We start from the raw sequence: 128792 nt of genomic DNA, 5'->3' as shown, positions 1-128792 counted from the left end.
ACCACTACTTTCATTCATCATTTTTACTCTGTATTACGTGTACCGTCACAGATTTGTCTCTGAAAATCAATTTCACTAATGGCCACTGCCACCTGCCATCCAAATGAATAAAATGATGTGGAGGTGCATCATGAATTCATCAACCATATTGCCATTATGCTTCTATGCCAATGTCATGCCTAATCATCAAATATTTATCTTAATTATCATGAATCATACCTCTTGTGACTCTTCAAGTGTCCCAGGTAACTGAACGGTGGTCGGGTTTTATTTTTGCACAACGTACGTGGATATAATGCATGCTAAGCTACAAGTTAAAAGGAGAAGAGTTTGTCAACATGTCGATAATGAGCTTCTTTGCAAGGCTTCGTCTGAGCAACGTCAGGAGGTAATATAAAGAAATTTCTTACAGGCCTCCTAATGGACCGCCAGTTGCTCAAAACAGAATAGTTGAGCTCCACAATAATTGAAACGGTGACTCACGAGGATGTTGCAAACCTCCACTTCATTTAGTCATTTTTATTTGCACTGCAAGATTTCAGTCCATTACGCCAAAGTGTGGTACTATTGTGTTCTTGCCGATTATACTTTCCAAATTGCCTTCCGATGTTTAAAAAAATCCCTGCCGTGTAGTTTGAAGCTGTTTTGTTTCCATGTGTCATTGCTATTTTCCAGCTAAATTAAAATTGGTGAAACACCAAAAAAGGAGTTTCAGAAACTCAGAAGAAAAATAACCCCAAAAGTTTGGAAAGCTTGATTTCCATCACCAGATATAAGCTAGAAACTATTTGTACTCTGTACATAGAAATCTTCACCAAAAAAGGGGTTTTGACTTTTACAATTCAAATGTATGAATATAGAACTTTGCAGGAGGCATTACTGATGGCGTGAGAGAGGCGCTCACTGTGAACGACGTCAGCAGGGAGGGAGGCAACCACAGGGCTGCCTCGGAGGGAGCGCATCGGCCGAACCAGGATGAGGAGGAGCGCGCTATAAGAAGACAAGCGACCCCGGGACAGCGTTCACACAGCAGACTCGACGATGACGAAGAGATGAGGAGAGCAAGAGAGAGAGCAATGAACTAGGAAGAGAGAGAGAGAGAGAGAGAGAGAGAGAGAGAGAGAGAGAGAGAGAGAGAGAGAGAACAGCGATCAGGATGACTTATTTTGAGGCTGTGGCGTGAGCGCCCAGTGCGAGAGGGAGGGACGCACCCGGCGAGTTTCAAGTGGCCGGGCGGAGCTGCTGCACATTGAACACCTGAGCGCTCTGTTTCCTGCATCGTCCTCGTCCTTTTTACTTGACCCCAATGTCATCACTTCTACTTTGAGCGTCGAGAAGTCTGGAACAAGTCCCGACAGTCAGTGACGGAGACATCCGTGACGCCTCAATATGTACCAGGGGCATTTACAGGTAAGAGCCGCTTTTTATTACTTGTGCTATTATTATCATCATGGTCTGCCTCACATTCATTTTTAGTTTGATTTGAGTCATGGAAAAAAAAAAATTCTGTTGGCAAATTAGATGTCATCCGACCAAGTTCCAAACGAATCGAAATGCCACCAACGTCATATTTATAGTCAATATTTTCCTATTAAAACACTTGTCATAAACAGAACCGTTTGTAATTCGTATGTTGAGACTGTCATAAACTGACAACATGCTTTTAATGATACCGGAGCCAACCGATGATGGATTGAGGAAACGCACACATGCGTGCGTGCGTCTGTGCACGCGCGCACGCACAAACAAAGGCAGACAGACATAAGGGGCTCCAGAAAACATGCAGGTGCATGTCACGTGTAAACACCTCTGCCAAGTGGGAATCACACTCCGATTTTCCAACATGCAATTGGGAATCACACCACGATTTTCCAACATGCAAACTACCCGCGTGACGTCACCCAATCGGACGTCAATTTGCAGACAGCAGAATAATTTTTGACATCACCATTGCAGACTGAATAGTGGGGAAAAAAATGCTGTCGTGTATATATTATTAATATATTTTTTTTAAGTTTGAAATCCAGATTCTGGTGGTGTGTACTTCATTTTTGATGCGAGTTTGCAAAGTAAAAAAGATACTTGGCGCTCTCATTGCGTAATAAAACACTCCAGTCATTCAAGAGCATTAAAGACCAAACTTGAATATTTTATGACGTATTACTCAAGCATGCAGTGTTCATTGAAAATGCATGAAAAAGTGGTCGACAGCTCACGTCTGATTTTGAAGACTTATTTGTAACAGCCCAAATGAAATGCTTGTTTTGTGACAAATGGGATGTAACCAAATGTTCCACATATCCATATGATGTTTCAATTCATGTCATGTGCTCTGATATTTTTAGTACGTTTCCTTTCCCATACCATTAAGATAAAATTTATTTCGCATACTCTTTAAATGTAAAGGAGCTACTCCATTTGATGAAATAGATCTTTTTTTCATGTTTGCAATCATGCATTAAGTTTGATTTTGACATTGTTCCATTGGACTATCAACTGTGTACATATTAGGGAGGAGTATAAGAATAAAATGAACTGTGTAGAGTTTGGAGACGTTTACGCAAAATATACCATTATGTGCTGTTGATGGCGTTTTACAGAAGCATGTGACATTGGCTTTTAGAAGTAGTAGCAAAAATTCTCCTTTCACGTATCACATATTACTTACATTTACTTCGGTGCCCACAATGAGGCAACCAGATTTTTCGTGCAAGTCTGGACTCCAATAGTAAATATTACAGTAAATATTTGAATCTTACACACAATTCTCAGTACTCCACAACTGCAAATGGCAACACACTGCTGAAGTAAAACCCAAAGTGAGCTTTTGTCATTGCCAAATGAGACCTGTGTTTGCATTCTTAACGAACTTACTTCACTGTACTTTATAGAGGAGTGCGCCATAAGTCAGTTACTCTTAACAAGAGATATCAGATTTCCTTCCCGACATGGAAATCCTTCCATCCTACCATCACTGTCTGTCTGAGTGTTTTATTGCATTCGGTAAGGAAGCCAGTCCTAGTCATCATATTTCATTTCAGACAGTCTCATTCTGAATGTCTGCACAAGGATGGCGGATGCTTCGACTGTACACAATTGCGGTTTGCAGTGTCTCTGTGAATCCGAACATGATAATATAATATCAGGTGGATCGGATGTCTTGGCGTGAGTCAGGTTAGACTCGTGACAACTTGGCAGGCAAACAATAGAATTGTGAGCAAAGCTTGATCGGAAAACAATTCTAGACTTGCAGACTTCCGTTTCGCTCATCTTTCCTCTGGCGTAAAAGTATCCCGGTTAAGAAATAAAAATGTGACAGCATGCCCTTAGTAACTTTAAGAAAAAAACAAATGCAAAAAAAAAAAAAAGAAGCTTTTTAGTTTAGTAAGGACTGGATTGTGTCATCATTCTTGGTCACACAAATCATGACTTTACAGTTTGCGGTGTAGATTTTGTTATGGTTTTCCTCCCACAGTATTTACATTTAGAGTAAATTTAATTACGAGAGTGGTTCTATTATGGGCGCAAAATAGATATTGGATTAATGGAAGAGATACTACAAGGCCTTTGGTTGTTTGCTCTGTTAAGCAGAACATGATTACATAATTTGATTGCCATAATGCAAGTCTCTGCAGGGAAGATCTTGGGGGAGTTTATCACTGATCAGAAGTGGATCAAGTCTCGACAGACTAGTTTAAAAACAATTCATATTTAGATGGGAAATGGGAAAATGTAATGTTTTCTAAACAGGAGGAATTATTTGTTTTGAGAATTGCACATTAGGCTGGATCTGATTCTTAATCTATATTTATTATATATATGGATCCGTCCTACGATTGACTGTTTATTTATTTAGTTGAAATAATAGTCCGTAACTTAATGCTTGACACAAATGTTGATCAAGTGCTTCAGTGGAGGATTTAGCAAGCCTGCACCATTCATCATTAAAAAGAATTCATTTGCATAGTCCACCAACTAAGCTTTCATTTTTTTACCGAGACCCTAACCCTTCACTTACTGTCATATGAAGGAAGGCATTTCCATCAAGAATTCTGCTACGGCTGAGCTGGACAACCGTAGGTGCGTGGACTGAGGTCTGGCAAGCTATTTTTATCGAGACAGCTTAAAGTCTCCTTGACGTAATGAACCGTGGTCTTGATTAAAAGCTATTTAATAGGCCTGCCTAGTTCAGGAGCCAGAATAATGAGAGAAATCAGGTGCTCCCCGACTGGAACGAAAGCTCCACAGACAGAGCTTCTCTCAGAGATGGTAAAAAGGAAGGAACTGTCACTGGATGTGTGGAAGACTTTATAATCCTGATTTTATTCCATTTTTCACTTCCTGCCTGTATAGTCAGGTGTCCCAATACTTTTGTCAATGTATTATGCATAACTTCACACTAGATTTCTAAAATGGAGCAGGCCTCATCATGACAAATTAGGTCAAGTAACAGCAGGTTAGTTTTGTCGATTTATGCCCAAAAAATGAAGCAAATTAAAATAAAATAAAAATGAAGCAAATTAAAAAAAAAAAAATTTAACAACGCATAAAATGACTGAGTAATGTGGTAGCTGACGTATCCTCTGACTCAGTTGTTTTTGTACCAAAAGCCATGACAAGTCTGACACAAACATGGAAGATACAGCAAAAACGTTTACTCTGCAGACAAAGACTTAGCGTTGCTTCCCACATTGTTATTCAAAAGCATTCCTGGATATGAGAAGAATTTCCACATAATCAGCCTGGAGGATTTTGTGTTGTCATCTGCAACGTAAGTAGGAGACATCTACTGTAAGCTGTTTTTATTAGCAATTTTTACCAGCTGAGATGTCACAAACAGCTTCTGGAATGTCATTTTAAAAAGCTTTGTTGTTTCATTTTACTCGTTTCGTGTAAACCAGGGTTCAGATTGTACTTTGCCAAACATACCGAGTGAAGTTACAGTACTTACGTTTATTTGAACTGAAACCAATACAAATGCTGCTCTGAAGATCCAAATTCTTGTAAAATTCAGAATTTGGTTGCTAATGAATGAACATCAGTCTTACTTTAAAGCCCCGAAAAGAAAAATTCCCAACTGTATCCGTTATTATCTGCTTTCTTTATATTGCTAAAAGTTAACATAACACAATTTGTGACGAATCTAATTTTTGACTAAAAAAATGTCCGTTTATGGATTTTCTCAACACAGCACCTCCCTCTTCTGCCTGCAATTGAGACTCGGTGTAATAAATTAAAAAGACTCAAATGAACTGGTTATAAATCAATTTGACCCGTCGTAGATTCCCTCTGTCTTGTTTCCAAGCGCGTGAACACAGCAGCCCTTGCGAGCCCCACATGGCAAGTCCCCAGAGTTACTGTACAAAGCCACATTTTTTTTCCCCTCACAAAAGTAGGACACGCCTCAGCATCTTTGTAACTCGGAGCGGAGGGCCATGTAAAAGAATAGGTGGCCCATCTATCTCTCTCTTCTTCCCAAGCCATTCATAACAGTCATTCTACAGCAGGGAATTAATTTGCTCCAGAAACCAGGAGTCTCAGTGCTCAAGTTTGGTCCTCCCAAGAAGAATGAGCTGTATCGCTGACGAAGAGCACTTGATAAACAAATACGTGCTTCAGTGTGGCAGATGTGAATAGGATCGTCATATACTGTACTTCATCTCTTGGGGGAAATGATTGCTTGTCTAATATGGCATAAAAATCATGTTGTCGCACCTTGTTATGAAAGCACTCATCCTTTTTCTCCAACAGCCTTTCACAGATAAACAGACTTCCTATTCCACACTGATAGTTTGAATGATAATGTGCTCACGATAGTCCTTAACTTGGATTCACGGGGATGGAAGTTCAAGGGTGTAAGATTTGGTGCTGACATTTATAGCCACTGGGTGAATCTTATCAACTTGTGGAGATTTTATTACTAAGGGGGGGGATTGCACAATACTGCGGCAAACTCAAACATATATTTTTTTCTTCATTTTGATAGCTACACAACAAAGACATTGAAGAAGGTAAACGGATGTGATTCTATGAGCTAAACTATGAGCCTTATTTTTGAGTGGAGTCAAAAGAGCAGTCTGTGTGCATGGATTGAGTTGTCTTGACGTTGATGGGTAGGCATCAAACTGAAAAGAGGGCAATCTGGAAAGAAAAAAGGGAAGGAAATACCATGTTTCCATAAAATGGAACCCAGGGGCAGCAGATTCAATGAAAACAGCAGAAGTCCCAGAACTGAACCCTGTGGAACACCAGATATCTGCATTGTGTCTATGTGAATGGTCAGAGAGATTAGACTGTCAATCTGTGGTTGTGATAGTCCACAAAAAGTTTTTTTTTTTTTTATATGATTTAAAGTCTCCTGGATACAGTTACAATGTTTTTCGTCAGACCTCTGAACCTTGATCTGAATTTTGCCCTGACAATGAACCTGCTTGAAGGAGCTGACTTACTTTTTATTCATTCAGTTCACAACTTGCCGTTAGGCGACAAAGCAAAAATTAGGATGAGAAGAAGTAGGATTAACTCAGCACATACTGAATTCATTTTCTGCTTGCTAAACTAAACAGTGAGGGATAGTACTTCATGCATTGGGTGACTAACAAATGCACATTTAATTTGTCGTCGAGTGCAAAAATTGCAGGAAGAGAACTGGATCAGATTCACACATTCAAAAACCTGCTTTGAAAACGTCACCTTTGTCTTCTTCTCAGTTTAGGTCGACTCGGCCCAGCTATTTTGCTGAGAGAATCTGCTTTATGCGCCTTGAGCAAGGCTCATCTTTTGATCTGATGACTCCTAACATTGCACCTCCAGACAAAAGGTCTTTCTTTGCCAGTATATGTGCTTGTCATACAAACGAAAGAAGACCAAATGTATTTATGCGTATATGCAGTGGTCCGCTGTGCAATGAATGGCAACAAAAGGTAGCTTTCATATCATGGAGGCACACACGTGAAAACATGTTTCTATTGAGTCGATATTGCTCAACGCTGACTAGGTTAAAGAACACATATGCCGCTTAACACTTTAGCTAAATCAGTGTGACACTCCACCATGTTTTCCCAAGACAAATTCACAGCAGCTGTTGTTCCAATCAGGGCTGTTCAAACTGTCAGTCACACCTCCCCGGGGGGGCGCCGTGTGAGAGTCAGATAGGAAGCGCAGAGTCAGAGTTGTGAGCTTGTGATACTGTATCTGGGAGAATTGATGAGAACTGTCTGGTCAGATGAATTGAACACAGTATGCAATTGCTTTTGTGAGACAGCGCTTGAAAAGCAACCTTTTGTGCAAGTTTATGTTAGCAGCTGTTTGGGATGCTCGCGTGCATCACTCCGTGAGTGACGTCCGGGCGCCTCGAGAATCCAAATACCATACGGGTAATGAATTCCCTGGCAAAAGTTGAGGGCTGGCCTGCGGGGTGGATTGTGGCGTGCAGATGGTATGTATGCTGAGTTCAAGGGTACACCAGCTGAGCGGACGCAAAGGCAGGCAGGTTTCGCAACCAAGACACGATCGCTCTCCTGGAGCAATCCCGCAGGCCGTGATCCGACGCAAAGTTTATATTGTGTGTGTACGCGTATGTGTTTATAGGCACGGCTCACAATTAAGATTCCATTTTCGAAATGCATCCGCGCATCTGTTTGCCCACAAGCAGTCATGCTCACACAAGTAGAATTAATGAGAGAAGACACAGACGTCTGATTCATATTTACCTATAAGACAGAGCAAGGTCACCAGGCTGCTGTTGAAAGGGTCAAAGGGCATGCCAAATTTGACCTGTCAGTCAGACTGCATAAATCAAATGTGCCACTATGGTTTGTGTATTAATGGACGAGAGTCGTTCAAACTACACCAGAAGAAATTCCCTCTTAATAAGATTATTCGGATTCTTATTCGCAATACGGCAAATAAAATTAACCCCCCCAAAAAAATCGCTGTAACTAATCATGCATGAGAAATGCTTGCATGCATACATAACAAAAGTGCAAGAGAAAAAAAACCTGAGTGTTCAAAGAATACATGGTAGAGAGGTCTTGTGACAAGGAGATCACGTTTCCTGAATTTGACTAAGTATCTTAAAATCTACACGATATGTGGCAAAAGGAATAGATGCTAATATGGGATGTAGTAAGGAAAATGTACTTTGAAATTGTGACTAAATTAACAGTGCCACCTCACATCCAGTTTCTCAGTCTATAACTTTGCAACTAGAGATGGACTTCAGGGGACTATGATGTCAAACTCAAAAGGTAAGCAGAACTGCACAAATTTGCTAACAACAGCATTGTGTTCTGGTGATCAACCAATAGTTGAATATTCAGCGAAATCGTTGACGTCGACACGGGAAGAATTTGATTTATTTTTTTATTCTTAATTGACAATACACCACAAAATTATCAAACATGTCAATGACCATGCAAGGGTGACTTTTGTCATTTGGTCAAATGTGACAAGGTTCCTGGGATCACAGAAACCACAGACCCATCACATTGTTTAAAGGTGTGACAAGCCAAACATTGTTCTATTGTATCTTCCAATTCATTCCCTTCTGTGTGTAATCCATCAATGCCAGAGGCAATGAGTGTCTGCGTGTCCATGACACTGTTTGTATCACCGCAGTGAGGCTTGTGTGCCATTAAGAGCTTTGCTACCCAAGTGATGTCTCAGTTGAATAACAGATACCACAGTTTGTTGCTATTTTGGGCTGGTGAAGCTTTTTTTTGTGTGTGTGTGTGTTTGGGCCCCTTAGTTAAGGTGAGGCAAATCATGAACAGTCAGTATTCAGACAAAAATTTAAGACCATAAGAAGCAAAAAAATGTCTGGATTAGCCACAGTATTAATATGCTCCCCCCAAAATCTTGTAAAAAAAAAAAAAAGGTCATAAAGAACACTCACGAGTACAGTCATTAAAATGCCATTCATTCAAAGTTGTCAGTACATCTAAAAGACACCAACATTCACTTTGAGCCTTTTTTTAGCATCATCCAGACTTGGCAATGTGAAGGGAAGAACAAGATCAGCGTATCCATCTCCTTTGTCATTGTTGTCATCCAAACTGGTGAAGAAGCATGTTCAACCTTGAGCAGAAGCACTCAAGCCTTTCTATTTTTCCACATTCCATTCCCTGCTCCTTGCTCTCATGCCGCCCTAACCCCAAGAACGCTCGCATGTCAATTAAAGTTGATCTCGAAGACATCATATACTGTACAGTACCCCAGGGTGGAAAGACCGACTTCCATAGAAAAGGTCAGGTTTTAATGATGGTGTGACAAGAAAGAAATATATAAGGAGTAATGTTGGGATGTTTGACCTAAAAACAACATACGACAAATTATTACACGCATTTTCCGTTTTGTTCTCCCTATCTGTTGTCGTTCATCCCATGGGTGCTTAATGGGATTGAGGTCAGAGCTCTCTGGACGTTCAAAGCTAAACTCATTCAATCAGAGTAATCTACCTTGCTTTGTGCTTGTGGTGCACTCATGCCGAAATCGAAAATAGCCTTCCCAAAACTAGAAGGACTTGTCCAAATATTGGACAACTATTCAGAAGGAATTAAGAACCTGTCCCAAGACTTTTGTCCACATAGTCTACACCCGATCTCAAGCTTTGTGTAGTGACTGAAAAATGACTTCCTTTCACGCTACAGTGCCTCGCCTTTGCAGAGTGAAGAACTTGAGGGGAAAATTGGAGTGTGATCTATGACTCCTTTGCGCTTCAGTGGCACAATTGCCGCTTTAGATTCAAAAAGGAACTATGCCATGAGACGCTTGGATGATGCCTTGGTCAAGTGTTTCTCTTGTGTTGTTTCAATGTTTTTATATAGTGATGAAAATGGAATGTAAAAGTTAGAGAGTCAAACTGACTACTTTTCCATAACATTCTAAAAATTCTTACATTTCTGCACTAACCTGATGATGACACATGACGGACTGACTCATTGATGACCGTTCCGAGAGACATTACTGTGAATATATGAAGACAACACGGCCCGCTTTCCAGTGCACATTCCCTATTCATGTTTTATTGAGCAGTCAAGACAGTCAAGACTTTCCTTCTGCCTATTGTATAATTAAGCAATGTCACACTGATGATATACAGTGCAATGTCATGACCTCAAGTGTGATATTGCTTTTATATAACAATGAATAACAAACCACACGAATCAGTGTCTACTGTCAATGTGAATATTTCCAATTTCAAACAATTCCACTAAAATTATTGCTCATCTATTAAAGATATATAGATGACAGATTTGACTTATGTAAATGTATACTATAGTTAAATTCCCATCTGCAACTCATACATGCATAATGAGCAACATGTTCCAAGTCCACCCCCAGTTCAATGTTGTATAGCATCAACCTCATTGTAGAAATGCAAATCTGAAAGGCTCAATACTTTGAATAGAGAGCTACTGTTATGACTATCAGCTCAGACTTCAATCACTACAAGTGGGCCTAAAAAAAAAAAATAATGAAAAAAAATCTACAAACCATTAGCATTTCCATGATTGTACTGCAATCCTCTCAACATTATTTTTTTTCGCCTCATGAAGTTTTCAAAAAGCATCCAGTGGCGGGCTGGCAGCACTGAAAGATGCTAATAAACTAAGCTAGAAGACGTGACTATGTGCACCTTGGAAGCTCCTTGTGTAATCAGCACCGCCACTCGCATCTAATCATGTATGAGGGGCACCCATGATACACACACACACACACATACATATCATGGCACTGTGGATGATCAGTGGAGAAATTGCCCTTTGATGGCTCCTCAGTATGGAGATTTATTCTGAAAAGGAGACTCTGGCGTGTGCACCGCGGCGTGAGACTCAAGTGACCTGGCGTGAGAAAATGGTCATGCTGAATTTCATTCACGCTGCTGAACGTTTAACGGCTTTGCTCATATGCTTTTCAGTATGTTCAGTTGAATGACGTCCTACGAGCATAGCGGGTTCAATTATGCAGCACCAACCTAGATCACATTCCGAAAAAGATTTGTTTTGAAAACTTTAGTTTTGACATATCAACTCTGAGGACTGCCTCAGTGGATATGAGCCTCCATTCAGAAAAGAAAGGAACAAATTGAGGTAGATTAAATCTTAATGACAGCAGATTAGACAAATGTCATATTTATGGGAACAGCAGCGGTGTGGATTAGTGATAAGTGACAACACCGCAGGTCTTTAAAAGAATTCAGTGCAATATTGAGAACATGCTTTCTGGTGTCTATGTTTCTCATTGTGGAGTCTCCTGGTGTCTCAGAAAGCTGCTGTAGCTGTGTTTGGCTTAGTGAGAGCTGTCCTATCAGCACATTAGGCTTCCTCAGATAAATGGCTCAAGAAGAAAATCCTGCCACAGATACTTTTTGATCCCTCTTTTTTACATGCAGTAAAATATATCTGGACAGCCTAACCCATTGCCAGTTGAAAGAATTATTGAGTTTAAAGGAGGAGATAGGAATAGTCTGGAACTGGCTCAACCCGGCCCTCACATTTATTTATGTACAAATACATAGTAGCTCTTCGCTCTTGATAGTTAACACAGCTATTTTGATTCTTAAGTCTATGTGATCCGTTTAAAAGTATAGTCATCACATTCAGTCCTGCTGATTTTGTTTAGATAGAGGGCACTATTTTTTTGAGCAAAGCTGGCGGAGCACGGGGCATAAATCTGTGGCTGTTGGTGATTTCGAAAATGCACATAAGAAGGCCGATTCTCAAAAAAAGGGGGTGTGCGCCATTCTGGGTGTGAACACAGACAACTTAGTTTGCTGCTATTCAAAGCGGCTCTTCGCGTTCCATTTAAATGTGGCGTTTCACGGTAACAGTTACCATTCACAGCACAAGTAAGGCTGCATGTCTTTCTGTTGTGGTTATAATTTTCGCACATAATTTTCACTTGCAAGCATTCAAATTAAACCAGTTCGACAGAACAGCCGTGCTACGTCTGCCCGAGTTGGTTTGATGAAAATCGATTGAAGTACTTTTCAGGTCTGCCAATTAATTCAGTTCAAATCTACAATGAATTCAGCCCCTACGCCAAATGCATAAATCTGCGTGTATTTTTTTTTCCCTCGCTAAAATGCACACAAAGATAGATTGGCGCATATGCATCCTTTTCATCGGATGTAAAGCAACACAGATGCATCATCGCCTTTTATCGCCACGAACCGCCCTGATTGACATGCCTATCTTTAGCCGTGCATTGAATTCCACATCGTTGTGCGGTAAACAGGCAAAAGAGATATGCAACTAAGTGTAAACATTCCCACCAGAAAAAAAAAAAGGACTGTTTGATCTGAGCTGTTACACAGAATAACGATGACTGAAAATAATAGTTGGATGACACATGGGATGGAAAATTGTTCGTGAAGCCGGCATCTGCTGTAATGACTTTTCAAAGACATGTAACTCGAGATGGTTTATGAAGGTTGCGCACACTGTGGAAGGGGACAATGTCATTTCTTGCTTTACAAGAAAATGCATGTGTCAGCATTTTTATGAAACGAGAGGTCATGTGGATAAGGTAAAACTCTCGCTTTGACTGGTTTCACAAAGCACATCCAGGAAAAGCTTTTACAAGTACAAATGATTTGCTAAGTGCATGATTGCTTCATAACGGTCCCCCGGGGAAGTGATGCTGTAAAGTACGCATGTTCATTTAAGATTTTGACAGCTCCTTGGAACTTTTGCTGAACAAAAACATTCATGACAAATGATATTAATTTCGGTTATGCCAGCAAATGGATGCTGAATAGGATTCTTGGCTCTTATACATTGTTATATACTTCAATCTCACACAAAATGTTCATCTAATATTGGTAAGTGGATTTTTTTTTCTGGCATCCATCCATTATTACATCTCCTTTTATCAAAATCTTTATTTTCTCATGACCAGAGCTCTTATGGGGTATCCTGAAGTCTTTACTTATGAAAAGTGTTCAACCTCCCGTCCAATTCCGAGGTTCCACAGTAATTGCTTTCGCCCAAACCGTTACACCCTTCGGTTTTTTTTTGCGAAACGTAAATGAATCGAGAGAGAGTGTTAATTTCCTCTCGGCATGAGAGAGGATCTTGGAACAATAAGCCCATCTTGTTAGGCCTGCGGGGCTGACGATCCGCCCCAGTGAAGGATTGGTGAACAAGAGGGAAGCTGACACAACAGCATGGAGGAGGAGTTGAGTGTCAAGGCTCTAAGAGAGGCAGTGTGCATGGTTTTAATCAAGGCGGGCAAGTGGAACATCATTTCAGGAGACCTACACTTGACCTAGGATTTGCCGTGATATGCTTAGCAATGCATGGCTGGAAAAAACACCCATTATGCTGTTATAAAAGCATTTCCAACATGACAATCAAACATTGTGGCCAAAATATATTAGTAGTATGTATTGCATCTACATACATTGTTGGAATTATATTTTCTTTATCTACTCCAGAAATGTAATCATAAGAAATTGAGGCAACTGACCCACATTGAACAGACACTAATAAATAACTTTGGGATAGAAATATGATATTGAAAAGCCTTTAAATCTAAAAAAAAGACACAAGAGTTGGTTACATCATCTTACTAAACCTAAATTCTTCTGAGTTATGTAATAAATAAAGCAATGAGCTATGAAATTGAATAGGGGAAAATGAATCTGGATGGGCAGACCTTCTTTGAATTTGAGCTTTACAAAACTAGTCGGACAATTGATCATTCAAAAGCATTCATTTGTTCACCAACTACTTTTCAACAATTTAACCTGACTAATATTGCATGAAAATGACAGATAACATGCAGACATGTTTTACAGTATCAACATTTTGAGGTCTCAGTGGGGTCTTGAAAATGCCTATCAATTTATGATAGAAAATCTCAAGAGAAACTCCAGTGGCTGTAATGGCAATAATTTAAGATTTATAGATTCACTCTGATCCTTGTTCATTGCGACTTGACAACACCCTTCCTCATCCTGCTCCTATTTCGCTCTCCATGGTGCTGACTCTTCCAAAGCTCTTAATTGGCCAGTCATCCGAGGAAAAAAAAAAAAAAAAAGCCTCATGGGCTGAGAACCTGATTACTTGGTGTGTGTATGTGCGTCACGACAAGTGACACAAGAAATGGCTCAAATAAATGATATTTTTATATCAACAATAATCTGTCATAATACTTGCATGAGTGCACTCAAGCTTCACGGTAATTGATGTTTTACAATAGTTGATGTCCATCTTTGTAAATCGAGGCTACGGAAACAAAACGACAGTATTTTATTAACTTCTGGTTGTCTAGAAGACGCCATCACTTTTCTCCCTTCTCTTCTCCTGTCCTGCCATAAATAGCTCACAATCTATTTTAGTACAACAGGACTCATGAGATCAAGCAAATGAAAAAAAATCTTGGAGTGAATTTTTAGGTGCGTATCCAAATGATAAAAGGCACATTTTCTACTTGAAGTCAACTCATCCGAACGATCGCTTTGAGACAAGCTACCAACTCCAAAGTTGCGTAATCCGGACTGGTGTTTTAAATGGTTAGTGCTGTCCACTTCTCAGTTATAATCCCCGGCGGCACACTGTGGCTAATGTCTTTGTAATTGAATGGAGGCTAGATCCACATCCCTTGGTGCGAGATGGTGATTAAATCAAAACCAGAGGCGAAACACACAAGGGGTAAGAAAGGCGTAATTTGCCACGGCTGCTTACCAAGCACACTTATAAAGTCATCCGACGGTGTCCTGTATGGAGGGCAGCGGCAGGAAACTGGGAGTGAGAAAGGAAAGTGAGAATGTATTGCCGTTTTCCGAGCAAGTCGCTAGTAATCAGGTTACGCTGGCTTCGTGCTCGGAGGAGATCTTCTTGCTTTTTGCTGCCATCCCTCATCATTAGCGGCTGCAGGCCAAGCTGCGAGCAACATGGCTATAGTGGAAGTAATGACTCGGGCTGGCTGCAAGAGGGCCTTTGTGTCCTTGCTTGCCAGTTTTCCTTAATGGGAAGGTAATAGGCAAAGAGGAAATTGGCCACGGGAGCCGGGAGACAGCTTTTTGTTCTGTCAAGAGGTGACGAGTTAGCAAAGAAGAAGGTGGCTGAAGTGGAATTCCACCTCGGTGTTAGCGGCCACCCTCCGTTGGCTTTTCTTGGCTTTCATTCCCTCTGTGCCAGGCCATCATGGTTTCCCCTTTAAGCTCTTGAAGTCACTAGAACTGAACAAGTGTGTGTGCTGTCCGGGAGAAAGGAGGATGAAATTTGGCTTATACGCAGTGGGGAAAATTAAACAAGATGTCAGTACAAAAAAAAAAAAAATATATATATATATATCTCCAGCTTTATACTAGATCCTCTGAAGTACTCCAAACAATTTGGAGTCCAACCAAAATCTCTCATGAGACTTCCACAAAACGAGCGTCTGAAGGATTAATGCCATATGGGTTTTGCTTTTCTGATTTTTTTATTTATTTTTTGTCAATCATAGAGCCACAAATGAAATTTAATGCCAAATAATTAAAGGTAATGACTGGCACAAACTGACAAAATGGATTCCTGTGTTATTTTAGCTTTGTGTCTGAAAGTTAGAAACATTCAAATGTTACTTGACTGTATCGTTAGAATAGGTTTTGATATTGAACGATACATTTTGCATCATAACAGGATGGCTTCATTCTTTATGATGTGAATAGTAAGAGAACCTCATCAAGGGCTAAATCAGCTTCTTTTAATCTGCTTTAAGAGTCAACTACATAAATCTGGAACTGAAGAGGCCATGAAAAAGTGTTTCCCCCCATTAAAAAATGTGACCTTTAGATGAAGCTATAGCTGAAGGGTGTAATAGATTGAATTGGCTTCTCCTTCCCTTTGGAATTCATCCCTTGAGTTATTTACAAAACCCTGAAAGCAACACCACCTGAAATAGTCACTGTCATAATAAAGAAATATCTCTACCTCCAGGCCGACAGTTATGGTCTCATTTTCTTTTAAAGAGTCCAGTTTTATTTGTGAAAAGTGACATTTCTTGACAAATTGAGCAAAGTAAGGTTTGTTGAGTGTTTATATTTCTGCTGCAATTATGGTGGCCTTGGAAAATGGAACAATACAAAGAGTCCAACATTTTCATATGGTCTCACTATACTGTGATTGCTTGTTTCAGTCTGACCTTGCTGCTAAATATAGTTCATCTAATCCTGCATGTTCACAAATTTACCTTGAATTGAATACTTTTCACTGTTCCAATTCTATTACAAGTAGAAAAGACACCAAAAAAATGAGCAGGCTATCATTTGGCGCCATGTTATCTAATAGCTCAGAAGTCTCGAGAGGTTCCATGCAGCTTGAGAGGAAGCGAGGTGAGACGAGAGGCTGTTGAAAAGATCTGCGCAAACCGCAAAGGGTATCGCTCGACCCTTGGAGAGGCCGCGAGAGCACGTTAACACCCGCCTCCAACGTGTCACTAATGCGGGCCACATAATCAGCGACAAGGGATCCAAATGAAATGCAACTCAAACATGCAAATTCAAACCATATGGACGCTAACAAAAACAGCTGTTCCTCCTACTGTAATCCAAAGCTTGATTTATATGTCTGACATTGATTACCCACTTAGACTGACATCGATGATGATAAAATGCATTTCTAGCTGACTGGTGGAATCGCATGTGCAGTACACACCGAAAGAAGCCAGACACTTTGATTTCGTAACGAGACACAAAAATACATGGTCATAATTAGAACTAAATTATGCACTGCAAATAAATGCGCAAGTAAGCAGAGTGGAAAAATCAGCAAAATCCTACCAAATAACAACCTCATTAATAAAAAAAAATAAATCATTAGTCAAAAGCTATCCACAGGAGTAACACAATTGGGGGGGGGGGGGGGAGGAGCCACACTGTGTTTAACACTGCGGGCTACATCCTACACTGATGTCAACACTTCCTACCAATAGTCCACCAATTCTTTTCAGCCACTGGATACCAGTGCATCCATATTCATGAGTGAAACATACATCACCTGGTGTAGGATGCCAGTTGCCCTAAGGCGAGTGTGTGTCCAGTACAAGTTGAAACTGACATGCTTTTTACATGCTCTGTGATCCCATGTTAATATTTCATGAGACGCGCCCGGTGTTTTGCGTTTCACTGTATGTCTTGGAGGTCTACAGGGATTCCACACACAATTTTCCCATCAAGGTTAGAACGTTTCCGAGTTTCTAGTTAGGGAATTCAATTCATTCGTTTTGTGCTTGATAATACGAGTAGTAGTGGGACGATGAGGCTCCACTGTTTGTGATGTGCTATACAATGCTGGAAGAGTTTTGGCCTCATGGGCCACTGTTATGTCAAGGAAGAACTACTAATGCATGCCTTAAGTGATGATGTCCTCAATTTTCAGTGTTCAGCGATGTTAAATTCTCATCAGACTTCAAAAAGCAATCACCTCGGAAATGGATGCTTCTTGCCAATGACAAACAGTGGCAACATGCACTGGCAAACAAACTGCTCAGCAAGATGGCACTATGAACCCAAACTAGGCTTGTGGCTGTTTGGTCATTTTAGTTTGGCACATAGTAGGAATCAGAACCCCCCCACCCACCACCACCACCACCACCACCACCACCACCAATATCTGTTTGTACGTATTTGCTCAGCTGGCCCACAAAAAAGCAGCCTGAACACCGCAAGGGTCCTTTTGTCGCCATCACAAACTGCTGTGCTGAAATAAGGCTCATAGGAAATTGTGTGTGTAATTTTTCTCCTTCTAAATCTAATAGGGGACAATTACAACTTGTGCGGTGGATGAAATTGCGCTTAATTATTCCTCGGTTAATGAATGTGCGCTCAATATAAAGATAAGCGGCATAAGCTCTATGTGGTAAAGTGTGTGGGGTTAGATAATAGTTTTTCTTTCCCAACAAGCTCGACTTCTTTCATTGCTGTTTCCAGAGACCAAGAGTTGAAAATGACTGTGGTCATATTCAAATGTACAAAATACGGTGCCGTACATTTTGAGCTAGTTTGCTTTGTCCTCTTACTTTCAATTCAAGATTCCATTTCAGATTCTTTAGATCCACTGTCATTCTTACTCGTGGTATTTCTTATATTCACCCTGAGCACTGCATATATTTACCGTAACTCCCCTCATGAATTAATGCCAGTGCCTGAAGATGTCCTAATCATTAATAATAATAACAACAACAACAACAACAAAAAACACTGAAACCTTTTGTGTAAACCAGGTGGCATAAAAGAAAGCTCCCTGCCAAGCAAACACCCTGGTAACCTGAAGATAAGTCCAGTGCTACAGTCCAAGCAATTTATGAGTGGAATGATTCACTTGAACGCAACCCTCGGGCACCAAAATAAATAAATGAATACATAGATTGAAAACATAGCGAGAAAGCCGATTAGTTTTTATTTATGGAGTTATAAATGCGACATCCTCGGTAAGCTCACTACTGTGACCGTCATTTAATTTATTTTTAATTACCGGGTCATCAGACACATTGGTAAGGATTAATTATTTAATGAGTCACTGGTACATGCTTCATGACTAGCAAGTTGACTGGTAGGATGTCCAAAGCATCAGGCAATATTTTCTGTAGCTTTGACTTATAGGAATTATTCAAATTAAAAGTATCCAAAAATAAAAAATAAACACTCTTAGCTTTATGATTAGTGAGGAGGGGTTATGAATGATGTTCATTTGAATGACATATCTATATTTCAGAACAGTAACTGCCTCAGAACTATAAAATGAAATCAACCTCTAATAATAATAAGAAGAAAAACTTTAAATGCACATAAAACACAAGCTGGCTAACAGAAAATTTGACAACGATCAAAATTTCTTTGCATCACGAAAAATGACTGTTTGCAACATTGTAGGAACCCTGACAAAATGCCAACAATCACTCCGTGCGCAAACACCCACGGCTCAGTGAGATACGGGCTTTACAGATTAAATAAGAATCAAAAGGAACTGATTAGCGAAGAGCAACGAACCCATCATGCTATGTCTCACGCTTGCAATTATGTGCACAGATGGGAGGATCACAATGAAACACTAGAACAGCTACAATGAAATGAGGTCATTTGCGCTTTAAGTACAAAAGAATGTTGCTCATGACAAAAACAGTTGAGATCATGAATAATGTGAGCTTTTCAAACTCGGGCTACCAGAGTATTGTATTTAGTCAGCAATAAGATTGTATGAAATTGTAGCAGATGCTTGTTTGAGTGAGAAATTACATCAGGCTAGTATAGCACATGATTGGCGTTTGCCAATCATTGGCAAAGAAATCATTTTTCGGAGTTTGTCGACAGCCTCCTTTCGAAACTCGTCTCAGCACGGGCCAACCCTTTGTGACAGTGATGTATGAGCCGTGTCGCAAACGCAGCAAATCACTCCTCAACACCAGGTCAGGGTGTAATTTTCACTCACACATTACGCGTGCCACCAAGATTCTCCATTCATTGCAAGACGCGATTCTCATCAAGTTCATGAAAGGCAATTAACAGTGGCAGGAAATGTCACAGTGAGGGAAAAAAAACAACATCTCATTAGTGGTTTCATTGGATATGAAATGACTGCAATAAAATGAAGACAACATTTATAAATATCAGCAAGGCTTATCCCGAAACCCTGCTGGATGTCAATTATTGGCTGTAATACTGTATAAGACTCACACAGCGAGAGTGTGTGTTTAATTGGAAACACTCTCGCCGTAATGAGTGACTATGCGAGGACCACTTTTCTAGCCTTCTGTCTGCTGAGTAGAAGAATCGGAATCATTTTTATTTGCTGTGTTTTAGTAGTTACCTGTGTAGATATACATTTACGGTGTCGTGATGATCCAAAACTATAGTCGTTTATATATAAATAGTCCGATTGAACAAGCGGTATAGACAATGGATGGACAGTTCTTGTAACACTCGTTTTAAAAAAATATATACATTTAAACACATTAGATTGTGTGAGAAGTGCAGTCAAGTAAAATCCAATGAAATAAAGAGACGAGATCGTTAGCAACACTTTCATCGAATAAATTAGACATTTACAAGTTGTAAATGTCATTGGTTTTGATAGCCTTGCTGGCTCTAACAACTCACCACTGACGCATTAAAAATGACTTTAGAATGAAGGGGAAAAAAATGATTTCCCAACATCAGTGTGTACGTGTAAATTAAAAATATAACTAAAGCTGTTAGTCACCAAAGTGTGATCAAATGTTTCCCTTAGGCATCATCTGATGCCGGGATAATGCAGTGTGGCTTTTTTTGGTTTGGATGACTCTCCCTGTACTTTTGTTCGAACTTTGACCCCTTACCTCCTGCAGTCTCCCTTGGCTTGAAAGAGTGAGGTCACAGACAGTGGAGGGCACAGATGGGGCATTGATCGCAGGGATGTGGATGCAAAAAATACATAAATGCTGCATCTGCACAGCCAGCAAACAACTGCAGCTGTGCCCCAGTGAGGCTCGCAGAGCTTGCATGAATAAATCAGGAAGGTTCATCGTCTGTGCAGCAAGCAGATAGACAAGCTTCACACATATTTAACAGTCAATGAAATACCGCATTGGATTTAAGGAGACTTTAACTGCACAACATTTTATGTTGTAGTTTGTGCAAACATCAAACTTATTTATGCTTATCTTTAACCTTAAAAGTGTGAAACCAAAAACTTGTTTAATATTACTGTAAGCCACTATAACATTGCACACGTTACACTAAAGGGTGATAGAATAAAAAAAAAACCTCTCAAATGATGATTCAATTAAAATCTAACGCACATGAAAGTTTAATCAAAATTGTACCTCAATAAATATTTGAAAACAAACTCTTCAAAGTTCAATACAACTGAATTTCACAAATTTAGCAAACGCAGTTGCCTCCATCTGTTATTCCGTTTTAAAGGGAGGGAAAAGTAAGAAAGTAATACACCAGGGACAAAGATTTCAGCCCTTCGTGATGAAGGCTGGACTAATCCCTTCTCACTGGATAAGCTTGCATCCTTCATGGGGACAACTCAGGTTATTGTAAAGGTCACAAAAACAGCACAACAGCGAACTGAATTGAATTCTTGGAAGAATGGCACAAATTACATATCTCGCAAGTCAAACCCAGGCTCTAAAGTTGTTGTTTTTTTTAGAATGATGCCATTAGGGCTTCCTGCTTAAAGTCACTTCAAAAAAAGGCTTTGTCCCTGTTTGATCACCAAATTTAATGGCCTGCAGAGGTTTGTGCCTCCAGTGAACATCTGTGAGTCTAACTGCCACAGCGCCAATAGAGGCAGCTCCTTGCTGTGGGCAAATTCAATGTCAAGGAGTACCCAAGATACTGTGATTAAAAAGTTCGGGTGGAAATTGGAGTATATAATCAGCCAAAATCAATTTCACAACTTACACTTTTGCAGTTATGCAAGGTGGCCTTGGGAGCTATCACATCTAAATAGGTTGTTGTGAAGGCGGGGCATTGATAACGCTTCCATAAGAATGGTGATTTGTTACTTTACGCTACTGATTAGCGGAAGATATCGTTTGTTGAGTCAATATTTAGTATCAGAAAATTGGAATTGATCCAATATATTACAAGTGAGCAATCCAAAGGAGCCGTTTGCTCTTTACTGCACGGCTTTCTTTTGGTATGAAGCGTCAACTGGCTAAGCTGATGTGTAAATATGGAGGCTTTATTATCATATGGAGTGCTTGCCAACATCACACACACACACACACACACACCCCCACCCAAAGCCATGCAGTGTCATCTGTCAATACAAAATCAGTTATCGCCATGTGATACGTCGCCATCATAGTGGTGTTAAGTACCGGTGTGGATAATCACGCTTATCACAGTCTCAAGTCAACACATTGTGCAGTGACTTTTCATCGTCATAGTCTTGTGGATGTCTCGTTACTGTGGAGCGTCTCAAGCGCTCTGGTATTTCCATCATCATAAGATAAAGTCTTATATGTAAGATGTCCCGGATGAGGGCGATGCATTGAGTTGTCAAACCTGAACTGTCCTGACACAAGTCATTGTTGATTTCACTGTTGTAGGGCAAAGACTCTAGGGCTGCAGATAAGACTGTTGCCATGGTCCTGAAGGAGATACCAAGTAAGGCGTCTTCAGAAGGCAAGCCCCTCCTCACGGTGACTACCAAGGTGGGCAGAATCATTTCAGAACATGCGCTCTGAGTGAATTGTACTCCTGTGTTGGTTGTACGGATGCAAAAAAATAAACTGATTGCTGTGTATATCTAAGACAGATGCTGGTGCTGAGGATCTCCACTTGATAACTTTAAGGTTCAATTCTAGTATTCTCCTCTGTGTAGAAGGTTGAATGACTTCTGGTCTGTTGTAGTCATCGTTAAGGTGATCACGTGGACTTAGATGAATTGATGACGTCATGAATATTTTTATTTCAATGCGGGTGCCTTCTAATGCAAAATTGCTGACTCATCGACGACTGAACAGTAAACATGGTTTTGGAAAATATGCAAATAAGCCGCATCACAGCGCTTAATCACAACGGAAACATTGTGGCTTTTATTCTGAAGTCTCTGGTACTAAATTTAGACATCTCGAACAAAAAAAATGCTGCAGTCCTTTATGTCAATATCTTCTTGGCCTGTTTCCAGGAGGGATTACCAACGGGGTCAAGACGCATTTCATCTCAATAATCAACTCTGATAAACCTCCTCATTAACTTTTAACATCTCAAAAGGTCTTCGCAAACGCTCCACACACACAAACACCTGTACTGATAGGACTCATTGTATCCTGCTGCTTCTCACAGTGATTGTTTAAAAAAAAAAAAAAAAAAAGGTTTGCACGCTGCTTTATGTCACCTTGTATTTCTGTCTGATTCAATAACCTGTTTTATAGTCAATTGATTTCCTAATGCAATTTCTCATTGATCAGTTGTCACAACCAAGATAATGATGCTACTCGAGAGACAAAATTAACATATGGCTCTGCATTGTTGCTGAAGGATACACAAATCTCATTTGACTACTTTGGGTGTCACCACTGAAGCCTAAAATGTTTACATGCCAGCAGTTAGTATGCTATCAAATGGGAAATAAATTATTATTCAGGTCGAAATTCGAATGAGAATTGATTAAAATGCAAACGTATGTTAAAGTGTACATGTCCCAAGTGATTGTTTTGTTTGAATGGAAAGGTAAATTATTCTTAATCCCAATTTGTGCAAAACCTTTCAAACCAAATATGTCTCTTTTTATATACAATGCAGTATACCGCCTTTGCTTAGTTTCCCATTCATGCTGAATGAAGCAGTTGTTTCAAGACAGTATTGTGTGTCAGAGAGCAGTTGGTTAATAATTTAAACCTGAACCGAGGCAAGCACGAAAAAACAATTAGATTGTGTGTATTTCTTCTTGGCTTGGCGGTGCAATTTTTTAAAGGTCTTCAAAACACACACACCACAGACACACACTAACATGCACACAAACATTAACACACACACACACAATGGGAATGCATGCTGGATCCACTAAATATTTTTTTTTTTATACAAATCCCTGAAAAAATAATGATGATGGTCCAATTCTTCATTTTGAAAGGGCATCGTGCCCTGGTGTGATGTCACTTAGCAAATGACAGAAGCTAAGTGACAGGCTAAGGCTCCTCGCGCCACATGTCAGGTCAAGTCAAGTCTATTTGAAAAGCACATTACTGTGTAGATCTCACTGGATTTTACTGAGTCAGGGGTGAGATCCTCGGACACAACCTCCCAGAAAGCCTTCGCTTGTATTTGAGAAAAAACACGTCATTAAATTTGGCAGCAAGGTTACATAAACTGTCTCACATGAAATGTTACATTACAACCATTATATGTCTTTACACCTCACAAAAACATTCATAAACCACTCATATGTCTTTACACCTCACAAAAACATTCATATATCGTAATTTCCGGACTATAAGGCGCACCTAAAAAACTAAAATTTCTCCAAAGCCGACTTATAGTCCGGTGCGCCTTATATATGGACCAAATTCCTAAATTTAAACTGGCCCGAAGACATCAATCATAAGTGGCCCTTTGAAGACTAAATGATGAATCAAAAATACTATGGATTATTATTTTGTGATTCTAAAGTAATTGGTTGCGTCTGAAGTTGAAATAAAAAAGATACAATGGAGAATGATTAGATTTGGATAAAAAAATCTGACATGATGCATTAATGGTGCGCCTTATATAAGGACACAGTTTCAACATGGGCCAGCCATTGAAGATGCGCCTTATAGTTCGGAAAATACGGTACCACTCAAACATTTGATCACAAGTGACAAGCATTGAATAGCTTAGAATCGCGATTAGCTGAGAATCGTGATTATCGAAGAAGCTAATCACAATGCTCCTCTCCTAAAATGGTACACACAGATGGCTATCAAACCTACGGGAAATGCAACAAAATAAAAAGATACGTCAATACTATTTCATAATTAAAGCACTCCCTTATGTGAGGTACACAAACACACAAAGATGCAAAGAAGAAGGGGTAGAAGAATAGAATCATTATGATACACGTCACTAAGAATCCTTAGCATGGTCAAACTGCAACATTCAAGGCATTTTTTCCCCCAAAATGAATTCCTCCAAGAGTTAAGGCTTTGGAGAATTGGTTGCACGATGTATATCAATAATATACGAACTAGGCCAACAGACATCTAAAAAGGTCACACCAGCAGGTATCCGGATCACCAACTGAGCTGTGTTGCTACCGAGGCCTTTTCAGTCTCAAACTGATAATTCATTCTAATGCTGGTTCAAAAAAAAAAAAAGTGAAAAATGACTATAAAGTGAAAACTAAATCCCATTAAGTTGTATTAAGGCATAAAATGAATAATCAGGATTGGCTACAACCCACTGGAGTTTAAAGATGACCAATTTTGAGCCATTCCAAAGACTGAATTATTAAATACAAGCTAAAGATAAAACAACTGAATGAAACCGGCTGTAAAAGCCTCCAAGTTCCACCCAATAGCTTTACGTCTTTACTGAAGTTTCCTTTTATGTAACCTATTCCAAGCTCACCTTGAAGGATCTGACAAAGTTCATGCCATTCCCTTGACAGCAACATCTAAAAGGATCTCTTGAGTAAAGCCCGAGCGATTCAATTAGTAGAAGTTTGCCATTACATAATTTACTAGATCACTCCTTAAAGTTCTTGTCGACTAATTGCTTTGCATAGAGACACAAAGACATACGCCATGAAAATGCAACAATAGTAAATGTTAATCTCCGTGTAGAGATAGTGGGGTGCTTACAACTTTTAATTGGTGTTTGTATGAAACTTGTGCACAAAGCAACTCCCCAGACTAATATGGACAAACTTCTCTCCTCATTTTCCAGATGTTTAGCTCGAGGGAATGACCAGTACTATTTTTTTTTCCAGACAGCCAGCGAGACTGATAGTTCCTGCACCATATACTGTAGATAGAAACAGCAGCATCTGTCAACATCTCAATATTGTCCAAATCAAAACTGATGGTGAGAATGGAAATGTCTGCATGTGGCCATTTTGACAGTGCTGACCTTCAAACAGTCACAACACTGTAAAGATCACTCTGACAGCAAGCAGACCGACATATACAAATGTTTTTATATTCTCGGGGACAAAAAGAAAGAGGCGGGGGAGCATCCTGATAAATTTTTCCTAAATTGGAAGAGCTGTTTAAAAGATGGAGGGTCCAGCAAAAATAGTTCTGTCATCGCACCTCATTTAGTTGTTTATTTGCAACTGCTTATTTCACCTACTGCTACTGTCAAACAGCCAACGACCAGCTCAGATTCACAGCGAGTTTAAATTAACTAGCATAAATAGACCGCAGCTTGGGGAGCCATACCTCTGAGCTATTATTACCACACAAACACAATTAAAGTTTTACTGATGTTTACTCCATTTATTTTCTTTAACCAAAAAGCTTCACTGGGAAAAACCTGGCCTACCACATTAATACTACCCACTCATTATAATGTGGCCGTTGGATTATTCTTGCTATGATCACATTTAATTAAGGCTGATACTCTTTGGAATGACTCACTGTTTTCGTAAAAGGTCAATATTCAATTATTAATAGCCTAACCTGCAGTCACATTCAATTACAGATAGCCAAACAAACTTTTAGTCAGTCAATAAACATGGAGCACAACAACCCTTTGTTAATTGCATCACAATTTGCGTTTGAGACATCCTGCAAAATGAAAGTTTTGTTCTAACACAGCACAAAGTGAAATCACCTGTGCTGGCTCAGCAAGTTTGCAGAACAACAAATAATCATATGGAACATTGTAATTTTCCAAGCACCAAAAGTTTGCTCTTCAAATGTGCATAAAACTAATTGTCAAGATTCACAATATTAAGTGTCATGTAAAAACGACCACCCATTTAATTAAAATTCCACATGCAAATGCAGCCCTGAGGGCTACAACACAGCAAATGTCAAATTTCCTTGCTGCCAAACACACAATGCCACACACCCATGCTGCTTACCTTTCCTCCAGGACACAATTGGCTCTTAGCTTCCAAATTACGAAGCGCCGATTCAGCAGCAATGCATTGGAAAGATTGTACAAGACTGGTGAAAAAAAAAATGATTAGCATTTATATGGTTTAAGAAGAGAGAGGAGCAATGTTGGCTTCTTGTTTGGGGCACATCCAGCGGCTCTGATAAAGCCGAGTTAGGTTGGCTCTCAGGGGCAACTAGTGTGTGCATAATTTGTGTTGTTAAAAGCTGATTGCAGATTGGCGAATGTTGACTTTTACAACACACTGAAGGAAAAAAAACAAACTCAGATACTGTTATTTATATTTTTGTGAATTTCAGGAGTGAAGATTTACATTTGAACCTCAGTTTCTCTCTAACTTTTTTCATTTAAGAGTGATTAGATGAATTTCCCTTCCATGTTGCTTTTATAGTAATTGCTAAAATCTCCTCTTGACATTTTCTTCTACTTAATTTGTGTACTGCTGCTTCTTCCTCTTTGTTGCTGTGTTTTTATACAACAAACAGATTTGAGGTCAAACAGTAGTGAACAGTGATTAAAGGTTTTCATTATTTTTCTTGCAACAACGTAACTATATTAAACTCTTGTATTATTCAACAGAATTTTCCCTAAAGGCAAGACTCTGTTTGTGGTCAACTACTCATTCATCAGAATCAATAAAAATAATTTCAACCTGAATAAATGATTATGAGTGTGAAAATGGCTTCGAATAAAATATGAATGTTGTATTAGCTTTAAATACCAGTTCCTGTAAACTACTATATTTTCCAAAAAATGTTCCACAACAATTTACAATGAAATATTAAATTACTTTCCGCTTCTTGTCACAGCAGTTGATTCTTTAATCTGTTTTTGTTTTGTCCTTCCAGTTGGTGAGTGAGCAACAAGAAAGTCGCCCACTTCTGAGTCCATCCATTGATGATTTTCTCTGCGAGACCAAGTGTGATGGGCTTTCCCGCCCAGTGACTTCAAACACAGCAGGTACAACACACAAAATGTATTTTTATTTATTTTTTGGAAAAGATCAAATAAAACAACACTTATCAAGACTGTCCAAATGAAATTAACCAACATCGATTTAAATGTGTCATGCATAAAATATATATTTTTTAAAAAAGCAGCAACGTGATATAGTTCCTTTTTTCTAATATCAATAGAATGGACAGTAGATTGTAAAGTATTTTTTCATGGATTTAAAAAGCTCTTGGGCACCAAACTAGTCAGGTTTCTATCCTATTATGCAAAACTGGCGTCCTCCTACAGTTTTGATATGTGCCAGTGGAGTGGATTTAGGTGTGATCCTCTGTCAACCTATCACACAAAGTGATGGACTGAAGAAGCAGTGAATAATACTGAGCAGGAGTAAGCAAGTGAAGAAAAGCAATGTAGAATTTTAATTACAAGCTCAGATATATGTATGCAAATCCACAAGCGGATCTCTTGCGTGTTTCTTTTTTTTTTCCTTTTATAGGTGCTGGAGAAATTTCAAGTTTAGCTTCATGGGTCACTGATTGTAGTTCATGGAGCTGACTGTCATGCATTGTGCATGCTACGTGTTCATGTTAGCGTCTGCGCTCGATCCAGGCTGCAGTCAGCTCCTTGCTCAGTCAGCCACACAAAAATTGGCTTCATCTTAACTGCAAGCAGGAGCAAGAGATAGATGGATGGACAGTCATCTTGTCCTGGGAGGAGGCAATGTCATGTAAACAAAGCTCCTCAATGCTGTGCATGTCTGTTTCCTTAAAGTGATTTATTCAAGAGAAGCTTCTCATCACCCTTCATCCTCTCTCCATATCCATATATTTTGTCCTCTTGTCAGCACTTTCCTGCTTCAGTTGTCATGCGTATGTGGTATTAGTGTAAGAGCAGACCATAATTCAATAAAACTAAATTCATTATGTCAAGACTTGTATTGCTGTCTGACAAAAAAGAAAAAAAATGTTGTCATCGTTCTCTATTGGTTTTAGTACTGTTCTGTTCATTTCTGGGTAGTCAGGAGGTCTGTGCATACTTTTGTCTGGGCTAGGGGAAATGCTGGTCTAATTTGTCGGTTCTAATTTTCCAAAAGAATTGCACAGGAAAAAAAAAGGAAATAAAGAAACCCAATTTTTGTAAGTCAACTTTTAAAAATGAATAAATATGTAGTCATACGACCACTTCACATATTTTATTTGATGTATTATTTGAACTGCAAAACATTCTTCCAAGCAGCATAAATAAAATCCCATGTATAGATAAAACCTCACAATCTGAGCAATTGTTTTGCCAGTCTCATTAATGTAAACTCAACCGTGTCAAAACATTTTGAAAACCTTCTTGTTTCTTTTTGATACTAAAACCTCTTCAGGAAAGCTCTTTCCTTGAGTGCACCCGACCCTCCCATATTTGTAATTGCACTTGTCATCTAAATAGCACAAGTCACGGGCGACAAGCGTACGCTCTGATTACGCTTAGATTTCAGTCAACAAACGCTCTCAGCTGGTTATCACGAAACAGCAGTACGCCAATTATCTCGTCATTTTTCTACAGCTTTGAGCTCTCCTTACATGAGGCAAAGAATCACAGAGTGGCTCACCATTTTCACTGAGGTTCTACAAATGGGAGTTTTAATAGTTACCACCCAGTGTATAGAAAAATTAGCGGCAATCAGGAGAAACCATTAAGAGTGTGTGTGAATGGCACTGATGAAACAAAACAGTAGGCTACAGCTATTAAAAAAATTGTAAAAGAAATTCAAAACTACCACTGTGTGATTTTTATGTCTTTTTATGTCGAGTATTGGGGGATTATTTTTTATTAAACTGCAACGTGTCTAATTGTGTTCGAAAAGGTTGCAGTAAATTTAAAACAGAAAGAAGACAAGACAAGGAATCACACACTGATGTTGTTGGCCTTCTATTCCGAGGTCATAAAATGCATCATAAAAGTCCATTAAATTGAAAGATGCTCCTCTTTATCGGCCTCACATATGTATTTGGATTTTTTTTTAGATGCTGAATCACCCACATTTTTTTTCAGACCAACATAGTCTTTCATCTGAAAGTTTAATGGCCAATTTATTTGCACAGTTGCAAATATGTTGTTGTTTCCAACAGTGGCGACTATCCAGTGACTTTTCTTTTTATGTTGTAATTTATACAGAGTAGTCGCTTGCTGTTTTTCCAAACATAGTTTGTGACTATGCCTGGCATCAAGTGTGCAAATGAAAAGCTCTTTTTTTAAAGTCATGAGAAAATACTGTGGTCTACATTTGGCAATTAATGCATATTATGGGAAAATATGAAATTAAAATTGGTTTCTTTTTTTTTCTGGGCATCACACTCCAACGGAAGCCAGGTTTTGAAATGATAAAACTGCCAAACAAATTTAGATGTACACAGCGTGAAAGCTCCAATAAAAAGTGCTGTCTTGGCAGTTCTCTCGTCAACATTGGACCTACTGGATCTCAGCGAGCCAAGCGAGCAGAGAAACAACAAAGACAGGAAGAGTCCTCGTTCATCCCGGAGCGACAAGCAAAAAAGCCCGCACAGGAAAAAAAACGCAGAGACAGAGCTGATCCAGGTGGAGCTGGAACAGAGCATGCGGACAACAGAGAGAGCATCACTGGACTCCGGTATGGACACTGTGCAAATATTGTGAAGAAACTGTCAAAACACTTTCAGCGGAATGGAGTGTTCATTGGGAACTAATTAGGCTGTATGTTAAATGAATAATTCATGGCAGCAACTTGATGTTTCAAGAAAAGTAAATATGTCTGAAGTGCCAATAGATGTTACTTTTAGAGCACTCTCAGTACTAATTGTCATTTTTTCAGGCTTTGTTTAACCTTTCAGACCCTTAGTAGTCTGAGAGTCCAAAATTACATTCTTTCAAAAACAACTTTATTTTAGACGCCTCCTATGCCAATTTCGTTAACGCTTATCTTTGAGTGCAGCGATCATTGGTTCACCGTTGGATAAATGGGAAGAGTTGAACCCCAACCCTGAGAAGAACGGTAACAGAAAGTGGAAATTGGAGAGACGGCGTTCATCAAAAAACTCTTCAAATGAATTTCTATGGTAAGCACTGTCCTGCACACTGTCATGTGACAAAATAGTGGAGGCAGCGTTCAGAATTCTTGGCGTTACTTGAGGCTCACGGCACTTAGGCGAGTCGGAGTCTGTCTCCCTTTTCTGTGGTGTTCCGCAGGGGTCAATTTAAGGGCCCATCTTCTTTGCGCTTCACACACAGGTTTTTAGAGATGACATCAGCAAATCATACCACTTGCAAGCAGAAGACCTCAGAAATAATTTCTAAGGTTGCCATCAATTTAGGGTCATTTTCTAAAAATATGTACCCCACATCTTAAGAAATCTTGGGCTCATATTGGATCAGGCCTTGCCATGGTCAATATATTGTTTTACTGTTCCAGACTTGCTCTTCAGCTGTCTCAACAAAATTTCATTAGACTGTCTTCAATTTGTTCAGGACTTTGCTGCACATCCCTTCCGCTCTGTTGTCCTTGAACAGGTGTCCTTTTCATTTTAGGACTCAGTATAAAATATTGTAACTTAAATGTGGATAAGTTGTCATTTTATGTGTGTATTATATAATATTGTATATGTTTATATTTCTTTAGAATGAGTGTTGAACAGATTTAGTATAATATCAACTAAAAACTTGGATTGTTAGTGCTAATTTCCGTCACTTTTTCAGGTCCCTTGATTCTAAAACCCAATTAGAGCCATTGAATAAAAACTGCGTGGAAGCAAACACCAAAGCGGAACCCGAGTCTGCCCTTGCATCTCAAGTAAGTTCTCCGTCTGTGTGATTACAAATTGGGAGTAATCACTTTTTATTGTATACACTCTCTGCATTTGATGTCGATATCATTTAAAAGTGATATAGGAAATATTACATGAACATACATTATACCCTGGAACAAAGCACTATTGCATGTTAACCCTTCAAGTTTGTGTGTGATTGTTTTGCCGTCATTTGCCCTAACAGCTACAATTCTTCCATTTCAGCTCAACAGACAGTATATTAGTGGAAGACATGTAAGCCTCCCTATGCATCCTTTCATTTCATATGGAAAAAGTTAAAACATTTGCATCGCCAAAACAGCATCGCACCATGTCATGAAATTTGACTTCCAAAATGAGTGGCTTGACTTGAAGCTGACAGGTGGTGCTTTTGGTCTTTGGTAGTGCTACATGGTCCAAATGTGAAGCGCCGGTTGGATGTCTACAGGTCTGCGTTGGGGGTCTTATTTCTGATGCCATTATTAGATTAATAGCCAATGAATTATTGAGCCGTCTTACTCTGAGCGCATTAGTGTTGATCTCACTGAGCTAGCTAAACATATGTCACCTTTTCACCACCCCTATTAATAATTGATTTAGTATTAAAGATAGGATGGATGGAAGTTATTGGCAGACAAACATTCCAAATATTTGGGCTCAAGAGTTGCACAGTTCACAGACAGAAGAAGTCTCCTGCTATTTTGTAGGTATCCAAAATACTCATACAAGCTGCATGCAATAACTGAAAATTTGTTTTGGGTGTAATTTACAAAACAAGTCTATGGAAAAAAATCAACCCCCAGAATAATCAAGTGTTTTCCAAGATGATGAAGAGTCATTTCATCCATAAATGAGTTGCCCTCGATTGATTTTTGAGGTGAATTTTCCTCGATTAAGTCAACGTACTTTTCACAAAATGAGTTTCAAAAAGAAACATAAAAGAATAAAGGCAATTTTAAGTCTACTGTCATCTATCCATCCATCAATACTGAGATTATGCTACCCATTCAAGGGGACATCACTCACTCCACATGGGCCTGTTAGTTCTTCAGTGTCTGGAATAGATTTGATGACCTAATGTTTTATTAGGTTGAGTCTATATAGTCATTGCAATAAATCACACTCCTTAATGTGAAATCGTTTAACCTACCCTGGACTAATGTATATATATAACAGAAGTTTTGCTGAGCGGGTCTGTTTTAAATTTAGTCACGGGACGTTTGAAGTTACACCTGTGCGGCCGTCAGCGTATTGTGAGGTGTTGGGTTGCATGTGCAGGTGCACAAAAGTGGACGGCTTGGGGTTGAACCCCAGAAAGGTTGGCTGAGTATAGCATGGCGAGAGTTGGGCTGAGATGCTGACACGAGTGATTGAGCTAAAGCATGTCAGAAGCTTTGTTGAGGAGGAGATATTCACTCGTCCCTGAGAAAGCAGAGAAGGCTGACCCCTGCACACTCTCCCTGCCTGTCTCCCTCTGGCTGATTGTGTGTGTGTGTGTGCATAATGGGCTATATATGGATGATTAATGAACTGCGTTTCTGCATATACGAATATCCTGTACAATGAATTGTGCGTTTGTGTGCGTGACAGGCTCGTCTAACCAAGGATCAGCGATGGGGCAGCGCCCTCCTTTCCAGACATCAGTCTCTAGAAGAAGAGTTTGAGCGAGCCAAGGCTGCTGTGGAGGTAGGCAGACTGTCGCTCAGCCTTGGGAGAGGTACAGAAAGTATTTCTATGTCTAATGGAGTCACAGAACCAAATCCAAACATGCTATCAAGGGTATGGTATGTAAAAGATGTGGAAGAAAGCCAGAGTAATACCACGCAAGCACGGTAAGATGTCCGGAATGGACATTCGAACCCAAATCTCAGAACTGTGAGGCAGATGGACAAACCACTTCCCAAAACATAAATCAATTCACATCAAATCTGCTCATATGTGTGCACATTGAGTTTGACTTTTGCCATTTTTAGTTCAAGGTCATATCGATTCAACCCGAGTCGTACAAATTATTTTCAGGATTTTTCTAATTCCTTCTGGAACTAAAAGCCTCTTTTTTTTTCTTGAACCAAAGACTACATGTTGTTTTATACCGTGCTGATGAATAATAGAGCAGGGATAGCAAAAAATGGTCAGAAAGTGTGAGGAGCAGTAGAAGAGCGCCGCATTCGCCCACTTGGGGGATTCCATCCTAAAATTAGCGCTGATGTCACAGGTTGTGTAAGCCGTAAGACCTCAAAATATTTGTCTTGGGATCAGCTGCAGGGCAGGTTAGCGAAGAGATTTGGAGATAGACGTGTTCCGGAGCATAACTCATCGATCTGTAACATAAACCTCCCGGCTTGGAATGAGCGCAGTCTTCCATTGAGGATGAATTTTCATGCCAGTGGTCAGGCATTTGAGGTTCATATTTCATCAATATCCACAATCAAATCATCTCAGTTGCTGCATATACACAATCGGGACACAACAAGCGTAACACCAAAAGGATGTCAATCCGGCATGTAGGCTTTCTGCTATTCCATTTGATAAAGTAGACAAAAACCCTCAGAGGGACTCGACGTGAAATCGCCCACAAATTTCATCCATTTTGCTAAATTGCCACTGATGATAGTAAATGTAGCCTTTTACGGCTTTATAGATAAGAAGAGGATGAAATGAGGAATGGAAAAACGGCTTTAAAAGAATACGATGGCTGGGTGATGAAACGTTTTCTCGGTGGGTTAGTGACTCTTCATGCGACATTAGGACACTTTCAATTACTTTGGCCATCTGGTATTGTTATGCTTCGTTTGGATAATGCAGAATAAATTGTGACTTGTTTTGGTTGTGATGAATAAGAAATAGGACTCCCTGAGTGGAAATAAAACATCGACTGGGTTTTCTGCAGCATGGCATTTCCTTGATTAAAACAACAGCAGGATGTGCGCACTCTATTATTACCTATTATCTTCTGCGACATCAGCCCGATGCGTTCTTGTTTTTATCAGATGCTGAGTGAGTTGTTTGCTAGATGATGCTCTCAATCCACATATAAATGGGGAGAAATAATGCAGTTAACCTCTTAACTGGCTTCTTTCAATTTAGGTTAAAACAGTTCAATGTGAGCAAAGTTTTGCTCAAAATGATCGGCAGCAATTTAGTGGTTAGTTTTTGTGCAAACAGAAACTAGTGTGCTCTCAAATGTTAATGACTTTACCCCCCCCCCCTAAAAGGTTTGGGGAAATTTAATATATAATAAAAGTTTTTTCTATTCTATTCTGGTGGAATGACTCTTAGATTATTATCTCTGGATAACTAAAAGCAATTGGACTGCTCCACCAATTACAGCCTGCAAGACAGTTAAATCTGTCTGAGAGATGGCTGAAAATTTATCCTGCAGTAATTTGTAGGCTAATTTCTAGTACAATTATGTGTCTAATTTTGCAAAAGTTCAAAGACTCATCTATTGCTGTCAGTCTTGTATTTGTAAATTCATGCATTTTCTACAGCACATATTGTGCAAGCTGGAATTTAAGGCCTATGTAGAAAACCACTGACACTCACATGCCACACTAATTTAGAGTCTTTAATGAATCTAACATATGTCATTTGAAGTTGATATTTTATTGTATTTATTTCCAATGGCTAAATCTCACTCCGAACAATGAATACTAGCTGTAAATCAAATTGAACATCAATCTTTGCTGACAAAAAGCCTGACGGAAGTTGCTGCCCTAGTAACTTGCCTTTTATTTAAGCCGACAGAACAAAAAAACTGCACGTGCTGAACTATGTGTTATCACAGACATTCACATCAGGGGTAATTGCATTCTAGCAAAAATACAAGCGGGGCACTATGTCCGATAAATGTGTGTTATTCCATTATCGGGTCGCCGGCTTTCTATTTTGGTCCGGCCGAGGAAGGACTGGCCTCGCAGAGCTGTCGGGGGGCTTGTTAGCATTGAAAGGCCAGGGCGGCCCGGCTCTGGAAATGCTGGGGGTGAGGTTTCTTGTGTCACTGATAAGTAATTAAACTTTTGGTGATGTAGGGTCAAGAGGGATAACCGCTTTCATTCCTTAGATTTTTTTTTTCTAAAAGTATTCTCATCTAGCTTCTACAGCCTTTAATGTCTACTCCTCATATCCTTCTTATTTGATCTGGAATTCATAATCATCATTTACAACAAAGTGAGACAGATTATTCCCTCATGTGCAATCCTGAATGAATGATGAATGATGAATTGTAAATTACCCTTGAGGCAAACATTTGTTTGGCTTTGCATAAATTCTCAACACGTTGACATCGTCAGCATCGGTGTCGTCAACATGCATTTACGTCACGGCCCATTCATTTTTATATCGAGCATGCATCCTGCTGTTCATTCCCATGTAACATTTGTATTCATAACAGTTCTCTTCAATACTACATGGGTTGTAAATTACCTCGCCTTGTTTCCCATAATTAAACTGGCAAGCCCAGAATTATTTAATTTTTTTAAAATTGGGTGGGGGAAAAAAACACTCCTCTGTGTAATATTTTAGAAGCATTTGTTGGAGTGTGGTGATGGATAATCTATACATCAGATGGAGTTTCTTAAATTGAATTTGTGTAAACGAGAGGCGGTGGGTTTGATTCCTGGCCAGTGTCAAGATAACTCGGAGATAGCCCATCCCAATTAGAAAACAGATAGAAAGGGTAAAAAACTGTTGGATCAAAATATTTACCCAACATGCTGGGTCAAATCCTTAACCCAATGCACTGGGTATAAATAACCCAATATTAGCTTGATCATTTTGAATTGGAAAACCACATCACAACAAACCAATTTAGTAATGTACAAAAAAAAGATGGAAGCATGCCACTGACATTTCAGCAAGACACTTAAGAACTGTTTTAATTTATAGAGAATTGAGATGTACGCTATCCGCACAGTGTGGCTCCAATCATATCATATTTGATATTTGATATGTGAAAAGTGGCAACCATGACAATCACCTTGAGGCAATTTGGCTTGAAGTGTCAGCAGCCGCCAATTACCTGCCGTGGCTGCTCGTCAGGAGCCACAATGGCCTCGGTGTCATTCGGCAGCCTCTGAAGAGAGGAGATGAGAAGACCTATGACACATACTCCTTCGACGTGGATCTCGACCGTGATCTCGTCTAGATTGTCAGTAGATACAGTCACAGACATGAAAGAAAGGACTTTGGCCCCCATCTTTCATCTCGTGTGTTTCTGACAATGGACGAGCCAATAAGTGAGACGCAGACGGTTGTTCCACTCTGATTGGCATCATTCATTCCAGTTGGGCCAAGAATCGTGGACAGCGTGATGAATGGAGCGCCCACATCAACTAAAAAGACGTGCTCTGTAGAAGAAACAAGTGAAACACGTATTACATATTTCATCCATGGCAACCTTTCGGTATTTGGTCAGCAAAAGTGAAACGCAAATGTCACTTGAAATTATGTCATGTGCACTAGTCATTCTTTCACCTCTGTTTTTCTCCCTTCCTTGACTCCTCCCCCTTTGCTTCATCCTGATCTCCCATTCCCCCCCCCCCCCCCCCCCTCCCTCGCTGTTTCCGTAGTCGGATACAGAGTTCTGGGATAAGATGCAAGCAGAGTGGGAGGAACTGGCTCGGCGAAACTGGCTGACGGAGAATGAGCAAGCCCAGATTCCCTCCACGGTCTCTCCTCACGAGAAGGTCAATATTGTCTCTGATTTGTAGTCAGGCTCACATCAATAATAGTAGGAAATATTACATTTTTTGATTATTCATACTGACAGATTAAACAAGCAGTGAGGAATCTTCCACTTGAGGTTTTTGTATTTATTGCAACATTCATATAATCATCAGCATTTGCGCAAGCAATTAAGTGTGCAATAAAGTATGCACACAATTCATAACAATATAAGCTTGTGCAAAGGAGGTCCAAAATGATTCTATTTTTTTATGCCGTCTATTCATCGAAAACATGTTTGCTTCTGAGAAACACATTGAAATTTATTCATTGAAAATTGTTTGTGTTGAATAGCTCCATTACCTTGGCTTGTAGAACCTCAACTTTCCGTTTCTGATTTTCAAATCACCTCATTACAAAAAATTTTAACCTGTGTGTTTTCCTTTATACACAAGTGAACATGTGAGACTTGAAGTTTCAGAGAAAAACAGAGTCGAACAAAAAAAACATACAGAGAGCAGTGCTGCATCATTTGTAAACATCACCTTTTACTGTCCTTTGGAATATTTGTGCAATCTTTGACAGGGTAAATAAAAAACATGTTTGTAACTTCACATTTGGATTGAAAATTCATGCGGCATGCTTCACTATGAAACGGTAGAACTCTATAAATGTTCCTAATCAGCAATGAAAGATTAAGGTCGTAAGAAAAAAAGTGATTTCTTCTTATCTATGATTTCTGTGGGCTAAAGTTTTCAACAGAAACGTACTGTGTTCATTATGCTGTATATTCCAAAACGCCACCTGAGCATCTGTGTCATATAAATAATACAAGCCAATATGTTTGTCGGCACAGCTCATCACCCATGAGTTGACCTTCCCATACGGGGAAGTCTTTAGAGAGCCGACTTACGGGACCTTCTGATTGATCCCAGCGCAGAGCAAGTTCTTTCAAAGTCGTCTTGCTCTGAGGCAGCTGTAAACACGCTGGGGTAATCACAGTTGGAAAATTCAAAGTTTAACATTTAAAGAGGACGAGGAGAAAAAAAACCTCAGGGAACCCAGTCCGCGATGTGTTAACCATCGATTCCTTGCCGTAGCTTTGCATCCATTGACGTCACCACTGAACTTGTTTTTTTTTGCTGACAGGGTTACTACTTCCACACAGATAATCCTTATAAAGACTTGCCTAATGCGTTTGATGAAGGGTTGAAGAAATCTCGAGAAGGAGACTTGCCAAATGCGGTGCTTATGCTGGAAGCGGCTGTCTTGCAAGACCCTCACGATTCGGAGGTGAATGCATTCATGAAAGGCTGAACGATTTGGAAAAATAATGAAATAATCTATCATATTTATGTTTTACAATGATGATTGCACAGGTCAACTGGACTGTGGCAAGTGCGAACAAAAAGCTTCGACTCGTGCTGAGAGAAACCATAAAGAAAAAAAAATGCCTCAGTGACCACCAGCTGTGCGAGGCAGATTTTGTTCTCAGAGGACACGGGCTTGAACGCTGATTGCCTAGAATGTCCTCCACCTTCTTGAATTGTTTACTGTAACAAAAAAAGGCCTAACTTGCCTGTACTGACAATTTCCATTTGACTAGTGAGGAAAATCTTTGGTCATTTCATTTTATTCCCCTTCATCTTTTCATATTTTCAGGAGTGACCTCTTTGCAGGTTGAAAGAGCAAAGCCTTTGCATAAAGCTCTTTTGGTATCCCCAAGAATATACAGAAACGTACCAATTTTTACAGGGGAAGGATAATCCCTCTGTGTATGGAACTAATACGATTCCAAAATTCCACCTGGGGTGCTTAGTCGCTCGTTGCGTCACTCCAAAGACCTCAGAGAAATTATTTCTCTCCTTATTTAAGACAGCAGGACTAAAAAAAAAAAAAAAAAGACATGCGCGGAGATTAGTTTTAGTATTAACTGGTTAGAACATGAGGTTTTACAGAAATAAATTTATGGATTTAAAATTAATCAGTCTGCCCTCCAGTGCGAATTTGGGAAATTTACTGTACATATTTCACATATAGAACATATTCAAAGTTTGTATCTAATTGAAGTTTTTGGGGCGGAATGACAAAGTATTGCGAGACTTTAAGGTTCTCTTCATTATTATATCTTCTCCTTATTGCTTCTCTGCAGGCTTGGCAAGTGCTCGGGACCACTCAGGCCGAAAATGAGAATGAGCAGGCAGCGATTGTCTCCCTACAGAGGTAAGTAAATAAATAAACGATGCAACTGTTAAGTGTCGAAGTAAAAATAACGCTTTTCTGTGGTCCACACAAATCAACGACATTGTTCTTTGCAATCGAACCCCCCAAAAAAAGTGTACTTTCCCAAGTAAACGTGATTACTCGAGACTGTTTTTGCACTTAATCTCACAGACAGTTATTCGTCAAATATGAGTCGCTTCAATCCACATTGTTGTTATGTAACAACTGCCATCTGTCTGCACAATATTTTGGTATGAAGTCAGATTCGATATTTTACCTGGCTTTAGTCCTGTTGGAGCCCCCACTGGCAGAATTTTGGATGCTATGCATAAAATAATTATTCTGTTTGTACATTTTTAAATTATTTCAAAGCAATTACATTTGTTTCTGTACTTATTATAAAAAGAAAGAAAATTTGTGTGCAAAGGGATTTAAGTGTTCTGACTTCAATTTTATATAACCCTCACCTTTAAATACACTGGGGTGAAATAATTTACTATGAGATTAACAGAGATTAAGACTGGCACATGAGTTTATCTTGCTAAATCTTATTTCTGGCTTCTCTCTTACTCTTAACTAATCCATGACGTACATCCAAAACAACTCTGCTTTATCTGTTTTACTCTGTCACAAACAATAACACTTTCTAAGGACGCTAATCCAAAAACAGATTCATGCATGTAACTTCATCCGCTTCCCGTTTTCATTCAGGTGTTTGGAGCTCCACCCCAACAATCTCACGGCCCTCATGGCCTTGGCGGTGAGTCTGACCAACACGGGTATGCGTTACGAAGCCTGCGAGGCTTTGCTCCGCTGGCTGCGGCACAATCCGAAATACAAACACCTCCTGAAAGGCAAAAACCATCTTGCGGGATCCCCAAACTCCCAGCGCAGGATGTCCCATGCGCCCAACGTTGGCAGGCATGAAAGGTAAACAAAACGATGGGCTGTTATGTTTTGGAGTGTCGGTTCACTTTTTAAAATTTTTTTCTTTACCCACTCCTTGAAAATTGGTTCAACTGCCAAAAATGTGACAGAATAAAATGCTGACCAACAGAACATAATGTCACATTATATATTTAGCAAGATGTCCCATGTGTCCAACGTTGGCAAGGCATGAAAGGTAAACAAAATGGTGGGCTGTTATATTTTGGAGTTTAGGTTCACTTTTAAAAAAAAGATTTTACCCACTCCTTGAAAATTGGTTCAACTGCCAAAAATGTGACCCAATAAAATGCTGACCAACAGAACACAATGTCACATTATATATTTATCATATGTTCAACAAGCTCATTGATTTAACTCTGACATCCATTAAGTGCGTCAAAGCACTAGAAATCATCAACTCTGGCATTCTTTCACTATCTTGACAAGTGTGCCCTCTTCGCCAGACCACTCTCAATCCCTGCTTTAGGGGGAGACGCTTCTATCTTAAGCTTTTAAAATGAAGGTTTTAAGCTTTGAACATCAGATAAAAAAAAAGGCTTAATTCTTCTCCCGAGGAAAAGAAACACTCTATCAAATCATTAATCGTCTAGTCAAAGTGAAGAGATACAGGTACATCCCAATTACTGTGATGTTCCCGCTAATCCATGTGGAATCTTCCCTATTCTCTTTTTTCTTCTGCTCACTCCATCTTTCTCCTTTAACCCTGCTGGTTAACCGCTCTTGGCAATTATCTACTCCATCTCCCAAGCATTTGTAATGCCCGACCTTATCTGGAAAAAAAAAAAAGACCTTCAATGACAAGAAGGGATTATTTGTTTTCTTCCAACAACACTGTCACATGCCGCCCTAACGTTGATGTAAACATGACTACAGCTCCGTGCTACCAGAGGTCAAGGAACTCTTCTTGGAGGCAGTCCAGCACAACTCGGACACCGTTGACCCGGACTTGCAGACGGGCCTCGGGGTGCTTTACAACCTCAGCAGCGAGTTCAACAAGGCGGTGGATGCTTTCAACACGGCCTTGTCAGTACGGCCTGAGGTATTGCCGCTACACAAACTCAGTCACTTGAGGAAAGACGGAAATGTGACTTTAGATAGGTGCTACTCTAGTCCATATTTGGCTTTTTATGTTAAATTCAATGTCTCCATTCGGAACACATTATTGGAATTTATTTGTAAAGTTTCGTATGAGTCAACAATGCATTTAAAACAGTCACACAATTTTTGTTTTGTTTTCAAATGTTGTTAGAATATCAGGGCATCAAGATGATGCCAGAGATTAGACGGGGAAAAAAAGCTGAATATCTTCAATTTGAAAGTGAACATTTTCAGAGAAACTCTCGCAAACACGGATGCAGATATTTGAAAGGCTGACCTTCAAACTCCAAAAGAAAAACCGATTTGCACAGAAGCATATAGATGGCGTTCTTTTGAGAACTCCTCTCTCAGCTTATACACATGCAAAAGTAAAATGTCATGTTCACACAAAGGTGAAAATGTCATCAAAGCATTAAATCAGCAGAATTCTTACAACATATGACAAAAAGTGCTCATCTCTCATTCACATACTAAAACAGAGAGAAAAAAAAAAAACATCAGTGTGTGACGATTCACAAACTTTATCCATGTCTCTGCATCCCCTTGATGCAAATAAGCGTCTGTCCTCCCCGACCATGTCCCAGGTCGGCACGAACATTACTCACCGTTAAATCCAACCTCCCACATTTGACTTGGTAATATCTGCCCCCCTGCTGCAAAACTAACTCTGAACACAAAGGAAGATAATTATATCCCCACTGCAAGGCTCAACCTTAGATAAAGGGCCCCTGTACTGCCGTTGACCATGACCTCTGCATGCATACATGTGTGTGTGCGTGTGTGTGTGTGTGTGTGTGTGTGTGTGTGTGTGTGTGTGTGTGTGTGTGTGTGTGTGTGTGTGTGTGTGTGTGTGTGTGTGTGTGTGTGTGTGTGTGTGTGTGTGTGTGTGTGCGTGTGTGTGTGTGCCTGCCTCCAGGTGGCAAACAAGCACAAGGACACCCCGAGTGATGTAACTGAGCTCTCCTTAAATTACCCTTGTTAGTTGAGCCAGGAGCTGACGTTCACGTTTTGTCACTTTTCCATAGCAAAAAAACAAACAAAAAAAAACAGGTCGCTTATTTTGTTGCAAAACAGATAATTCCGTTCGAAGAGTTTCAAAGATTTTTAATTTGACCCAGGATTACTTGCTGTGGAACCGGCTAGGGGCCACTCTGGCAAATGGAGACCGAAGCGAAGAGGCGGTAGAGGCGTACACGAGAGCTTTGGAGCTGCAGCCGGGATTTATCAGGTCTCGCTATAACCTGGGAATCAGCTGCATTAACCTCGGAGCACACAGGTGAGTGACGGCTACAGGGGTCAAATTTGGGGGGGGGGGGGGGGGGGGGGGAGTTTGAATGAGACAAAGTTGAATCCTTGGAGCATTGCAGGAGTCATCGCTGCCAAACAACTTCTAGAGAAGTAATCAAATATGACCACACTCATCGACTATACGCTCAGGTCGTTATTAAAAACACATCACGGACTCAGGAGTGACCACACTGAAGGTCCAACCCAACAGAACAATAAAAACATAGACATTGATAATATTGAACACGTTTGGAGAATCAAATGTCATTATGTTGAGGCCGTCCAATTAAACTAGAGCGAATGCATTTATTTCCCCAGAGAAGCAGCCAGCAACTTCCTGACGGCCCTCAGCCTTCAGCGGAAAAGCCGGAGTCGACAACAATCCCACCAGGTCATGTCCGGAAACATCTGGGCCGCTCTCAGGATAGCTTTGTCCATGATGGACCAGCCTGAACTCTTCCAGGCTGCAAACATCGGTGATCTGGATCTTCTCATGAAAGCCTTTAACTTAGACATATGAAGGAATAATAAGGTAGTGACAATTGCATTTTTTCTCCTAGCCAGTAGCTCAAAGCCCAAAGCGGACACATCAGAATGCATCGGATGTAAGGCTGGAGATTTTCCGTTTCTTTTTTTAATGCACGTCGTCCACCCCAATTAACTTGGAGCTGTTCTGAGGACAGGTTCTTCCAAGTGACTGCTTTGTGACGGATTTGCACAGGACCCCGAAGAGCACAAGGGTGGGGCGAAGATTGTACGAGCAATGCCTTAGAGAATTATGTCAATTAAAAACCAGCTCAGTCATTGGAACAGAGCTGAACCGGGAGTGATCTCACAGAGGGAACGTCATGTACAGTTTGCTGTTTGCACACAACTGACGAGATTTTGAGAAAACAAAAGCTTTCGCTCAGAGAGACTCACGGGTGGATTCAGTGAACAAATGTAAACAAATGCACCATATATCCTGAAGTTCACATTTCTCTTGCCGGCTTGGAATAATGCTCCATGCATGACTTTTCAAAAATGTTTTCCCTTTTGCACTTGAGACAAACCGGTAACCTCCTCAGTCCAAGTGGAATGTGCAAGCCAGGTTGTGTTAAGCCTTACTCAAAAGCATGCCGACAAGATTTATTGATACTATTTTTATGGCAACACAAAAACACTAAGCCATTGCATTCTATATTATTATTATATATTACCAGACCAGTTTCACTTTCTTTGATTTACTGCTCTCTTCTGAACTTGGATTCTTTGTCTTTTCCTTATTTGGCTGAACCTTAGTATTTTGTTAAATCTTTGCTCACTTTAAGGTAATGACGATTCTAAGAACTTTTCTGCTGAGCATCAAATTTGGAGAAAAAAAAAAAATCCATCACTCCGTACTGTGTTTTAGCTTCTAAACGTTTCAACATTTTCTTTATCTTTAGGCATCATCTAACTTTTCCAAGCAGTGCAGTTCAGGTTTAGAGGTGGTACTATCACAGAAGGAATGAAAATATCAAACTTTACAGAGCAAACTACAAGGTGCTGCTTGGTGGAAATTATTTGAGTTAAAAAAATTAATAATAACATGGTTTTGAATCCAGAAAAGTCAAATACCCAACATTACATGTCCTCTGCAGTACTATTGTTTGAAAGTCACTTTGAAATCAGCAACATCCTTTTCTTTTCAGTCAAATGGACTAAATGATAACCTTCCATCAGCCTTCCTTTACGTTTAGCCCAACACTTGGCTATTTAACAGGCGTGGCAGCGACCCTGCCAGGCTGAAGATGTGGAGGTCTGATTCTATGCAAAAGGTCATATTTCATGTTTATCGGACCTTAGAAAAATGCTAAGAATGCTATCAGGGGAAACCAGAGCCCAGCGCTTCAGTTATTATTCTTTCCAATCATACAGCAGTGTGGTCGTGGGTTGAATAAGGACAAGGATTTCATTAGGAAATCGGTGCGAGACAACAACAGGAGATAAACCCAAATCTGAAGATAAAGACAACACAATTTATTTTGTAGCCTGTTGTGTTACATGGTGGTGTCATCTTTGTCCTTGTTTGCACCAAAAATATCTGAATTACATCACAGTCGTACTGCTGATTTTCTGTTTGAACTCTCAAATACTTACAGGAAATGTCACTAATAACATTGTAATAATATCAGTTAACTTTCATGGCGGTAAAAAGTGACACCAGTGGGGTTTTTTTTTTTTTTTTTTTTGCTCGCACCAGATTCTTTGCTCAACATTGACCTAAAAATTTAAAACTATTTGTTTTGCCTCTTAAAATGTTCAACTTTTCAGCCCTCACTTTGAACTGCCAATGTTGAGTGAACATTTTTGATCGGGCTATGTCATTTCTACGTCCTGCAAATTCATTGAAACTAGTTTTGTCGTGCAGATGCGTTTGAACCTACGTCTTTTGAACAGATAAAGTCGTTGGAGTAGATTGACAAAGTTCTCTGAACGTATTTGAGAAAGCCATTCAAGCGTCTTGGTAAAACTAAAAAGCAAAAAACTTTTTTCTCCATAATGTAACATATTTTTTCCCAATGACGCTGTGGGCTTTTGAGCAATTGCCAATGTTATATTTTTACATTTATTTATTTATCTATCTATCCATCCATCCATTTATTTATTTATTTATTTATTTATTTATTTATTTATTTATTTGTGCTGAGGTGGTTTTAATAAAACTATGTAAAGTATTTTAATTCTAATTTTACTAACTTGAGGACACGCCATATATTCTGTGCAGCATATACAGCCAAAACAAGTCAGGGGCGGAAAGTAGAAAAAAAATGATGGTCAGGCGAGACCACCAGAGAGGGTTTTATGATCCCCCAAAAATATTTTGTAATGTTTTTTTTCACCCACTGTCCTTGTTATTTCAATGTTAGACTTGGCACATGGCAGAATGGCTTTGGATGAGTCTTTTGTGCCTCTGCGTCACAGCTGGCCACCAGATCTGTTTGTTTTCACTGGCCTCCTCCACACTGTCCTAAATGCTGACATTGCCAGGTGCCCACACGACCGCCAGACTTGTTGGACAACGCAGGACCAGTACAAGCCTCCAAATAAAATTTAAAAAAAATTCTTCATAGCAGTCATTTAGAAACACCACCTGTTCATGCAACTGTGTATCAAAACTCAAACAATGATGTCGGTTTCCAAATGTACAAAATCCTAAATCTAGTTTTCTGATAGAGGTTTGCAGGCCTCTACTGTTTTTGCCTGAAATGAAGAAATTATTTTTTTAAAGAAACCTTCGATGGCATATTGTATCGCATTGAGTGTCGGTAGAAGCGACTCGTTGAAGCCTCTCAGGTGAATTATCATTAAGCATGCTCCTGAGAAACAAAACGAGCTCGAGCGCATGCCCAATCCTTTTACATTGAGTTTGTATGCATGGGCAACGTGGAACTGCTTTCTTTTAGTCCGAGTAACAGTATATATGACATTTCATTGAGATATGTTTGCAATTTAAAAACTGCACCCTTGACAAAAAAGTGCATACTACATCTATATACTGTAAAATGCTTTGGTTAGAATGAAACAGCTAGTGAAGAAAACAAAACACTATGAAGCTCACTAGTATGTTACGACATCACAGCTTTGTTGTTAAGGAATTTTAGAATTACCATACGACTTGACTACTGATAACGTTTTTTACGAACCCCAACCATTAGAGCGATATAGTATCTCCTCAAATATGTTTTCATCCTTGAAATTATTCATGATTAATAATAAATAAACTCTTGCAATTTGGCCCAAATACTTCATTTGGGTATGAATCCAAATCCTTTATTTTTGATGTCCTCCTTTCATTACCATTAGATGTGCAATTTGATATTTTTTGCAAAACTGATTAAATTTCACAACCATTTTATCTCACTGACCTATTTACCCATGAGATGAATTAGTCACCAAATGATTGGGCTAGATTTTGTTCAATAATCATTATCTTGCCTTATGATGATCAAAATAAACCTATAAATGTGCCTCAACATCTTTCAAGTTCTTCTAAGTTTTTGTCAAAGGTATAAATGGTTGGGGTTTGTAAGAGTTATCGGTATTTTTTTTACTTCACTGAAGTGTACAAAAGTCATTTTTGTATTTTGTTGAGCTATGCATCTGACATGTATGAAGGACATTGAAATGATACGCTTTAATCAATAATACGCTTTAAACAATCCATTTAGTTCAACACTGTAATGCATATTACTCTCCCTGTATAATCACAATGACCGCATTAGAACCTTTAAAATGAACATTATGAAAGTAATCTTTTCAAAATAAACTGTTGTGATACAAATTCCATACAGATGTGCCTTTGTGTTCTTGAAGAAAAAAGAAATGCAAATAAGACATTGGGGTGGGAGTTGATCAATATTCAACTCACTTGCAAAATGATGCCAAACAAAAAGGACAAAAGTGGACAAAGTGTTGTTTATTAAATTACCCAAACATCGTAAGTAAATAGTGCCAATGAACATATTGGCATGACTATTCACATACGGCTAAGCCATATCTGGATAAATGCATACATTTCAAAAGTCAAGGTAAAACAATCTCTTAAGGATAACTAAACAAATTGGCACAAATCTGTTTCCAAAAAAAAAAGGCAACAGAGAACCACTTGAACATTTAGTTACATGAAAAGAAAGTCCAGCAAAGTATCATCTTACAATGCAAATAAGTAAAATGTCAACATTTAGTGCACATGCTAACAGTGGAGATAAACTAAAACCCGATCTTGAACAACAGCTGGAAGGGAAAGCTCAGACAGAATGTATACTCGGGTGCTTGGAGATGAACAGAATATTACATGACAACAGAAGCTAAGAAAACATTCATCACTCGACACCTTGGAGATGACGTCACCGGGCGGCCACTGATCCACGTGACAACCGACCATGTGACACAGTGGATGGGAAATGCCAGCCAGGACTTGCATAGAGATGCTTGATCAGTTCCTCACTGCCGGGGGGGGGGAGTTACCCAGATGGGTTTACGTTGAGATGGACTGCATTTAAACTTGCTCACTGACTTTGTAGGCACGGCATTATTGAAGGGAAATCTTATATTGGCCCTCAAGGAGAGACGTCAGTAACCTGAGATGCTATACTGACTGATATTGTGATAATTGGGTTTCCTCTTGGGAAATATGAATATCAAATTTTGAATATGACTGTAGGCTAAAAATCAGCACGATTCACTTTAAGGATGAGACACTTTCCTTGAGGGGGCCAAGGATATTTTGCGGGGCCCGCAACACTTTTTTTTTTTTAATTATTTTTATTTTTTATAAATCTTGAAAAATCTTCAAAAAACGGTGTGAAAAAAAAAAATCACTGTATGCTCCCCCACAAATTCCTGGAAAATCGGAAAGTCAAACTCAAGCGGAGGAAATACGGTCAGTGTACAGTGAACCCCCACATAATCATGGTTCCGAAAATTACCAGATTGGTAAACTATCGGAGTTAGTTGAGGAGTTTTCTTTTACATAAGTCATGCTTTGCTGCCACCTTGTGGCATCAATATGTAATTACAAACCGTTTTGGTAGAGGGCGTCCAATCTGGAGATTTTCGAATCTTACCTTGAGCGTATTAAAATCAACAGATGTTTTGAGTTATTGTTGGAATTTTTACATTCAGGTCTATACAATCCAGTCGGTTTGGTTGTACTGCATATGTCTTTGAACATAAACACTGATGATGATATACATAGATGAATCAAATCAAAAAGATATATTGCAGGCAGAAGAAAAGATTCTTTTTTGTGTACTGCAGTAGCATTGGCTTAATCCGTTACAAAGGACCCAAAATGAAGTTGCAAGGACCTCAACATCACTTCTTGTTTCTCTCTTGGATTTACTGAAGTTGATATTTTAAACAATCACATTCACTTCCGACTCAGCTTGTGTTTGGGGTGCAAAATACTTGAGTTACAAAAAAAAGTGCTTTCAGTGAAAGAAAATCCTTCCATTTTGAAAACTCTTACAGTGCTGAGTTTTTGTTACTAAACATGACACAATAGCAAATTCAATCGGGTTAGAGTTGAGCTATTATAAATCCACAAAGAAGGAATTGTTTCTCCAATGTCCGGATCTTTATCAATTTCAAAGATGGGGAAAAATATACTAAATATTCCGATTCCAAAATAAACAAAATCAATGAACTAATTGCTCATTTTTAAAACGGGTTTTAAAATGTGCTTAAAACGTCTTGGTGTTAAAGCTCTGGCAGTATCTTTACTTATACATATACAAAATGTATCTTTTGGAAAATACTGCCATTATCTGAAAGCAGAGGTACCAGTAGGATGAAATGTCGCATTACGTTTTGGGCAGAGCACGTCAAACATTGCACATGTCCCTCTGTTCTGACTGTAGACAACAACAAGCACATTTAAACTCAACAGAACAAAACGCTAGTATAAGAGCACATGGCTTTCCCTTTTTGAACAGAGTTGCTCCTCACTGACCTCATGGTTAAGGCGGGTAGATGGTGTGAGGTGGCGTTCCATGGTTACCACTGAAGCTGTGGATACTGTTGGGAGCCATTCTCCCAGGTGGATGACTGTGGTTCATTGGTTTAAAGAGAGATGATGGATGATCACCTTAACTGCTTGATAGTCGATGGTAATAGTAGATGTAGCCCAAGTCTTTTGGAGGTCTTTCTGATAAACACACTTTGTGGTCGTTGTAGATCACCCACCTGGGGATAGATGGATACGTGTCATCAAATATCGTATCAAGTGGACTATAGACTATTTCTTTTTTCGTCACAGATGGAACTTTGTTGTGCATCAATGATTAGTTAACCTTTTCCAAACACAGTGAATTGTTACCTCTGAAGCGAAGTCTTATAGATAAAATCCAGATTGTGAGCAATAAAGTCTCCTTTTATTATTTTGATCAGATAGCAAAGAGCAATAATAAAGTATTATAAGTTAAGAAATGAGAGTAGCCGTAGAAGACTGGTCATTAAAAAAACAGGGTAGGGTCTTATTTTGAAAAATTAATACAAATAAAATAATAACTATAAAGATATTTGAAAAACTGTATGGTTTTTGAACTTACCGGCCTTCTTTTTTAATGTGACAAACATAGTGTCCAGACATTGTGGATGCTCCCATGTGACTGATGACGGCGAAGAGCTCATAACCTGAGGTGAGAAAATTCCACACGCATTACAATAAATGGAAACAACAAGCAAAGTCACACACAACTACTTCCGTTAGTCCACTTGGTATACTCCATAATATGAATGCCAAGGTCTATTTACCTTATTCCATATGTGTGCAAAATATTCTTCATACAAAATGAATAGAGACCAAAGAAAGTCATCGACTCACGTCCCGGTCCGTCTTTGACACGCGGTCCCGACGTGTCCCTGTCTGGGGACAACGTGGAGTCGCTGTGTGAGTTTGCATTGGAGAAAGCGTTGTCATTGGGCTCCGTGTCAGCCATGTTGGAAAGAGCGTCGCTCTCCTCCTCCTCCTCCTCCGGGTGGGTAAAGATCCAGTCCAGCGCTCTTTCAAGGTTGTTATTCTTCAAAATAAAAACACACGTAAAATAATACATTTCAAATACTTCCATTCATTTTAACATGTAAAGGAGGCATGCTAATTACTGACATCTATTTGTACAATTTGACCTCAATATATGTTATTAAACTCGAATATGATATTATGATGGCGTGCAATTTCTCAGCAGGATAAACTCAAACCACATTACCGAGCATTAACATTCTAAGGCGTTATCAAAGGCATGCTGAAATGAAATGGGGTTCTTTCACCCATCTTCAGGTAGCCCCTCACAAAATGGACCCACTCTAAATATTTGCAGTGGCACGCACTCCTGAGGGTGTTTTTAAGGCATCCAAAATAGATTCCTGGAGATGTATGTGCATCCACAAAGTGCATGAAGGAGAAGTGTGAGATGGCTGAGGCTGAGGGGGAAAAAAAAAAAAAAAAAAAAAAGGACCTCCTCCTTATTTAGGGCTAATAATAACCTCAGTGGCGAGAGCCCCCCTCCAGCTTCACATTAATTAAAAGCAATAAGTGTTTATTTGTGCGCTCATACTGGGAGCGCAAGAAGCCAAACAAATCCAGTATGCTTTGGCTCTATTTCCGTCCTTTAATAACAACCCCACTCCTATTATTATTATTATTATTATGATAGAAGAACCTCCAAAGTCGAACGCTTTAAAGGTGACACGCTATTTCTTCCTCTCGCTAATAGCCTCTAATAACACATACATACTGTATCATTTTAAACCCCATTTCAGTAAATGGGTTTGACATACTGCCCAAAAAAAATATGACATCCTCGAGCCAGTGGCCTGCTGCAAGTAATTGGTGCGCCTCCAAAAATATTTAAAATTACCGCCCTAGATACCACAAGATGGTAGCAAAGCACTGGATAGAGCTCCTCAATTCACTTCAACATAATCCCTTGTCACAAGATGGTGCCAAGCAGTACTTTGAAATGAGATTTTTTTTTTTTAGATTGCATTTGCAAATGAAAAAGTGGACACCTGACTGACCGTAGCTTTGAGCGCCTGGATGGTGTGAGAGCGAGGGAAGCCCATCGAAGTGAGGATGGCAATGCTCTCCTCGGGGGGAGAGTTGTCCAGCGGGGTAGCGCCCACGGGACTATCAGCACTGCTGAAAGGGTCCGGACCCAACATGGAGGGCAACGTGAGAGGCTCGGCAAAGTCTGGAGAAAAGTCGATGATTTGGTAAGCAGATGCATGATCAAACACAAGTAGGGTTCACGGTTTAAATCGAGTTGGGAGACACTCGTAAATCAACATAGTGTAAAACCCTATCAAAAATGATCATTTAAAAAATATGCAAATTAGTAAAAACAAGTCAACAAAGGCATGGTAGTACAATATAGAGTCTGAATACTTCAGTACAGTGTGTACATTAATGAACTAGTAAATAAAGCATCTTCAAACGTAAAAGGGAATTATTTCTTTCTTTATGTATGTGGCATTTGTGCCACAAGACTAAAATCAAAGTGAAGTGGCCCTTCAGCAAGGACACTGCGACTGTAATTACGAAGGGCCATAAACAGCCTTCATTAATCTTGCTGCCATAAAAGAAAAAGGCAAACTCCTTATCTACCCGCTAATGCCTTTATCTCCCTGTTTCGCTTGCTTTCCGTAGCCACTCAACGTGTTGTCGAGCTGCCAGAAAACGTAAGAGGTGAATAAATAAAGGGCCTCATGTTTGCAAGAGTAGTTAAATGGCTGTTAAACTGCTCGTTTCCACTCAACTTTGGATGAAACCCTTCTGCCTTAACGTGCATATTTCACGACATTGATTACCAGGTAGCCCATTCTTTGGTTTGGCATAAAAAAAAATAAAGATTTGCATCAAATCATTGATTTTGATGAGGATGTTCCATTGATTTTGTCAACATAGAATGAAATGATGGTCAAAAATACCTTCATAATTTAATTTTTAGTAGCAATAGGTCATAGTGATGAATAGTAACTATAAGTCAAGTTTTTATAGAGTAATGACAAAGGTAATATCTGCAATTATTTTTGTCATAATAACAATTCCCATGTGATTCAATCGCCAAAATTTGTTTTGGTTGAAAAGATTACCAAGCTCCACTCAAAATAGCTTGGGGCTTCTCCGCTCATTACCTTTTGTAGGCAATTGAGATTGAAGGAAGACAGGACTGACGCAAACATTGGCATTTCTTTTATAGTTCTGTACTTAAAATTGATGTCTGCAGTAAAAAAAAAAAATACCCCCGCAAAATGACACAGCACTGATTTGAGCTGTGTCCAGACTGCAGAGCAGAAAGAGGCGTAACGAGAGTAGTTTGTTATTTGTTGATTTCTCCAAAACGACAGAAAATGCAAGCTAGTTGAAAATGGGTCAACCTGGCCATATAGTCTCTTCTTAAACCTGCAAATGATCCCCAAATATATGACATTGTTTAGTCTTTAAGCAGCCCATTTTGCATCGCTTTCCTTTCGTTTTTAAAAGCAAGAGGCTGTTCTCATTTCTGCACACTCTTGAGGCCTTTTACCCAGCACCAAGGGTAATAAAAGTGACTTAAGTTCGGGCCTCGCAGGAACATCTCGGCTGCAAAAGCACTGACAGACTTGATGGTGTTGTCACGGATGCGATAAACAAGCAGAGTACACAAAAGCTGTCCTGATCCGGTGAAGATTTGACTCGTCTCTCACTTTGAATTACCTTTGAGTTTAAAAGGCCCCATACCAATAAACGTGCCTTGTCTCTATGTGTTTCATCCTCACGCCTGCATCCTGGAGGAGGTGGAAGAGCTGACACAGTTGCTGCACAAGTGATTTGGGCAGAACTGTGGTGACACTCCCCCCGATCCAAAAAAGAAGAACAACTTTGACATTTACTGGCTATAGAAAGGCTATCAAATTATGATATGTGGTGTTGCTTCATTTCAATTCCAATGAATCGGACAAAATTGCACAGATGGGTGTTTGCTGTTCTTGCAAGGTCGTAGGAAATGATCCAATTTCAATGAATTGGGTCCAAAAGTGATCACGATTGTACGACACACATTTTTAGTTTATCTTCATGTTTGCGATTTATTATTACTTTGAGTGCAGTGACCAAGATTCTTACCAGGCTCCTCCATGTGGGCTATGATCCAGTTGAAGGCCATTTCGGGGCCCATGTTGCCAGTATAGTAGACGGCCTTTCTGCAGGCTTCTAGTGGGAAGCCCATCTCTGCCAGCTGCATTACTGCTGCCTCATCTATTTCCGGAGCTAGGGGACACAACGGAGTGCCGCCATCAATAACTTACAACATACACACACACACACACGATTGCTCATTCACATTTGCTGGCGTCATAGCAACCGGTCTCTCTCTCTTTCGCTCACTCTCTCTCTCTCTCTCTCTCTCTCTTTGGGCCTCATTAAGCAAAAAAGACCGGAAGACAATGAGCCCCGGGGATGTTTCTTCAGCGCACAACGATCCATCATGGAGCACACGTACGCAAAAAAAAAAAAAAAAAAAAGTCTTGCGCACTTGCTCAGGCATGCACGCTCAGTGCTTTGGCTCATTGTGTGTTCGTGTTAATGAGAGACGAGGCAATATACTCACAATCTAAGGAGCTCATGGAGTTATCTGGAACAGAAGGGGGAAAAGGATGAATCACACAACGTTTCCGTATACGTATGCGCTTGCATGCCTTTGTTTATCAAGTGATAACAAATACATGGATTGAATAAATGAATATGAAAACACTGTTGCAATGCTACTATCACAGCCTCATTAAACAGCTACCATTAATATTCCAATGCTGGGATTACGTGTTGGGTTTGATTTAGGACAATGAAAACAACAAAGTCAAGTACAGCAAGTTTGGCCTTCTTCACTGGAATCGATATGATCACCTGCAGTAACTTTTGTCTTATTACCTTTATTATTGGGAAAATATAGAAAAAAATAATACTTCACCTCACTGCTAGTATTAATTGGCCATTACCAGGAAGAAATGTGTATAAAACAGGTTATAAGGCAAACATTTGCGCTCAATGAGGCGCGAAAGTCTCGGGGAGCGGGAGAGACAGTAGGGTCAACGTGATTAATCACTGCTCATGCTAGCATGAGGACAATGGGGCCAGTGGATCATTTGCAGCAGATATAAGTCATCATACAAATGGGGATTAAATAAGTGCTGAAAAAAGAACATTTTGTTCTCTCAAAACTATTTTTTGTCTCATTGCTCAAACCACATTAACAAGATTCTGTGGAAAAAAAAAAGAGAGAGTGAAGTTCCAAAAAGAGGGCCTCACTTTGTGGGGCATCTTTATGAAAGGTTGATTTGTGTAATGGTTAGAATTGTACAGAACTAAATAAATGAAATAAACCAAGCAGTGGGCTGACTATTTGATAAGCACTATTTGGTATGTCAGTTCAGAATAAAATAGAATAAAAACATCATATTGCAGGTTTTTTTTTTTCTTTGAATGTGTTGCTGTCAACCAATACACGAATGCAAACTTGAGTCGGCCATGTGCAGCATATTATTTTGTACACAAAAGACAAGCTCCTTCTTGGAGATAGTGTTCAGCGGGTGGGAACATTCTCAACACGCTGTGCCTTCTAAAATATTTATGTGGACGTTGAGCGGGAGATGTGGCTGAACTTTTCGAGCGACTCCGGGAACAATACGGTTATTAAAATCACAACCCGTGGAAAGCATCGGGGGCACGTTTGCAAGCAGATAATGCAGCGTCAATCTGGAAACCGACAGTGCGCAAATATTTTGCCCCCCCCAAAAAAAAAAATCGAATCATACAGCGGCAACAGCAACTATGCCTTTGAGGAGAAAACACAATAGAACCTCCATAGTGGAACGAGGTCAACCAAAATTTCCTTGATGTTCTCACAAGATGTGCAATAATGAATGGATTAAATGATGACTAATGGTTTATCAAATTTAAGAAGAGTAGTGGCATAAAACAGAATGTATACAATATGTGTATTTGAATACCTCTGGTGTCTTCAGGTAGCACAATGGGTGGCATAAGGTCAGGAAGCTCTTCTTCATCTGATTGCAGCCCTGTGGCCCTCAGACGGCTCAGATCCAGGAAGTCTGGTACGTCAATGCCCAAATCTACAGGCAAAGTTGAATTGTTTTACGTATATATATAAAACAATCTTTCTTGTTGATAATGGTAAATACAGGTGAAATTGGTTTTTAAATTTATAGCCATCAATCCAATTCTGAGAGTGCTTTTGTTGATTAGCTGACTTTTGGTGAAAGGCGGAGTAGACCCTGTGACATAGTCAGACTTTGCATTTCCTCACTTTCCCACTAATTTATGGACAATTTAGAGTCTTTAATGAACTGAAAATATTTTGGGGTTTATGGGAGTAAACCAGATTACCTAAGTAAAAAAAAAAACACAACAACATGCCAACTCCATAAAGGAACTCAGACCTTTCTGACTTAAGCGCATTTTGTTTTTCTGACATGACATATTTCTTCAATTCTTAAACCTAACCAAATAACCAAGTATGTCTTTAATTCCTCAGTATGATGTGCCTTTTGAAGCAGACTCATGCTGCCCTCTTTTGGACGATTTACACAATGCATTTAATTGTTTTACCTGACTGGCAGGAAGGACATCGATTGTTTGGAGTAAAAAAAACATTTTTCAGACCAATTGAGAGAAATTGGATCATTTTCCACAGCACACATATCTAACTTGACCCATTTGCAGGGAATGACCGCATTAGAACATTGCTATTTTACACACATTTTTGTAAAGTCCTTAAAACTTCAATGAAAGTTCATCCTCATGCAAATCTGGTCCTCAACAATACATCAGTGTGAACAAATAAACCTTCAAACAGTTACCTAGTTTCTTGGGCACCCAGTCAACTCCAAAAGTGAACTTCTTGATTTGGACTGCCAGATATTCGGGAAATGAGGCAAAGCGGGATGTTCTAGGGGGGGAAAGAAAATGACAGGAAATTAAAGCATATTAAATTGAGGATAGAAATATTATGCCGGTAGCTTACTTGACTCCGGCTGATTTTGCCTGCAGCGCCGAACTCCAGAAATCTGGCACGTTCTCAGGCTCAGTGAAGGCCTGCAGGCAGGCGGTGAAAGGGATGCGAGCCCTCACCGGCTCAGGGGGGGCTCTCATGTTTTCCTCGGCTTCTCTCCTCTTGGCCTCGTATGCCAACAGCTCCTCTGGTAGTACCAAAAGAACAATTTTTGCAGCTTTGAAACTGTCTGATAATACTGTAAATACAGATATCGGAACAAAATTGGTGCAGCAACACCCATAGACAGGTCATTTGACAATACCAACAGGCGTGATTATTTTGACTTCTGAGCATAGTAGTGGAACAAATTAAACTCGGATCTAAAGACACCAACGTAATTCTTGAATTCTGGACCCTACGGATCTTGAATTTACCTCGATTGGTTGCGGCCTCGACGGGGGCTGGCAGCTGGATGCAGTAGTCCACTCGCTGAGTGTATCGAACCCGGCGTGATTGGCAGCACTGGACTCGTTCTTCCACCAGGAAACGGAAGGCATCACTTGGATTCTCTGAGCTCGTACTGTTTCTCTGCAGTTGATGACAATGGCGTTCATGTACGTGTCTTTCCATATATTAACGTCACGACTGATAATTATGAATTACTACCGGGGAAGGTCTGTTTTAATCTTGAGCGTATTAAATGGAGATGTAGAATTTAAATGCACCTCACCTCCACCAAATTGATCATATGCAGGAAGAATTCTTGTGCGTCTTGTTGCCTGTTGGAGGAAAATTCCGGATGACCCCGGCTAACCAAAGACTTCAGCATCCGGGGGGAGATGCCTTTCTGTTGGTGCTGGAAGAAAAAATTATAATAATAATCAGCATTTAGATGCAATGACTGAACAAGACCACACACCAATCCTGATTGGTTGCGCTCAGAAATGGGGGTCATTAGAAATGGGCAATCACTTACTCTCCATTAATAAGAGAAGTGCTAACTGGCAGAAGTGATGTTCAAAAGATGTTAAAAAAAAAAAAAAAAGATGAATAGTCATTTTACATTTGAATGGCCAACGCCGAAATTCACTTCCCGGCTCACTGGCTTTCATAATGCTTTCATGGTTTTTCACATTCTGACAGCCAAGAAAAATGTGTTTGGAAAGATAAGCTAAAATAAAAAAAGTGGAACGATTGTTTGAAAACACTTGTAACAAGTGAAATTGTGATTTTATACTGAGATAAAATTCACAGTCGTTTTCAGATAAGCCATCAAAGCTTTTCCATGACACAATACTGGCTCAACTTTGTCTTCCATGTCAAAAGAGGACACAGGTGGAAGACAAGGAAAGTATGGACCCACCAAGTAGAAAGAGAAGGAACGGCGCAATGAAAGAAAGAAACAAAAAAAAAAAGAAAGCAAAATAAAATAAGGTGCAAGTGGAACCGTGACAGCTGTCTACAGAAGCGCTTGGAGCTGCAAATGTGGCATGGTGGCCAACAGCTATTTTCAGAACGAGAGAAAGACAGTCCCAGCACATTCTTAAAAGCATGGAATCGTTTGTGTGACTCCATCTTTGCGTCACAAACGGTAAACTGCATGAATTGCGAAAGTTGCCACATATCTTACGTAGCATTTCTATCAAAGTGTTTTGCTGCTTTGTTGGCTGACATTGGCAAGTAATATGCTAGTTGTGGAGCTGAACATACCCGGTTTAATACCTTGTATTCTTCTTTCATCACCTGTTCAATGAGTTCAGATTTCATGGGTGGTTTGGAGTATTGGCCTGAGAGGAGCCCATGACCCACTTTAGCCCTGTTGGACAAAAAAAAAAAAAATCACAGTTCAAAATAGAACAGCATAAAATGACTCTTTGTTCTATTTTTACATGATGAAAATTAATTTGTGTTGAATTGTTGTAAATAACATCTGACCGAAATTAAACAGCTTTTTTGCATTTGTATGCATTCAACGGCTTCAATTTGATGAGCCTAATATTGGAGTTTGGCAATGTATTTGTTTTTTTATTTCAATTCATGATTCATCCATCCTGTTCATTCTATAAAAAAAAAAACTGCAGTCACTTACATTTGTGTGGCAAAGTCCTGTGTGGGGTCGAGAGGTGAATAGTCAAATATCCTCTGAAGGTTCCCGACATACCTATAGACCCAAATATATAATAAACACTCACCACAGACATTTTTCTTTGTCAAAGTCTAGTTCATTATTTCTAATTCCAACTAAACAACTTGGGCCAGTGTCAAAGCCTAGATTGGGTTCAACACAACAATAAGACACTTTTTATTTGGAGGCAACTCACATCCTCTGAAACTCTGGGATGCTGAAGAGAACCTGCAGGACTGTGCTAAGGTAGCAGCTGTTGCCGAGGTTTTTGATGCCCGTGTAACCGGAACCGTACACCGCTTTCAGTTTCATGCCCGACTCTTGGATCACTTCCCACTCGCTGACGCGTGGCCGGGCATTATTGTCTGTGTGGTGGCCATTCTCTGTCTGAGGGAGGAGCGAAGGTACCACATTTCAGTACTTTTCAAATGCCGACAGAATGTGATGTGTATCACAACCGTGACTTACTTTTTTTTGCATCTGTAGCATGTCTATTCCAAAATGGGAGAGATGATCCGATAATTGCGGGTCTAACACGGCTTCTTCTTCCTCGAACGAATAAACATCTGAAACCAGGAGTTCTCTTCGTCAAGATGACACGTACAATATAAAATAAAATACAAAGTCGATTTCATCTCTGCCATACTGTGTCAGCGCTGCCTTACAGAAGACTAAAATGGTGGGATTTGTCTTTTCTTTTTTTTTTCAGACAATGAAAAATGTGCTTTTGGTTGGTGTAAAATAGTATAATGCCCTTTTTAAATATAAATCATTTTCGATGAACACTTAGTCCTACTGCACGACTGTATTTTAACGATGGTCGTGATGGCGTTACTTAACGAGCGCTTAGTCATTTTTGAGCTAGTACTTGATGTTAAACGTTTAAGAAACATTCACGTAATTGACATTAAAAACGATTTCCATCACACGAGATGACAGACAAGCTTTCTTCTGGATTGGATGAGAGATCAAACCTGCTCCATCTGGGGTGATGGTGTCCAGTTTGACAGCCAGCGGGTGTTTGGTCTCTTTGTAGTGGTCCAGAGCGTGGCCGTTCCCACCGCTGCCATCAAAGAACCACTTCCCGCAAAGAATGGTGCCATCCGTCAGGTTCAGCCACAGGTTCTCTCTCATCTCGCACTTCTGACACTTCCAACCACTGCCGACAGGGAAAAACAATACGGTCACTGTTGTGTTGCCATTTAATTAAGCGGAGACTTGGTTGTTAAAAAACATCTTGCTAATAAAGCCCGCTGTAAATTCAAACTGACAGAAAAGTACATCAATATCTATCCAACCATTTTCTAAAATTCACATTTTCATCTTGGAATAAACAACCATGTCATGACTTTAGTAGCACTCTGTTGAACGCAGACCTTCATCAGGGCCAAACTATCTTTAATTATTTCTCTGCTGGGGCTTCAAGAAACGTCAATTCTGATTCACGATACTTATCTACTTCCCCGATAAAAAAAAAAAAAGTCAACATTTTGGAAAATACGAGGGCTCAAATGAAAATCGAGAAGATCCCATCAGTCCCTCAATGTGACTTGATGGTTGTCCTACCTGGGGGGGATTCTGACTCCGTTGTCCAGCTGTCTGAGGCTTCTGGCGTGTCTGGATACTTGGATTTCCTCCTCCCAGGATTCAGGCTCCTGTTTTTTATAGGCTGACGGCGCATTGAGCACTGCATCACAGGCGATGGTTACCTGGATGGATCGGAAGAGAGGTGACGCCCAGTCACACATCACCTGACATTTTGCTCCAGTGAGAAATAGCAAAACATGAAAGCACATTAAAAAAAAAAAAAAAAAAAAGGATATCTTGAAGTATCAAAACACCAAAACCAGATGATTCGGACCAAGAACCAAAACATGCAAGATATTCAAATTAAAGGGAAATCAGAATCTATTCACCATGCATGAAAAAAAATAAAACAGACCATATGGTACATCTTTTTAAAAGCCCTCATTCAAAAGATTTGAAATGAAATCTGCAAAGGCAAAATTATTGCTACAACGCTTGTATTGGATGCGTAGGCACAGAGTAGGTGTACCTAATGTTATGGCCACCAAGAGTATGTGCATTCAGTGGTGTGTCCCCAGCGCTTGTATTCACATACGTAACACAAGGCAGCCTATAAAGATTGTAATACAATAACAGTGTGTACATTTTAGAAAATGGACACTCGATGAGTGTGTGTGGTGTGTGGGGGGTCCACTGAGTGCACCCTTCTTGTTGACATGCATGCAAAACACACCAAACTCACTGACCAGAGCGGGTAACTCCTCAATATTTGGCAAGGCAATCTCAAAGTGGTCTGGAAATATTACAAGCTTGGCCTCGTCCTCGTACTCATAGTCTTCACCGTTAAAATCACGGTTTAGCTCTAAATCTTCGAAAGGAGGAAGCAAATGTTCAGTCAATCTGCTCTATTCACCCTTTCAATCATATATTGATTTTCTTTTTAACATTTCACCACAGAGCAAACCTAAAGTTGTGTTAATGACTCACGGTCAACGAGATCATGGAAACTTCTCGGAGAAGCAACAAAAAGGACGGATTGGCTCAGAGGACTGGTATGGGGCAGACCGTTATCATACATACGTAAATAAACTGGATGACAACATTAATACTTAAAGGAGGATGAGCAGAGAAGGACTATTTGTGAGGGTGCTGATGAGCTGACGTGTACCAGTCATGATGAAGAACTTAAGATGTCAGTCAACATCGAGGCCTTTGGGCTGAATGGAAGGAATTCCTCTTCCAGCGGAGAGGATGAGGGGGCTAGACTCGGGGTCTTTGCCAAGCAACGTCATAGCGGCAATACAAGTGTGTCAGCCTCAAGGGTGGGTTGACAGGTGGTGGCAGCTGAAGAACTAGCGAGAGACACCAGGCGGCCGGCCCCACTGTAAACCTACTACCCTTTGAGCAATGGCTGCGCATGTGGCACTTTGATTTAGAACAGTTACTAACCTCGCATAAACGGACTATATTTAGAATGCGGGAGGTAGAGGAGGAGTCTGATTAGGGCAAATATCTCACGCCTTCAGCAACAAACAATGACTTCAGTGACACGTCTGATCAGACCACTGAAATTATAGCAAATGTGGGATGGAAGAAAAATATTTTTAGCGATGGTATCGTGGACTGTAAACATACAGTACAAAACCTGCTGTAGTATTTTAGTAAATTGATCACATATTTGATCATTTAATAATCATAATAATATACAAAAAAAATTAACCATAGACTGTAAACATACAGTACATAACCTGCTGTTGTATTTTAGTCAATTGATCACATGTTTGATCATTTAATAATCATAACAAAAAATTTACATATGTTTTTGGAATGAATGGTGAAGCCAAATTATCTGCAAAACACGGAGCCACACACAGTTACGCACAGGAAGACCTGAGCCGAGGTTCAAACCCAGAACCTTTTGACTATGAAGCAGATATGAAAACCACTCGTCAGGTCAGTTAAATAACTCCGTGTGAATGAATCGTTTAATTGGTTAACTAAAGTTCTTTAAATGATTCTATTCATCTTTTGATATTTCGGTTTATGGAATGAAAGGAAATTATGCTTATCAGTTCATAATGAGTAACGATGACATTGATGAGTGCTAATATATTAAAGCTGGTTGAATAATTATAAATTCTGAGTTGTGTTGATGTTGTGCTTCATGACCTAACGACCGAGATTCCTCAAGCAAAGTTTGCGACACAAATACAACTTACCTAAAAATACTTTTCCATTCCGTCGCCTGGGAATTGCACCTCCTGCAGCTCCTGTGGATTTCTGAGGAGGAAAAAGAACAAATAGATATTAGTATATCACACATTTCATTAAATCAACATGTGAGGTAGTATTGTTTGCTAAAGATCTTTAATTTTGACACTGTCACTTTGTAGTTGGAAATAGATGATGGCCTGTCCAGGAGTGAGGTCAGCTTACAAGCTTAGGGGAAATCCCCGATGCCATGCATAAAAAAAATGGTCAAACACTCTCACTAATATAGAAATAATAGACATTAGATGTCCTGTTCTTTCTAATATATTTTCCCTCTCAAATTTTTTTTTAAATTCAACTCCAATTCATCCTCTGCACAATGACAGGCAGGCCCATTGTTTTTTAATATAACTGAATAACAATTGTTTTGTTTTATTGGTTGCATAGGTCTGACCCTCAATGCGTAAATTAAAAGATATCAGGCCAAGACATGTTAACGTGTTGGTCGGTTCATTAAACGGGATGGACACAAACAAACCAAAAGAATGCTGACACACTTGTGACAAAAAAAGTAATCATGAGAGGAGGAAAAAAAAAGCAGACATGGGAGCCTGCAGAATGTGAACAGCTGTTTCTGTTTCCACATCCAGGCATGAAAATAGCAGCTCTTTACAAAGCACAGCTTATCTGGGAGCAATTAGAGCCAGTGAGAAAAAACAGCGGACCCCCGGTGCTCGCTATAGACTCGTCAAGAGAAACATGGGATGACAGGGTTCAGTTTGGGCTCAAGAGCAATAAGAGCAATTGGATTTTTTAAATTATTAACACATACACCATCAACGATCTCAGAATTCAACATTGGAGTCCAGTGACCTTTCAGGTCAAATGTGACATATTTATCATATAAAATAAAATAAAAATTCCCCCACTAAAAGTAAATATTTTCTACTCACCATTTCATCTTCATTAACATTTCATTTTCAAACTACTGTAACTTTTGAGTTAATCTAAGTTGAAATAACAAAAGAATAGAATAAAAAATTGCTAAATTATAAAAATATGCAATACTTCACTAATGAGAATCTGAAGTCAACTCAACTGTATTTATAAAGCACTTTAAAAACATCCACCGTTTTTTTTTCAACATGTACTTATTATATTGATGAAGTAGTGACAAAAGGGTCGTATGGACAGCAGAAATTTGGATGACCTTTGAGTCACAAAAACTATACTCACTTCCTTGATGTGTCGCTTGAGGTGCATGTAAACACTCTGGCCTGTTTTGCGATAGTGTCTCTCCACGTGTTCTCGTCCAAAGCCCAGGAATGTGTTCATGCACACATACAGGCCTCCCTCAGATTCCTGCACATTCACACACACACAAAAGGAGGGAAAAAGTAATGAGACAACAGCAGACAAAATTATTTGACTACATTTTCTTGATTGACGGTGGAGGAAAATAATTTTATTTAAAGAAGTGTGTAAATCTCTCATGTTTTGTGGATGCATAAAATATAAAATCATTCAATTTTAAAATATATAGAAATACGTATTATATCCCCGCAGACAAGTCTACAATTAGCCTTAATACGAGCTGCCACTCATATTCAAGTATGTTTTTAAAACACCGTCATTTATTCTCATCCTGCTTTTTCCAATCAAAAAATGAAACTCCAAAATATTCCAAATGTGAAACAAGTACCAGTGTGATAAACCTTTAAGTGGCCTAAAGTGACATATGAGCTTGAACAGCGCAAGACTAAAAATAAAGCCATCCTCGAGCTAACATGATGAACTCCAGACAGCTGAGTCACCTTTAAAAACAGTTGGGCGAGCTTTGAACGTGTTCTCGTCAAGGATGTTTTTTCGGAGGGCAGGTAGTACGCTACACTCGTTGAAAATTATTGGGAAGAAATAAAAATGATGTTCAGTCTTGTCTTGAGTTTAAAAATGGAATACCCTGTCATACAGCACAAAAAGGCATGCTCATTTACTTACCGGTTTCTTTTGTATTAGATAATTTTATATTTATGGTTTTGGAAGTGTTTTGTACCAAATTCATTAGAAGAATGTGGGATACACCATGACTCCTTCTGACAAATTCAGGTCATTTTTGCAGAATCTGAATGTTGGAAACTGAGGCCATAGCTACCGGTAATGTTCTCCAAGGCTCTATGCTAGGGCCACAGGTTTTACAATATTATACAGATGAGAACTTCATCTGTATCCATCAGTCTCATCGTGATATTTCAATTTCAGTATTATCATAACACTGATCAAAACAGGTTGACCTTTGTTTAAGATGATTTTTAACCAACATTCAACCAGAGTATATTGAAGTTGTTTCACAAAATTGGTAGAAGATGTAATCACGTGACACAAAGCGCTCAAATACCTCCATACTTAAAAAACATAATTATATTTGGCTGTTTTATATTGATGGCCTACAAGTGTTTTTCACCAATAATAAAATTATGTGACACACCTTAACTTCAGATTAGGTTGCTGTTTAATTGAATAAAATTTCAATCAAATTGATAATTCTCAACTCAAACTAGGCAGGTGCGGCTCGATTGCACCAATCTGCAACGCGGCCTGATGCGCTTCATGTGCGGCCTGACAAATAAGGAAAATCCCTCAATATCCATTCACCTGTCTTCAACTCCTCACATGTAAACATCCATTTATCTTCAACACTAAATACAATCTAGGTTCACCTTTACTTCCCCACGGAATAAAGCGCACACTTACCGGGGAGTCGAAGGAAAAGGCGCACTCGCTCTTGAATACCCTGTCTCCGGTCTTGGGCACTCTGATGGTAGGCATGTAGGGGACCAGCAACTCGCCAAGGTCTGTAGCCATGTTGGCATCCCCACTGCTTGCAGCACAGTGCAGGGAAGCCACCGGAGCCGCGCGCTCTCAGAGGCGAGATGTGCTATTTTTAAAGTGGCCAACCAAGACTACATTCCTCCGGCCATTGGAGAGAAGGGTGGATGAGAACAGCGGCGGCGGGGGGCCGGGGGGTTGATGCTGATACTGTAAATGATCAAATCTTACAGGAGGCGGAATTACATGCTAAAGACACGGAGGATCCGACGTATTTTTGTTTTCGAGCGTGACAGAGCATCGCGTGGAAATATTTCTGCACAGAAGCCGCTCCCACGTCTGGAGGTGGTTTGTGCAGACGCCCACGCTTACTACGACACCGCGTGATCACAAACACTGGAAGGAAATAAGCATGCGATTTACACGGTGCAAGGATAAAAACATTATCACTCCATCTGTCTAAACTATAAATCAATCTACTAAAAACATTGTTTTGCAAACAACATAAATAAAGGTAATACTATTTTGTCCGCCGATAAATTCTTGCAGCTCGACTATGCCCCATAGTGGCCATCCGTGGTATTACAACAATAGATGGATAAGGATAATTGCTCATTAGTTTCTCATTCTCATCCGGTTTTACATCTGTGTTTTATGACATTTGTCATGTTTAAATTCCAATGTGTGTCTAAACAAGGCAGTATTATTGAATGATTTGGAATGTAAAATGTTATTGTTGTAAACATCGGGCAGGGGAACGTTCAATAGTCATGAAAATCAATAGTCGCTCTCATTATGATGACTTTAAATCTCGGCATGATGACAAGAAATCTCGTTTTTGCCCAGATGTGGTTTTAGTCCTCATAAATCAATGATGCTATAATGAAACCATTTTAACACACGTGCACACAAAAGGTACACATAGATATTTTATTTAAGCGTGAAGTTGGGGAAAAAAATGTACAAATAGTGGACCAGATCAGCACAGTGTACTGACAGCAGTCTGGTTCAGTTATCGGGTGTTGCCTTGGGGCGGGAGTCGATGAGATCCTTATTGAGGGTCTCCATCTGGAACCAGGGGCCATCACCTCTCGCTCTCATGTGTTTGCGCACCTCAAGCTGTGCCAGCCTATTTACCACAGACAGAATATTCACTCAATGAACAGTCATTGACAATACAGTGAAAATTCTTATAAAAAAAAAAAAGAAAAATAGTTCACAAATAGCTACTTGCAAAAGAGCAAAATATTGAGAAACAATAAAAGACAAAATAGGGCTTCCACTTACCTCATGTCTGCCTTCTCTTTTTCAATTTGGATTGCAGCCATCATTTTTTCATAGTCCTTCACCGGAGAGTCATAGAAATTCCGAGAAATCCACCTAGTGATGGGGTGCTGCAAAAACACACGAGGAATGATGCATACATGGCATTTTGATTGAATGGATTATTGCAGCTTTTTCTCTTGTAATAATTTAATGATTAACAGTCACAGAGCTCTGATTATTTGATTTTGAAATGAAGCAAGGATATCTGCTTTTCTACTGGGTGGGCTTTGGTGCCATCTTGTGGTAGAAATATTAATAACTGATTTTCATTCTGATTAATTTGGATCTTTGATTCAAAAATGTAGTTAAAAAAAAAAGTTGATCAATATGATTGATTATGTCAGGGAAGCAGCTACATACCTTGTAGTATTCCCAGTACTCGGGTTCATAACCCTCAGGGGTTTCCACCAGCTCCGCTTCACCTTCACAACAAGAGGACGCATAATTGAAGTTCAGAATCAAAGTTGAGCTGAATTCAAGGTGTTGGATCACTCACTCACCAATGAAGAGATTCACTGATGTGATAATGATAGCCACTGGAATACCAGTCAGCAGGATGTAGAATTGCTGGGTGGAAAAGCAGAAAGAGTCCGTTGTTGTCTTCGGTATAAGTATGAATTTAAACTTCCCGTTTTATCAACATTAAACACTTCGTTGCATGTTCTAGCTTGGTCTTGGTCATCATGGTAACAAAACTTATTACGTGGACTGAAATTATTTACCCTGTATGTATTTTTGTGCAAGAATACCAGGGACCTGTTATTAATGCCCATGTGAAGTGTTTTTATTTTCTTTTTCTTAAAGAAAAAAGATAAAATGCCTCCTCTAGACTCACCAACAGACGTAGAAATCTCTTGTCATAGAACTCAGTTGGTTTGATGACGAACATGTTCTTGCCATGACCTCCCCAACGGACAGCCACTAAAAAACACAATAGTTTAAGTAATGTAGAAACTGATGAGTGGATGTGGGGGAATAGTAAAGTGAGCTCTAACAATGTTTGAAAATGTGATTTTTACGAGGTTTTTTTTATGTAATTGGTGCAGGTTTGCAGATTTAGAAAACTTGAACATATGTCATCAATTACGACCACAGAAAGATTTCAGGTGCATTTACGTAAATAAATATGAAGTTGATTGAAAGTGTTCATATTGCCTGCAATGCAAACTGTATCATCGAGCTATCATTAGCATGCTAACAAAACCTTTAGCAAGGTCACAAGAAGGAACTTCAATTTTCTCTTACAAAATTCCTTCAGTAGACTCAGTCGTAGTGTCACCTACCCTTTTCTGTCCGCGGTATTGTTCGAGCAAGTAAATTCGTCGTCGCATTTCCAGATTTCAGTGGACTCAGTCTGGCTGCGATAGCAGCAGCAGACCTGAGTAGACTCATTCCCACCATGGCTACTGTGGGATGGCGACTCAACAAAACGAGCTGTGATTCGCTGTTGATCGACATGAAGCGAGAACCGCCATCATTAGTAGGGGCAAATACTTTTAACTATTCTTAAAATGTTTTTTTAATTTTTAAGTATTTCAAGGTTGTTCATAATAGTAGAATGACCGTTTTCAACAATATTTACCCTCATGTGCCAATAGATATATGTATTGAAATAAATTCATAAGAAATGCATGCTGGGTAAAGTGAGGATGATGACGTATGTGTAGCAAAGATGGCGACGTCCTCTTCCTCAGGTCGTATTTTGAGTCTTTGCAAACAGCTGCAGAATGTTTGTCGATTGTCGTCCCAGATAAATATTCAACAATGTTCTGTTAATTTGATGAATCCCAACCCTTATCTTTGCAGGTAAGAATCTGTTTTATGTATACGAATTTGTGCTGGTTCATCATTAGCTTAGGGCTAACCCAAGATTTTTCTTCTGACCTCAAGACACATGGCAGGTTGAAATGAGTGCGATTGAACTTAAATATCAAACAGTCTGCTCATGTTTTCATTATCTGATCATTATTGCGATTTCGCAATGTCAGTGCTGTGGATGTGTTTTATTTATGGGCTGCATGAGAAGGTAGACTAAACATGATTTGCTTCCATCAGGCAAAAGTTACCCCTTGTTGCCCAGTGCTGGTACAGACACAGCACCTCTTTGGTTCAGTCTCATGCCTTGCACACAAGTATTCACAGAAGGGGACTGGATGAGTTCTTTGACCTTCCTGAGAACTGGGGAGAAAGCAAGGTGAAATCAGGTAAAACAAAAGCACTTTTAGATGATAAACCATTTTTATTCCTCACTACTGGGGCTCATCATATCACAGGTGCACCATGGACTGCCAAGCAACTGAGAACCAAGAGCAATGAGGACTTGCACAAACTTTGGTAACATTGCATAGATTAAATTTGATGAAAATGTCTTTTTTTTAGGGCGACAGGGTTTTAAAGCGTTTATCTGTTTATCTTAGGTATGTGCTGTTGAAAGAAAAGAACATGCTGCTCACACTTGAACAGGAAGCAAAAAGGCAAAGGGTTCCTATGCCAAGTCCGGAAAGACTACGGAAGGTTGTTACCATGCTAGAATGACCTCTTCAAAAATCCGTAAAGGCAGCTTGGCCATTGCCACAGGCATGATCTTTTTGATCATTTCTTGTTTTACCCAGATTCAGCGCTCAATGATCAGGTTAGAGACTGTGGTGACCGAGAGAGAGACTTCACTGCGTTTGCTCCAAACGGGCCAAGAGAAGGGTAGACCAGGGGCCTGGAGGAGGAACGTGTTTGGATATACCTATTGGTGAGCACTTGTACATTATCATATTCAAACTTTCCAATAAAGTGTTGATGTTCCTTCACTCAGCTTAACCTTTTTCCCCCTTGACCTAGGTATCGATTCAAAGAGTATGCCATTCCTTGGTATATGAATAGAAGATACAAGAGGAAGAGGTTTTACACGCCCAAGTTTGTTGAACCGCATATCAGGTAGGATACAATACACAGGCAGCGTCTTGACGGAAAACTGCGTGTTGTACATTAAATGTCCCCGTTGTTTATTTTGTAGATTACGCATTGAAAAGTATATAAGGGCGAAGTACAGGAAAGATAATATGGAGAAGAAAAAGCTGGCCCAACTTCAAGAAAAGTTTCCCCAGATGAAAGTTCCGGCTTCGTGAAAATCTTCATTTCATTCTTGTCGCTGTCAACCACTTCCTTTTAGATACGGAAACTCTTGTCAAATCATCACAACTATGATCATGTACTATAAACTATCATTGTGCATTTGTGACTTCTTTTTGTGTTTCTAAGATAACAATAAGTTGGAGCCACTGAACAACAGTAAACAATTAAATAATTTTAATGAGTTGAAACTCCAACTTGGGAAACGAAACCTTTGTCAATGATGGGTTATTTCTCTTTGTACACTTTATGCACCACATACTTTCTAACAAAACACTCCCGAGTTATTCAGACGGAACTTTCATGGGTACCTCATAAAAATTGCAATTATTTAAAAAAAAAAAATGTTAATTTAGTTGTCGTCAGGGTTTCGTGAACCACTTCCCACCTGAAGATAAGGCAGCACACTGAACATTATGGCAAAGAAATTTAATCTCACTTCAACAAAGTGATAGACTTAATTGTGAATGTGTATTATGCTACAACACATTCACAAACATGGTATGTGGACAAACTGCTTTAAAAAAAAAATACAAAATGAGATTTAATTGTTGGTTTTTCATCAATCAAGGGCACTTTCTGTCCACGCACTGCTTTCCTCCCTCCTCATACTCTTGTTTGGAGATCCACATTTGCTGGAAGGTTCCCTGGAAGACAAAGAAATTGTTTGGCGTGGCTACTCAGAAATGTCAGCAGCACTTTGCGCGTGCTTACAAGTGATGCAAGGATGGAGCCTCCGATCCAAGCGCTGAACCTGCGCTCGACTGTTGTGTTGTTTGCTATAAGCTTCAGTCGCATGCTCTGTAAAAAAAAAAAAAAAAAACATATCCATTTATTCTTTTGAACTTCAACTCTTTCTCCAAAAGACAATAGAAGAGGCAGTTGAGCACATACCGGTGGCGTTTTCTGCGACAGTTCTCTGTTGAGTCTGTCAGTGAAGCCCTGAATGAGCGTGTTTCCTCCCGTAACCACTACGCTGCCATACAGACCCTGGCACGGAAAACAAAGAGCAGCCTCAAGGAGCGATTTCAAACTACAAATGTCATCTTGAGCTTTCAGAGCGGCAATAAGAACGATCGCAGTCACTGCCTCGGCAACTGTGTTAGATATTCACCGGCCGAATGTCAATGTCGCACATTCCCACGCTGGTTGTCACCACGTGGCCGACTCCTAACATCGTGTTTCCCGACAAGCCCTGATAGTGGATCATGAGACATTGTTAGTCCACCCTTTGAAGCAGTGTGGCGTTCACTGATGGACATGCTCCATTTACTGCAAAAAGAGGTCAAGCCTACCTTGGCGTTAGAGGGGTCGAAAAGGCCCTCGGGTATTTTCAACCTCTCTGCTCCAAAGTCACAGTTGTAGCCATTGGGAAGCTCATAGTGCACTGTCGGCATCTGGGCAGCAACCCTGAAGGAAGAAGATGGTAACCCATGATTATCGCTCTACATTATGACCAAATCATTATTAGTAACGACATATTTAATTCCCTGAAATATAAAATATTATTGTCTACGTGGAAAACTAAACATGATGGTGAAAGATTAGACTTTCTTACTGTTCGTCGTATGGCGAATCAGACACCTGCAGCACGGATGCCTGGAAATCTTGGATGACACACTGTAATCACAAAAAGGATACATGCTGTATAAGTACATAGTGTAGCGTAGAATTGTGTCTTGGTTTGAGGCTAGTACTGACATTGCACATATAGTTGTGCCATGAGCGGGTGACTTGAGGTAGTTTCTCCTTTTTCTTCCAGCTGGCTGGCGACCCCTCTCGCACTGCATCCTGTCATGATAGTGATGTAAATTTCGATTTAAGATTGTGCATGTACATTTGAGTACTTGAGAGTACGTAAGAGTTTAGAAAAGTGAACTACAGCATGGGCAGCCACTGCAATTACGTAGGTCGAGAGCATAAAATGACAAATGGGAGGTTCACCTTAGATGAAATCATGTAAGGTGGAATTATTTCAACATTTAACTCTTGGAAGAGTTCTCGACACTGCATGCTCATGAAGTCTCCAGCCAGGGGTGACTTGACAATGCCTGTCACAGAAAACGAAACTTGCATTAACACTACGCAGCACAGGGGAACTTAAAAGAAAAAGATACAATTGGTGTTGTGATTTGTGCTCACATTTTCCATGTTTACAGGTCAAACTTAAATCAATTTAAATGAATCCGTGGAAATAAAATAAAAGGTATGATTTTTGAGTTACCTTGCTGGAGGACGTAGCCATCATGCACCGGTATGGCTGTGGTGTGTGTGGCTCCGCTGTCCAGGACCAAGCCCGTCGACCGGCCGTTGGCAAAGCTTCTCAGAGTAAAGGAATTGTAGCAACACAAGGGTCTGGTTGTCAACCAATCAAAGGGCTCACAGAACTTTAGAGTCTTCAATGAACCTAGCGTGCATGTTTTTGGAGTATGGAGGAAGCCGGAGCACCCAGAGAATTCTCATACAAGAACTAGCAGAACATGCAACCTTCACACAATGCTGAGTACATTATATAAAGCAGTATTATCTAAAAGGAAGTAGGCGAGAGTGAAAAGGATACGCAGACAGCACGGCTGATTTGCAAAGAAAGAAGGCGGGAATGTTGTAGTGTTCAAACATCAATTCGGTCAGTTTCTCTCGTTTTGCTCGTGTGTTCCACTGTAGAAAGAAAAGAAAAAAATAGCATCATTTGACAAGAGACAAAAATAATGCCATTGATCTTTACAGAGAAACTAACTTACTGATGCTTCAGACATAAGTACGGGATGCAGGCTTGGTTCTGACTTGAAGTGCATCCTGTAGGTGTGATCCAAAATGGCTTGGAAACTGTCCCAGTCTTCAACTATGTTGGTGGCACAAAATAAAACAAAACAAAGAACAAGTGTCAGGGACTCCTCGTCCTTTTATGTGTCCCACAAAAGCTTGCCACATTTTTTCCTTTGACTCTTCTCAAAGCTTGCTATAACAAAATAATAATAACCAAATTCAAGGACAACTAGGAACAAAAAACAGAATTGTTTCATCACCGCCACTAGGTCAGTTCTGTCGTGAAAAATAGAGCAGCGGTGAGGTTTTTTTTAGATCATAATTTGAGCTCCGTGCACCAATGTTCCAGGCCAGCCCTCTAAGGGAGGCTGCGGTCCCGCACTGCCGCTTTTCTGCAATTAAGATTGGTGTCACAATGGCCTTGAAATACTTTCATCCTCATCCTGATGAGCATCATCAGTTGGGTCGGCATACTTTTTATTTGTGGGCTCTATAATTCTTGACTGCTGCAGCTTAGCTGGATTTCTGTCATATCACGCATCTGATTTAAGGAACAGGTGACAAAGCCGCTACAAATTTTATCATTGTGCTTTTGGCAAGGGAAAAAGGTGACACACAAATACTCACTCATGCCATTCTTGAGAGGAGACATGACCTCCATGCTCTCCCTCGGGACCCTCAGCTGGTTGGTATCGATGTAATAAGTGGTGCCACTCTGCTTGCCTTTGTCGCCATCCGTCTCCATGGGAGTGGTGCCATCCTCGCGATCAAGTGTCACACCGATCACTGTGGGGAAGTCGGCCTTGGGGAGAAAAAAAATCATAAACTCCTTTAGGTTTCAAGATTTTAGTTTACTGTATGCAATACTGTCTCATTTCTCATTACCAGACTATAATCAGCTTTTTCCCTCATGTAACTCTTTTATATTAGCACTGACATGTTCGTAACAGATTGGAGGTTGAACATTCCTACAAATCAGAAACAAGCAAGTCGTCCACAACTATATGAACTCAATCTAATCCGCCTGTCTCAAGAAATGAAGTCTTCACTTCTTGACGACATCAACAAGAGAAATGATGAAGAATCAAAAGGGGGGGGGGGGGGCACATTGAATCAAGTTATTTGAGAGGTCATTACCTTTGGACAATCTTCTCCTGCATAGCCAGCTCTGACCGTGTATGAGCCAATGTCGAACACCAAAGCTCCCACCTCATCTGTGGAAAAGACAGCAATACTGTAGTTTCCTTTCAGAATCAATATTTTTCTTTAACCTAGTGAGCTAAAATATATACCTATATGCACACCACACACACACACCACTGAAAGTCTAGCAATGGTAGCTTTCCATAGGGAGTGTACTCGGTTACTATTAAGCTGTGTCAAAGCCATTGTGACATTGAAAATCTGCATGTTCATTTCTACAACAATTGGAGTCAAGTTTACAACAATAAAAAGACAGTTAAAATCTTACATTAAACCATCTTCTCAAATTACCAAATATAATTCGTCCTACAAAATACAAACATACATTATTATATACATTGGATTATTATAATGAATATGATTTGTGATCATGTTGATTGCAACAGCTTTTTTTTAGGTTTAATCTAGTGATTAAAAAGATAACGAATTATGGTAAATACCTCCAAAACATTTATGTTATTTAAGATTATCATTACATTAGCAACTACTGTTTTAGATATGTTTCTACGTTTCGTCCTGCCCACTTTCATTCATTTCATTGCGCTAAAACGGTACAATTCAAGATGATCTTAACGGTGTGGAACTGCTCCAAAAATATACGTAGTGACATAAATAACTAAGTGTAAACGCAAATTCTCAAAATTCATGCATATGATACGATGGAATAAATAACCAACCACACGGCTAACACGTAGCCTGGCTAGCGCAGTTAGCCAGCTATGCACAAACCTACAGAGGGACAATACGGGAACGCAATCCCTTTTTAGGACGTTTAATACCACTCACCACCCCCGTACACTCCACCGCTCATCTTGTAATTTTTCACAGCAGAGCGTTTATGTAATAATGTGCTCTATTATTGCAGAATCACATCCGCTACACGGCTAATCACAACAAAAGAGCCACAACAGTTAGCATTGATCCGTAACGAAGCGGGCGCCACTTGTGCGTCATAGGTGCCGTCCAATGAGAGAGCAGCTCAACCGCAGAGGTGGTGACGTATAATTCACGGGACGACACAGCTCCATGCTCGACAGCGGACGTGGCCCTGCGTACCATACAGCAAAGTAAGTGAAAAGCTGCAAGGTGCTTGTTTAAAACAAATGTACGAAATCGGAGGGGAAAATAAAATGAGTCGCTACTTCTTAGTTACACGTCTATGTTTGTCACTGAACATTAAAGTCAAGACCTTGAGCCACGGTCGATTCGATAGCGTGGCACGGACCTGGCGACCATGACACTTGTAGAAAATAGAATCAGAAAGAGGTCACATGACGAGTACGCACTTTTTGGAGTTTAAAAGTTGTGGAAGCTGTTAAAGTGGCGGCAAAATTGCACAAATTATACTCATCCAAACTTAGATAATGATCGATTTCATGATCTTTGAGCTACCTCCAAGGAAAATCCTTGAGGAAAAACTATCACAATTTTATTTAAGTTTCCAATTTGTGAAGAAGTTATGGTTGTTTGCAAACGACCTGTTTAATCATACATTCTTATTGTTGTTACTGTTTGCAGCACTCATGCAGCACTGCCTCAACTTGACCATTGCCCGATACAGCAGGCTCCTCTTGAAGAATAAATTGCCATTTGTTCACCAATCAGCAGCCATGTCAGGTCTTCTTATTAGCCAACCCAAATACGCTTGGCTGAAGGAGCTGGGTCTCTCTGAGGACAACCCCGGTGTTTACAATGGCAGCTGGGGAGGCAGTGGTGAGGTTATCACCTCCTACTGCCCCGCCAACAACGAGCCAATTGCCAGAGTAACCCAAGCTACAATGGGGGAGTATGAAGAGACTGTCCAGAAGTCCAGAGAAGCTTGGAAGTTGTGGGCTGATATTCCTGCTCCAAAAAGAGGGGAGATCGTCAGGCAGATTGGAGATGGGCTAAGAAAGAAAATCAAGGTTCTCGGGAGCTTGGTATCTCTGGAAATGGGAAAGATCTATGTTGAAGGGGTGGGAGAAGTTCAGGAATATGTTGATGTGTGTGATTACGCTGTTGGTTTGTCAAGAATGATTGGTGGGCCCGTCCTGCCTTCAGAAAGACCAGGCCACGCCCTGATCGAACAGTGGAACCCAGTCGGTCTCGTCGGTATCATCACTGCCTTCAACTTTCCTGTGGCCGTCTACGGCTGGAACAACGCCCTTGCTCTTACGTGTGGCAATGTTTGCCTGTGGAAAGGAGCGCCATCCACACCTCTTACAAGCGTGGCTGTAACAAAGATCGTAGCTGAGGTGCTGGAGCAGAACAACCTCCCAGGAGCCATCTGCTCCATGACCTGTGGAGGGGCTGATATCGGCACAGCCATGGCCAAAGACGAGCGTGTGGATCTGTTGTCTTTCACTGGTAGCACGCACGTTGGTAAGATGGTGGGCATGATGGTCCAAGAACGGTTCGGCCGCAAGCTGCTGGAGCTCGGCGGGAACAACGCCATCATTGTGTTTGAGGACGCCGATCTTAATCTGGTGGTCCCCTCTGCGGTATTCGCTTCTGTTGGAACCGCCGGCCAACGCTGCACTACCACGAGAAGGTTAATGCTGCACGAGAGCGTCCATGACACAGTGATTGAGAGGGTCACCAAAGCCTACAAGCAAGTTCGCATTGGAGATCCGTGGGATCCCGCCACCCTCTATGGGCCTCTGCACACCAAACAAGCGGTGGAGCAGTATCTGTCGGCGATCGAGAAGGCCAAGCAGCAAGGCGGTACGATCGTCTGCGGAGGGAAAGTGATGGACCGTCCTGGAAACTACGTGGAGCCCACCATCGTCACCGGGCTGGCTCACGACGCTTCGATCGTCCACACCGAAACGTTTGTCCCCATTCTCTACGTGCTCAAGTTTAAAACCGAGGAGGAGGCATTTGCGTGGAACAACGAGGTGAAGCAGGGCCTGTCCAGCAGTATCTTTACCAAAGATCTCGGGCGGATTTTCCGCTGGCTCGGCCCGAAAGGGTCCGACTGCGGCATCGTGAATGTCAACATTCCAACGAGCGGGGCTGAAATCGGTGGCGCCTTCGGTGGAGAGAAACACACAGGAGGAGGCAGAGAGTCCGGAAGCGACTCTTGGAAGCAGTACATGAGGCGATCAACCTGCACCATCAACTACAGCAAGGATCTTCCTCTTGCTCAAGGAATCAAGTTTGAGTGACACCCGTTCAGCAATGAATATCACGACATCATGATGATATCGCTTCTGTGAATTAGAAAAGGTCAACTTTATAAACACTTTTGGGAAAAATATGTTTATAGATTGCACAGACGAGGTTAGATATGTATCAGGGGTTCAAAGTTGAACATTTTCCAACCCTGACGAAGGTGTTGAATTAATCAAGTTGATTTAGCTGTTTTGTATAAGCACTTGGAAATCAAATTGACTGTATCAAATTCTCTTAAAATACAAAAAAAATCAACCTATTCTGTCAGAAACAATGGAATGGGTAATGTTATTAGTTTCTATCGCATAGAAAATAAAAGTGTACAGTACATGGGCATCATCGTAGTTATTGACTCGTCACTCCTGAAATGTTGGCATCATTTTCAAACATTTCTATGCAGGTCTTATTTGTTTAGTTTAGTAACCATGGGTAAACAATAGCCAGTTGACATCAACATATTTAAACATTTCATTGTACACTTACACAATATGCAAAAAAGAAATTGGAGTAGTAAGCGTACATGGTGATAATCATGATAATCATGATTTGCTATCATATGGAATAATCAATTAAAATGACAGAAGATTACTAACAGGATAAAAAGTATGTTAAAAATATATTTATACAGTCGCAATTTCTCATCACTGCATTAAGTCAACACATTTTATTTCAGATTTGAAAAATGTGTAAGATTTTTTTTAATCCGCTGCATCATTGCTGTACTGTGAAATCGCCTCGCAAGTTCTAACAGAAAAAAAAAAAAAGCTTGCATTGGTATAAAATGTTCAATGTCCAGAAGTGCCTCGTTCAAGATTTCCTCAAAAGTCAAACAATTTAAGGCAGTAATAGTAATGACATTTGAACTATCAAATTAAATTGAGGATAAGGAAATTGATGCAGAAGCAGGACAAATTTCAAAAGCAAAACACTGTGCCTTTAACAAAAATATTACTCCATCTCCCATCTGTGGTACCTCCCATATGCTCACTCTCACTCAGCAGCCTCATACTCCAGCTCTGCCTCTCTCACTGGCTCTCCATTTACTGCTCCTCCCTGAAGCCTCCACAGGTCGGCAAAAGGAAGAACCAAAACCACAGCACGCTTTCGAGTCCACCCCATTAAGGAGCTACACAGAAAACACCCTCTTCCTGTGCGGTTCTTCTTGCAGTAGGTAGGAAGCCTCATAATTATTGTTTTATTTCTTGTTAATTCTGTGCTGTTTTCTTTTTTTTTTTCTATTTATACCTTCTTGTACAGGATAGATGTCATTATTGCAAGTCAGAAAAGTACATATATGGTCCAAATCTACCAAGATGGATAAATATCTGTCCTCACTGATTATACTTGTCATGTTTTGAACTTGTGCTAGATTCAAAGGTCAAGTCAAACAGTGAGATCAAAGTCGTGATAATATAGCCACATTGTAGTGTAGCCATAGCAAGAGCTATTAGGAAAAGGGTGACATGATTACATCTGCATTGCTCAATACTTCCTTCCAAATTGTGATTCACTTCAGTGGAAACATAAGAGCATGTTGATTCATGTTTAATGTCGTTTGTTGCAACTCTGTTAGCTGAAGTGTTGGAAATTCCCCACAAAACATTCACATTTTCGATTTGACATGAATGATTTAGCAAAGACAGGAGAGTCCCTCCATATGTGATTCTTTCACTTTGCATTTATCCCATGCCAAGTGTGTACTATTATTTGGATGATCTAAATAGATTTATTGTTGGATAGTCTCACCTTTTGAGTTCAATTTTTCTACATTTTCATTCTTCTGTTGCAAAGGGCGACCCTGACACCACAATTGGCATCCAGCTCACCAATCTTGTAATTCCAACACATCACGAGAGACATTATCACAGAAATGATGAGGGCACTTCACTAAACCTTTACTCGGACAGTCTCTCATGTGCCAACAATAGAACTGAGATTAGACAAGAAGCTGTCAAAGGGAGACAACATACAGTAAACTGTCCAATCTGAACCTGAATGAATGGGCATTGTGAACTCGCTCGGTAGAATAAATGGTGGATTTTTTTATTTTTGCCTGACCGTGTTCGGACAATCGGTAGCTTGAGTTCTGACAATAACAAGGAAGTAAATGGCAATGAATGCAAATGACAATGAAGGCTGAGTTCTCATCCATACTCAAGCATGTTTGTGTATGCAATCACTTAGATGCAAAACTATTTTAATTTGATATATTTCTTTATTTTATGCAACATATAACATTCTTATGCATAAGCAAGCATATCTTGTCCAAGTCTACTATGTTAAGTGGTGCTGGAGCCAGGGAAGTATAATGTGTAGTCAAAAAAATTCAAACTTTTGGTGTAATCTATTCTTGAGAATTGTATAGCAAAACAATCATATTCAAGCCTGGATTTCCAAGTTTACAATAATAATAGTTCAATTTAAAAAATGAAAACTATTTCTAAAGCATCTTAATTGGAGTTACCGTTCCGCAAATTCATGTTGCACATCATTTGCAGTGTTTACAATTATGTACTTACGGTTTGAAGAATTCGTTATTCTAGGAATTATAACGTGCTCCGCAGTGTTTGAATGAAGATGGTTCATTTCATGTTTGCCAGCCAACAAGTTAATGCTTTAAACTGTCAACCTTAATTTACCTCAGAAAGAAGCAGTGAGTCAAGCACGTGCGTATTTTAAGTCACTCCACACTCTTCAAGACAAGTTCTCCCCCCCCCCCCCCCAATAATCCATTATGCATAGAAGCTCTGGCTCTCCCTGATATTTCTCCTACCTTCTTGACGTCAGTAGCCATTTGTGAGGGTTGCCGTGACAACGGCCAGCCTCCCCGGGCGATGTCTGGTGGATAAGACAGCCCTGATAAAGCCTTTTAAGGTCCTGCTGTTGCTACACCTTTTAATTGCTTTTGATACTGTGAAATTATTAAATGCCGGTCATTTGGGTCTGGCACGCACGTGGAACAACATCTAAAATAAAATTTTCCCAAAATGATTTTAGTACTCATACAAAATTCTGTCCAATCTTTGCAGTTGAATAGCTCATGTATTATTTTTTTATAGTATTTTTTATTTTTCAGTCACAGAGTATTTTTGAATACATAACAGAACGTTTACATGCACACTGAAGGTCCGCATCATTGATTGGTGGGACACATTCAAATTCATTGTGTGAGATGGCAAAATAATTTGCCTTCATACAAATCACCGTCAATACAATAAGAGGAAGCATACTTGTGTACATTATACACATTCACCAAAAGCCTTTCTCAGTTTTTGCTTAATAAATAGGAGGGGTTGTAAAGTCAAATCACATTATTTCATCCAGAATCCTAAAACTGCCACATATTCAAATCCTACACCGTTACTCTGCTTCATTTTGCATTGATGCAAAATTCTGTCATATGTGCTGCAGGTGACAATACAAATGAGCTACTGTACAACATAACCTGTCCAGGCTCCCAGATTCTATTTATATCCTAACCGACATGTGTGTCTTTCCTTTTTTTTCTTCTCAGCATAGAGCTATTGATGTTCTATTTTTATAGTTACAATCTGCCCCCTCCCCTTTTGGTTGCCAAGCAATGGACCGGGGGACCTGATTGGGCAAAAATGTGCCTTAGGACTGACTCTGAATCTCATCTGGTTGATAAATCCAGATACATTTCACCAGTGATATATAAATAAAAGCAGAAGAGTTAACCTGTGCTGTATTATTATTTTTTTCTTGGATTATCTTTGGGTGAAAAATATGCAAGGACATTGCACCACTATAATTGTATTACTGGCAAACTGTGATTGCATCATATACATCATTCTTGTGTTGTGCAACTTCAAACTTGATTGGAAAGAAATGATGGGACTATAGTCTTAAAAGGATTCTGCTTTGCTTGGTTTCATCATCGTGCATGCCCATAGGTTCAGAATTAGTGATGACCAATATTCGGGATCACACATTTTTATTGCATTTTGTTAAGTAACTATAATTAATCATTAATAATGTCTGTGGAATAAAAAAAAATCATAGCAACCAAACACAACACAGAATCATTATGTGTTTGGAGACAAATCAGTTTGACACACCTAAACTACTGCTGGGTGTGAATTTAATTAGACTTAATCTGACCCCATGCCACTTCGAAAGGAAACCAAACGCTGGGCAACTTTCATCTTCCTCCGATTGATTATAGCTCGCGCAGAGATATGGAAAAGCCTACTGCACCGCTCCCTTTCATTGGCCCCATTAAAAATTCATCCTAATAGAAAGGGATCCTTTTCAATGTCCAAGATACAGTCCAGCCGTGATGTGCCATTGTGAAACTTGGCACGGCTGTCTCCGAGCATAGGCCAAACCAAGTATTTGACCATATAGCTTCTGAACCAGAATTTGTTCGGGGTGACAGATGTATTACGGCAGATAACTTGTTTTAGCCATTTCACACTTTTTGCTTATCACTGTTGCTCAGTAGGCCTGTTTGTTGCTTATATTCTTTTGGGACAATTTAGATCATTAAAAGAAAAGGTATCGCACTTTTTTTCAGCTCTGATTGATTCAATGATTTTAGCAAATGAACGGTATTTAAATAAATCCGTGCTTAAACGTGACTCCGTGTTAAAACCAGTTTGGTAGATTTAATATTTGTTTCCCGTTTCCTGGCCGCTTCCCTTTTCACTAGTGGAACTGACAGACTGTACCAATTGCGAACAGGGTATGCTTGTATTTTTCAAGCTTTTTTTCCTGCGCTATAAGAATTGATTTTTAAGAAATCACACCACGTTGAAGGAGTAATTACTCAAATAATTGGGAGTAATTTAGATGAATTATCTGTAATTTGTATTCAGGAATATCCCGATATACATTCAACCCAAAGATACCCCTTCGGCATAGACTGTTGCCATGTTCCCACTTTCATGGGTGTGGTGATTAGCTTGCTTGGAGAAAAATTTGACAAATCTGGCCACAGCGGCAACACACCAGCTCGGGAGTCTTGAAACCTCTGAAATTTGTTCAACACGACATTCTTTCACGTTTTGCCTCCCATCACAGCTGGAAATATGATCATCGCGTGACGCGGACATTAAAGAACAGGCAAGACGATAGGAGGGAAGAAAAAGGCGTTTTTCCAGGTAAGGACGTGATGTCTCGATTGTCTCGGAACGCCGTGCTTGTTTCCTGCTTTTTTTGGACGCGATACTTTCATTTTGTCATAAAGCAAAACAAAGCGGCTTTAAACTACTCGTATACTGTGTACGTATGTTTCTTGGCAAATTGACGATCGTCTACTACCTTCTAGGCGGCCCAATTCTTGCCTGTCAAATGACACTCTTGTGGAACTAAAACTCAACAGTAGACACGTACTGATCATTTTGTGCTAGTGACATATACCAGATTTTCTTTTTTTTTTCTTATCTACCTCAACACCTCGCGTCCCTTTTCTTATCCATATCTGTTTAATATACTGCCGAGGCCGCCTTCATCCATAAAAACGGCCACTGCTAGCGTGGCGGAGATTTTTCTTTTTCGTTTTGTCATTGCAAAAAAAAAAAAAAAAAACGGAAAAAACCCCCAATGTATTGCACTGATTATTAACATCTAATGACTAATTTTGATTGATGCATTAGTATAGAAAGAACCTTTAATCGAATGCTGTTCGTGGTTCCATTGATCAGCAGTTTTCACATTTTTGACTAGTTGCTCAATGGAGAAATTAAATAACTGTGCTCCGTGGGCGCAGTTATGAATTGTTTTGCTATTTTCAACAAGTGGGTCGTAGACAACCGGCAGAAAAAAAAAAAAAAAAAAAAAAGCATGTGCAGGGGTGCTTTGAGTTACATGTTGAATTTGTTCCGTGACCTCGCTCAGGTGCAAAACACTTGTCAAATCATCCTTCCCCATTAAAATGAATAGAAACGCCATTTATCCGTTCTAGCCACACATGAACTCTTTCAGTGCCTGCCATAGGGGAAAAAAAGAAGATACCCTAGTGAGTGGCAGTCAATTTGGAGCTTTCTGATTGACCTTTCCAGATATATTTTCCAGAGAAAATTGTTTTATAACTATGTAAACACTTTTCAAGACTCACAGAAATTAGCCTTATTACGCAATCTAAACACGTACTACTAAATGAAAGATTAGACTCTGTTTTTCATCATCAAATGTTTATACATCATTTAATTCTTTTAGCACAAAAATCTATCTGTAGTGTAATATTTATGCATTTAACAAACTTTACAGACTATATGCCGGCTATTTTGTAGTAGTAAATAGTGTGTGTTTGCCTGCCAGCACATATACATACATTACATCACTTCTACTTAGAAAATTAGATTATCTCTCATCTTTTATCTCTTTTGTGACACACCCTGCAGTAGATTAAACATGACAAATGCTTTGATCAATTACTAGCCGCTTGCATCGATCAAATTCCCAAGGGTCGAACCAGTTCATGAGCTTCGGCACGCCATTATACTTAGTTGCCGTCTGCTGACTGTTGTTTGTTTTTTCTTACTTAACAATGATGAAATAAGACCTGGTGAAGTCTTCTCCGCCCTTTTCCAACCCCGACACAGATGACAATTTTCATCACCAGAAGAGCTTTAAGGCGCACAACTTTTAAATAGTCTTTTGAAGTAAATATTCACATTTTCACTGTATTTGTGCGAAAGACTTCTACGGTCAATGTAGACACTGTGCGTACTGTGAAGTCGTGCCAGCAAAAACAAATTTCATCTTTACCTGTATGTCCTGGGTATCAACAGCAGAATTCACAGTTGATTAAATTTCTCTCCCTGAAATGCCGCAGCCAGGTAACTAGCCACCATTTTCAGTTCATTTCATCACATTTCAGATCCAGAATTTCCACACTGTGCGTATGCCGGCTGCTGTGGATTTGCACGCTGTTCCAATCATAAAATAGGTATGTGTCCCACGCATGTCCTTTGTCTTTGCATCCCTGCCAATCAATGCTCTGCATGCATGTGCATTGATAATCCAAATGGCAATCATGTTGTTGGATGACAATAATGACAGCGTAAATTGATCAACACGCAGAGTATGTGCCTGCTTCATTTAAGACAGTTATGCTGCCATTGGGGAAAAGAAAAATATTACTGCAAACAAAACCTCCTCTTCATGATCAAATATTTTACAAAAGTAATAAATCAAGTCACTGTTAATCTTTACTTCATGTGACACTATCATATTTCATTTGTTTTTAAAACTATTAATCACCATGCATGGTCTAGTAGTACCCCAAATTAAATAAAGAATATGAAATGAAATTAAAACAAATGGATAAATAGATAGATATACTTTGTATTTCAATTAAATGTACAGTGATTTGAATCAATATAGAAAGTGTGTTGACTTTACGTGCCCGAAAAGTATTATATAATGGCTTGTGAGGAATGGGAACCCGCCTTACCGGAAAATTTACTCTCTGGGAGTACACCAAGCATTTCTTTCATTCTCTAGACTAGTCACGAACAAGTTATTTGAATATATCTGTGTAAATCTGATTTATTTTTACATCACCAGTTTTTACTGATTCATCCTTTGCGATTTGTGAAATGCTATTGAGGAGTTGGGCCAGACACAAAGAACCCGATGTTGGTTCCGAGGAAAAGAATCGCTAGTAAAATTCCAGAATATGTTTTTGGACCATCCGATCTTGTTATGGATAATATAACAAACGCTGTAAAGCAGTTGTGTTAGACTTCTTTGGGGACATATTGTAAAGAGTTTATTTTAACTTGACTACCTGTTTAAAACAGTAAGCCCTTCTGCTCTAGCAGTCGGAGCGCAACAATTAATTGCCATCTACCGCACCTCAGACAGATACCTACTATTTTCAGAAAAGCAAATAAGAGGTGGTGCCACTAGGTGGCCGTAATTACCACAGTGCCTTTGAAACCCTGAGTTCAACTGCCTCTTTGCCGTGTTTCGGTTCTGCATAAATACCGTGGGTATGCGGTAGGTTTCAACCAGTGTAACTTTCGCTTGCTTCCCTGAACAATGCTTTTCTTCCTTGCTGTCAGTTGAGGTGAATGCGATGTGTCTTGGTATGATCACATCTGTGCCATACATTTTGCATTTTTTGGGGGGGGGGGATGATGGCTTAAATTGCGTTCCTTAATGTTCAAAGCTAGGGATGTTTTTCTTTTATACCACATCCACGCTTCAAATTTTGGCAGAATTTTATTTCATGACCTGCCTGGCGAGTCTTCAGGTTTTTCATGATTCTGTGGTTCACTTTTGTTCTCGAACAAACCACTGAGACGTTCATGTCATGAGTTGCCAAGAAAAGTGTTTTAAGTGATAGCTGGTTTAAAGTGTGACGACATTCTAGTCTTTATTTACATGATTTCTTACTGTAGTATCCATATTCTCGATCTGTTTCTTGTGAGTCATGAATGAATTATATTATTTGTACAACTGCATTTCAACAAAGCTGCCAAAGAACTGTGTGCACATTACAGCCATTGTGTTTATTTAAATATTAGTCTTAGTGAGTGCTTAGCTGGATGGTCTGACGCTGGCCAGTGGCCACACCATCATGGGGCAGAGAAGGCCTTTTAGTAGCACTATTCCCTGTGACTGGCAGCTACTTGCTAAAAAAAAAAAAAAAAGTTTCATAGCCACACCTCTGTGGACTTGTACTATGCTGGTCAAAATTCGATTTTCACTACGGTCGACTGAATTCCTTGTCTGGTCGTTTCATGTCACTGCAAGGTGTTTGTGCCTAAAATGTTCCTTTGTATGACATCTCAGTACGTTCATTGAGGGATTGCACGTCACAGGTTAGCGCCAAGAGCCTCTCTTCAGGGGAGTTGCGTCAGCCAGTGTACCGTGTGACGTCTTTCCTGGACAGCTGAAACAATTTCATTGCTTGGCCACAACTGATGCGTCATTCCAGTCTAATACCTCTTGAGCTGAGAAAAGCCGCTCATACTCTCAAAGAGCAAGTTATGGATCTTCAAATGCATAGTCTTGGCTCCTCTCAGAACTAACAATCAGTTGTAATCCAAAGCAACAAACTCCACCCTCTCTTGACATTTGCTTGAGTTCCTGCAATGAAGGCCAAGGGAAGGAATGTAATTATTAAATTATAGAAAGATGAACTGAAAATTTAATCGGAGTTGTCTTGTAGTGGGTGGGGGCACTAAGTGCTGCGTGACCCATATTCGGGTTCCCCAAGGTAAAAGCACATCAAGATGAGTAGTCTGACACCAGAAATAGTGAAACTAAAAGAAGACCCAGCTCCATCCTCTCCTAGTCAAACCGATCTGTATTTGGACCAAATCCAGTTGTACACTCTTAATCGAATGGCTCGTCAAGTTTCTTGGAAATCATTTAGCTAGTCTTTGCATAATTCTGCTTCATGATGTAACTAGCCACGGCACAAACAGTATAAGACCTCATAAATGGAGACAACCAATTCATTTTTCCCATCCTTCCACACAGGCGTCGCACCGCCTCTGCTACAACTGTGAGACAGAGAAAATTTGCCAGATTTGCGATGTTCAGTTTGATGAAAATGGACTGAGAAATTGCCGACTTTTACAAATGATGTCAAAGGGCTTACTATGTTGCCGGCAATCTTGGATATGCCAATACAATGCGACAACAAAAAAACGCTCAGTGTGTGTTAAAGGTCAGTGTGGCACAGATGGCCTTTTTGAACCACGCTGGGGGTGTTTGAAGAGCCAGACCCCCTCACGGCCTCAGCCCAGCTCCACCCTTTGCTGCTTCCAAAACAGGATACAGTGCATTTGTTTGATGGAAGTTTTTGTAACTTCCCATCTGTGTGCTGAATTTAATTACGTTTCACTCTTTTTTTCTTGCAGGTGTCAACAAGCGAGAGTGTGAGGGTGTGTGCGTGTGTGCGCGCGAGTGCGTACGCCAGAGCGCGTGCATTCAGTCACGTGCATATTCCTCGCTCAGTCAGCATTTGGTGTGGGCTGTGACCTGAACACATCTGAGGCACGATGAGTGAGCTGGAACAGTTGCGGCAGGAGGCAGATCAGCTACGCAATCAGATCCGGGTACGACAACATTGTGTCGAGTTGACGCGCGTGTGCCTGAATGTACGTGTGCGATCATCACACGTGAGCGACTGTCCGCTCACTGTGAGCTGTGACGCAAAAACACTTTTGGGTGAGACAGTGACGCATGCCACATGTTTGTCTCCCCCCCCCCCCCCCCCCTTTTTTTTGTTGTTTTTTTGTAATGTGCCGTGCACGTGTTGCTGTTTTAAAATGTCATTTTTGTTTGTTCACTGCAGGATGCCAGAAAAGCGTGCAGTGACTCGACTTTGTCACAGGTAAGGGGCAATCTAGAAAGAAAAAGAAAAAATCACTCATGCTGCATGTTTAGCCAACGTACTAATATCAGGAATAATTGTGATACTTTAAATGTTGGTATTTGTCGGCGATTGAAAAACGACTTGGGCAATTCTGCTGTGTGTCTGACAATATATGACTCATGGTACACGTTTTTTTTTTCGTCTTTTAGTGAAGAGAAACACACGCAATGGTGTGTGTTGGCATGTAACCACTGACACTCCTTTCCTGTGTTTTGGCAGATCACAGCTGGTCTGGACTCAGTGGGCCGGATACAGATGCGGACGCGGCGCACTCTCAGGGGGCACCTGGCCAAGATCTATGCAATGCACTGGGGGAGTGACTCCAGGTAATATAGCTCTTCCTCAGACAGAGCAAATATTAACTTTCATAAGCCGCTTGTGTTTATACACAGTCCGTTTGAACTTTAGTATATTACGTGGATATATTGGGTGTGTAATCAAGTGATAACAGTTTTGATGTGTATCAGTTTTTTGATGTGTTTTAAATCTTTCTCTCTGTCCATCTGTCTTTTAATGCAATGCACCGGGCCAGTGACGGCAGTCCCAGGTGTGGGGCTCGAAACAGCCGCTACCACCAATAACTACTAATAACTAATATGACTAATACCATTAGGAGTGAATGACACTGGCACCTGCACTTCTACTTATTGTGTATTGGCACGAACTTACCCTCCCCATTACGATGACATGGATGATATTTGCAGTGTAAAGACAGCGGCATCAAACACTGCTTGTTTAATATCACCTTAAAGATGCAGTTTGAGTACTATTGGAATACTTGAATGATTCAGAAATGGTCATTATGGCTGCATTAAAAAAAGAAAAAAAAGGTCCAAACTGCGTTTTTAAGTGTTGCAACAAAGATGGTTATTTTTTTATTTTTATTTTTTTACATATGCATGCAGTCCCTCCAGTGGCTTTCTATTTATGTGATGTGCATTCTGAGGGGGGAATTCCACAACCTTAACCCTTTTTGTGAAAGAAAATGTCCATACTATTTTTAACAATTTAACCAGCATGTGCACACCCTCTGTGTGATACAGCAGGGGAGTTTATTTTGTACACAGCTACTGACATTTGCGCTTGGTGCCTCCCTGCTTCCTGTCCCTAGAGAGCAGGAAACATGCGGTCGGGGTGTTTCCGCATTTGGACTACTTAGGCATCGCTCTGTCTCCTCTCATTCTCTCCTGGCCATTCTCATTTTCTTTCTCCTTTGAGATTTCTCCTATTTGCAGTTTCTTTGTTTTTTTCCCCTCACACATCAAGCCCCCCCCCACACACACACACCTCTCACTTGACAATACATGTTTCGAAATATTACCGTACATGAAGCAGAGCCAGACTTGAGCAAAGATTTGATGCCTTCTATGAGTATATTTTCAATTTGATCTACACAGAGCACGCACGGTGGCTGCCTGTCATGGCTTTGAAAGCACCACAAGCATGTACCGTAGTACAATGTTCCTACGATGCAGCCACGCCTTGCTTCATCTTTTTTTTTTTCTCGATTCTTTTTCAGGCTTCTCGTCAGTGCCTCGCAAGATGGAAAGCTAATCATCTGGGACAGTTACACCACAAATAAGGTCAGACAACTCTCCCGTGGCAGTAAAGCGTTCTTCGAATGTGGAACACCCTTAAACTACCTCGAATAGTTTGCGCCTTCAATAACTTCTCGGCGGGGTGTTGATATTAAAATTGCGATTGGTATCTGCAGATGCATGCCATCCCACTGCGTTCTTCCTGGGTGATGACGTGCGCCTATGCTCCCTCTGGGAACTATGTGGCCTGTGGTGGCCTGGACAACATCTGCTCCATATACAGCCTGAAGACCCGCGAGGGCAGCGTGCGTGTCACCCGGGAGCTACCGGGTCATACAGGTGGGGTTTAACAATTGCCTTGTGTCGTAATGTTAGAAATCAGTCGATCGGACCTGATCTAGGGTAAAAAGAAATAACAGTATCCTGATTTGAGGTCAGTTAGAAACACTTCCTGAATTACTGATATGTTGTCTGATGAGCAAATCAGACTGCAGAAATGTTAACACACTGGGTCCTTGGATTTATTTTGCACACAATTACACATGAACACACACACGCATTGTTTATCTAAGTGTAGTAATAGCAATGGAATCATGGGTTACGTAAACTAGTTCCTGTAAGTGATGCATGAATCTGTCTTCTTTCAGGGTATTTGTCCTGTTGTCGTTTCTTGGATGACAACCAGATACTGACCAGCTCTGGAGATACCACCTGGTGAGTGTGCATCTTCTTTCTAAAGTTCAACTCGCAAATCTACTTTTTAATGGAAGGGCGCGCAAAACAGCCCAAATATGGTATGCGGTAAAAGACTGCCGCTCCGTATTGCATGTTACAAAGTACTTGGTAATTCCCCAACATCTTGTGGAGATGAAGTTGCCATATCTGTTGCTTTGCATTATTTATAGCGAGACAGATTTTCATGAGAGAAATGAAGGTATCAAGGGATTAACCGAAATATAGACTACATATATTAGCTTCCAGCGACAAAAGTGAAATAAAAGGGAAAACACACAATTGAGAATTGAATTAGAGTTGGTGTAAATATAGTGCATAATTTACTGTTTATACTAAATGTACGGATGTGAATGTGAAAAAGTGTTTCAATGCAAATCTGGAGTGCAGCTACGACTTCACGACTGTTATTTAGGTCAACGATAGACTCGGGCGTTTTACGATTTGTGTTCTGGTTGTAGGTCATCGCCATAGGAATGAAGCTCCGAGCAAAACGGAGAACTTATTATGTACGATCTGTATGTCGTATGTTTAATTTCACCAATTGTTCAGCCCATCCAGTGTGATGAACTATCACATGAATTCATTGTGAGCGGTACTAAATGTGAACTTGAATTTCACAATTGAAAATAAAAGTTGGAGCCTCTATAAAGATTCACCCATTTTATTTGATACCATCATGAGCAGTCCTCTCTCCCTTCCAGCGCATTGTGGGACATAGAGACGGGCCAGCAGGCCACAACCTTCACTGGCCACACGGGTGATGTGATGAGCTTGTCGCTCAGCCCGGACTACAAGACCTTTGTGTCTGGAGCCTGTGACGCCACCTCCAAGCTGTGGGACATTCGTGACGCCATGTGTAGGCAGTCTTTCACTGGCCATGTGTCTGACATCAACGCTGTCACTGTGAGTCACGCACACGCGTTAGTGTCGGAAATTCACAACTCAATAGTTCGCGCCGCAGTTACTTCGGATTTAGGTTTAAGATTTCTAAATTATTTATCAAGCTGGGTGTGTTATAGTGTGGCTTTACCAGAATGACCAGATTCTTTTTTCTTTTTTTTTTTACTGCAGTTTTTCCCCAATGGCAATGCCTTTGGCACAGGCTCAGACGACGCCACCTGCAGGTTGTTTGACCTGCGTGCCGACCAGGAGTTGATGATGTACAGCCATGACAACATCATCTGCGGCATCACATCCGTGGCGTTCTCCAAAAGCGGCCGCCTACTGCTAGCCGGCTACGACGACTTCAACTGCAACGTCTGGGACACACTGAAAGGCGAACGGGCGGGTACGTGAGGCCCTTATCAATGGTCGGACCACCAGAACGAACACATTTCTATGGATGTGACATGCAGAATAAGGACGATTAATCACGCTGTATGTTTATATTTAGCATACCAAGTTTCGATACTATAAAATGCGCCGCCTAATCATCATGGGCGAAACGAGTGTCACGCTCTGTGTAATGTCACGATGGTATCCCAAGATGGCAGCGAGCGACCATGCGTGTCTTCATAATAAGCAAGTTGCGAGTAAGGTGGCTCCTGTTTGTGTTTGACTCCCCACTTCCTGTCACGCAGGCGTGCTGGCGGGCCACGACAACAGGGTGAGCTGCTTGGGTGTGACGGAGGACGGCATGGCTGTGGGCACCGGCTCCTGGGACAGTTTCCTCCGGATCTGGAACTAAACCAAGCCAACCTCCTCTGGGCTGTTCTTCATCAGCGCCTGACCCCCACCTACCCACCCCCACACACACACACACACACACACACACACACACACACGCAACGTAACATGACTCATTCAGGAGGGCTGGAGCTGAAGGGAGTATACATGGTGTCAGCCCTCTAAATTCTTTTTGTTCCCCCTACACAGCAATCTTGAAAATTTCCAAGCAGTCCAATCAAAAATAGTCAAGGGATGAATGACTAAAACAAACATCTAATTCTATAAGTATGCGTGTAAATTTATATATAAAAAGACAGTATATATGTATAGCATTATGTGTGTGTGCGCGCGAGTGTGGACATATATGCATCATATATGCATATTTTTTTTTTTCTACTTTTAATTTCCCAATTTTATTTTTTTTCTTAACCACTTTAGGCTTCGTGTTTGCTTTTTACTTACTTCCCATTACGACACCAGGCAGAAAGACGCACTCCCTAGAAAACACGATAATCAGTTGCAGCGGGCATCACACGTGTCCCTCTGCAAATGTTTCGAGGAAGAGGACCTCTGCTCGTCACGCATGTTTAGAAGGAGTTTGCAATTTTGTCCATGGAGAGCTCAGGTGGATCCTAAATTAGGTGTCCAGATTCAGGAACAGGCTTTCCCAAACATTTCAAATAATATAGTAGGGGTGGACGGAACTTAAGACGTTTTGTATCTTTTGGTGCACGTGAATAATTGTAAAGAGTACTCCGATCATATTTAATTGTCAGCTATATAAGAGTTGACACACGAACAGTCGGATGGAAATCTCAATTCACGATAGTCTCAACTCAATTTTATAGAGCAAGGGAAAACAACGTGACAGCTTTGCTCCCACCCCTGAAAGAGTACTGCACAAAAATAAACACAATTTTTTTTTTTTTTTACTGGATCGAAACCGAATTAAAAAAAAAAAAACAAGAAACACAACTTTCAGCATTCTTCCTGACAATTTCAACTCAATTAAAATGGAGCCGAAGGGGCTCAGTTTGAGAAAGCCTGCTCCAGGAAATGGTGCTTTTGTCACTCAAGTCCACACACATCCACAGCTGAGGAAAGTCATCATCCTAGTTAGATTGTGTGTACGGACAAAGCTTTCCCTGTGATGTGGACCACCACCACCACCACCAAAGGACTACACTGACTCTTTTTTACTTTTTCAAAGAAAGCAAATGAAGGAACTGTCCTGGTGTGAACTGCATGGACCTGAAGTCACGGGCCACTCCAAAAAAAACTCACAAAAAAACTTTGAACACTTTCTGTGCTTTATGTTTAGTTTCTTCACCAAAAAAAAAATACAACTTTGTGAACTGTTACTACTGCTAGTGGACAACATGTTGAAGAGAAACCCTAGGAATGCACTCAAACTGCAATTCAACAACTGAGCACATGTGACTCCACTTCCAACAGGGCTGGGCAACCTGGCTAAGGGAACAACCTCAGAGGGACAACTAAAAAAAAAAAAAAATGAAACCCTTAAATGCTTATAATAAACATTATGGCATCATCATTTGATCAGATTTGCTATGACCCTCAGAGGATTATGATAGGAAAGAGGTTCCTCACCCCTGATTAACACAAATGTTCCTCCCTTTTTTTTTTTTTTTTTGGCTTCCTCGTGGCTCCTCTACAGCAGGGCTTCTCAACTGGTTTCCCTCTGATTTTACATGGCCGTCAAGTCCACAACCTCAAATTCTCCGAGTGAAATCTGCTCCTGGTTAAATGACAACAGGTCACGTGTTAGTCAGGTTAGCCATCTTCTGGAAAAGCATTCTGTTGTTCCTATCACTACAGGCTGCTGCTTAGATTAGACTACAATAAGTAAATAATTCTAAATAATTGAGTAATTTCCTGTAACCAACCTGATGGCACCTTTATGTAAATAACAGCAGGTTTAAGGTGCATTTCAAAGTCTTAAAGGACCAAAGTAAAATGAGGCTACATTTAGAAAACATCAAAATTTCATACTTTAAATGAACTCACTGTTGACTTTGTGTCCCTGTTTTAAAAATAGTTCAAATCCCATGTCATTTTATCTTGCCTGTAATTAAAATTGTTCATACCTAATGCACATTTGAATTTCATTTTTAAGCCACTAGTTGAGAAGCACTTCTGTCATGTGGGAGGAAAAACAAGAGGAATAATAAACCCAAACTTAATGTTGACTTGCTCGACCTATCATATGCCATCTCAGGTGCCTGTGTCCAAACATTAGACACTCTGCCTTACATCAACTTGCATCATCACCACAAAACAAAGTCTTCAATCGAGACACTTGTACTTTTTCCACTTGAACCGCACGGTTATACTTGTGAACACTAAGGCGCACTTAATGTCGACAAACGCGAACCTGTGCAGAATCATTCGAGTTCTTCAACTTTTTGGTACAATATTCTGCTCCAAGCTTTGGGACAAGGTTCAGTCCATAGACGTATAAGGATTCTATAGCCACCTTTTTCTTAAAATTAATGCAGCGGTTAGCAAAAGTTTTTTTTTTACACTACCACATTAACAAAAAAATTAATATATATATATATATATATATATATATATATATATATATATATGTACTTTGCTTTGCTTATACCACCATCACGACCATTGTTAACAGAGGTTGTGCTCCTAACAAGAATCATTAAAAGTTAAATACAACTGAGTTGTACTGAGGCGGTGATTGTTGTCTGCCACACTTTGAGGATGGCTGCATTGATTTGAACAGAATATTAACAACCTAAGTTATCTTGGGAATATCTGAACTGTGTCAGATATATGTAAGTATGTGTGTGTCTGTGTGCGTTGCTAAATTTGATTGACTCATTTTCACGGACCCTGAATTGTCATTTGATGCCGAATGCTAACTAGCTAATAGATTAAAGCAGTGTTTCCCAATCTTTATTAAACATAGGTACATATTTTACATCTGGAAAAAAAATATTTGGACACTTTACCAAACAACATTGTCATAAAAAAATGGACATGCAGCTTCATTTCACCTTCTGCCATTTAGTGGAAGTTTAATTATTCTGCTTTATAGTATGTTGCTGGCTCAAATAGTTGAACAAAGATACATTTAAATATGTTTTGATATCTTGCGAGACAATTTGGGAATCACTGGTTTGAAAGAATTGTATTTTTTGGAAGGACATGGTATGGCCGTTAACTTGTAGCCAATTAGCCTAGCTTAGCACAAAACAGCCTTTCACCCCAGCGCCTCTAAAAACAAACAAATGAATGTCTCACAATGAAACCTTCACAGTCGCTCAAGTCGTTTCCATTTAAAAAAAAAAAATTAAAACTAAAAGTCAAACTAGTATTTTGTTGAATATGATGGAACAAGAACAGCTGCTTCATGCTAATCATTAGCAGTCATACTCCTTTCTGATGGCGCAATTTGGTTCATTATCTTCTCTATGGTTATCAAAGTTACTTGCTTTGGTTGCACTTTGTAGGTGTTGGACATTTGAGGTCAATTATTCAATTTGATTGTAATGTAATGTAACTCGTTTACTAGCACAGCTCAATTAACCGGCTCATTTACGGCGACGGTGATAGCATCAAGAAAATATCGGGAAAGTAAAATAACCTTAGTCAATTTCCTTTCTGGCTTTACTTCAATGAAATTAGACTTTTCTAAATTGACTCATTTCTTCCCTTTGCCTTTGATTAATTAAGAAAGCCAACAATCATCAGAGCACACAACTGTACGCATGAAAACAACAACAAAAAGGTGCTGCTTTGATTTCATGTCATACTTTTGTATGAAAGTTTTCTATGTTCTCAACATTTTGTTCGATCGGGAAAAAAAGCGACCCACGTCCTAAACAATGCTGTTGTTTTCTACATGGACATGTCAACCTCAGTGCCAATATACAGTGTAACTTTGGAGTTATTCAATATGAATGCAGACAGTGCTATTTAACCACCACACTCATGTCACAAATGATGCACTGCCTTTTTGACTCTACGTTGCTTTATTTGGTGTTTCCTCTCCTCAGCCAGTAATGACCAGGGACTTGTTGCCATGATAATTCTTTTACAGTGCTAGTGTGTGAAATAAATCAAATAGAATAATTTTTATAGTCTTTCACACCAGATCTTTTTTGTTTGTTATTTGTATTTGTACAGTGGCTTGGTGATATGTTGCCATGAGTTATATTGTCATCAATAAAAAAAATTAAAAAAACGCTTTTGACAAAGAAAAAAACTTTGATGCTGTGAAAAGAGGCGGCATACAACAGTACATGTTATGTGCGGTGAGATGGAAGTTGTTTTGTGTTTATTTTTGTGCAGATATGTTGACATGGGTCCTAAAAAAAAAAAAAAAAGACCACAGATATCTTTCATTAGTAAATGTATGTATTTTTCTTGCTAAAATGCATTTACAGTCTGACAGACACAACAAATTAGTTTCACAAAGGTTTGCCCCCCCCCCCCCAAAAAAAAAAAAAAACCAAGTCATATTCACAGTGTGAAATACATTAGAATACAAATATAGCACCCCATTAGTTAGTTGGTTAGTATTTCATGATATAACATGGAGTGGACAAGTTCAAAACAAATTAGTTTACTCTCAGACAATAATAATCAATTCATAATGAAACTAAAAAAATAGACAACAGAATCGTAGATCAACTTTATGGCTGTAAAGATTCCAAAAAAAATGCTTTTGCTGTTGAATTGTTTGTGCCTTTCAGTGGAAGAAGAAAGTTGGGAGGATTGTCTTTATTGATGAGGCTGCAGGTACTGCTTTGTAAATGTCTCCAACAGTTTTTCCATCTCACTAGCTTTGTGCCTGAAGGTCACACACAACAATGAATTAACAAGGGGGGGAATGTTAGAGCTATAAAAATATAGTTTGTTCATATAGTAGTTCATATTAAGGAGATGTTTTTTTTTTTTTAGCGGAATGAGATTGTAACAAGAAATAAACCTTTTCCGGCGTGGAAAGTCCTTTTTTTTTTTTTTTTCTTCTTATAAATAATCAACTTTATGACTTGATTAATTTTCTACTCATACATTGTTACAGACTTACCGCAACCTCTTGGAGCGCAGTTGGACGCTTTCCAGCTGATTAATGTTGGCGCTCAGTCGGCGAATTTCTGCCTCGAGTTCCTTCTGGGTCTGCTCCACCAATTGACACAGCCGAGCGAAGGTGGTCGCCATCTCCCTGGTAACACAGAGAATGCTTGTTTGATTCTACTAATTCCGTTTTTTTGTTCCATCGCATTAATGATGGAAAGAGCATTGACATGATTACTGTGCTCTCGTTTTTTTCTTTTTCCCCCCCGACACAAAAAGCTATCATTTAAACGAGCGTGTCGACATTTTCTGCGTGCAGTCACTTACTGCTGCACTTGGTGGCTACAGTTGGCGCTGGTGAAGCTGACGATGAGCTGCAGCTTGTCTGTGGCGTAATCCACAAACTGACGTTTCAGGGTGCGCTCCTTGGCTTTGGTGGTCCACGTCAGGCGCTCGTACAGGTACAGCAAACCGTAGAGGGAGGTCATCATGCCGATCAGCCTCCACCCCAGTGTCTTCCACACCTTAACGCACAGAAAACACGATAGTATTACGAAACTAATTGGAGGTCAAATGGGGGCTCACAGTTTAGATCCATATAAAACGTTTTTGTTTTTTTTGAAAAGGACATACCACTCCTCCGACGACAATAGCGCTCATAGATGTGCGGGAGGTGAGGGATGCGGCGTTGGTTGCCATGGCGACCATCAGGTCTTCCTGGCTCATGACGGCCGTCCCGTGGTTGGGCAGCGCGACGGTGGACGGAGGTCCCGAGGATGGCGTTGTGGCCGAGGGTAATGCAGGTAGAGAGGCCTGATGGACATGGAAGTGATGTTGGTGAGCATGAATGTTAGATGATGACCTCATTTCTTTCCACTGTAAACCTTTTAGCCTGAGAAAATATCTGCAGTGATTTCAAAACAAAATTGGGTATCAATGTATAATTCTACCGAATCGTCGTTCTTGGCCGTACCTGCAATTTCTGGTCCACCAATTTGAGGGCTCTCTCGGCATTGACTGATCCCAGGAAACGGTGGACTAACGCCGTCCAGCCAAAAGAAAAGCGAAACTCAATGTCCTCCTGGAAGTCGCTGCACAGCGAGGCACAGTTGAGGTCGTAACTCAGGTCCAGCTTCCTGTTGGGCACCAGCATGTGGATTTGGCTCTGGTTGGCAGAGGGCAGCAAAGGCAGCATACTCTCTGGAGATAGGAAAGAAGATCTATCTGTTTACATACATGTGGTTGCAAACTTGCAAATGCTGAGCTACAAATATGCAGAGGTTTAACTACCCGTCATAAACCTCTGAGTTGACTGGACCGAGGCGTTGACGGCATCTGAGCAGCGAAAAGCCAGGTTCTTGCCCATCCCCTCTTCCACATGAGACAGCAGATCCTGGCATTGAAATAAAAAAAAAAAAAATGTCATTCATTTAAAACCAGAGTATTGAGAGGAAGAAAAGTCCACTCACACAAATGTACGCTTCTACTTACAGACTTATAGAGCTTGAGGACGTGGGGCGATGGGTGGAAGTCCGCATGGAACTCTTCCACAATCACGTGAAGACGGCAGATTTCCTCACTCATGGCGTTGGACACCTCAAAGGAGGACAAAGTCAGCACAGCACATCTTCCCACAACCGGGGAATGTCATTCGTGGTGAAAAAGGTCTTTAAAAGCATTTTTTGACATCCATATTTGCCTTCGATTACCTTTGACTCCACATCCTCGCTAATGGCCTTGATCTTCTTATTGATGTCGTCAATCAGCAGTCTGAGCTGATTCTTCACAAAGTCCAGCCGGTCTTTTTGATATTCCCTTTCCTCCAGTGCTGCTACTCTAAATCCCCCGTGCAACAGGCAGCCATTTTAGACGCTCGTCTCGGGAGTCCCAAGGCAAAATCGGACAACTCCTACCTCCTCCTCCTCACATTTCTGGCAAGCCGCAGCTTGGAAAATCCACGTGAGGCGTGCGACTCACCTCTTCTCTGCGGCTTCGATGTTGATGGCATCCATGATGCACTGGACTTTTTCTGTGATCTGCTTGGCCCTGATAGTGTGCTGCTCAAACTTTGTTTTCACTGCTGACTGCGAGATACACTCCTGCGAGGCCATAACACACGCGTGCGTTACTGTGACGTTTGTTGGGGCTGATGATGAAGGGCGAAAAAGAGGATGAGACGCACATCTGCTGCTTTTTTTTAACTTAAAACAAAAAGAGGCAAACGAAAGGGTGTAAAACGACAGCAGCGGAGTGTGCGTCTCACATCCCGAGGGCCCCCGACTAAGTCAAACGTCACAGTAAGGTGGCGGTGAAGCGTCAGCAAAATTATAAATGAATACAAACAAACGTACAGTAAATGAAAAGGGACATAAAAACCGTGGTCAACATAATACAGTGGGATTTTCAGAGTGTGTGTGATGCTTTCGAGGTAGCTTTCACATTATGTGATACAAAATGAAATAAGATACTTGTTCGGTAAAAACAACACAAATAAGGGGCAAAATCAATTTTGAAATATTAAAAAATGCAAAGTAAATGAACACATGCCCTCGCCTTAGTGAATCTAGACTTCAACAATGAAGACGCATTTTGACGGAAAAAGCACAGTGGCTGCTTCTAGAAGAAGATCGAGGGGAGCCTGTTTGAAGAAGGTGCCTGATAGAAGAAGCTAACAGGGACTAATGTGAAGATGCTGGGAAATGACACAGGTTCTGTTTTAATTCCTGAGAGCGACCACCTTCGACTTCACTACACCGAGCTGGGCCTTTTCACAACGGCAGCTTTCCACTTTGAGCAGAATATCTTTTTTTTTTTTCCTGCTACGATGCTGAGGTAAAACTGAAAAATCATGCATACACACCTCAAACCTCCTTTCAAAGTTCTGGAACTCTTTGAGTCTCTCCTGGAAGCCCTCAGCCAGGGCAGCACCTGGTGAATGGAATGATGCAATCGCCATTCAAAATTTCAGAGTGATTGTGTGGCCACCAGTCTGACTTTCGCAACATATTAATTGAACCGAAGAGAAGATCAGGAAAAATAGAGGGGCATCAATCACTCTCTCCTGGTAATACAGGCTTACCCGTCTCGGGCATGCCCTGTGCCCGCTGCATACGGGAGTTTAGCACCTCTTTGGCGGAGATGAAGAAAATTCGGTTGGGTGCCTGCTCATGGTCCACGACCTTCAGTTCTTCCACGAGGAAGTTCACACAACGATCTGTGTGCTGCTTTCTCACCTGGAGCATGAGAGCGGGGGGGGGAAAAAAAAAAAAAAAAAAAAGAGCTTGGATTGGAACCCACAACCTCAATACTGTACACTGACTGTCCCAACTCACATCTTCCATGTATTCCGGTTCATTTGCCGAAGCATCCCAGCGATTGTTGAGAATGAAGATGTTGGGCTTTGACAACCGTTCGTTGACTTTGTGGAAAAAGTGCTTCTCCTAGATGGTGACACAGTAAATAAGGTGACAATTCAATTGTACTCTTTGGATCAAATCAATGATACAACATTTTTTCTTCAGACGAGCACATCAATTACTTTTGTTTGCACTGATTCTGAATTGGCCCTCGTTCTTTCTCCAGCAAATCAGGTATTCATCATAAGACCGCAAGCAAGGTTGTCATTACCGTGTTCATGAGCGTGGATTCAGAGTTGGCAACCAACACAAAGACATCAGCGTCCAAGCAAAACTTGTCGATCCAACTGTCCAACTCTGATGTGACATCTGTGCCCGGGCTGGGGAATGTCAAAGCAGTCATTTAATAGGCCAAAGAGCAAATATTTCAAACATGAACCCATTTTGCATGCATTTTACTCAATTTTAAATTGTAAAAAAAAAAATTGCATCCTGTATTATTGTATACCTGTCTACTAGCACCAGGTCGTCCCGAAGGAGGGCACACTTGGTCTTTGGCCAAAATACACGAACGAGACAACCGGCATCCAAACTTTCATCCATGTGCAGGGCGTGAGCCAGCTGGTTTACTGTCTGTAGATTTTGCAAACACACACTCAAGACATTTATTATAAGAACTGGGATCCTCTTTGCGTGATGAAAATTAAATGGTTCAAAGAAAACTTTCAACATATTCCTGATATGCGTGTTTGGGAATGTGTGAGGAAAATAAAGTAGCTGTAGAACTTTTGTAACATTTGTCCCATTTCTGTTAAGAAACATTTCGATGAAAATGTTTTGATTAGGTACATTTAAACGTTTGGGTATAAAATACCATAACGACTGACCTTGATACTTTTCTCCTCCTCCGAGCCCTCAGTTTTGAGGTAGGCCTTATCTTCATCAGTCCCCTCCACACTCAGGAAGCAGTTTGTGGTGTGACCGATACCACTGGGTAGCACGCGGTCCCTCAGCATAGCGTTGACCACTGTGCTTTTACCGTTACTTGTCCTACAAGCAAACGATTGACAACAAATGTCCAAAATATAAACATCAAAACAAAAAATCTTTGTGAGAATTCCATATGATGTGGAATTTGATTGTGAAATCCTATTTGTGTTTACCTTCCAAAAAAGGCCACTTTCATGTGTCTGCGAGCCAGCACCTCCTTGATGACAGCAAGTTTATCTGCATAAGCCTGGATCTCCAACTTTTGATCCAGACTTGCTATTTTCCCCATCGTTTTATCGCTGCATGTTTCTGTTCAACAAGCAACAAACAATATTGATATAAAAGTAATCTAGGGTTATAATCTAGAATAAGATTCTATAGTGCAACAATACCCTACACTATATGATAAGATCAATGACAACATATCAACAGGTTTAACATGTAATTTTTTTTTATCTAATACAGATCAAAACAAAAACAAATAAAAAAAATCCTCGGATGAATACCGCTGCCATTGCTGCATTCTTAAAATGATTTAATCACAAAGTGCACAGCAATGGAAAGTGCACAACAAAATAAACACTGTTGAAAATACAATCAACACTGACGTAATTAATCAAAGAATCTCATTACTGGTATATTTGTTGATATGCATGAACTTTTTGTATGCTCACTCCACCAAATGGCATGCAGCAATTGATAGCTGAGTGTGTGGTCAACAAATAAGTACCATACCACAAATAGACACCTCCACTGCCCCTCAGGATAAGGTGGTAGACAACATGGGCATAACAATATGTCATGTGGCTCATGGGGGGGCTTGCTTGTTTACCACAATATTGACTATTTTTGGACTGGTGACCTACAACTGCTTTTCATACATATAATTATAGTAAATGTGACTTTACTGCTGCATTGGTATAGATTTGTGAAATGCATTATAAATTGAGGACACCATTTAAATAAGACTGGTGGTGCTCCACAAGGCTATATACTCGGTACATGTTTATTTTACATTCTAATATCAGAACTGATCAAACGTTACAGTAGAAAACTGGTGGTCTTTACGCAGACTGGGGTAACATTCAATTGTTGATATGGTTTTTGGAAGTTTGCAGATGATCAACAAGCCATCCTACCTTCCACAAACTCACAGGTCTCCGTCACGTAATTGAGAAGCTGCTCAAAAAGGTCACTTATGGTTTTCTTGGCCACTACAAAGTGTTTCAGTGGGGAAAACTCTCCTCTGGCAGAATCGGTGCGTCGAAGTGGTGGAGCCACGGCCATGGTGACTGGAAAATCACAGTGGTTACAAAAGGTCAAAGTGAGTACACAATAACAGTAAGACTGGTTAGCAACGTGAGACCTATTGTGTTACGTGTGTCATCCAACTCTTAAATTTTGGTGAATATATTATTCAGAGCATGAATGACGCTAACCCACGTTGTGAATGCGAGCTACTTGTTACTTTATTTAGATCGGTTACCAAGGAGAGACCCAGTAGATGTAAACAAGATCAGCTCATGCAAAGTTCATCGATTGAAATCGGATGATCAAACCACAATATTTTGGCGTCTTAAGCATCAATCAATTGAATGAATGGATTAAACATGTTTCGACAATCTGACACCTTCGTACCTGGACTAGCTAGCCAGTTAGTTGTTAGCTCGCTGCTGCAAACAACGAGCAGTCATCAAAACATGAATGTAGCGAACTTTGCGTTAATTCTGTTATTACCACAGTTCTAAAACAGCCAGGGCCGTCTTCTCAAAATAAACACACAAATTGCAACCTCTATGACAGTGTTGTTAATCCCTGCGTGCGTTAGATCACACTTGCTGCCAATAGTTAACCTTCAGTTATCTTCACTCGTTGTCATTTCTTTCTGCCGGAAATAGAAGAAGAAAAGTTCAAAATAAAAGTAATTGATCTTGAGGCGCGTGCTTTCACGAGAAAAAAAAGTCAAAAATTATTAACAAATATTACAAAACCGAAAATTAACTTACTGCACAGTGCTTTATGAAATATGTTCTCACTGCCAATAGATTATTGTACTTTGGATTATGTCGGACAAAGAATTATTGTGAAACTTCTAACAAAGCTTTTTCGATTTTTGTCGTGCTAAATTAACTTGACACCACAGTCAGCGCTAGGAGAGGAAACGCCTCTGTGTACTCGCGTTTGTGTTTTCTATGGGTCTTTGTGAGTGTGCAGTCATCTGTCAGAGACACTGAACACATCCACGGCAACGTCCAGCTTCTCTTTTGGATTTAGGACTTCAACTAACTTCAAACTTGTTATCACAAGAACTTGGAATTCATCCCTTTCTGTTTTCTCTTTCTGCTTGTTTTTATTTTATGCTCATTTTTGGACTTATTATGGAGAATTAAAATGGTGAGAAAGAAAAAACTGCTTGTGTTTGAGTAAGTATTCCTCCTGTTATGTTCTTCGAATCTATGCCAGTATGACAGCAGGGTGTCCCAAAATTTCCAGCTCAAAAGACTAATTAGAAAAATGTTCCTCTACAAATGAATTAATAATAAGGAATACTACAATTTTTTCTTCTTACAACAAACACGATTCACAATATTGGCAAGAAACTCTGTGCCCAATAGATGTCAGTCCAAACAGGCTCATTTTGGGCCAATATTTGGGAAACTCCACTGTTGAGATTTATATGAAATATTTTCTTTTTATTGTCATCTGTGATGGGAGATATGAATTAGAGGATGTTTTGATGCCACTAATGCGCACTCTTAATAGGTGATCCCTGCTTCGCCATTGATCAAAATGACGTGTCTTTCTCCCGTCATCAAGGTCTCATCATCACATATTCACTAGCAATGAAATTGCTCCTCTGTAAAGGTGTCCACCCTGAAGTTAACATTTTTTCTTCTTTTGTGTTTTCCTTGAAACATAAAATGGACTCAAAGTATTTTTCTGCCAGCTTCCGCATTGTGTCAGTGCTATTGTAGCAGCAGCGAGTTGTGTGAACTGTGTGTGTCTATTTGTGTGTGTGTGTGTGTGTGTGTGTGTGTGTGTGTGTGTGTGTGTGTGTGTGTGTGTGTGTGTGTGTGTGTGTGTGTGTGTGTGTGTGTGTGTGTGAGAGAGAGCTGAGTGGTATTGTGTGGTGTGTAGGCTATGTACGAGTGACCTTTACATGGTGTGCAACCCCATCTAGCATTCTCTGCCCACTATTTCTTAGAAGCCCATTATACTTGGGCCACCACTATATATGTTCCTTAATTACATTTCGGGGAAGATCTTGATAAGGCTGTGAAAACATTGTGTTTGTTTTTACCAATCATGACCACAGGAATTCTATACATCCAGTACATTTCAACATTTCATTTTTTTCCCTCATCAGAACTTGTGGAAGCATGTTGTGGGATGGATAAACAACAACAAAGCTCTAGTGTAAGTTGCAATTCACGCCTAATCACGTTGTTGAATGTGATTTGAAACATCTTCAGCAACTATTTACAGGTGCATTGTAATAAATTTGAATTCATCACAATGGAATAATTCTTTTCAGAAACCAATAACTACGTATTTAATTTCTATATTTTGTACAAATCTTTAGTGTTGTAATTTCTTGAGATGGTGAATTTGAGACTGTCTTTATAACTATGTCCTCAAAATTAAAACATGGAAACTACTTCATGTTTAGTGATTCCATGGTATTATATATATTTTTTAAAACAGAAATGACATTGTCTTTAATATTCATATTTATTGAGATGTATTTGAACAGCTCTGTGAACAAATACACAACTGTCTACATTTTGTGTGTAGATGGCCTCTAATGACCCTGCTGATCCCTCTGCCGACCCCCAGCCCGGAGACCTCATTGAGATCTTCAGACCAGCCTATCAGCATTGGGCGCTCTACCTGGGAGATGGTTATATCATCAACTTGACTCCTGTTGGTAAGTGCTAATCTGTGACCACACACACTAAGCAGACTCCAAATTAGAACCGCTGGCACAGTTTAATTAGATCCAGAAAAAGAACTACATGAGGAATTCATCCCAAATATCAAAAATACCCTTTTGAACCCTCTTTTTTCTCTCTCATCATCACTGCATTGGCGCTTTTCTCCAGATGAAAGCCAGGCGGCCGCCATGGCCAGCGTGAAGTCCGTCTTCAGCCGCAAGGCAGTGGTCCGCATGCAGCTCCTGAAGGAGGTGGTAGGAAGTGACTCGTACCATGTCAACAATAAGTACGACCACAACCACACGCCCCTACCTGTCTGTGAGATCATCCAGCGAGCCCAAGTCCTGATTGGTCAGGAGGTGTCCTACGATCTATTGGGGAGCAACTGCGAGCACTTTGTCACCTTGCTGCGCTATGGAGAGGGAGTCTCTGAACAGGTGACTTACTATACTCGTGCTTGTCCTCGTCATATTATTCATGTTGGATGTAAGTAATTATGAGGAATGTCCTGAGACTTTTGTCCAGCATGCAGATAATACCTCCAGATATTTTTGCATCTCCTACTATATACTTGAAGAAAAAAATCAGATAATTTGATATGCTGTATGCCGACACCAGTGGTAGCATCTCTGTTGACACGTGAGAAATGAGGGTCAGGTCATCTCCACACCAGGATGCAGACGTTGCGCAATACCATTTAACACACTGGAGGTGACACCCTGCCTTGACATCAATAACGCACACAGTTTGTAAACAGAAAAGCAACCCCGCTCCCCCCCCAAAAAGCTTGGAAATGCTGGCTTTTGTGGCAACAGGTTTTTCTTAGCCTTCCTCTGCTCTGCCTTCTTTTTTTTTGTGTGTTGGCAGGCTACAAGGGCTATTGGGGCCATCAGTTTGGTCACAGCAGCAGCAAGCGCCTTCTCTGTCCTGGGACTGATTAACACTCGATCCAGAAACAGGCCCTTCTGACAGCTCCTGTGCAGCTGATGCTGTTTAAGACATTTCCTACGGAAAGTCAGCAGCCATTATGGGTTGCTGGTGCAAAAAATCACGAATAAAAAGAAACATATCACAGGACTGCGTGTGGGCTCTTTTAATTATTCTCTTCAATGCATTTTAAATTAATTCTTTTTCAATCTTGTAGTAGTAATATTTATTCTTTTTTTTAATAAGATATAAAATATTCATATAAAGTAAGAGGACAGTATTTCTGCTAATTGCTACCTCTGTTTATTCCCGTGGAGTACTAAAACTTTGGAGCGTTTTTTTACTTTGGAGCGTGTTGATGCAGCAAGAAGGTAAAGCCAGCAAGTGGCGCTGTAATGCGTCAGCGCGGCTCTTCAGCAGTAGACGAAGAAGTAACGCGTGACGTACAATGTATGCGCAGCAAATCTCACACGTGTTGTTTTCATTACATGCTCGTGACTTTTCTTTCCTCCTTGGAAGTGATATCTGAGTTAAATTCAAGCGTAAACCCACTAAAACCACAACTATGGGGAAGAAGCTCAAAGTTGGAAAGTCCAGAAAAGATAAATTCTACCACTTAGCCAAAGAAACAGGTAGCGAAACGATCTTATAAAATATTTCATTTTGATTTTAGCAATAGCATTTCTACCATGCTAGCCAGCCACAAAGACTGCCAAATGGTACCTAAATCCTATTTGTCTTGTCCTTTTCAGGTTATCGATCTCGTTCGTCATTCAAACTCATCCAACTTAACCGTAAATACCAGTTTCTACAGAAAGCTAGAGCTTTGGTGGACCTATGCGCTGCTCCTGGAGGATGGTTAGTCACCTCACCTGATGTCATCTTTGTGGATTGTAAATTTAAGAATATAAAAGTTGCAAAATCCAATTGTAAATAATGAATAATAACTCTTCAAGTCGACAATGTGTAAGAGAAAAATGTCAAAGCAGTGACAATTTAAAACAAAACGAGAAATGTCATGATAATATAGACTGGTTTTGCTGAAGTGACATGTCTTTACAGGTTGCAAGTGGCGTCCAAATTTATGCCTATTTCTAGCCTTGTTATTGGTGAGTGCACTTCTACCCAGACCCGGTAAATTGGAATCTTTTTTTTCAAGTGTACATATGCTCCTTGCAGGTGTTGACTTGGTGCCTATCAAGCCCATCCCTAATGTAGTGACCCTTCAAGAAGACATCACCACTGAGAAATGCAAACAGGTAAGTCTTGCCTGGAAGGTGAAATGTTAAACACTGGACGACATGGCCTTAACATAATTAAGATTACTTCTTATAACTCAATTCTCCCTCTTTGCTCGTGGAAAAAGTGGAAGACGATGACATTCAAATTTGCATCATATATCCTGATACATGCAGGTTTTTTTACCCCATCTTCAATTTTTCATCTTCAATAAAAAAAGTTTTTTGGGGGAAATACTGACAAGAGAGTTTGGAAAGGTTGACATCCTTGGCTGTGGTTTTGGAAACTAACCTGTCACTATTTGCAGCCAGAATGTTTGTGCAGGCAGTCCAAATCGGTTTTGAAGTACTGAAAAATTAGTTAAGTTAAATTGAGTAAAAAACCTTGAATTTATCGTTAAAATGTGCTGTGACTTGTTCGACCTTTTATTTGGATGATTTTATTACCTCCATGCAGGCCCTCAAAAAGGAACTACATACCTGGAAGGTTGACGTTGTGCTAAACGATGGCGCTCCAAATGTAGGAGCCAACTGGCAGCACGATGCATTCTCCCAGGGTATGTGACACTTTTCTAAATCAACAATGTTAGGCAAATTAGTTCAGAAGAGTAATTAGTTATTGTGTCAGCCCACCTCTCTAATCCCATTTGTGTTCTTTTACTACTAGCCCACTTGACTCTCATGGCCTTGAAACTGGCCTGTGAGTTCTTGACAAAAGGGGGAATTTTTGTCACAAAGGTATTCCGCTCTAAAGACTACCAGCCTCTGCTCTGGATCTTCCAGCAGTTCTTCAAGAAGGTTCAAGCCACCAAGCCCCAAGCATCTAGGAATGAGTCAGCTGAGATATTTGTTATTTGTCAGGGTCAGTAGTAGATTTGCAACATAATCATATCTGCATTTGTAATGGTAAACTAATCATTCTATGCATTTATACACAGGTTTTCTAGCTCCAGACAAAATTGACCCCAAGTTCTTTGACCCCAAATATGCATTCAAAGAGGTGGAGGTGCAGGCCAAAACTGTGAGAGAACTTATTGTGGAAAAGAAGCCAAAGGTACGGTATGTGTGGGGTGAATCGGGACAAGAAAACCAGTACCCAGACTGGAAAAGAATGTGTCCAAGCATTTCTGTGTTTACAAGACCTAAAATATATATATATGTTTTTTTTTGTGAGCATAAATGTGTATCTGATCGCTGTATGGGGACGGTTCTACCAAAATTACGTTGTGTATTTAAAACAACCACATAGCTATAAGAACATTTAATACACAATGCAAAACTCCATGGCTCTAATGCCTGTACAAGTCTTCTACTGACCCAGATGGTCTTCTTTGTGCCTCAGGCTGAGGGATACACTGATGGCGACCTGACACTTTTCCACAGTTACACTGTGATGGCTTTTGTCAAAGCTGAAAACCCTGTGGACTTTTTGGCCAAAGCCAGTGAGGTAAGGAGTCAAGCTACACAGTTTTAGCTGCACAATTTGAGCTTTTGCATCCGCTGCAAAACAATGTTAAGTATTATTTTTAAAATGATCATATTTCACTCTGTTCTTTATTGTAGATTACTTTTGACAACCCAGACTTGGAGGCTCACAGCTCCACCACAGATGAGATAAAGGAGTGTTGTCGTGACATAAAAGTTTTGGGCCGCAAAGAACTTCGGTAAAAACGTTCCCGTCCTCGAGTGCCATTCTTTACAAGCTACAAGGTACTGACATTTTCCATTGTTCAAACCCAGCACGTTGCTGAATTGGAGGACCAAGCTGAGGAGATACCTGGCCAAGCAATTGAAGGATGAGGCCAAGAAGCTTGACCAGGACATCAGGTACAAACTGCCAGGATGGTGCACCGTTTCTGCCCAAGCGTGTTGAATGCCAATCGTCTCTCTTCCCTCTTTAGGCTAAGCTCGGAGGAAGAGGCAGACGATTCGGATGGCGAGCCAAAGAAGAAGAAAGAGAAAGAGGAGGAGGGTGACGAAGAAGAGGAAATTGAGAAGAAACTAGCTGAGCTGAAAGGAGAGGAGGTGGCTGATCTCAAGAGGTACGACTCTTGTTTAATTGCTCTCATCCTAATATAGAAAGAAAGTCTTGCATATTGAAATGTATCTGTTTTCTTGTTGAAACTAATTAATATCAGAAGTGTCTATCAAACCCCGGAGCTTTTCCCTTTACTTACTACCTGCTGAATAAGCCTTGTTGCAAAAAGCAAATTTCCCAGACTAGCTTAAAATACAATTCTACCACAAACTGCCTCAACGAGTGAATTTCCACAGATAAGCGGAGGAATCCTTTGACATCAGATTTCTCTTCACCGATAGAAGTATTGAATTCTGTTTTGATTATAATGTTTGAGTATTTGTCCTGTCAGGAAGAAGAGGAAGTTGCTGAAAGAGCGCAGAAAGCAGAGGGAGAGGGTGGAGCTCAAGATGGATCTGCCAGGTGTCTCCATTGCTGACAATGAGGACATCAGCATGTTCTCCCTAGCCACCATCAAGAAGAAACAAGTGAGGGCGCTAACATGCGCACACATACAGACATGGATGGACACACACATTTGATCTGTTATCCTAACTTAGCAGTGTGTGCTTGCTTAGCATTTACGTATGTGGCGAAATTAAGTCTTAACCATCTGCTTGCCCCTTGGTGGTTGGCTGATCACTGGTTGAGAAAGTTCTTCTTTCCTCCCACCTATCAGGCGCTGGCTGATATAGCCAAGGGGGACATGCAAGCAGCTGACTCGCTAGCAGAGGGGGAGGACGACTTCTTCCTCTCCGATGAAGATGAGGACCAAGCGGATAACATGTCCTTGGCCTCTGACTTGGACGACGATGACCTGGAGGAAGTGGAACTTAGACAGAAGGAGCTGGAGAATAAAAAAAAGAAGTGAGTGAGCGATATGAGCAAAGTGGAGCTTGTCCGCAACAAATTGTCCAATTTCATTCTGCCTCTTTTGAATCATGATGCTTATAGAAATGATGAAAATCCCATGTAGGCTAATGCACAGTTTGCCTGTCTTCAGAGTTACATTCGCTGAGGAAGAGGAGGTGGATAACGACAAAGAAGAAGGTGGCTTACTGGTGGAACTTGAAGAAAAAGATGAGAAGAGAGAGCGTGAAACCAATTTGTGGTTCAGCAAGGTGTCGCTATGCGTTTACCTCACAAGGCAATCCATCAAATGACCCTTTCTTTTCCACCTTTGGATGAGCCATGTGATTTGTGTGGTTTTGTAGGGTATTTTTTCTGAGATTGAGCTGGAAGGAGACGCTGAGAGTGAGATCAGACAGGCACAGTGGCTCCAAAACCAGCAACTGGGTAAGATTGAGAAAGAATTATAAAAGTGGTTGTATTTTGGATAAAGAACTTTAAATTGTAACTAGCATTGTTTTTATGTTTAGAATAAGTGAATGAGGAAAACCATTAACCAGCAGTATTTTTATTTTTTTTTCCAAGTGCAATGCGCATTTGAAAAATGACACATGCTGTACAAAATTCCTTAAAATATTATACAGACCACTCATGGTTATTTAATGAACATTAATTAATCAAACGGATGTTAAAAAAGTTCATCTTCCTAAAATCTGACAGTAATTTGAAATTATTTATGAACCTGATTATAATTGATGTTATGTTCATGAACTGTAATATTGAAAAAAGGCATGTTGTAACATTTTGGAAATGTTTTGAAAATGAAAGTGTTAAATTTGACCTTGGAAAAATAGCTAATTTTGACAATAATCGGTTATGACACTATTTCTTTTTTTTACATTTTCTTTTAAAGAAAAAGGCATAAAGAGGAAAGCAGAAGAAGAGGAAAAGGAGGAGGCTTCTCCAATAGACAAGGAAGAGGTGGAGCCTTCAAAGGAAGCCGTGGAAGACAGTGACAGTGACTCAGATGACAGCGATGATGAGGAGTAATTCAATTGATTTCAATTGTACCATACTAAAGACATATTTTACATAACTAAGCAATGACATTACAAGGTATTAATAAATAATAACAAGTTGACCGCTTCTTCTAGACACATTAACAAGATGAAGCAGGCAAAGGGTGCCACTCGGAAAGGTCTGGGTGACGACGACGATAACGACGACTTCCAGGTCGTTCGAGTGGAAAGCACCAGTGAGTAAAATTTGCCTTCAGGAAATGTGTGAAAAATCTGATTCGGATGTACATGTGTTATTGTGCTCTGCCCACCAAGGTAAGAAAGCTCGCATTTTGGATGCTGAAGGCCTTGCCCTTGGTTGCCAGATTGCCACATCTCGGAAGAAAACCAAAGACCTGGTGGACAACTCCTTCCACAGGTGCGTGGGTACGCCAAATACAAACGGCCAGTAAGAGGGTTGGATTGTAAATTAAAAAAATATATATATTTAATGACAACAATATTTGTGTGAGGTTACATAAAAGTGAAGATGAAAGGAGTGGAGGAAAACGACACATTCATCCTTTTGCAGATATGCATCTTCTGATCAGCCTTGGGAGGTACCTGACTGGTTCCTGAAAGATGAGATCAAACACAGGAAGAAGCCAGTGCCTGTCACCGCAGAGATGGTGGAGGAGTATAAACAGAAGTGGAAGGAGATCAACGCCCGGCCAATAAAGAAAGTCGCTGAAGCCAAGGCCAGGAAGAAGAGGAGGGTAAGATCAAGTCAATTGGGTCTTTGGCATCACGACACATTTTTGTTGTTGTAGTTTGTAAAAAAAAAAAAAACACGTTTGTTGTTTTCTCATCAGATGCTGAAGAAGATGGAGCAGGCTAAGAAGAAAGCAGAGGCAGTTGTGAACACAGTGGACATTTCTGAGAGGGAGAAGATGGCTCAGCTTAAGAGGTTTGGTTTTTCACCATGTGGGATAAATGCAACAACGCCTATTTGACTAATGGTCTTCTCGTTGCTATTATTTCTGTCAGTATCTACAAGAAAGCCGGCGTGGGAAAAGAGAAGCGAGAAGTGACGTATGTCGTGGCCAAAAAAGGAGCTGGGAGGAAATTGAAGCGGCCTGCTGGCGTCAAAGGCGTCTTCAGAGTGGTGGACAGTCGCATGAAGAAAGATGTGCGTGCGATGCAAAGGAAAGAACAGAAAACAAAGGGCGGCAAAGGAAAAGGAAGACAGGCAAAAGGTAGCAAGAAAGGGGGGAAGACTAATAAAGGGCGAAAAGGAACATAAATGAGAAATAGGTCCATGAACATTTTGTTTTCTGTTTGATTGAAAGAGCTGTCTGTCATCAAATATTGCTTTAGAGGCCTGGTGAATGCTCGTGGGAGTAGTAAAATGTGTTTGCTTTTTTAAGAACGGTGGTTTGTCTGAACTCTCAATTGCAGAAAGTTGAAAAGGTCTGTCATTAAGAAATGTAGCCGTTATTTTTTGTAAATAAGACACAGACATATTTGCAATAAATTGGTCTTGATGTGATTTTGGATCTTTGTGTAACATTTGATCAGCGTTTGATGCCACATATTAGGCGAAACTTTAGTTTACAAATGACCAAATGAGCTACAAATAAATAAACTTCTCAATTCACTGACCAACTTGCAGGCAGCTGAGGTTGTCCACCAAGCTAAAGTTAAAAATACAGAAAAGAGATTTGAAATAGCGGCAATGTAAATGGATTATCTATCACAGGAAAATCCAGGACATAGGGACAGAAACACTAAAAGCTGATCGATATAAGTTCTAGGAGAAGGAACATCTTGATATGTAAACTGAAGTTAAAAATTATCAAATAACTAGTGTTAACATCACGCCATCATGACAGCTCAACCAACATAACGTGTGAGTTACTACTACTCCAGCGCGTTACTGTCAAAAGATGGCGATCGTCTGACGTATAATTCGGCTACTAGTGCGCTCACTTCCGCAAATGCTTTGCGCGTACACGATGACTCAATAAATACGCGACAGTTGTCATCGCCACAATTGACGCAATAAATACGCGACACACATCAGAATTCCCCAGTACAGGAGGAGACTAAATGCTTTATCTCAGCAATAATTGTGACTAGCAGAACTTAACTAAATTGGGAGGTGGCCGTGAAGTGATAGAGTCGTCACGATGCACCTTGTTGTCCTGTTCGGTTACCTGATTCTGGCCTCTGGTCAACAGCTGGACGACGACTGGGTTGACCCATATGACTTGATCAACTACGACGCTAGCACTAAAACAATGAGGAAGCCCGCTGAGGTAGAGATATTCCTACCTGACGAAATAATCGCTATCTTTATGTCTAATAATGCAAATGAAATGTGATGGACTGCTCGCTGATATCAATTCAATTAACCACATTCCTCATAGAAACCAGTAAGGGATTTAAATGTCCCAGTCCCACGAAAAGGGCACGACGACTGGGGGCAAGGTGAACTGAAGGTCTGCAACCAACAGTTGTCTGATTTACAAACTCAAGTGAGTGCTTACATACTTTTTATAGAAACGCTGTGGACAGAAACGATGTTTACATTTTGCTTCTCTTCAGGTTGAAGCCCAAATGAATAGTATGAGACGCAACCCGCAGCAGGCCACATGTAATCCTGTTTTTAAAAGATTCCTGAGCAGACTCCTTAAGGACATACAAAGAATTGAAGTGGTACGTTGTCTTTGCCTGTCGTTGGTGTAGTGTCAACGTACTTTGAAATTTTGTCAATTTAATATTTTAATATTATTTAAAACCTTCTGCCCCCACTCCCCACACACACTTATACAGCCCCAAGACTCCGTAAACTATGATGCCACAATTCGACTGTCCGGCCAAGCCATGGCCGAGATTCAGACCTTTGTTGATGGAGAAGACGGCTGCAGATCAGGCGCTCTGGACCACGCCATCAGTCAGCTACTGGTGGACCTTCGACGACACGACTACGAGGCTTGGAGGTGGCGCTTTGAAGATACCTTTGGTGTCGACCTGGACACACTTTTGAAGGTAAGAAAGGGGGAAGTGTATTTTTCTGTATTCAAAATTTGACATCCAATTAGGAATGCAAATCATAACTTTGTCTCATAAGTCAGATTTTTTTTGGACAGATCAATTATTAAAAGGATCAAACTGCCAACCTATTGACATTGTGTTGTGACGATGCATGTTTTTGTTCTTTCTGCTAGTTGGCCCTATGTGTTTTGATTTTCACGGTCATCATCTGCACTCAGCTGTGGTCTAGCATCTCCTGGCTAGTGCAGTTCAAACGCCTGTTCGCCATCTGCTTCTTGGTCAGTGTTGTCTGGAATTGGTTATATCTGTACAAGGTGAGTCGGGGGATACTTGAAACATAGACTTCCTTTTATAGACATTGGTTTGAAGACTTTGTTTTTTTGTCAGATTGCTTTTGCTGAGCACCAAAGCAACATTGCGAAGATGGACAGCATCAACGACAAATGTACTGGAGTAAAGACGATTGACTGGCGGGATAGTTTGAAAGGTTTGTCGAAACGACGACACACCGTTGTCGATACAATTCATGTGATGATTCAAATTAAAACGTATTTGTTTTGCATCCTTGCAGAGTGGTTTAGAAGCACGTTAACGCTCCAGGATGACCCTTGCAAGAGATACTATGAAGTCCTCATGGTCAACCCGGTTCTGCTAGTACCTCCCACTAAGGTACGTGCCAGCAAATAACATTGAGAAATATCAGCACCATTTGACGTCATCGTCCCTACGGGTCAGCTGAGTCATATCTCGGCAGACTTTGAGGAAGAGGTGGAGCAAATCCTCATTCTCAAGATATAAGTCGACAAACACTCATCAGTGGTTTCAGATATCTAATCAATCTAACATAAACGATTGAAATATTGTTATTTAGTAAGTTCACTAATTTAACTAGTGCTTAAGGCGGGTGAAAAAAGAAAGTCGCAGTGGAGTTATGTGAACGTTTCCTTCTGTGAAGGCAATCTCGGTTACCATCACCACCCTCCTCACAGAGCCACTGAAGCACGTCGGCCTGGGGATCAGCGAGTTTCTGAGAGCGCTCCTCAAAGATCTTCCCATCACCCTCCAGATTCCTGTTCTCCTCACGATCGTCATCGCCATTGTGGTAAAGTCACTTGAATCGGGTCATCAAGTCAAGACAAATCAATGTTACTAAAAGACAAATTGATTTTTTTTTTTTTTTTTTTAGGTATTCATGTATGGAAGTGTGCAGGCCGTTTTCCAGTACGGCATCACTGCACCTCTACGCGGTCACAGAAGGGATCCCGCCATACCGCCACCGGAGCAGCCTCGTCTCCAAGAAATCGAGGACCGTGGCCACATGGAAGCAGGGGACATAGCGCAGCCTCGTCCACGACGCCATTCAAATGAAGCGCCGTTGCACGGAAATCAGTTTTGCAGGTCCCGGCCCACCAAAGCCAGAGAAGGGCCAGCTCGGGTGTTTGTGGAGACTTTGCACACCGCCGCCGCTTCCTCCCACGTAGATGGGGGAAGGCGTGCGAGACACATCGAGGCAGGGCAGGGGGACGAGGACGATCCTCAAGTGGACTCTGACTCTGACAGCTATGCAGAGGCCGAGGAGGAGCAAAGAGGCGCCGCCAAAACTAAAAAAAACAAAGACACGGACTGCAGCTCCTCTCAGTCCGAACATCCAAAAGAACACGACACTAAAGAGAAGAGGCCATCTGGACCTCCAGAGACTCAACCTAAAGATAATGTGCAGATAAAAGCTCAGGTATGTGGTAGTTCCTGTTTTGGGGTTATCATTACATCACCGCCATGTGCTATTCTGTGGTGTGTCACAAATAATCCACAGACAAAGCAAAACAGACTTCTGGGGTCAAACCTTCAGAGGTTCACTCAACTGAAGTCCTACATGACTTGCAGCTGATTTGAATAAGATTCCTTTGATCTTTGAGAGAGATTCCTCGAGAAAACTGGTCGAATTTGAAATTGTATTACCTCTGGAGGGGTCGACGTGACTATTTTTGGACAAAAACCTTCTGGACCTGAAACTGTAGGAATTGGACAACACTTCCAATGTTTCATTGCAATACCTGTCTCTGGAGGACTGAAAGGCCTCAACACTTCCAATGTTATATTGCAATACCTGTTCCTGCAGGACCCAAAGGTTTCAATTGGAATCTCGACAGCGCCTGTCTCACTGACAAGTTTGGAAACGCTCGGCAGTCCCCTTCAAGAGACGGGATGAAACTACGTTCGGAGCTTCACCGGTGGATGTCACAGTGCCAAAATGATGTCATCTCCGCAGAGTTGGAAGCTGAATGGCCCTTAGCCTTGACAGATGCTCTTCAAGTCGAGACGTCAATACTCTGTATGAACTGCCGGCGAACACTTAAGCACTTTAAGCACGTTAAAGAGAACCTGTGGTGCTCGGAAGAATTTTTTTTTTTTAATCCAAACTCGTTTTTGGTGATAGTACACTGTTTGAAAGAATAGGAAGTGTCAGTTGATGCAATTTTAAAGCAAAATTTGAATCAGGAATGGTGTTCCACATTGTTTTTTTTACGTGAATACATATGTTAAGGTACTTTTAGAATTGTATTTTAAGTCTTAAAGGTGGATGCTAAGGAATGTTTTTCTTTCTTTTTTGTACAATTATCGTGAGGTCGCATGAGACCCTAAATTTAACAGGGAGCTTGCATTTATTTGTAGATTACTGATCAGAATAGATTAGAATGGAACTCCTCATCTGTTTATAATATCACATCAGTCTGTAATATCACATCAGTCCAGATGTGCTGTGCATTTTGTACCTGCACCTTCACTGGGGATCCTGTTTATGACTTATTCCACATAATATTGTTTCGCAATTTTTGGACACTGGGCATTAAATGATTTCGAGATAAATGCTTCAGTGTCATTGTGGTTGAACTTGATGGCGGTTTGGGGCTTCAACATTCTAGATTTTAAATTCACAAGCACTAACTGCACCCAAGGAAAAAAATGTTGGTACCACATCCATGTCAATGAAAAAAATATAATAAAAAATGAAGACAAAAATGTAATAAAATTAAGACATATTGCAACTTGGCACTTGAAAAACAGACATTGCTTTTGATTTGTGGTTCAGCAGTTTTATCAAAAATGAAAGAACTTTATATGGTGCTCCAGATGTTTCTGTAAAAGCGCTTTACAGACTGACATTTTTGTGCCCTCTAGTAATGCCATAAAAAAACCACAAGAGGGCGTCAAAGCCTAAATAATTGGAGATAACACACCCAGCACCCACTATCAAAAGATGCCATTTGAGGGTTGTTTCTGTGTTAATGTCAAACGAATTTACAATGATATTGTGTTGAGTTTGTGGGCATTTACAATTAAACTTTTTTTGTATAAACAATTCTAAATCAATTTTAAAATCTTTCAAGTTATTGTTTGTCTTGCATGTTGGCCGAAGATCTGCATCTAATGTTCCAACAAGCAGAATTTAAAGAACACATTGAACAATTTTCGAGCCATTTAATTCTCACCCACAGATGAATATATCATTTCAAACTAAACAAAAAAAATAAACACACTGAAACGCTAAAGGGGGGGGGGGGTCATAAAAATAAAATTGATGTTTGTCGGGGGCCCCTGGGAACTCATTCCACACTCCGTTACAACTGGTAAAATTTCTCATTTTTTTTTTGTTTGTGATTAAATGTCACACACACATCAAATGGCAGGGGCCACAGATTTCGCCATGAAGCCACTGCTGGCATAACATGAGAAAATATTTGGTGTCAGTAATAATGAGGTATTAGGAAAAGCAGTGACGTTATCTTCGATTTTTGGCACTGGAAAGTTTACAGGTCATGGAGGAGTTTGTGACAACATTTAAGGTCAGGTTGGAATGACATTAGTAAAGTTACTATTAGTAAAACCGGCCTACCACAGTTGCTTGTTTATTCCTCACAATACATTCCTCATGTCAATTTGTAATTTGCTTTTTTAAATGATAATATTCCAAAAGATAGTCACGGGGTCAGAACATTACATGTGAGCCACAATTATTGATGGATAAGGCCAAAAAGTAACTTGAGAAATTTTAGGTGCTCAAACCACTATGTGTTTATTTTTGTGATTTCAGTTTGCAGTGGTTTACAACTGAACTTCTATTTCATTAAAGGTGTGACTAATATTCTGATGCGGTATATTTTTACTACAGTAATGAGCATTTTGTTATTTTACTGTAATTTTGCTTCAAACGTGACCTCAGCGTTGCGATTATAATTATTGGATCGGTGTGGTTTTACATTGTAAATACAAATAAAATAAAATGATAAATATAATTAAAAGTTTTAATAATAAATTGTATTCACGGTGGGAAAAATCTCAATTCTTAACAGTTTTCTAAAATCTTCACATTTAAAAGTTATTTTTCTGAAAATTATTGTTTTACTTGCAGGAGAAAAAAAACGGTGGCATCAAATGTCACAACACGCAGAAGTTAATGAACATAGAAAGCACAAAAAAAATGTAAAGCGCTTGCTTCAAGCTATCTCATTGCCATTTCTAGGTGAATATTATGTCAAACTAAAGCAAAGAATTAAAAACACAGTGATGGCAACTGATGTGTGTTGCGGGCCCATTCCGCACTTCATTCTAACTTCAAAAGGCAAAAAAGTCAGGTTGGGTTGACTTGTTTTATTTGTGACATCTATGATTTCTTGTTTACCTAACCGCTATGGCCGGGGCAAGATAACACCATTGACAGAGAGATGCCTGGTTAATCATACTTGATTTTTGGCCATGTGCAAAACAGCCAAGTGCCTTTATAAAGGAGCATCTGACATGGATCAGTCACATCCATCGCTATGAGGGTGCTCGTGCTTGCCTTGGCTGTGGCCTTCGTGGGTATGTCTCCTTGCTGTTAAGATAATTAGAACATTATTTTCGGATGTTTTTTGAATGTCAAATAACTCTTTATTCCTATTTTTACTATTCATTCAGCTGCCAACCAGGTCAAAGTTGGTGAGTAAAATCCTTACGAAAAATAAGTCCGTTTTGATTCATACTCAAATTGACTGTGTCTTGTTGCAGCTCCAGAGTTTGCTGTTGGAAAGACATATAGATACGAATATGAAGCAATTCTTATGGGCGGACTTCCCGAAGAGGGTTTGGCTCGTGCAGGAACCAAAATAAGGACCAAAGTACTTATCAGTGCATTGAGCGCTGACAATTTCATACTGAAGGTAAGCCGATCATTCATGTGACAGCATAAAGATATTTTCCGATGGATGTTCAAGTCATGACAACTCGTTCTCTTTCCCTCGTAGCTCCTGGATCCGGAGCTCTTTGAGTACAGCGGTATCTGGCCCAAGGATGCTTTCATTCCAGCCAACAAGCTCACCTCGGCCCTGTCAGCTCAACTCATGACACCGCTCAAGTTCGAGTATGCTAATGGCGTCGTAGGAAAAATCTTTGCTCCGGCTGGCGTCTCTGTCTCGGTGCTGAACATTGTGAGGGGAATCCTCAACATGCTCCAAATGAACATCAAGAAGACGACAAACGTCTACGAGCTTCAGGAGGTACGACTAATGGCTTTCATTGTAACCCCTGCAAATTGTGCTGACGTGTATATTTTGATTGTGGTGGAATAGCCCAGCGTACAAGGCGTTTGCAAGACCCATTACGTGATCACCGAGGATGCCAAGGCTGAGCGCTTCTTTTTGACCAAGACCAAGGACCTGAACCACTGCCAGGAGAGAATTATCAAGGATATCGGCACGGCTTACACTGAGAAATGTCCCGAGTGTAAAACGGTAGGCGCCGGTTGTCACTCGTCACCCACATTGTGATATTCGATAGCGGTAACGTCTTTTTGTTGTTTGTTTACGTAGAGAGGAAATGCCCTGACGGGAACTGCAGCATACGACTATGTCATGAAACCATCAGAAACAGGTGCTCTGATCCTGGAGGTGTCCTCGGTCGAGCTGATTCACTTCTCTCCCATCAACTTCCTGAACGGTGCTGCCCAGATGGAGGCTAAGTATGTGCTCCATTTTTTTTTTTTTAAATGGTGAAAGACAAAAAAAGAGAGATCATTCAATAAACAGTATCGGTCCTCAGGCAATGGTTGAAATTCGTGGAGGTCCAGAAATCTCCAGTGGAGCCCATCAAAGCCGAATATCTCCAACGCGGTAGCCTGCAGTACGAGTTTGGCAGCGAGCTGCTTCAGACGCCTATTCAGCTTCTGAGGATTACCAATGCTGAAGCTCAGGTACTTCAATCATTACTCCAAAGCATTTTCATTTTCACCACTTCACTTTTTTTGGTGAACAGATTGTTGAGATTCTGAACCATCTGGTGAGCAACAATGTGGCCAAAGTCCATGAAGATGCACCTTTGAAATTCATCGAACTCATCCAGCTGTTGCGTTTGGCCAAGTACGAGAGTATCGAGGCTCTCTGGTCACAGTTCAAAACGCGTACGGCTCATAGGTAATTGAAAGCTTCATTAAAAAAAACCTCACTCTTGACCCAAATAATAACTTTGCTGGTATTCCTCACTTTCAGAGAATGGATCCTGAATACTATCCCCGCCATTGGGACTCATGTTGCACTGAGGTTCATCAAGGAAAAATTCATTGCTGGTGAGATTACCTTTGCTGAAGCAACTCGGTCTTTGGTGGCAGCCGTGCACACGGTGACTGCTGACACGGAGGCTCTCAGACTCCTTCAGGCAAGTCAAGTTGTCATGGCGACCAAAAAAACCCAAAAAAGAATGAAAAGTTGTGATATATTTCCATGTATTGACCTCACTTTAGGAGTTTGCTGAACACCAAAAGGTTATGGAAAGTCCGGTTTTGAGAGAAGTTGCTGATTTGGGCTATGGCAGCCTGGTTTGGAAATACTGCGTAGAGAACCCGACTTGCCCGGTGGATTTGATCAGGGTATGATGGCTTTGTCTTTTACGAGTGAATCTGTTGTAGTAGTAACACGAACGTTATGTTTTTATTTTCCTCCACAGCCTATCCACGATTGGACTACCAAGGCTGTTTCCAAGGGGGATGTTAAGGAAATCATTCTCACTCTCAAAGTTCTGGGCAATGCAGGACATCCTAGTAGCCTTAAGCCAATCTTGAAGGTTTTACCTAACTTTGGGAGCGCTGCTGCTAATCTGCCATTGGAAGTTCACGTGGAAGGTGTTCTGGCCATGAGGAATATTGCGAAGAGAGAGCCAAAAATGGTGAAAAATTGATGCTCTGATTCCCATAACTAAAATTCTTGGAAGTAATTTTGTTACATTTTGTGCTTTAGGTCCAGGATGTTGCCATTCAGCTGTTGATGGATAAAGCTCTTCACCCAGAGCTCCGTATGGTCGCCGCCATTGTTCTGTTTGAGACCAAACTGCCCATGGGTCTGGTGACTACGCTTGCCGACGCAATCTTGAAAGAAGAAAACCTCCAAGTTTCCAGCTTGGTCTACTCTTACATGAAGGCAATGAGAAGATCCACCACTCCCGATTTTGCATCTGTGTAAGTATCTTCGAAACAATTACGGTTCATTGATTTCACTGTTGACTCATTGATATCTTTTCTTCCATTTGCAGTGCTGCAGCTTGCAATGTTGCTGTGAGAATCCTCAGCCCCAAACTTAACAGATTGAGCTATCGCTATAGCAGAGCTCTCCTTGTTGATGGCTATTACAGTAAGACCTTGGCAAAATATCAATATAGACAAGCAGAGATTGGTCAGTTGATGGTTCCCATCTTGTTTCTGCAGACCCCTGGATGGTCGGTGCTGCTGCCAGTGCCTTCTATGTGAATGACGCTGCAACAGTTTTGCCAAGGTCCATCCTGGCCAAAGCTCGCTCCTATTTGGCAGGAGCTTATGCTGATATCATCGAGGTATAATAACAAATCAAAGCATTTCTCATCAGAAATATTCACCGGTGGAATATTTACTTTATCAGATTGGAGTGAGAACTGAAGGAATCCAGGAAGCCCTTCTGAAGGTCGAAGATCTTCCTGACAGCATGGATAGGATCACCAAGATGAAAAGAGTTCTCAAGGCTGTAAGTTCATATGAGCTGTTGTATTTGGTATTTCTCTTCTCCATGGCATCCATTTATGTTTGCTTTTGTCTCTGCATCCCATCCCCAGATATCAGAATGGAGGGCCCAGGCTTCAAAGAAGCCCCTTGCCTCGGCACATGTGAAGTTTTTCGGACAGGAGATTGCCTTTGCCGACATTGACAAACCATTCATGGATCGGTTAACCGAGGTACGTGTCTGCATGTCGTGAAAAGATGGTTGTAACACAAAGCCTCAAGTCTTGGTCTCATCATTTGTCCACAGCTTGTCACCGGACCTGAAGTTCAGGCTTACGGAAGGAAGGCTTTGGATCAGGTGCTGGCTGGTGTGAAATTTAACTATGCTCAGCCACTGCTGGTTGCTGAGGTTCGTCGCATCCTGCCCACTACTGTCGGTCTGCCAATGGAACTCAGTTTCTATACTTCTTCTGTGATGACTGCCGCCGTTGAATGTAAGCTGGACCTTTGCTTAAATATCACCGGTGTGAAAATTGACATCGTTGACCCTGTCTCTTTTCCACAGTCCGAGGCACTGTGTCACCACCTTTAGCTCAGAACTTCCATCCTTCCCAACTTCTTAGATCTGACATCAGCATGAAGGCTACATTTACTCCCAGGTGAACTGATACGCTTGAGTTCACCTCTTTATCAATCTATAAAAACTTAACTCCATACCGAATGCCACTAACATCATTTTTTTTAAATATATTTCTGTGTCTTGCAGTGTTTCCGTGCATACTTATGCAGTCATGGGTGTGAATACACCAATGGCCCAAGCAGCCGTGGTTTCAAGAGCCAAAGTTCAGACTATTGTCCCAGCAAAAATGGAAGCAAGACTTGATATGATCAAAGGCAACTTCAAGTTGGACTTCCTTCCTGTTCCAGAAGTCAATAAGATTGCATCTGTACTGTGCGTACATTTTTCTGGCATCTTCTCGTGACATTATGTTTGCAATTTCCGTCGTTCATATTTTCTGCATCCCCACAGTGTTGACACTTATGCCGTTGCACGAAATGTGGAAGATCTTGCCTCTGCTAAGATAACACCAATGATTCCAGTCGACTATTCACCGCAGTCCCCAAAGAGCTCATCCAGGTATTCCAGGATGCCGCCCTCTATGAATGATGGCAAGGTGAGTTTGAGTTCCAGTCGACTGTGTTGCCCAACCTTTCTGCAAAGTAATATTGTTCCCTCTGTTATGCTGTTTCAGTCAGTGTCATCTGAGCTTGTCATCGACCCATCTGGCAAAACGAACAAACTCATTAAGGTCTTTGAGAGAACGCTGTGTGAAAAAATGGAAACCTTTGGAATCAAGGCATGCGCTGTGATGGAATCTCGCAATGCGGCTTCCATCCGAGACATTCCACTGTATTATGCCATTGGGAAACATTCAGCTTTTGTTGAGGTTAAACCAGGCAAGTGGGATGGATAAAGTCACTGGAATAAATAGTAGTATAAATGGCGGTTATATAAAAAAAAAATCTGTCTTTGGTTCTAGCTTCTGGACCAGAAATCGAGAAGGTTGAAATTGAGATTCAGGTTGGAGAGAAAGCAGCAGAAAAAATCATCAAAGTCATTGAACTGAGTCAAGATGACGAGACCCTTGAGGACAGGAATGTCCTGTTGAAACTGAAGAAGATCCTTGTTCCTGGTCGGAAGAACCGTACTTCCTCCAGCTCCAGCAGCTCCCGTTCTTCCAGCTCTGTCTCCAGCCGCTCAAGCGATTCTACCTCATCCAAGAGCTCTTCGAGTTCCTCTCGAAGAACGAGCAAGGTGGCTGACACTCTTGACCCCAATTCCAAGACATCCAGGTTGCAGAGAGCCTCTAGAAAATCCTCCAGCAGCAGATCCAGCAAATCCTCCTCCAGCAGCAGATCCAGTAGCAGCAGCAGCAGCAGCAGCAGCCGTAGCAGCAGCAGCAGCAGCAGCAGCAGCAGCAGCTCTCGGTCCAAGTCTAAGTCAAAGGTGAGCCACAAAATACTAAAGACGCCACATCAAGTCTGGAAAAAAAAAAAGAACTTATATTTCACCACTTCAGCGACATCGGTACAACTTGAATTTCGTCCAGACCCACATCCACAGGGTAATTTCTGTTGCACATTAAAAAAAAAAATTATGAAGGACATCCCTTCATCTGATTAAATTTCTGTTTTTCTTCTTTGCAGCATGCGCCCTCTTCAACTCGTCAGGACAGCAAGAGCAGTGCCCAGAGTTTTGAGGACATCTACAATAAGGTGTGTCACATTCCAATACCAGTCACATGCATTCATTTGGGAAAAATCGTTCTTAAAATATATATATATATATATTTTTTAGGCGAAGTACCTCTCTCGTAGCGTCACCCCATCTGTGACCATCCTCATCCGTGCCGTGAGAGCCGACCACAAGGACCAAGGATACCAGATCGCCGCTTACATCGACAAAGCAACTTCCCGACTGCAGATCATTTTTGTCAACCTGGCTGAGAAGAACAACTGGAGAATCTGTGCGGATGGTGTGAAGCTGAGCAACCACAAGCTGATGGTAACCGTTCAACATTGTATTCATCCATGACTTTGATCTAGCGCTAATTGTGGCTATACCATTTTTAGGCCAAGATTGCCTGGGGTATTGAGTGCAAGCAATACACGACTGAGCTCAAAGTTGAGGCCGGTATTGTTGATCAACAGCCAGCATTCCGTATGAAGCTGACTTGGGAGAAAGTTCCAAGCAACTTGAAATACTATGCAAAGCAGTAAGAGTCACTGTCTTGCTTACATCATTCAGATATTTTTGTTTATCGTGGAATCACATGATTGTCTTTTGTTATTGTTTTTTTTTTTTAAAGCATAATGTACAGAGTGTCTGAGTACATTTCAAGATACGCTCTGCAGACTGGAATTGAACAGACAAAGAACAGGAATCCTTCAAATGAGATTAAACTGACAGTGGCGGTTGTTTCAGAGCAAAGCCTGAACATTGTCTTCAAAACACCAAAGGTGAACTTTTTTTTTGCATTTTTTTTTTCTTTTATCCTTCTCACTTTGATTCCGTATCACAATCTTTCTTATATTTCCAGAGGACTATCTACAAACAAGACATGCCTCTCCCAATTTCTCTGCCCATTGGAAAAACTGCATCAGAGCTGCAGCCGTACCAGGACAGCTGGGTTGACAGCGTCGTCTACATGGTCAGCAAGGCCAATGCAGGTAAAACCATTCTCTTCAACATTTGCAATTGAAAAAAAAAATTGAACTGGATGTTACTGATTAATATCAACCAATCTGCAAAGAAATGTAAAAAAAACAAATCAGCCCAAACTGGTTATTTAACATTATTTATATATTTTTATATTATATATTCTATTCTATATATTTATTTATATATTTTTATTTTATTTTGTCCAGCTGAGTGCAAAGTCATCAAGGACACAGTGGTCACGTTCAACAACAGGAAGTTCAAGGCAGAGATGCCTCACTCCTGCCCCCTGGTTTTGGCTCAGGATAGCACCAACGAGGCTAAATTCATTGTTCTGCTGAAGAGAGACCAAGAACACGATCAGAACATGCTCATTGTGAAGATCGCAGATATGTAAGGGAATATTCATGTCACCGAAAACTGACACAGAAAGTCAAAGAGTCTCATTTGTTTTTCAACAGTGATGTGGAGCTGTATCAAAAGGACCGTGTTGCCATGGTGAGGGTTAACAAAGAAGAAATCCCTGTCAGTAGACTGCCATACCATCATCCAACAGGTTTGCTTCTTCTTCTTCCTCTTGATACCATCCTTCAGAGATTGCAAGCGAACGCTTAACGAACCTTCGCTTATTTCAGCCGACATTCAGATCAGACAGAGCGATGAGGGCATCTCTCTCAGCGCCCAAAGTCAAGGTCTTCTGGAAGTATATTTTGACGTCAACGTCCAGAGGGTAATTGGTTCAAAGTCGAGTGTAGCGACAGACTACGAGGAAGCTAACGCTGCTCTCACTGTTCATCTGTCTAGGTTAGAGTTGTGGACTGGATGAGAGGACAGACGGCTGGAATCTGCGGAAAAGCCGATGGGGAGATCAGACAGGAGTTCCGCACACCTAATACACGTTTGACCAAGAACGCAGTCAGCTATGCTCATTCCTGGGTTCTGCCTTCCGAGAGCTGTCGGGACAACTCAGGTAAAGCCATTGCGTCTGACTTATCCACAATGACCCCCTTACGCGTGGACTAACAATTGCATGCCCGACCTCTTCCAGAGTGTTACATGAAGCTTGAGTCAGTGAAACTGGAGAAGCAGATGGTCGTCCACGGCCAAGAGTCTAAGTGCTACTCTGTAGAGCCTGTTCTGCGTTGCCTGGCTGGTTGCATGCCGGTGAGAACCACCACCGTCTCCATTGGTTTCCACTGCCTGCCTGCTGGTGAGTCTACAAAATGTGCACAAGATGGTGTACTAAAATTCTGAATCGCCTTCACTGCTGATAACTTTTATTCTGTCGCAGATACCCGTCTGAACCGTGCTGATGGCATTTTCTCAAAGAGCGTGGACCTGAGAGAAACAACCGAAGCCCACATAGCCTGCCGTTGTACCCCTCAGTGTGCTTAATCAGTCCAATGTTTATTTCCATCAAGACCACTACTCCCAATCACAATAAAATGTAGGCTTTTAAACCCTCAGACCTGTGTGATGTGTGCAAGTGCTGTTTTTAAACAATACAAACGTTATTCGGTCAAGACATCCAGCTGGAGACAATCCTGGCTGACTGAATGAGACTACACATGGCCCATTTTACAGAGGACAGATTGCATACTAGTTATTAAGATGCATCCTCTATGTGGTAAAAAAAAAAAAAAAAAAAGTAAAATTCTGTTGCAAACCATCTTCATACATGATCATTTGATTTTTATTCCAAAAAATAAATGGTCATTTTGGTTGACTAAGAAAGTCTTTTTTTTCCCTAAAAAAGCCTGAAAATTTTTCATTATTTTTTCAACTAAAAAAAGCCTAACTATATAATTTGAGATTGTAGAATGATAGCAGCACCTGGATATTAATGTGAATGGAATGGATGAAAACAATGAGAAAAGGCCAATAAGCAGCTAACAGCTTGCAGCAACCTTTTCATTTTTTGATTGGAGGCAGAAAAGAACAATGAACTTTTCATTTTTGGAACAATGAACTTAGTTAATAAAAGTCCATTTATGAACTATGAAATGAAAAAGTTCATTTTAAAATTGGTGAACTAAACTTTGAATGAACTTTTCATTTTTGGAACAATTGTTGTGCCACTCATCCCCAGTCAGCCCAGTACAGGTGTGGCTCATCTCAATCAACCAAGCTGTTCCAGATCATCTGGTCAGAGGCTGTCTACAAAACCCCCTGAGAGACAGTGCTCAGCGCTTCGACGTTAACCTCCGTGGTCAGCGCTCAACTCCACGTCAAACCAGTGTCTCCTCCCTCCTATCCACCTTGGATCACCTTTTCGTTAGAGAAGTAAATATATTGTTTTTACCCTAAAACCTCAGTCTCTGTGTCTTGTCTCCTGGGTCCTCTGCACTTTTGGCTCACCACCCCAGCTGAGCGTAACAACAATGAACTTAGTTCATAAAAGTCCATTTATGAACTATGAAATGAAAAAGTTCATTTTAAAATTTGTGAACTAAACTTTGAAGAAGCTTGTGTAGAAAATGAACTTTCCCAACACTGTTTTGAAACATGCCCAAGGCTTTATTCTTTCTTGAATGATATCCTTAACATTATGTCCGAGCTCATGGCGACTGTGTTTGTCCATCCATCCATCCATCCATCCTGTCCCTACGCGGGTCTCAAGGGTACCGGAGCCTATCCCAGCCGTCATCGGGCAGTAGGCAGGGGACACCCTGAACCGGTTTCCAGCCAATAGCAGGGCACTCAGAGACAAACAACCATCAACACTCACACCTGGGGCAATTTGGATTGCTCAATCGGCCTACCAGGCATGTTTTTGTGAAGTGGGAGCAAACCGGAGGACCCAGAGAAGATCCACGCAGGCACGAGGAGAAAATGCAAAATCCACAAAGGGCCAGGGGTGGGATCAAAACCACCACCTCCAAACTCTAAGATGCACATGCTAACCAGTGCAACACTGTGCCACCTATGTACAGTAAAGACATGAAGAAAAATGACCATTGTGTACTGAATCGCAGACTGCAAATCTAATAAATCTCAAAGCAAAAAAAAAAAAAAAAAAACCTCACTGTGAAGGATAGACATATCTTGCACCAAAAATTGAAAATAGTTTAGAGGGACCTGAGGGATATGATTTATATGCTTGTTTGAATTTATTAAACTATTTTTAAATCTTATGGTGAACATGTGTGTGATATTACATGCTATTAAATATTTGTATAATTCTCATTAAAATGTTTATTTTATACTATGTCTGTCTACAAAACTACATATGAAAGGTTTACAAACTTTAAGTTGAAAATAGTTTAGAGGGACCCGAGGGATATGATTTATATGCTTGTTTGCATTAAACTATTTTTAAATCTCATGGTGAACATGTGTGTGATATTACATGCTATTAAATATTTGTATAATTCTCATTAAAATGTTTATTTTATACTATGTCTGTCTACAAAGCTACATATGAAAGGTTTACAAACTTTAAATTGCATTGTTAATGTATTGTATAGCAAAACACAATGACAACTCTAACGTGTTAGCTTATTATTTTTACTAATACATCTGTGTTGCAATTGATATTGTGTATGATTTCTTTAGTGTGTTATGCAAATGTTGAATCAAGACATTCCGACTCCCCTTATTGAGTTACTTTGACTTTGCAGATTATCATGACCTGGATGACTGAGAATCTGCATATTGCTTTATTTGCTTGTTTGTCTAAATTTCTATTCCTGCTTAATCTCCCGAACCTTTTTGCACGTGTACTTCTCCAAGGTTTTAAATAAATTTGACTGCGCCACAAATGAATCAACTGCTGCCTCGCAACAAGTGGTAAATATAACTTTATGAGTAAAAGTAATATGAGAGATTTTCCTGGTCAAAGTTAGTCTTTTTTTAAATACTGTATCTTGTGCACTACTTTGACAATTGTTCAAATGTCATGTCGTCCACGGTCACACTGACCACAATCAAATAAAGCGAGCAAACAACCATAGTCATTGTGCCCTGTTGGTGTGAACTTTGAAACCAAATTTTAACTATGTGACACAGACATGATAGATGCATTTTAATTCATTAATTCTACTGCTACAAATTCATTCATAAAACCTCAGTGTGAAGACAATATTTGGAGTTAAATCAAATAAAAAGTGGTGTTTAATTCGATTTGGTTCATCAAACACTCATGTCATCATCTAATGAATGCAAAGGTTTGATTCTGTCATAAATTACCCCTGTTTAGGAAGCAATTTTATTATTTTTTTTTTTTTACATAAGCTTTGAATAATAGATCAAAATCTATCGATCCGTACGATTAAGTTTGTGTATTTGTGTGTAAAGCAAAAATAATATTAATCAAATTAAAACTAAAACAATTTGTTTATTTGTGCTTTGTTAAAAAATAAAGAAATTGAGAGAATTATTTTGTAAAACAAAATACACTAAAAATAAAAAATACACAAAAAAACAATAAAAAAAAAGTCTAATGTATAATTCGTTTGAATTATATATGATACATCTATTCTGTCATTTTCAGTTAAGACAATGATTAATGTCAAATAAATAAGATTTAGCTTTAAGCCAAATTCAGTTTAGGCA

At 40.4% G+C, this 128792-nt stretch overlaps 12 protein-coding genes across 21 annotated transcripts; 8 read left to right on the top strand and 4 right to left on the bottom strand.

The window, feature by feature from the left end:
* The first annotated feature begins 20994 nt into the window (after positions 1-20994).
* pex5la (peroxisomal biogenesis factor 5-like a) lies at positions 20995-43036 on the top strand. The gene is made up of 15 exons (XM_085928551.1): positions 20995-21009; positions 22036-22140; positions 27382-27493; positions 29928-30125; positions 30447-30570; positions 31208-31301; positions 31522-31551; positions 32887-32982; positions 36867-36983; positions 38110-38253; positions 39113-39183; positions 39895-40113; positions 41005-41170; positions 42348-42505; positions 42835-43036. The coding sequence occupies exons 1-15, from the start codon at positions 20995-20997 to the stop codon at positions 43034-43036; spliced, it is 1851 nt and encodes a 616-aa protein (XP_085784677.1).
* Positions 36151-65032, bottom strand: usp13 (ubiquitin specific peptidase 13). 4 transcript variants are annotated; one of them, XR_015067860.1, is made up of 22 exons: positions 64645-65032; positions 63130-63255; positions 61902-61962; positions 60429-60550; positions 59722-59864; positions 59130-59314; positions 58624-58721; positions 58352-58542; positions 58120-58191; positions 57741-57846; positions 56761-56886; positions 56465-56618; positions 56061-56235; positions 55897-55985; positions 55027-55149; positions 53631-53654; positions 53147-53290; positions 51061-51233; positions 49868-50063; positions 49593-49677; positions 48995-49227; positions 36151-36644 (listed from the first exon to the last, which is right to left on the bottom strand). XR_015067860.1 is itself a non-coding variant. In XM_085927445.1 (21 exons), exons 1-21 carry the CDS (start codon positions 64753-64755, stop codon positions 49131-49133), a joined length of 2601 nt encoding a protein of 866 aa, XP_085783571.1. In that variant the 5' UTR covers positions 64756-65032; the 3' UTR covers positions 46746-49130. The 4 variants fall into 4 exon arrangements, 3 of the variants coding, with proteins under 3 accessions (XP_085783571.1, XP_085783573.1, XP_085783574.1); XM_085927445.1 differs by lacking the exon at positions 36151-36644 and having other exon boundaries at positions 46746-49227; XM_085927447.1 differs by lacking the exon at positions 36151-36644 and having other exon boundaries at positions 46746-49227; positions 57753-57846.
* Positions 65033-65635: 603 nt separating this feature from the next.
* Positions 65636-67495, bottom strand: ndufb5 (NADH:ubiquinone oxidoreductase subunit B5). The gene is made up of 6 exons (XM_085928164.1): positions 67329-67495; positions 66881-66966; positions 66546-66612; positions 66406-66467; positions 66007-66113; positions 65636-65848 (listed from the first exon to the last, which is right to left on the bottom strand). Exons 1-6 carry the CDS (start codon positions 67444-67446, stop codon positions 65728-65730), a joined length of 561 nt encoding a protein of 186 aa, XP_085784290.1. The 5' UTR covers positions 67447-67495; the 3' UTR covers positions 65636-65727.
* Positions 67496-67689: 194 nt separating this feature from the next.
* mrpl47 (mitochondrial ribosomal protein L47) lies at positions 67690-69379 on the top strand. Its single transcript, XM_085928163.1, has 7 exons — positions 67690-67851; positions 68101-68249; positions 68319-68379; positions 68463-68559; positions 68658-68788; positions 68878-68973; positions 69053-69379. The coding sequence occupies exons 1-7, from the start codon at positions 67718-67720 to the stop codon at positions 69162-69164; spliced, it is 780 nt and encodes a 259-aa protein (XP_085784289.1). The 5' UTR covers positions 67690-67717; the 3' UTR covers positions 69165-69379.
* On the bottom strand, positions 69331-83164 carry actl6a (actin-like 6A). 2 transcript variants are annotated; one of them, XM_085928159.1, is made up of 14 exons: positions 83023-83164; positions 73072-73148; positions 72562-72736; positions 71910-72010; positions 71729-71826; positions 71393-71487; positions 71113-71219; positions 70870-70959; positions 70727-70788; positions 70464-70578; positions 70283-70363; positions 70063-70158; positions 69883-69969; positions 69331-69815 (listed from the first exon to the last, which is right to left on the bottom strand). In XM_085928159.1, exons 3-14 carry the CDS (start codon positions 72677-72679, stop codon positions 69735-69737), a joined length of 1131 nt encoding a protein of 376 aa, XP_085784285.1. In that variant the 5' UTR covers positions 72680-72736; positions 73072-73148; positions 83023-83164; the 3' UTR covers positions 69331-69734. The 2 variants fall into 2 exon arrangements, with proteins under 2 accessions (XP_085784285.1, XP_085784284.1); XM_085928158.1 differs by lacking the exon at positions 83023-83164 and adding an exon at positions 73924-74091.
* aldh7a1 (aldehyde dehydrogenase 7 family, member A1) lies at positions 74062-76624 on the top strand. The gene is made up of 2 exons (XM_085928157.1): positions 74062-74204; positions 74656-76624. Exon 2 carries the CDS (start codon positions 74661-74663, stop codon positions 76281-76283), a length of 1623 nt encoding a protein of 540 aa, XP_085784283.1. The 5' UTR covers positions 74062-74204; positions 74656-74660; the 3' UTR covers positions 76284-76624.
* LOC147046995 (guanine nucleotide-binding protein subunit beta-4) lies at positions 81087-92703 on the top strand. 2 transcript variants are annotated; one of them, XM_085928160.1, is made up of 11 exons: positions 81087-81413; positions 83135-83203; positions 86133-86330; positions 86570-86608; positions 86870-86976; positions 88170-88233; positions 88365-88527; positions 88836-88902; positions 89625-89826; positions 89995-90211; positions 90504-92703. In XM_085928160.1, the coding sequence occupies exons 3-11, from the start codon at positions 86274-86276 to the stop codon at positions 90608-90610; spliced, it is 1023 nt and encodes a 340-aa protein (XP_085784286.1). In that variant the 5' UTR covers positions 81087-81413; positions 83135-83203; positions 86133-86273; the 3' UTR covers positions 90611-92703. The 2 variants fall into 2 exon arrangements, with proteins under 2 accessions (XP_085784286.1, XP_085784287.1); XM_085928161.1 differs by lacking the exon at positions 83135-83203.
* A 1731-nt stretch (positions 92704-94434) lies between these two features.
* mfn1b (mitofusin 1b) lies at positions 94435-101886 on the bottom strand. Of its 2 annotated transcripts, none has more exons than XM_085928156.1 (18): positions 101739-101886; positions 101141-101293; positions 100175-100310; positions 99899-100061; positions 99520-99644; positions 99283-99391; positions 98988-99095; positions 98735-98888; positions 98516-98583; positions 97633-97754; positions 97365-97491; positions 97147-97251; positions 96946-97048; positions 96629-96855; positions 96289-96468; positions 95983-96179; positions 95669-95803; positions 94435-95428 (listed from the first exon to the last, which is right to left on the bottom strand). In XM_085928156.1, the coding sequence occupies exons 2-18, from the start codon at positions 101286-101288 to the stop codon at positions 95359-95361; spliced, it is 2277 nt and encodes a 758-aa protein (XP_085784282.1). In that variant the 5' UTR covers positions 101289-101293; positions 101739-101886; the 3' UTR covers positions 94435-95358. The 2 variants fall into 2 exon arrangements, with proteins under 2 accessions (XP_085784282.1, XP_085784281.1); XM_085928155.1 differs by having other exon boundaries at positions 101640-101878.
* A 279-nt stretch (positions 101887-102165) lies between these two features.
* plaat1 (phospholipase A and acyltransferase 1) lies at positions 102166-105013 on the top strand. 3 transcript variants are annotated; one of them, XM_085928154.1, is made up of 5 exons: positions 102166-102395; positions 103369-103418; positions 103797-103929; positions 104105-104373; positions 104804-105013. In XM_085928154.1, the coding sequence occupies exons 2-5, from the start codon at positions 103392-103394 to the stop codon at positions 104903-104905; spliced, it is 531 nt and encodes a 176-aa protein (XP_085784280.1). In that variant the 5' UTR covers positions 102166-102395; positions 103369-103391; the 3' UTR covers positions 104906-105013. The 3 variants fall into 3 exon arrangements, with proteins under 3 accessions (XP_085784280.1, XP_085784278.1, XP_085784279.1); XM_085928152.1 differs by having other exon boundaries at positions 102166-102424; XM_085928153.1 differs by lacking the exon at positions 102166-102395 and adding an exon at positions 102876-102960.
* Positions 105014-105312: 299 nt separating this feature from the next.
* On the top strand, positions 105313-111514 carry ftsj3 (FtsJ RNA 2'-O-methyltransferase 3). The gene is made up of 21 exons (XM_085928635.1): positions 105313-105495; positions 105616-105721; positions 105926-105972; positions 106043-106122; positions 106559-106658; positions 106769-106963; positions 107040-107155; positions 107444-107548; positions 107665-107765; positions 107842-107928; positions 108003-108143; positions 108471-108606; positions 108798-108985; positions 109122-109239; positions 109333-109414; positions 109881-110013; positions 110122-110222; positions 110302-110404; positions 110558-110741; positions 110838-110932; positions 111013-111514. Exons 1-21 carry the CDS (start codon positions 105429-105431, stop codon positions 111266-111268), a joined length of 2541 nt encoding a protein of 846 aa, XP_085784761.1. The 5' UTR covers positions 105313-105428; the 3' UTR covers positions 111269-111514.
* Positions 111515-112007: 493 nt separating this feature from the next.
* Positions 112008-115890, top strand: clcc1 (chloride channel CLIC-like 1). Its single transcript, XM_085928825.1, has 10 exons — positions 112008-112283; positions 112395-112502; positions 112573-112683; positions 112801-113016; positions 113196-113336; positions 113410-113509; positions 113594-113691; positions 113978-114124; positions 114209-114754; positions 115142-115890. Exons 1-10 carry the CDS (start codon positions 112155-112157, stop codon positions 115229-115231), a joined length of 1686 nt encoding a protein of 561 aa, XP_085784951.1. The 5' UTR covers positions 112008-112154; the 3' UTR covers positions 115232-115890.
* Positions 115891-117842: 1952 nt separating this feature from the next.
* Positions 117843-125683, top strand: LOC147046990 (vitellogenin-2-like). 2 transcript variants are annotated; one of them, XM_085928677.1, is made up of 34 exons: positions 117843-117882; positions 117979-117999; positions 118069-118220; positions 118305-118556; positions 118629-118790; positions 118869-119017; positions 119098-119248; positions 119311-119468; positions 119544-119709; positions 119795-119920; positions 119998-120216; positions 120288-120505; positions 120580-120677; positions 120752-120876; positions 120942-121043; positions 121132-121251; positions 121326-121512; positions 121584-121677; positions 121785-121970; positions 122049-122193; positions 122272-122476; positions 122560-123026; positions 123100-123144; positions 123227-123295; positions 123378-123584; positions 123653-123795; positions 123889-124039; positions 124120-124249; positions 124448-124631; positions 124700-124794; positions 124874-124968; positions 125043-125208; positions 125287-125448; positions 125530-125683. In XM_085928677.1, the coding sequence occupies exons 1-34, from the start codon at positions 117843-117845 to the stop codon at positions 125631-125633; spliced, it is 5094 nt and encodes a 1697-aa protein (XP_085784803.1). In that variant the 3' UTR covers positions 125634-125683. The 2 variants fall into 2 exon arrangements, with proteins under 2 accessions (XP_085784803.1, XP_085784802.1); XM_085928676.1 differs by having other exon boundaries at positions 122049-122476.
* Positions 125684-128792: the final 3109 nt, after the last annotated feature.

This window comes from Syngnathus leptorhynchus, chromosome 13 (genome assembly GCF_054491065.1).
Source record: "Syngnathus leptorhynchus isolate UIUO chromosome 13, UIUO_Slep, whole genome shotgun sequence".
Lineage (NCBI taxonomy): Eukaryota > Metazoa > Chordata > Actinopteri > Syngnathiformes > Syngnathidae > Syngnathus > Syngnathus leptorhynchus.
This window is presented reverse-complemented; position numbering and strand designations above follow the sequence as displayed.

Bases quoted from the DNA above. Each gene is read 5' to 3' on its own strand.
- ndufb5 (XM_085928164.1), bottom strand. From the start codon at position 67,446: ATGGTGGGAATGAGTCTACTCAGGTCTGCTGCTGCTATCGCAGCCAGA. The intron at 66,468-66,545 runs GTGAGTGAGTGA...CTTGTTGTGAAG, and splicing joins ATCAGTGAATCTCTTCATTG to GTGAAGCGGAGCTGGTGGAA. The intron at 65,849-66,006 runs GTAAGTGGAAGC...TGTGGTAAATAG, and splicing joins AAAGAGAAGGCAGACATGAG to GCTGGCACAGCTTGAGGTGC.
- plaat1 (XM_085928154.1), top strand. From the start codon at position 103,392: ATGGATAAACAACAACAAAGCTCTAGT. The intron at 103,419-103,796 runs GTAAGTTGCAAT...TTTTGTGTGTAG, and splicing joins AACAACAACAAAGCTCTAGT to ATGGCCTCTAATGACCCTGC. The intron at 103,930-104,104 runs GTAAGTGCTAAT...GCTTTTCTCCAG, and splicing joins CATCAACTTGACTCCTGTTG to ATGAAAGCCAGGCGGCCGCC.
- LOC147046995 (XM_085928161.1), top strand. From the start codon at position 86,274: ATGAGTGAGCTGGAACAGTTGCGGCAGGAGGCAGATCAGCTACGCAAT. The intron at 88,528-88,835 runs GTGGGGTTTAAC...GTCTTCTTTCAG, and splicing joins GGAGCTACCGGGTCATACAG to GGTATTTGTCCTGTTGTCGT. The intron at 89,827-89,994 runs GTGAGTCACGCA...TTTTTACTGCAG, and splicing joins CTGACATCAACGCTGTCACT to TTTTTCCCCAATGGCAATGC.
- mfn1b (XM_085928156.1), bottom strand. From the start codon at position 101,288: ATGGCCGTGGCTCCACCACTTCGACGCACCGATTCTGCCAGAGGAGAG. The intron at 99,645-99,898 runs GTCAGTCGTTAT...CAAAATCTACAG, and splicing joins AGGAGGAGAAAAGTATCAAG to ACAGTAAACCAGCTGGCTCA. The intron at 97,755-98,515 runs GTGTGTATGCAT...ATGGCCTCGCAG, and splicing joins ACTTTGAAAGGAGGTTTGAG to GAGTGTATCTCGCAGTCAGC.
- mrpl47 (XM_085928163.1), top strand. From the start codon at position 67,718: ATGGCGACGTCCTCTTCCTCAGGTCGTATTTTGAGTCTTTGCAAACAG. The intron at 67,852-68,100 runs GTAAGAATCTGT...TGCTTCCATCAG, and splicing joins CCCAACCCTTATCTTTGCAG to GCAAAAGTTACCCCTTGTTG. The intron at 68,380-68,462 runs GTAACATTGCAT...TGTTTATCTTAG, and splicing joins GAGGACTTGCACAAACTTTG to GTATGTGCTGTTGAAAGAAA.
- pex5la (XM_085928551.1), top strand. The intron at 30,571-31,207 runs GTAAGCACTGTC...TCACTTTTTCAG, and splicing joins TCTTCAAATGAATTTCTATG to GTCCCTTGATTCTAAAACCC. The intron at 36,984-38,109 runs GTCAATATTGTC...TTTTGCTGACAG, and splicing joins CGGTCTCTCCTCACGAGAAG to GGTTACTACTTCCACACAGA.
- usp13 (XM_085927445.1), bottom strand. From the start codon at position 64,755: ATGGCTACAGACCTTGGCGAGTTGCTGGTCCCCTACATGCCTACCATC. The intron at 59,865-60,428 runs GTCAGTGAGTTT...CGATCCATCCAG, and splicing joins TTGAGGAGTTACCCGCTCTG to GTAACCATCGCCTGTGATGC. The intron at 49,228-49,592 runs GTAAGTTCAAAA...ATCTATCCCCAG, and splicing joins CACATTAAAAAAGAAGGCCG to GTGGGTGATCTACAACGACC.
- LOC147046990 (XM_085928676.1), top strand. From the start codon at position 117,843: ATGAGGGTGCTCGTGCTTGCCTTGGCTGTGGCCTTCGTGG. The intron at 120,877-120,941 runs GTATAATAACAA...TTACTTTATCAG, and splicing joins CTTATGCTGATATCATCGAG to ATTGGAGTGAGAACTGAAGG. The intron at 121,678-121,784 runs GTGAACTGATAC...TGTGTCTTGCAG, and splicing joins AAGGCTACATTTACTCCCAG to TGTTTCCGTGCATACTTATG.
- ftsj3 (XM_085928635.1), top strand. From the start codon at position 105,429: ATGGGGAAGAAGCTCAAAGTTGGAAAGTCCAGAAAAGATAAATTCTAC. The intron at 106,659-106,768 runs GTATGTGACACT...TTTTACTACTAG, and splicing joins GCACGATGCATTCTCCCAGG to CCCACTTGACTCTCATGGCC. The intron at 107,549-107,664 runs GTAAGGAGTCAA...TCTTTATTGTAG, and splicing joins TTTTGGCCAAAGCCAGTGAG to ATTACTTTTGACAACCCAGA.
- actl6a (XM_085928158.1), bottom strand. From the start codon at position 73,948: ATGAGCGGTGGAGTGTACGGGGGTG. The intron at 73,149-73,923 runs GTGAGTGGTATT...TCTTTTCCACAG, and splicing joins CGGTGGAGTGTACGGGGGTG to ATGAGGTGGGAGCTTTGGTG. The intron at 70,789-70,869 runs GTCAGTACTAGC...TTGTGATTACAG, and splicing joins GGCACAACTATATGTGCAAT to TGTGTCATCCAAGATTTCCA.
- aldh7a1 (XM_085928157.1), top strand. From the start codon at position 74,661: ATGCAGCACTGCCTCAACTTGACCATTGCCCGATACAGCAGGCTCCTC.
- clcc1 (XM_085928825.1), top strand. From the start codon at position 112,155: ATGCACCTTGTTGTCCTGTTCGGTTACCTGATTCTGGCCTCTGGTCAA. The intron at 112,684-112,800 runs GTACGTTGTCTT...ACACTTATACAG, and splicing joins ACATACAAAGAATTGAAGTG to CCCCAAGACTCCGTAAACTA. The intron at 114,755-115,141 runs GTATGTGGTAGT...CTGTTCCTGCAG, and splicing joins ATGTGCAGATAAAAGCTCAG to GACCCAAAGGTTTCAATTGG.